Raw genomic sequence first — 139,639 nt, 5'->3', positions numbered from 1 at the left:
TGATCCGCGACGCGGTGACGTACACTGAGCACGCCAAGCGCAAGACTGTGACGGCCATGGACGTGGTGTACGCCCTGAAGAGGCAGGGGCGCACCCTGTACGGTTTCGGCGGTTAGGCTGCGTCGCAGCGGGCGCTGGCCTTCCCGCGGCCGTGCTTGTGGGTGGGAGAGACTAGAAAACGGCCCTTTTCAGGGCCACCACACTGTTCGGAAGTTGAAAAGTGCGAAAGAGTCTGTGTTGTTGTTGCTGCGTGTGTGCGCTGTGTTGTTTGTTTGTTTCTTTCTTTCTTTCCGTTTGAGCGACGTGATGTGACTGGGAGGGGAGAAGGAAAGGAAACGTGTCATGTGGCTGGCTGTGTGTGGAGCTGCTTCGTTTGTGTGTTTGTTATTGTGTGTCTTTGTATCGATCGCGACGGAGATGGCGGGCTGTGTGTTGTTGTGCGAGAGGCGGTGATTATTTGCTTGCGTGGTTTGGCTCTGTGTGTTTGTTTGCGGCGGCGGCGTTGGGGTTTCCGAGGCAAGGCGTGTGGGCATAGGCGGCCGGATCAGCTGTTTCGTTCGTGTCGACGGCCGTTGCGCGCGGGAGTGGAGGGCGGTGTGTCGACACGCCTCCCTTTAACAATGGTCATTATTGCTGCCGTTGTCGGTTTGGAAGGCGACTGCGACCGTGCAAAATGTGTGTGTGTGTGTGTGTGTGTTTTGGGCCACACGGGCTGTGTGGACGACAAGATGGCGGACGTGCGCCGGCGGCGGCTGTGCTGTGACGGTGCAAAGTTAAAACAAAACAAGGTGCGGCGAGGACGACTGAAATTTTGCTTTGGACGTAGGTTTGTGTGGTGGCCCTGAAAAGGGCCGATTGTTGTGGGCCGAGCCGGCAAAGCGCGTTGCGTGCAGGGGAGCACGCGGCGGCTGCGATTGCCTGGCCTCCTTTAGGCCTTCTTCTCGGTCTTCTTTGGCAGCAGGACGGCCTGGATGTTGGGCAGGACACCACCCTGTGCGATGGTGACGCCCGACAGGAGCTTGTTGAGCTCCTCGTCGTTGCGGATGGCAAGCTGCAGGTGGCGCGGGATGATGCGCGTCTTCTTGTTGTCGCGGGCCGCGTTTCCGGCCAGCTCGAGCACCTCAGCCGCGAGGTACTCCATGACGGCGGCGAGGTAGACGGGCGCCCCGGCGCCGACGCGCTCTGCGTAGTTTCCCTTGCGCAGGAGGCGGTGGATTCTGCCGACCGGGAACTGGAGCCCAGCCCTGCTTGAGCGGGACTTTGACTTGCCCTTGACTTTGCCTCCCTTTCCGCGTCCGGACATGGCGATGGGCTAGCGACGGTGCACACGAAACGGAAACGAAAACGACCGGTGCGAGCGGCAGCGAGTCGAGCAGCGGAGTGCGTGCCGGCGCAGCCGCCGACTACTGCATTTGTGCTATCCTCTCTTTCGAGGAGAGCATATGTGGTGGAGGGTGTTGTCCTCTGGGACATTTCCTCCTCTATGCTTATGTGTGGTTTGTCTTTGCTGTCATGTATGTCATGTTATGGTGCAGTGTGTTTGGTGTTGCTGTGCTGCCTTTTAGGCTGTGTTAGTTAACATGCTTTTTGGTCGTCTGTGTCTGTCCAGTGTTGTGTCGTACTGTCCCAAGTATTTGATTAGTCGGTTGTCAGATCTGGCCGTGTTTTCGTAAAAACTTTCGGCCAGTTCTATGAAGCGCTCGTGGAGCGTTTGTATTCCAGCCGCTTCATGTAGGTCAGCAGTGGGGAAGCGGAAGGGAAGGTGTAGTGCCCTTTTGAGCGCGCGGTTTTGTACTGACTGAAGTTTGCGGAGGTGCCAGTGCGCCGCGTATCCCCAGACAGGGCAAGCGTACTCCATTAGTGGTCGTATCAGTGAGCAGTAGGTTCTGACTCCTATGTCAGCCGCTAGGGTGCTTTGGGTGTTTAGGATAGGATACAACATTTGCATCCTACCACTAGCTTTGCGGCGCAAGTCCTCGATGTGAGCCCTCCAGGTGAGCCTGGTGTCGAGGGTGACTCCAAGGTACCTGGCGGTTCGTCGCCATGGGAGTTCTTGGCCGTTCAGCTTAAGCAGTAGCGGCTGACGGGCGGGAGCCCGCTTGCCCAGTTTCCGGGTGATCATAATGGCTTGGGTTTTTGTTTCATTGAGAGTGATGCGCCACTTTTTAGCCCAGCGGCCGGTCTCGTCCAGCGCTGTTTGCAATCTTCGCGTAACCCTGTCTCTGTTCGGGTTACGCGTGAAGAACGCTGTGTCGTCGGCGTACTGGGCAGTGTGCACCAGCGGTACGGTCGGGAGGTCGGCAGTGTACAGGTTGTACAGTACCGGGCCCAGTACCGACCCCTGGGGCACGCCTGCCCTGATGCGCCGTTTTGTTGAAAGCGACGACTCGATCCTAACGGAGAAAGTCCTTTGGGAGAGATAGCTCGCGAGTAGCTTCACTATCGGACCTGGGAAGCCTTGGGAGAATAGCTTGTAGAGAAGCCCGGTGTGCCAGACAGAGTCAAAGGCAGCGGCTACGTCAAGTAGCACTACCCCGCAGTAACTTTTGCGATTGAAGCTTTCAGTAGCTGCTTCAACGACCCTCATTAGTTGCTGGGGCGCGGAGTGTTCCTGCCGGAAACCGAACTGAAAGTCAGGCAGGATTTGTTGTATTCTGACGTGGTCGAGAATGGGAATAAGTAGCAGGCGTTCGTAGATTTTGCTAAGGGTTGGCAAAAGGCTGATAGGTCGGTGGTTCTGCGGGATAACCGGGTCTTTACCGGGTTTCGCGATCGCAACGACTTCTGCGTGTTTCCAGCACCTTGGAAACTTGCGGGAACGCGTGATCTCATTAAAGATATTTGCGATGTGGGCTACGGCAGGGGGTGGGAGGTGTTTCACTACTACGTTGTTGAGCTGGTCGTGGCCAGGGGCTCTTTTGTTGGGTAGGGACCTGATTACTCTGTTCACGTCGTCGGGTGTGAAGAGCGGTGTGTTTTCTTCGTCGTCATCGGCGTCGTCCGCCGCGAGGAATGTGGCGAGCTGACGTCGAACAACGGCTTCATGGTCCCTGTCCTGCGCCTCTGCGGGGCGGAACTGTTTTTCAAAGGCATCTGCCAGGGCATTTGCCTTATCTGCGGTGCTAAAGACAAGTCCGCGCTCGCCGTGCAGAGGTGGCAGTCTGGCGCGTCTTTTGGTGATCTGTTTGGTCGCCTGCCAGAGGCTATTGTCGTCCACGCGGAGGGCCGAAAGTCGCGCCGACCATTGCTGGTTGCGGTGCTCAGTGAGTGCGACCTTGAGCTCTCTTTGTAGGCGGTTCAGTAGCCTCCTAGTTACGGGGTTCTTTGTGAGCTTCCACTCTTTGGCGATCCTATTTTTGTTTCTAATTTGGGCAAGCAGGTGCGGCGGGAGTTGCTTGACTGGGGGAGGGCCGTCCGGTGGCCGTGGTGTGGCCTCCTTTGCTGCTTGCAGGATCGTGCTGGTGAGATCTTTAAGCGCCTGTTCTGCAGAATCTGCAGTTGGAGGCGGGGCCTGGGCAATTGCTGAAGTTACGTCAACTTTGAATTGCTCCCAGTTAGTGCGCTTGTATGAGACGTGTTGTTGCTGGAGAGGTACCCAGTCTCCTATGTCGACCTCGAGAATCACGGGATTGTGATCGGAAGACATTCGGTTAACCGATTGCGCGGTCACAAATCCCGCTATTCTTTTGGTGAGCGCTATGTCGAGGACGTCCGCCCTTCCCCCGTTTCTGGGGAAGTGGGTGGGCTCCTCTGGACCCCATATGTGAAAGTGGTGGGTGCGCGCGAGTCGTTGCAGTTGACGACCAGCTCTGTTTGAGTTTCGCGAGTGCCAGTCTGCGTGCTTGGCGTTCAGGTCGCCGCCAATGAAGAGTTTTCCTCTGATTTGTCCTAGGGCTGCTATGTCGTCCTCTTCCAGAGTGTAGGAGGGAGGGCGATATGCTGCAACGACAGTGAGGGGCCCTGTGACGGTGGCAATCTCTATTGCCGCTGTTTCTATTTGCCTAGTTGCTGGTGGGTGAACCTGATGATGGGGGATTCCGCGTTTGACGTATGTTGCTACCCCGCCTCCTGCGGTGGGCCGGTCGGTCCTATAGCAGTTGTAGTTGGGTACCGACACCCTTACACCCGGTTTTAGGTGTGTCTCGGCCACCATACATACGTCTATGTTTTCATCGCGTAGGAACTCGCGGAACTCGTTGTTTTGTCCGACGATACCGTTTGCGTTGAAGACGCACATTCTGAGTCCTTGGATGTGGGGTCGTCTATCCATCACTTAGGGGAGGATTTCTCTGCTGTAGTCGCATTGTTATGCGACCCTTGGAGCACCAAATTGATGGCGGTTAGGATTTGGGCGTTCTGTTGCCTGATTTCGTGGAGCAGTTGCGTTAGGAGGCCTAACGTTTGCTCCACAACTCCTGACGGCCGTAGGGCATTTGCACTCTCTTCAGGAGTGCTGGGCTGAGGGCCTTGTGACGAGCACTCAGCTGCCGCTGCTGGCTGCAGACTGGACTTTAGAGTTTGAGGGGAGGAGGCTTCCCTGGACGTTTCTCCGTTAGCGGGGATCGGCTGCTGGGCTAGGTGTATTGTTGGGGTCGTTTGTTGACTCCTGTCAGTGCCTGCCACGGTCGCGTAGCTTGCGCTACCTCGCGGTCTCGAACGGGTAGTTGTTGGTCGCGTATGTGGATTGGCCGGCGCTCTCGAGTACGTAGGTGGATTGGCCGGCGCTCTCGAGTTCGTAGGACCGCCGCCACGGTTGGTTTTCTGTGTGGCGGGGGGCTTGGTGCCTTGTGCGCGTAGGCGGTACTCTTTTTGTACACGGCAGCCTTGGTAGAAGGCGCCGTGTCCAGATTCGCCGCATAGGGCGCACTTGCTTTTGGGATCGCCTCTCTCTAAGGAGCACTCGGATGTGGGGTGCCCTTCTGCGCATTTCATGCACCTAGTTGGCATGTCGCAGTGCTTGGCAACGTGCCCTAATCCTTGGCAGTTATAGCACTGCACGTTGCCACTTTTCCTGCGTAGTGGTTCGACTGTGACAGGCACTGACAGGACGTGTGTGATGTGTTTCTGCCTGTTTTGAGGGGTGTCAGGTAAATTGGCTTGATACAGTGGCCATTTGTTACCACTGTATACTTCCCTCATGTGGGTGACGCTATTTACTTCGAAGCCCTGCCTCTGCAGGTCCTTCTTAATAGCGTCAGTGCCAACTTTGCGGGGTAAGTCCCTTATTACCAGCTTCATCAGTCTCTGCTTGGCTGTGGGGAAGGTGTAGTGGGGGACTTTATGTTCAGAGAGCAGGGCCTTCACAGCAGTGTAATCGTCCAGCTCTCTGAACATAAGTTTGATTTTGTCCCCTCCGGCGGACTTAGCAGTAAACTGCTTCTCGCCTAAGCAGTTACTGACGAGGGAGTGAAGCTCCTCGTAGTTGTTGCTGAATTCGGCGATTATGGGGGGGAGTCCCGCGAGATCCAGACCGCTGTGCGGCTGTTGCTGCCTGGCGAGCTGGCCAAGCACGCCGTGAGCGAGGGCACGAAGGCGGTGACCAAGTACACGAGCTCCAAGTAAGGAGGTGGCTCTGGAATGGAAGGAAGGATGGAGAAGGCTCCTCCGTTGCGAGAGCGGCAAAACGGCCCTTTTCAGGGCCACCAACTTGCCTTTTGCGGGAAGGGCGGAATTGTTGTTGTTGTTTGTGTGTGTGGACGGCTGTGATGTATGTGTGCATTTTGATTGTGGGTGGGGGGGCGCGTCAAAGCGTGTTGCGCGGGGTACGGCCACGAGGTTGGTCGCCGTGGCGTGGAATGGTGGCACGCCTCGTTGGCGTGGTTTTTGACCCATTGGTGTTGTTGGGGTGTGTGTGTGTGTTACCCGTCTGCGAGGGGGGACAGTGCGATCGGCGACTTTTGTGTCACCGTAACGACGGCCGTTTGCGGGTTTGTTTTTTTGCACATCATACATGGCGAGGGTGAAATGTGAAATGTTTTTGTTTTGTTTTTTTGCCGCCCACTATTCCCTTTGCTGTACGCCGAGTTTGACAATGGTGCGACGTAACTGCAGCGTGGAGGTGTGTGAGTGACGTTGAAATGAACGTGCCATTAAGACGCATTGTTGTTGTATTGTACTGTACGTGTACGGCGACACGCACGATGATGTACCATTCGACTCTGATGTTTGATAGCCGTGTCTGACTGATTGCGTACGACGCACGCACACCGATGTCGTCATTCAAGATGCACGCTAGACGACGACGGCGGCGGCGGCGGTGGTCGTTTGTTTGGCGAATGTCTGTACACGTGTTTGTCTGTGTCCATCCGGTATGTATTTGTTTGTTTGAAAGTGTTTTGTGTGTCGGTGACGTGGTCCGATCCGTCGCCCCCTGAGTAACTGTCGATCGGCGCGATAGACCGGCGTCACGCAACTGAACCGAAGTCTTGGGCACACCCGTCATACTGTTGTACACCGTCGCGCTGAGAACGGTAACGAAAGGTTGACGTTGATCGGTCGAATGTCTGGGCAGAACGTGAGGAATGAGGCAAGAGTGCAAGGAGGGGGGGCAAAAGAGAGAGGAAGGGAAAAAGGGGAGAAACGCATTCGTAGAGCAACGGAACGTTCCCGTGTCGGAGGCGTATTGGAGCCGCACTGAAATGCGTTTAACGGCGGCGCGGCTGCAAGTGTCTGCCGTGGTGAACGTTACCTTTGACGGCTGCATTGGGCTTTGCCTTTGCTTTCGCTTTCGCTTTCGCGTTCGCTTTCGCTTTCCCGGATGTACGTAACGTTTGTTGATATGGTTCTGAGGAAGAGTGTATGACAGTGCCGTGCCGTCCATGTTCGTGTGCCCTCCCATTGTGTGTATGCTATTGTCTGTGTACTTGAATGATGTATGTAGGTGTTAGTGGACATGTTTTACCAGTGGGGGGAAATGGATCGTCGATAGTTGCCGTCACTCTGTCACGGTCGAGATGACGCACCCTCCGTACAGAAAGGTGTCGAGAAAGTGAGTGTGTGTGTGCGTCCGTGAATTGGCAGCGTTTGGAGGTGGGCGTGCCCTGCATGTGGCCCGGAAAAGGCTGTTCGTTAGGCGGTAGTGTTGTGTGGACAGGGGAGGGGCATGCGTAACGCTGCTGGCATGGCATTTCGGGAGATGGGAGGGGGCAAACGAGGAAACGAGGAGCGGCGGCCAAAGACGGGACGGGGAGGGGCGCGGTGTGGGTGGCTTGCGCCTGTGCTCGGCGTTGTGGTTTGTGCAAAAGAGGAGGAGAAAAACAATGTGAGTTGCCAGGGAGGGGAGCGGTGTTGTGTTGTGGTTGTCAGTGAACGTGGCGAGACGGACGGATGCGCGGAGGGGCGGGGGCGGCGCATTTCGCCGGTGCCGTGCCGTGCCGTGCCTGAAAGCCGCGTGGTCGCTGTGTTGTTGGTGGCGTGGGGGCGAGGAGAGTACCGTACGGGTGTGCTTGTGCGCCGGAAATGGCACACTGCGCCCGCCCGTCTTGGAGGCTGATGGCTGTGGTGTGGAAATGGGGCGCGGTGATGTTGAAGCACAGAAAAGAAACCAAGAAAACGGAAGGCGTGATGCGGCGGTGGTGGTGAGAGCGGGAAAAACAAAACAAAAGAAAAAAAACAACAAAAAAAAAGAAGGAAAAACAACAAGAAACAAAAAAGAAAACAAAAAGTCTATCAATATTAAAATGTAAATGGAAATGGACCCAGGTATAACCTCCCTGCACAAATAGCAGAGAGTCCGATGATAATAAAAATGTGCCAGAATGTTAACGTCCCTACAAAACAAACCCAACGATAATATTAATGAAAGAGTGAACCGTATGTAACATTGCAACAGACATAATGAAACCTGATAAATTGTATAAGGGCAGCAGCCGTTGACCTTTGGCCCTGTATTCAGAATAAAAAGAGCCAAAGATCGTTACCCCAATGAAAAAGACACTGAAACACGTATGTAACATAGTAGCGATGGCGAGACATTGTAGCATCTGTGACCAGAGAGTTTGCGCTGGACTGCGCGAGTGTTGCGAGCGGTTCTCAGTCAGTCAGTCAGTCTGTGTAGTTGAGGGCTGTACTCTGTCAGTAGTCGTCGCGTGCAGTACGCTAATAGTCGTCATGCAGAGCGGTCGGTCAGTAGTAGCAGCCGAGTGCGGTTGTGTGATGTAGGCGGTCGGCAACACTGGTCAAGATGGTGAATAAGGTATACTGTTAATTGATATAATCGTTAGATAATGAGAAATTGTATTTATTGTAATTATTCTCCAACAAGTTCCCCAATAATAATTTTTATTTCAAAAGCATTTTTCAAACATTTAATCTTTTATTGAACTAAAGAGTTCGTTCCACTTCTTTGAAGAAAAATGTCACTAAAATCACAAAGAAAGAGAATATTATTATTTGCAATGCAGTTCCTCCAAGCGCTGCGCAACAACCAGAGCAGAAATGTGACATCCATTTATTCGGAGGTAAGACTTTTAATTCTGATTGTTTTGCACAGGGCCAAAGACCGATATTTCGGTTTAATTGAAGTTTCTTGTCACTGAACGGACTTTTGTAAATGTTGTGTGAAGACTTTATATTTGAGTCAGATTGCGAATTGCACATTTTTGTTGCCATTTTCAATACCTCTCATTGTGGGCGAGGTTACAATTAGCGCAATGTCCATTAGCATCCGTAAATAACATTGTCCATTATTTTAAATATTGCTGGGAGGTTACAACACACACACACACAAAACAAAAAACAAAAAAAAACAAAAAATTGCATTTATATCCGCTCCTCAATTGTAGATACCCCTTACACAGCTGTGTGCAATGAATGAGTGCTGGCTGGTAATTAATTGCACTCCTTGGAGGGAAATGCCATAGGAAGTAGTCTTTAAAAAGTGAATGTTTTTCGTTAAGAGACAAAAGTTACTTTAGAAAAAAAGTAATAGTGGGGCTTTTGTTGTTGAACAAAATAAGTACAATGAACATACGTTATCAGATTTGCGCAATGCAGCGTCACACCACCTTTTGATTATAACACAATATACTATACATCGTCCCGAACCGTGACCAGAGTCGCGAGACGAGCAGAGCACGCCGCCGACGCCCGCTCAGTACAACCGTCCACCCGCTACTACTGTCGACCGACTACTACCTCTCCCGACTCGCGCTACAATATATATAACAACTGTTCCTGGCGACCCGGTGCGTGCAACTACTGTCGTCTGGCGCGGTCCAAGCGCCGACTAGCAGCGATAAAGAACTCTCTGGTCAGACAGAGATGCTGTCATGCCTCGCCATCGCTCTGGTAATGAATACATACGTGGTGCAGCGTGCGTACCACCGGAACACGCAGTGGCGGAGCCAAAGACTGTGTTGTCGAGGTCGAGTGCGAGTGGGAAGAGAGGCAGCGTCGGCACGGAGATGCAAGCGAGCGCGAGACGCACGGGGGCTGCGGCGTGGCGCGTTTGCGGTCGGCGCCTTTGGTGGCAACGGCCGGGACAAGCAGCGGTGTATGGTGTGGTGCGGGGCGGACAGGGGCGGCGGTGGACGGGGAGGAGGCGGCGCGACGACGGCATGGGGGCGAAAACGGGACGGGGGACGGCGGATGTTGAGAGGCGTCACGCGCGGACAGGACACAGACACAGAGACACACAGATTGGAAAGGGAGGGTGCGCGGTAGTAGTTGGGAATGTGCGTACCGTGCGGGATGGGAGTGGGCGAGGAACACGGTCGTGGCCCCTGTTTTGGGTGCGTGTGATGACGTCGGTGTGTTGTGGGAAGGGAAGGTGCTGTGGCGGCGGCGCGTAATGGGCGTAGGCCGAAAAGAGAAAGGAACGTGGGCAGTGTGTTGGCAAGCGTCGGTTCGACTGCGACGTTGATGGGCAGGGCAGGGCAAGGTTAATGGTGGTAGGAGTAGGCGTGTGGGCGCAAAAAATCTGCCGCTGCAGGCGGTGCCGTAACCGCCATGGCGGGAAGGAGAGAGGGCCAAAGAAAGAAAGAAAGAAAGAAGAAAACAAAAAAAAAAAAAGGAGGGGGGGGGGGCGAAAGTGGAGAGGCGGTGGTGTGAGAAGGGCGGGGGCGGAAGGAAGGCAGGAAGGACAAGAGGCGAGGCGACGGCTTGCTTTGTGTATCGGTCGGTCTCTGGCTATGCTTCGTTTTCTGCAGCAGGGTCGGTGCGCGGCGTGGCTCGCGGCAGTGGGAACGCCTGGTGGCTGGACGGCCAGCAATGCGGTTGGATGGGCGGCCACAGCACCGCACCTGTGCCCGAGGAGGAGACGCTGGCGGCGGGCCCTGAGGTGAGGCCGGCTCGGCTGGGGCTGTGGATGTGTAGGTGTGCGCCGCTGCTGCAACAACGAGTAAAACGCGAGAAGAAGGGATGGCGGTAGAGAGGAAAAAAAGAAAAAGGTCGTGTTGTGTTGATGCGCAGGCAGACGCGTACAGAGGGACGAGCCCGGTCTGCAGCAGGGTGTGGCCGTGCCGAGTGCAGAGCAGCGGCGGCTCGGTTCGGTTCGGCCCGGCCCGGCGGGCCGCGCTGTTGTCGCGGACGTGAGCGCCCCCTGGCGGGTGGCCGGAGGCGGCGCGGCGTGTTGGACGTGTGGCTGGTGGCAGTGCACAATTTGCGAGTGGCTGGCGGTGTGGTGTGGCGGTTGGCGCGTCGGGCGGCGGAGAGGTATGTGTTGCGGGCGCCCTTTGCTGCGCTGCGTCGTTGCGTGTGCCGTACAGGGCGGGCGCTTGTCGACTGTGTGGGCGGTGTGGCGAATTGGCGTGAAACGGCTGCCGAGAGGTGTGTGGTAGCGAGCCGGTCGGTGGTGTCAGTGCGAAGGGGAATGTGCGTGCGTTTGGCGGTTTCGGTGTGCTTTTTGCGGCGTGAGAGTGGGAATTAGTGGGGCCGGCTGTTGTGTTGGTCCCTTGTGTCTTGTGTCGCGTAGCTTGATGGCAACGTGGAAGGACGCCGGTTTCGTTTCGAGCCTTGCGTGTGGTTGTCGACGTTGACTGGTTGGCGTGTGCCGATGCACGTGCATGTGTGGGTCGCGAGTGCGTTTTTGGCTGGCTGTGTGTGTGTGTGTGTGTTTTGGGGGGGAAGGGGGAGGCGGTGGTGAAAGTGCAGTCGTTGCCACGGGCGTCGTCGGGTGGGGCTGGGGCTGTGCGTCGTGGCGGAAAGGTGGTAGGTTGCGGGAAGCGAGCCCGTCGTTGACGGTGTCGCGTGAGTTGTGAATCGAGTGGGGCGCGGGGCGCGGGACAGGAGCAGCGTGCCGCTGCGTCGTGGTCGTCAGCAGAGGCTGTGCGTGTGCTTGTCCTTTTTGTGGGCGGTTCGTGCGAGGCGTTTTTGTTTTGTGTTGCCCTAGTTGTTAGTTTATTTTGTTTGTGTTTGTTATTTTGAGACGACGACTGGTTGGTGGCGTGCGCGCGAAGTGGCGGTGTGCGCTTCCCGTGTCGTTTGTGTTGTTTGGTTTTTTTGTTTTTGTGTGTTTTTGTTTTTTTTTTTTTTTTTTTTTTTTTTTTTGCACTGGGCCCCGGTGGGTGGGTGCGTGTGTGTCGATTGCCGGCTGGCGAAAGGTGCGCCATCGGCGGGGTGGGTCGCCGGCACAAGTAGAGGCGGCGGCGTTGTTGCTGTTGTTGTGTGGTGTTTGTTTTGTTCGGCTGTGTCGGCGAGCTGTGTTGCGGTGCGTGTGAATGGTGGTGCAAAAGTGCTGGCGTTGGGGCTGCGACTGCGACGGCGACGGCGGCGAGCCGCGGGCGCGCCATTGATAGTGATGTTGTGAACAGCGGCTGTGTACGGTAGTGGTGTTGTTGTAGCACGACGTGCATCCGGGCCGGCGCGGAAAGCGCAGTTGCGGGCGGTTGCCCTTCGGTGCCAGCCATGTCGCGTGAGCGGCGGGTTGCTCTGGTGTCGACACGTGGTGCTCTGGGTTGTTGTGTGGTGCCCTTTGGCCGGTGGGGGTGGTTCGCGTGTGTCTCGTTCGCGCTCGGTGTCTGGTCGTGGTCGTGCTGCTCCCCCGTCTGTCGGCGGTTTCCGACGTCGTCTGTACGTTTTTGTTCGTTTGCGGCGTGCCTGCCGACGTCGTCCCGTCGCGACCTTTCAACCGAAAGTGTGGCGCCCGAAGGTGAACGAACGTAACCCTGACCTCGGCGCTTTACGCTGAGCCGAGCGAACCGAACCGAACCTAACCTGTGGTGTGGCGAGGTGAGCTCAGCCTGTGAGCCCCTAACGTCTACGTAAGGTAAGCTGTCCGGCTCACGCCTCACGTTTTTGAACGCTTTTTTAACCTACGTTTGACGCTTCTTAACCTAGCACTGACCCCTTAACCTAACGTGTAACCTAACCTAACCTAACCTAACCTAACCTAACCTAACCTAACCTAACCTAACCTAACCTCTGACGCCTGACGTGTTTGAATGCTTAACCTAAGTTTGACGCTTAACCTAACCCAAGTCCCCTTAACCTAACCCACGTCCACCTAACCTAACCTAACCTAACGTAGACGTGTAAACGTAATGTGTAACGCGTAACGTGTAAGGTCGGCTGTCGTGTGTGCTTGACGGCAGATTGGGTTGGTCTGTAGATTCGGATTGCGGTTTGCCTCGGTCGAGGGGTTGGGTCGGAAGCGGCGAGGGGCGGCGGCGCCTGTTGCGCAGGCGGCGTCCGTTTGCGGCGGGCAATTGTTGAGAAACGGCTGTGAATGTTGGCGGGCGAGAGGAGGAGGACGGCGCGCGATGTGGCCCGACGGCTGCGGGCCGATCGGGAAACGGCGGGAGGGCGACGGAAGGCGATGGGGCGGCGGAGGCGCGTTTGCACGGCCGTCATCGCCGCACGCCTCGGCTTGTGTGGCTGTGGCGCCGGCCGCGCTGGCCGGGCTGCCGCGGCGACGGTGTGGGAGTTTTGCCGAAGGTTTGGCCATTGTGGCGGGTCGTCGGCTGGGGCTGTGGGGGCGGCATTTGGGCGGGGGCGGCGATTCTCGGCGGGCCGACCCAGGCTGTAGCGCGCGGTAGCTGCAGTTTGGCCGTGGTTTGCGGCGCTGCCGTGGCGACTGGTTGGCGACTGTGGTGTGGCTGTGTGTAGCCCCATCCTCGGTGGTTTGAAAGGCGCGGGCGGTTGTGGCGCAGGTTTGGGGCTGCTCCGCACAGGCTGTCGGACGTTGGGCGGTAGCAAGCGCGGGAGGCGCGGCGCGGCGGCGCGCAGAGTGGCGGCCGCTCTCTCGGCCGTCCGCGCCCGCCCGCGACACTGGCTGGGCCTTGTGATTCTCTGCTCTGCTGCTGTGCTGTGCTTGCGTGCCTGCCTGCCGTCCCGCTCGCTCTCGCTGTGTGTTACGCGCGTCGTCGAAATGGCAGATCAGGCGGCTACGAACGAGACTGCTGCGGCACCCGCCGCCACCGGCACTACGAAGAAGGCCAAGTCTGCGTCGTCTGCGAAGAAGCCGCGCGCCAAGCCTGCGCACCCGCGCACCTCTGAGATGGTGACGGCCGCCATCAAGAGTCTGAAGGAGCGCGGCGGGTCGTCGCTGCAGGCGATCAAGAAGTACATAGCCGCGCACTACAAGCTGGACGCGGAGAAGCTGGCGCCGTTTATCAAGAAGTACCTCAAGTCGGCCGTCGTGGCGGGCGAGCTGGTGCAGACGAAGGGGAAGGGCGCGTCCGGCTCGTTCAAGCTTGCCGGCGCCGGCGGCGGGGGGGCGGCCGAGGGCGGCAAGGCTCGTGCTGGCGGTGCCAAGAAGAAGCGCGCCGCTCCGGCCAGCAAGGAGAAGAAGGGCGCCCGTGCGGCCGGCGCAAAGAAGGCTGGTGGCGTGAAGGCGGCGACCGGTCGGAAGGCGGGCGCCGCCAAGAAGGCGTCTGCGGCGTCGGCCGCGCCCGCGGGTGCGAAGAAGGCGGCTGCGGCCAAGCCGGCCAAGGCCAAGTCGCCGTCGAAGGCGAAGAAGGCCGCCAAGGTTCCGACGAAGAAGCCGAAGGGGCCGCGCCCGAAGAAGGCGACGACGCCGTCTAAGGCGAAGGCTTCGCCCAAGAAGAAGAAGTAGAGTAGAGGAGAAAGAGATGGGAGAAAGGAAGGGTTTGGCGCTTGACTCCGTCGTCCCCACCCCCCGTCGTCGTCTAGTGGCGCGCAAGAGACGCGCGGCCCAAAACGGCCCTTCTCAGGGCCATCAAAGCACGTCGGGGAAGGTTTTGATTGTCGTGTTGCGTTTGGTGTGGGTGTCTGTCTGGCGTTTCTGTATGCCCGTGGGGATGCTGTTTGCGTGCCGTGGTGGTTGGATTGCGGGGGTCGGTGGCGGGTGTGGGCGGCGGTAGCGGTAAGCGGTGTTGTTGTTGTTGTTGTCGTGGTTGATTGTCGCCGTGTTTGTGGCGGCGGCCGACGGTTGGTTTTTCTGTCACGTTGTTTTGTTTGAATACGTTGGTTGGCTTGCCTGCGTTCGTTCGTCTCGGATGTCTGTCTTGTCGAGTCGTGTCTGGTCTTTGTTTTGTTTTGTTCCTTTGTGTGTGTGTGTGTGTGTGTGTTATGTTTTGCAACGGGGGGCACGTTGAGATGTGGAAGGAGTCGGCGGGGATTTCGGTGGCGCGTAGAGCGAGCGAGCGCGCGCGCCTGCCTGGCCGTTGGCCGTCGGAGTGGAGTGCGGGTTTTTTTTGTTTTCGAAACGAAAGCGGCGGCCGGCCAGCCACCCGTGCGGTGTGACGTCGGCCGTTGGGTATTGTGCGCTTTGAGCGCCGGGGAGGGATGATGTGTGATTGTTGCGCGCTGCTAGCAGGCAGGCAGAGTGAGCGGGTGTGGCGGACGGACGGGAAGTGGTGGTTTTTTTTTGTTTTTGGGTTGCGGGGCGAGAGGCAGGCGACCGACAAAGTTTGCTCGCGACGGAGAGATGTTAGTGGCCCTGAAAAGGGCCGTTTTTGTTTGTGCGGTGCGGTGCGGTGCGGTGCCGCGGCGCGGTTTAGGCGCGCTCGCCGCGGATGCGGCGCGCGAGCTGGATGTCCTTGGGCATGATGGTGACGCGCTTGGCGTGGATTGCGCACAGGTTGGTGTCTTCGAAGAGGCCGACGAGGTAGGCCTCGCTGGCCTCCTGCAGGGCCATGACTGCGGAGCTCTGGAAGCGCAGGTCGGTCTTGAAGTCCTGGGCGATCTCGCGCACTAGGCGCTGGAATGGCAGCTTGCGGATGAGCAGCTCTGTGCTCTTCTGGTAGCGCCTGATTTCTCGCAGGGCGACGGTGCCCGGCCTGTAGCGGTGGGGCTTCTTGACGCCTCCGGTGGCGGGCGCGCTCTTCCTCGCCGCCTTGGTGGCGAGCTGTTTGCGCGGCGCCTTTCCGCCGGTGGACTTGCGGGCCGTTTGCTTTGTGCGGGCCATGGCGGTAGCGGTAGCGGTAGCGGTAGCGGAGCGGCGTGCGTGGAGGTTAGGTGCGGCGCGGCGTCCGGTGCTGCCTTGACAACGGGCCCGCGCGCCTCCGTGCTGCGCTTATATGCCCTCGGTTGCGCGTGGTGGGGGGAGGGCGGGCCAGAGTCTATATAGGGGGGCGGCGGGCGCGCTGGGCGCAGACCGTAGCCGACTCGCCAGCCGCTGCAGCTGCTGTTTGTGCACGTTTTGCTTTGCCCGAGGAAGGAAGGATGACAGGCCGCGGCAAGGGAGGAAAGGGGCTCGGCAAGGGTGGCGCCAAGCGGCACCGCAAGGTGTTGCGCGACAACATCCAGGGCATCACGAAGCCCGCCATCCGCCGCCTGGCTCGCAGGGGCGGCGTGAAGCGCATCTCTGGTCTGATCTACGAGGAGACCCGCGGGGTGCTGAAGGTGTTCCTGGAGAACGTGATCCGCGACGCGGTGACGTACACTGAGCACGCCAAGCGCAAGACTGTGACGGCCATGGACGTGGTGTACGCCCTGAAGAGGCAGGGGCGCACCCTGTACGGTTTCGGCGGTTAGGCTGCGTCGCAGCGGGCGCTGGCCTTCCCGCGGCCGTGCTTGTGGGTGGGAGAGACTAGAAAACGGCCCTTTTCAGGGCCACCACACTGTTCGGAAGTTGAAAAGTGCGAAAGAGTCTGTGTTGTTGTTGCTGCGTGTGTGCGCTGTGTTGTTTGTTTGTTTCTTTCTTTCTTTCCGTTTGAGCGACGTGATGTGACTGGGAGGGGAGAAGGAAAGGAAACGTGTCATGTGGCTGGCTGTGTGTGGAGCTGCTTCGTTTGTGTGTTTGTTATTGTGTGTCTTTGTATCGATCGCGACGGAGATGGCGGGCTGTGTGTTGTTGTGCGAGAGGCGGTGATTATTTGCTTGCGTGGTTTGGCTCTGTGTGTTTGTTTGCGGCGGCGGCGTTGGGGTTTCCGAGGCAAGGCGTGTGGGCATAGGCGGCCGGATCAGCTGTTTCGTTCGTGTCGACGGCCGTTGCGCGCGGGAGTGGAGGGCGGTGTGTCGACACGCCTCCCTTTAACAATGGTCATTATTGCTGCCGTTGTCGGTTTGGAAGGCGACTGCGACCGTGCAAAATGTGTGTGTGTGTGTGTGTGTGTTTTGGGCCACACGGGCTGTGTGGACGACAAGATGGCGGACGTGCGCCGGCGGCGGCTGTGCTGTGACGGTGCAAAGTTAAAACAAAACAAGGTGCGGCGAGGACGACTGAAATTTTGCTTTGGACGTAGGTTTGTGTGGTGGCCCTGAAAAGGGCCGATTGTTGTGGGCCGAGCCGGCAAAGCGCGTTGCGTGCAGGGGAGCACGCGGCGGCTGCGATTGCCTGGCCTCCTTTAGGCCTTCTTCTCGGTCTTCTTTGGCAGCAGGACGGCCTGGATGTTGGGCAGGACACCACCCTGTGCGATGGTGACGCCCGACAGGAGCTTGTTGAGCTCCTCGTCGTTGCGGATGGCAAGCTGCAGGTGGCGCGGGATGATGCGCGTCTTCTTGTTGTCGCGGGCCGCGTTTCCGGCCAGCTCGAGCACCTCAGCCGCGAGGTACTCCATGACGGCGGCGAGGTAGACGGGCGCCCCGGCGCCGACGCGCTCTGCGTAGTTTCCCTTGCGCAGGAGGCGGTGGATTCTGCCGACCGGGAACTGGAGCCCAGCCCTGCTTGAGCGGGACTTTGACTTGCCCTTGACTTTGCCTCCCTTTCCGCGTCCGGACATGGCGATGGGCTAGCGACGGTGCACACGAAACGGAAACGAAAACGACCGGTGCGAGCGGCAGCGAGTCGAGCAGCGGAGTGCGTGCCGGCGCAGCCGGGGTGGGGGTGCTTTATGGGCTCGGGTGCGGCGGCCGGTTGCGCGCGCGCCCCATTGGTCGGCGGCCGCAACAGGGCGAGCTGGTAAAGGTGCGGCGGCGGCTGGCGGCGGGTGCCACTGTGTGGGGAGACGCTGACTAGAGCGGAGCGCTTGCTACTGGTGTTGCTGCTGCCGTACGTTGGTTCGAGATGCCGCCCAAGACTAGCGGGAAGGCCGCCAAGAAGGCTGGCAAGGCGCAGAAGAACATTTCGAAGGGCGACAAGAAGAAGAAGCGCAAGAGGAAGGAGAGCTATGCCATCTACATCTACAAGGTGCTGAAGCAGGTGCACCCTGACACGGGCATCTCGTCGAAGGCGATGAGCATCATGAACAGCTTCGTGAACGACATTTTCGAGCGCATTGCGGCCGAGGCTTCTCGCCTGGCGCACTACAACAAGCGCTCGACCATCACGTCCCGCGAGATCCAGACCGCTGTGCGGCTGTTGCTGCCTGGCGAGCTGGCCAAGCACGCCGTGAGCGAGGGCACGAAGGCGGTGACCAAGTACACGAGCTCCAAGTAAGGAGGTGGCTCTGGAATGGAAGGAAGGATGGAGAAGGCTCCTCCGTTGCGAGAGCGGCAAAACGGCCCTTTTCAGGGCCACCAACTTGCCTTTTGCGGGAAGGGCGGAATTGTTGTTGTTGTTTGTGTGTGTGGACGGCTGTGATGTATGTGTGCATTTTGATTGTGGGTGGGGGGGCGCGTCAAAGCGTGTTGCGCGGGGTACGGCCACGAGGTTGGTCGCCGTGGCGTGGAATGGTGGCACGCCTCGTTGGCGTGGTTTTTGACCCATTGGTGTTGTTGGGGTGTGTGTGTGTGTTACCCGTCTGCGAGGGGGGACAGTGCGATCGGCGACTTTTGTGTCACCGTAACGACGGCCGTTTGCGGGTTTGTTTTTTTGCACATCATACATGGCGAGGGTGAAATGTGAAATGTTTTTGTTTTGTTTTTTTGCCGCCCACTATTCCCTTTGCTGTACGCCGAGTTTGACAATGGTGCGACGTAACTGCAGCGTGGAGGTGTGTGAGTGACGTTGAAATGAACGTGCCATTAAGACGCATTGTTGTTGTATTGTACTGTACGTGTACGGCGACACGCACGATGATGTACCATTCGACTCTGATGTTTGATAGCCGTGTCTGACTGATTGCGTACGACGCACGCACACCGATGTCGTCATTCAAGATGCACGCTAGACGACGACGGCGGCGGCGGCGGTGGTCGTTTGTTTGGCGAATGTCTGTACACGTGTTTGTCTGTGTCCATCCGGTATGTATTTGTTTGTTTGAAAGTGTTTTGTGTGTCGGTGACGTGGTCCGATCCGTCGCCCCCTGAGTAACTGTCGATCGGCGCGATAGACCGGCGTCACGCAACTGAACCGAAGTCTTGGGCACACCCGTCATACTGTTGTACACCGTCGCGCTGAGAACGGTAACGAAAGGTTGACGTTGATCGGTCGAATGTCTGGGCAGAACGTGAGGAATGAGGCAAGAGTGCAAGGAGGGGGGGCAAAAGAGAGAGGAAGGGAAAAAGGGGAGAAACGCATTCGTAGAGCAACGGAACGTTCCCGTGTCGGAGGCGTATTGGAGCCGCACTGAAATGCGTTTAACGGCGGCGCGGCTGCAAGTGTCTGCCGTGGTGAACGTTACCTTTGACGGCTGCATTGGGCTTTGCCTTTGCTTTCGCTTTCGCTTTCGCGTTCGCTTTCGCTTTCCCGGATGTACGTAACGTTTGTTGATATGGTTCTGAGGAAGAGTGTATGACAGTGCCGTGCCGTCCATGTTCGTGTGCCCTCCCATTGTGTGTATGCTATTGTCTGTGTACTTGAATGATGTATGTAGGTGTTAGTGGACATGTTTTACCAGTGGGGGGAAATGGATCGTCGATAGTTGCCGTCACTCTGTCACGGTCGAGATGACGCACCCTCCGTACAGAAAGGTGTCGAGAAAGTGAGTGTGTGTGTGCGTCCGTGAATTGGCAGCGTTTGGAGGTGGGCGTGCCCTGCATGTGGCCCGGAAAAGGCTGTTCGTTAGGCGGTAGTGTTGTGTGGACAGGGGAGGGGCATGCGTAACGCTGCTGGCATGGCATTTCGGGAGATGGGAGGGGGCAAACGAGGAAACGAGGAGCGGCGGCCAAAGACGGGACGGGGAGGGGCGCGGTGTGGGTGGCTTGCGCCTGTGCTCGGCGTTGTGGTTTGTGCAAAAGAGGAGGAGAAAAACAATGTGAGTTGCCAGGGAGGGGAGCGGTGTTGTGTTGTGGTTGTCAGTGAACGTGGCGAGACGGACGGATGCGCGGAGGGGCGGGGGCGGCGCATTTCGCCGGTGCCGTGCCGTGCCGTGCCTGAAAGCCGCGTGGTCGCTGTGTTGTTGGTGGCGTGGGGGCGAGGAGAGTACCGTACGGGTGTGCTTGTGCGCCGGAAATGGCACACTGCGCCCGCCCGTCTTGGAGGCTGATGGCTGTGGTGTGGAAATGGGGCGCGGTGATGTTGAAGCACAGAAAAGAAACCAAGAAAACGGAAGGCGTGATGCGGCGGTGGTGGTGAGAGCGGGAAAAACAAAACAAAAGAAAAAAAACAACAAAAAAAAAGAAGGAAAAACAACAAGAAACAAAAAAGAAAACAAAAAGTCTATCAATATTAAAATGTAAATGGAAATGGACCCAGGTATAACCTCCCTGCACAAATAGCAGAGAGTCCGATGATAATAAAAATGTGCCAGAATGTTAACGTCCCTACAAAACAAACCCAACGATAATATTAATGAAAGAGTGAACCGTATGTAACATTGCAACAGACATAATGAAACCTGATAAATTGTATAAGGGCAGCAGCCGTTGACCTTTGGCCCTGTATTCAGAATAAAAAGAGCCAAAGATCGTTACCCCAATGAAAAAGACACTGAAACACGTATGTAACATAGTAGCGATGGCGAGACATTGTAGCATCTGTGACCAGAGAGTTTGCGCTGGACTGCGCGAGTGTTGCGAGCGGTTCTCAGTCAGTCAGTCAGTCTGTGTAGTTGAGGGCTGTACTCTGTCAGTAGTCGTCGCGTGCAGTACGCTAATAGTCGTCATGCAGAGCGGTCGGTCAGTAGTAGCAGCCGAGTGCGGTTGTGTGATGTAGGCGGTCGGCAACACTGGTCAAGATGGTGAATAAGGTATACTGTTAATTGATATAATCGTTAGATAATGAGAAATTGTATTTATTGTAATTATTCTCCAACAAGTTCCCCAATAATAATTTTTATTTCAAAAGCATTTTTCAAACATTTAATCTTTTATTGAACTAAAGAGTTCGTTCCACTTCTTTGAAGAAAAATGTCACTAAAATCACAAAGAAAGAGAATATTATTATTTGCAATGCAGTTCCTCCAAGCGCTGCGCAACAACCAGAGCAGAAATGTGACATCCATTTATTCGGAGGTAAGACTTTTAATTCTGATTGTTTTGCACAGGGCCAAAGACCGATATTTCGGTTTAATTGAAGTTTCTTGTCACTGAACGGACTTTTGTAAATGTTGTGTGAAGACTTTATATTTGAGTCAGATTGCGAATTGCACATTTTTGTTGCCATTTTCAATACCTCTCATTGTGGGCGAGGTTACAATTAGCGCAATGTCCATTAGCATCCGTAAATAACATTGTCCATTATTTTAAATATTGCTGGGAGGTTACAACACACACACACACAAAACAAAAAACAAAAAAAAACAAAAAATTGCATTTATATCCGCTCCTCAATTGTAGATACCCCTTACACAGCTGTGTGCAATGAATGAGTGCTGGCTGGTAATTAATTGCACTCCTTGGAGGGAAATGCCATAGGAAGTAGTCTTTAAAAAGTGAATGTTTTTCGTTAAGAGACAAAAGTTACTTTAGAAAAAAAGTAATAGTGGGGCTTTTGTTGTTGAACAAAATAAGTACAATGAACATACGTTATCAGATTTGCGCAATGCAGCGTCACACCACCTTTTGATTATAACACAATATACTATACATCGTCCCGAACCGTGACCAGAGTCGCGAGACGAGCAGAGCACGCCGCCGACGCCCGCTCAGTACAACCGTCCACCCGCTACTACTGTCGACCGACTACTACCTCTCCCGACTCGCGCTACAATATATATAACAACTGTTCCTGGCGACCCGGTGCGTGCAACTACTGTCGTCTGGCGCGGTCCAAGCGCCGACTAGCAGCGATAAAGAACTCTCTGGTCAGACAGAGATGCTGTCATGCCTCGCCATCGCTCTGGTAATGAATACATACGTGGTGCAGCGTGCGTACCACCGGAACACGCAGTGGCGGAGCCAAAGACTGTGTTGTCGAGGTCGAGTGCGAGTGGGAAGAGAGGCAGCGTCGGCACGGAGATGCAAGCGAGCGCGAGACGCACGGGGGCTGCGGCGTGGCGCGTTTGCGGTCGGCGCCTTTGGTGGCAACGGCCGGGACAAGCAGCGGTGTATGGTGTGGTGCGGGGCGGACAGGGGCGGCGGTGGACGGGGAGGAGGCGGCGCGACGACGGCATGGGGGCGAAAACGGGACGGGGGACGGCGGATGTTGAGAGGCGTCACGCGCGGACAGGACACAGACACAGAGACACACAGATTGGAAAGGGAGGGTGCGCGGTAGTAGTTGGGAATGTGCGTACCGTGCGGGATGGGAGTGGGCGAGGAACACGGTCGTGGCCCCTGTTTTGGGTGCGTGTGATGACGTCGGTGTGTTGTGGGAAGGGAAGGTGCTGTGGCGGCGGCGCGTAATGGGCGTAGGCCGAAAAGAGAAAGGAACGTGGGCAGTGTGTTGGCAAGCGTCGGTTCGACTGCGACGTTGATGGGCAGGGCAGGGCAAGGTTAATGGTGGTAGGAGTAGGCGTGTGGGCGCAAAAAATCTGCCGCTGCAGGCGGTGCCGTAACCGCCATGGCGGGAAGGAGAGAGGGCCAAAGAAAGAAAGAAAGAAAGAAGAAAACAAAAAAAAAAAAGGAGGGGGGGGGGGGCGAAAGTGGAGAGGCGGTGGTGTGAGAAGGGCGGGGGCGGAAGGAAGGCAGGAAGGACAAGAGGCGAGGCGACGGCTTGCTTTGTGTATCGGTCGGTCTCTGGCTATGCTTCGTTTTCTGCAGCAGGGTCGGTGCGCGGCGTGGCTCGCGGCAGTGGGAACGCCTGGTGGCTGGACGGCCAGCAATGCGGTTGGATGGGCGGCCACAGCACCGCACCTGTGCCCGAGGAGGAGACGCTGGCGGCGGGCCCTGCGGTGAGGCCGGCTCGGCTGGGGCTGTGGATGTGTAGGTGTGCGCCGCTGCTGCAACAACGAGTAAAACGCGAGAAGAAGGGATGGCGGTAGAGAGGAAAAAAAGAAAAAGGTCGTGTTGTGTTGATGCGCAGGCAGACGCGTACAGAGGGACGAGCCCGGTCTGCAGCAGGGTGTGGCCGTGCCGAGTGCAGAGCAGCGGCGGCTCGGTTCGGTTCGGCCCGGCCCGGCGGGCCGCGCTGTTGTCGCGGACGTGAGCGCCCCCTGGCGGGTGGCCGGAGGCGGCGCGGCGTGTTGGACGTGTGGCTGGTGGCAGTGCACAATTTGCGAGTGGCTGGCGGTGTGGTGTGGCGGTTGGCGCGTCGGGCGGCGGAGAGGTATGTGTTGCGGGCGCCCTTTGCTGCGCTGCGTCGTTGCGTGTGCCGTACAGGGCGGGCGCTTGTCGACTGTGTGGGCGGTGTGGCGAATTGGCGTGAAACGGCTGCCGAGAGGTGTGTGGTAGCGAGCCGGTCGGTGGTGTCAGTGCGAAGGGGAATGTGCGTGCGTTTGGCGGTTTCGGTGTGCTTTTTGCGGCGTGAGAGTGGGAATTAGTGGGGCCGGCTGTTGTGTTGGTTCCTTGTGTCTTGTGTCGCGTAGCTTGATGGCAACGTGGAAGGACGCCGGTTTCGTTTCGAGCCTTGCGTGTGGTTGTCGACGTTGACTGGTTGGCGTGTGCCGATGCACGTGCATGTGTGGGTCGCGAGTGCGTTTTTGGCTGGCTGTGTGTGTGTGTGTGTGTTTTGGGGGGGAAGGGGGAGGCGGTGGTGAAAGTGCAGTCGTTGCCACGGGCGTCGTCGGGTGGGGCTGGGGCTGTGCGTCGTGGCGGAAAGGTGGTAGGTTGCGGGAAGCGAGCCCGTCGTTGACGGTGTCGCGTGAGTTGTGAATCGAGTGGGGCGCGGGGCGCGGGACAGGAGCAGCGTGCCGCTGCGTCGTGGTCGTCAGCAGAGGCTGTGCGTGTGCTTGTCCTTTTTGTGGGCGGTTCGTGCGAGGCGTTTTTGTTTTGTGTTGCCCTAGTTGTTAGTTTATTTTGTTTGTGTTTGTTATTTTGAGACGACGACTGGTTGGTGGCGTGCGCGCGAAGTGGCGGTGTGCGCTTCCCGTGTCGTTTGTGTTGTTTGGTTTTTTTGTTTTTGTGTGTTTTTGTTTTTTTTTTTTTTTTTTTTTTTTTTTTTTTTGCACTGGGCCCCGGTGGGTGGGTGCGTGTGTGTCGATTGCCGGCTGGCGAAAGGTGCGCCATCGGCGGGGTGGGTCGCCGGCACAAGTAGAGGCGGCGGCGTTGTTGCTGTTGTTGTGTGGTGTTTGTTTTGTTCGGCTGTGTCGGCGAGCTGTGTTGCGGTGCGTGTGAATGGTGGTGCAAAAGTGCTGGCGTTGGGGCTGCGACTGCGACGGCGACGGCGGCGAGCCGCGGGCGCGCCATTGATAGTGATGTTGTGAACAGCGGCTGTGTACGGTAGTGGTGTTGTTGTAGCACGACGTGCATCCGGGCCGGCGCGGAAAGCGCAGTTGCGGGCGGTTGCCCTTCGGTGCCAGCCATGTCGCGTGAGCGGCGGGTTGCTCTGGTGTCGACACGTGGTGCTCTGGGTTGTTGTGTGGTGCCCTTTGGCCGGTGGGGGTGGTTCGCGTGTGTCTCGTTCGCGCTCGGTGTCTGGTCGTGGTCGTGCTGCTCCCCCGTCTGTCGGCGGTTTCCGACGTCGTCTGTACGTTTTTGTTCGTTTGCGGCGTGCCTGCCGACGTCGTCCCGTCGCGACCTTTCAACCGAAAGTGTGGCGCCCGAAGGTGAACGAACGTAACCCTGACCTCGGCGCTTTACGCTGAGCCGAGCGAACCGAACCGAACCTAACCTGTGGTGTGGCGAGGTGAGCTCAGCCTGTGAGCCCCTAACGTCTACGTAAGGTAAGCTGTCCGGCTCACGCCTCACGTTTTTGAACGCTTTTTTAACCTACGTTTGACGCTTCTTAACCTAGCACTGACCCCTTAACCTAACGTGTAACCTAACCTAACCTAACCTAACCTAACCTAACCTAACCTAACCTAACCTAACCTAACCTCTGACGCCTGACGTGTTTGAATGCTTAACCTAAGTTTGACGCTTAACCTAACCCAAGTCCCCTTAACCTAACCCACGTCCACCTAACCTAACCTAACCTAACGTAGACGTGTAAACGTAATGTGTAACGCGTAACGTGTAAGGTCGGCTGTCGTGTGTGCTTGACGGCAGATTGGGTTGGTCTGTAGATTCGGATTGCGGTTTGCCTCGGTCGAGGGGTTGGGTCGGAAGCGGCGAGGGGCGGCGGCGCCTGTTGCGCAGGCGGCGTCCGTTTGCGGCGGGCAATTGTTGAGAAACGGCTGTGAATGTTGGCGGGCGAGAGGAGGAGGACGGCGCGCGATGTGGCCCGACGGCTGCGGGCCGATCGGGAAACGGCGAGAGGGCGACGGAAGGCGATGGGGCGGCGGAGGCGCGTTTGCACGGCCGTCATCGCCGCACGCCTCGGCTTGTGTGGCTGTGGCGCCGGCCGCGCTGGCCGGGCTGCCGCGGCGACGGTGTGGGAGTTTTGCCGAAGGTTTGGCCATTGTGGCGGGTCGTCGGCTGGGGCTGTGGGGGCGGCATTTGGGCGGGGGCGGCGATTCTCGGCGGGCCGACCCAGGCTGTAGCGCGCGGTAGCTGCAGTTTGGCCGTGGTTTGCGGCGCTGCCGTGGCGACTGGTTGGCGACTGTGGTGTGGCTGTGTGTAGCCCCATCCTCGGTGGTTTGAAAGGCGCGGGCGGTTGTGGCGCAGGTTTGGGGCTGCTCCGCACAGGCTGTCGGACGTTGGGCGGTAGCAAGCGCCCATCCGCCAGTCGTATGTCCCAATAAGAGGAGAATAACACAGGATTTACCTGACGGCATTGCCTGCATTCGTCAGAGGAGAGAGATTGGGTTGAACTTTTTTATTTGTGGTATGGCAGCAGGGTATGCGGGATTATAAAAAGTGAATCATAGGGACGGAGCTGCAAGCAGCGTCCGCTTAGTGCACTCCCGGTTTCTCATCTGTCGAGGAGTGCAACAGGCCGCTGATAGCGGTCGCGAACATCTTGAGGAGCACCAATGTCTCGAATGAGGGGATTGGCAGAGGCATGCGACCGTCGGTAAAAACGGTCGGCAGTCTGCTGGATGCGGAGCATCACGTCCAATTCATCAGCTGCTTGGTGTAGGTAGCCATGTGGGAACTGCGGGTGGACATGGAAGACCCGCCGAAGAATCTTATTCTGTTGCGCCTGTAGACGCTGGATATGCGTGGGGGCTGCATTGCCCCAAGCCTCACATGCATAGTCAACAATCGGCCGAATAAATAATCGGAAGAGGAGGAGGCCATTCCGGATGGAGAGGTCAGACCCCTCATTAAGGAATGGGTACAGTGCGCCCATCCGCTGGTGGACTTTTGCACGGACGGCGTCGATATGCGGCTTCCAGAGTAGGCGATCGTCCATGATGACGCCCAGGTACCGGACGGTCTTCTGCCAGGGGAGGGCGGTCCCATAGAGTCGAAGTGGCGGGGCCGGCATCGTCGTCTTCCTCGTAAAGACGATGGCCTGCGTCTTCAGGGGGTTGAACCGGATGCGCCAGCGAGCTGCCCAGATCTCGAGGTCGTCGCATGCCTGCTGCAACCGGGAATGCATGGCGGCATGCCACCGGCTCCTGGTGTAGAGCATCGTATCGTCGGCGTAGACGGCTTTCTCCACTCGGGGCGACGTCGGAAGGTCCGAGGTAAATATAGTATAAAGGACGGGGCCCAGGACGGAGCCCTGCGGCACCCCGGCGACGATAGGTCTGGCAGTGGAGAGAGCCGCGTCAACGCGGACAGCGAAAGTGCGGTGCCGCAGGTACGATGCAATGAGGCGCACGTATGCCCGGGGAAACCCAAGGTGGGCCATCTTCCAAAGAAGGCCAGTGTGCCAAACACTGTCAAATGCCTTGGTGACATCAAGAAGAACCGCTCCACAGTATTCCCGGTTATTGAAGGCGCGAGTGATGTACTCCACAACACGTACAATCTGCTGGGTCGTGGAGTGGCCGCGGCGGAAGCCGAACTGTTCCGGGGGGAGGATTTCCCGAAGATCCAGGATGGCCCGGAGTCGCTGAAGAAGTAGCCGCTCAAACAGCTTGCTCATGTGTGGAAGCAAACTGATAGGCCGGTAGGATTTTGGGTCTTTCCGATCCTTGCCCGGCTTGGGAACAGCAATAACGATGGAGTGCTTCCACGCTGCAGGGTAGGTGCGAGTCCGCAGAACCCAATTGAAGATGGCAGTGAGACGAACAACTGCCAGGAGCGGCAGGTTCTTAAGGACCCGGCCAGTAATGTTATCAACACCTGGAGCCTTGGACGCCGGGAGAGCCCTGATGCCCGCACGGACTTCAGCCACGGAAATAGGCGGGATGTCGTCGTGGTCCTCCTCTTCGTCCCCATGGAGGATGGTCTGCACCTCGGTGTCAACCTGGGCGACGTGCAACTGGTCCACACCATCTTGAAGGGGGGTAAAATTCTCCTGAAAGATGTCCGCAAGGAGATTCGCCTTATCCGCATGTAGATAGGCCGTCCCAGTCCGTGTTGCAAGAGGGGGTATCCGTGTCCTGCGTTTCGTAAAAAAGCGGACCGCATTCCAGTGCATGGGGTCGGGGGTGAACGCCTGCAATTTCGCAGCCCAGCGTCGATTCTTATGCTGGACAATCGCCGCCTTGATGTCACGGCGCAGGCTGTTGATTTGGCGCTTCAGCTGTGGGTCCCGGGTCACACGCCAATCCTTGCAGAGGCGGTTACGAGTGCGGATGTCCTGGAGGATTTCCGCCGGGAGAGCGGAAGATGCGAATGTGCTGGGGCGCTGGCGGGGTGTCGCTCCCTCCAGAGCGGCGGTGAGAGTATCAGCGAACTGGTCGACAGAGGCCTCGTGAACGCCGACGCCATCCACTTGTTGCTGCAGGGCTGCAGTAACTCGTCGCTGGAAGCAGGGCCAATCCGTGTGGTTGAAATTGAGGTGGCCCGGACTCTGCGCCGGGGCGACGTCCAGTTGAAAGAGAACGGGCAGATGGTCGGAGTTCAGTTCGTGAAGGACTTCAGCAGTCAGGAACTGATTAAGTCCCCGAGTAATGGCGATGTCAAGAATGTCGGGCCTCCCTCTGCTAGGATAACACGTCGGCTCCACGGGCCCACAGACATACGCGTTCACCTCTTCAGTGGCCTGGAGTAGAAGGCGCCCATTACGATTGGTGACCAATGAATTCCAGGCCGCATGTTTGCAATTAAGGTCACCTGCGATGAAATATTTGCCTGGAGTCCGTAGAAGGAGACGGGCATCATCGATGAGAAGCTGGCGGCGAGGGCTCCGGTAGACAGCCATAAACGTGACCGGTCCAGTGGCTGTTTCAACCTGGACAGCAGTGACTTCTATAGACCCAACGGCAGGCGGTTGAATTTCACAATGCGGGATGGAGGAGCGGATGAAGATCGCCGTGCCACCCCCCTGCGTCGGTCTGTCGGTCCGAAAGCATCGGTAATTTGCGATGTTGGAGCGGATGCCTGGTTTGAGAAACGTCTCATTCACCAGGCATATGTCCACGTCATGTTCAAACAAGAACTGCCGGAGCTCCTCAAGGTCGTAGGTGAGGTTGGCGGCGTTATAAGCCACGATGCGGAAATCATCCAAGCGGCGGCGTCTAGGCATGCTGGGCTACTGAAGTGTCTGCAGTAGGAGCCTGAAGGCTGCATGAGATCGTCGCCTCCACCGTGGCGGCGATGGTTGCAGGCAGGTTGACGATGGCATTGGTCAACTCGGTCACCATCGTGGTCAGATGCTGCAGCAGCTGGAAAACGTCGTGGAGCCCAACAGTAGGCACCGCAGTGGGTGAAGGAGAAGCTGGCTGGCGGTCCTGGCGCGGAAGAGGCGGCGGGACGTTTGGCACCTCGGCAGCTGCAGTAGCCCGTGGGTGGGAGACGCCCTTCAGTGCATCGGCCACTGTGACACCGGGCTGGATCCTCGCAGACCGGCGTTCCATGAGGGAGGGCCACGTACGGTTGTCATTGGCCGGCCGTGTGGGCGGCGGTTGGCGCCGCCGGCGGGTATCAGCACGTCGGGAAGGCGGGACGGGAGGAAGACCCCGCTGCCGACGGCTAGCCTCCTTATGCTTCGCGCAGGAACGAAAATTGGCAGGATGACTGCCTCCACACAGGCCACAGACGGGCGGCTCATCCTTGCTTCGTGGACAAAGGCGGCTGTCGTGGCCAGCACCACACTTGACGCACATAGGCGGCATAGTGCAGTGACGGGCCACGTGGTTGAACCCCTGGCACCGGAAGCATTGGACCGGGCCACGGGACTTCCGCAGACGTTCCACGGTGACGGAGAGGTCGTAAATCCTGGTGAGCTGGAATATTTCCCGATGCCGAGGAGTGTCCTGCAAGACGACGACGCGGTGGCCAGTAAGCTGATTGGTCCCGGGCATACGATGGTAATCCACCACCGTCGCGACGAAGCCGAGGTCCTCCAGTTCTTCCTTCAGTTCGTCATGGGTGAGAGACGCCGGAATGTGCTTCAACAGCGCCTTCAGAGTCGGCGGACGGACCGCTGGATAGGTATACATGGGGATACCCTCTCGCCCAACCATATCCATTACAGTCACATAATCCTCAGTACAGGAGAGGTTGAGTTTGAGGGTATCACCCCCTGTCTGCTTGGCAGTAAACGACTGCTTACAATGTTCCTTTAACCACGTGTGCAGTTGCTTGTAGGAGTTCTTAAACTGCAACACAATGGGCGGCACCTTCCGCTGCAGCTGAGGCTGGGACGGTTGCTGCTGCGCCCCCTGCTGTTGCTGTTGCTGCTGGGGCGGTGGAACGTCGTCCGCGCCGTCTTGGATGACGTCGTAGCGGTTAGACGTTGGCACCGCGTCCGCGTCAGGCCGCCGCTGCGGCTGCTTCGAGACCTTCTTCTTTGGTGGCTTCCGGAAACCGTCATCTGCCCCGGTGGCGGCGTCGCCGGTACGCTTACGACTATGCTGCTGGTGGCCGTCGTCATCTTCACCCGAAGAGTCATGAGTGCAATCCATACCGAGATCCAAAGTCCTTGCACAGGTCGTCAACAGATCGTTTTCACGGAGGCGTTGCCTGGTCATCATAGGTGGGGGGCCGGATGAGGCCGCCGACGAAGTATTCTCCGCCGGACGGCGATCCGCCACACCCTCAGCCGGAGTAGCGTCCGTAGACATAACGAGCTCTCGCGCGACACGTCCGCTCTCGTCGGAAGACTAACTCCGAATGGGTAGCAAGCGCGGGAGGCGCGGCGCGGCGGCGCGCAGAGTGGCGGCCGCTCTCTCGGCCGTCCGCGCCCGCCCGCGACACTGGCTGGGCCTTGTGATTCTCTGCTCTGCTGCTGTGCTGTGCTTGCGTGCCTGCCTGCCGTCCCGCTCGCTCTCGCTGTGTGTTACGCGCGTCGTCGAAATGGCAGATCAGGCGGCTACGAACGAGACTGCTGCGGCACCCGCCGCCACCGGCACTACGAAGAAGGCCAAGTCTGCGTCGTCTGCGAAGAAGCCGCGCGCCAAGCCTGCGCACCCGCGCACCTCTGAGATGGTGACGGCCGCCATCAAGAGTCTGAAGGAGCGCGGCGGGTCGTCGCTGCAGGCGATCAAGAAGTACATAGCCGCGCACTACAAGCTGGACGCGGAGAAGCTGGCGCCGTTTATCAAGAAGTACCTCAAGTCGGCCGTCGTGGCGGGCGAGCTGGTGCAGACGAAGGGGAAGGGCGCGTCCGGCTCGTTCAAGCTTGCCGGCGCCGGCGGCGGGGGGGCGGCCGAGGGCGGCAAGGCTCGTGCTGGCGGTGCCAAGAAGAAGCGCGCCGCTCCGGCCAGCAAGGAGAAGAAGGGCGCCCGTGCGGCCGGCGCAAAGAAGGCTGGTGGCGTGAAGGCGGCGACCGGTCGGAAGGCGGGCGCCGCCAAGAAGGCGTCTGCGGCGTCGGCCGCGCCCGCGGGTGCGAAGAAGGCGGCTGCGGCCAAGCCGGCCAAGGCCAAGTCGCCGTCGAAGGCGAAGAAGGCCGCCAAGGTTCCGACGAAGAAGCCGAAGGCGCCGCGCCCGAAGAAGGCGACGACGCCGTCTAAGGCGAAGGCTTCGCCCAAGAAGAAGAAGTAGAGTAGAGGAGAAAGAGATGGGAGAAAGGAAGGGTTTGGCGCTTGACTCCGTCGTCCCCACCCCCCGTCGTCGTCTAGTGGCGCGCAAGAGACGCGCGGCCCAAAACGGCCCTTCTCAGGGCCATCAAAGCACGTCGGGGAAGGTTTTGATTGTCGTGTTGCGTTTGGTGTGGGTGTCTGTCTGGCGTTTCTGTATGCCCGTGGGGATGCTGTTTGCGTGCCGTGGTGGTTGGATTGCGGGGGTCGGTGGCGGGTGTGGGCGGCGGTAGCGGTAAGCGGTGTTGTTGTTGTTGTTGTCGTGGTTGATTGTCGCCGTGTTTGTGGCGGCGGCCGACGGTTGGTTTTTCTGTCACGTTGTTTTGTTTGAATAAGTTGGTTGGCTTGCCTGCGTTCGTTCGTCTCGGATGTCTGTCTTGTCGAGTCGTGTCTGGTCTTTGTTTTGTTTTGTTCCTTTGTGTGTGTGTGTGTGTGTGTGTTATGTTTTGCAACGGGGGGCACGTTGAGATGTGGAAGGAGTCGGCGGGGATTTCGGTGGCGCGTAGAGCGAGCGAGCGCGCGCGCCTGCCTGGCCGTTGGCCGTCGGAGTGGAGTGCGGGTTTTTTTTGTTTTCGAAACGAAAGCGGCGGCCGGCCAGCCACCCGTGCGGTGTGACGTCGGCCGTTGGGTATTGTGCGCTTTGAGCGCCGGGGAGGGATGATGTGTGATTGTTGCGCGCTGCTAGCAGGCAGGCAGAGTGAGCGGGTGTGGCGGACGGACGGGAAGTGGTGGTTTTTTTTTGTTTTTGGGTTGCGGGGCGAGAGGCAGGCGACCGACAAAGTTTGCTCGCGACGGAGAGATGTTAGTGGCCCTGAAAAGGGCCGTTTTTGTTTGTGCGGTGCGGTGCGGTGCGGTGCCGCGGCGCGGTTTAGGCGCGCTCGCCGCGGATGCGGCGCGCGAGCTGGATGTCCTTGGGCATGATGGTGACGCGCTTGGCGTGGATTGCGCACAGGTTGGTGTCTTCGAAGAGGCCGACGAGGTAGGCCTCGCTGGCCTCCTGCAGGGCCATGACTGCGGAGCTCTGGAAGCGCAGGTCGGTCTTGAAGTCCTGGGCGATCTCGCGCACTAGGCGCTGGAATGGCAGCTTGCGGATGAGCAGCTCTGTGCTCTTCTGGTAGCGCCTGATTTCTCGCAGGGCGACGGTGCCCGGCCTGTAGCGGTGGGGCTTCTTGACGCCTCCGGTGGCGGGCGCGCTCTTCCTCGCCGCCTTGGTGGCGAGCTGTTTGCGCGGCGCCTTTCCGCCGGTGGACTTGCGGGCCGTTTGCTTTGTGCGGGCCGTGGCGGTAGCGGTAGCGGTAGCGGTAGCGGAGCGGCGTGCGTGGAGGTTAGGTGCGGCGCGGCGTCCGGTGCTGCCTTGACAACGGGCCCGCGCGCCTCCGTGCTGCGCTTATATGCCCTCGGTTGCGCGTGGTGGGGGGAGGGCGGGCCAGAGTCTATATAGGGGGGCGGCGGGCGCGCTGGGCGCAGACCGTAGCCGACTCGCCAGCCGCTGCAGCTGCTGTTTGTGCACGTTTTGCTTTGCCCGAGGAAGGAAGGATGACAGGCCGCGGCAAGGGAGGAAAGGGGCTCGGCAAGGGTGGCGCCAAGCGGCACCGCAAGGTGTTGCGCGACAACATCCAGGGCATCACGAAGCCCGCCATCCGCCGCCTGGCTCGCAGGGGCGGCGTGAAGCGCATCTCTGGTCTGATCTACGAGGAGACCCGCGGGGTGCTGAAGGTGTTCCTGGAGAACGTGATCCGCGACGCGGTGACGTACACTGAGCACGCCAAGCGCAAGACTGTGACGGCCATGGACGTGGTGTACGCCCTGAAGAGGCAGGGGCGCACCCTGTACGGTTTCGGCGGTTAGGCTGCGTCGCAGCGGGCGCTGGCCTTCCCGCGGCCGTGCTTGTGGGTGGGAGAGACTAGAAAACGGCCCTTTTCAGGGCCACCACACTGTTCGGAAGTTGAAAAGTGCGAAAGAGTCTGTGTTGTTGTTGCTGCGTGTGTGCGCTGTGTTGTTTGTTTGTTTCTTTCTTTCTTTCCGTTTGAGCGACGTGATGTGACTGGGAGGGGAGAAGGAAAGGAAACGTGTCATGTGGCTGGCTGTGTGTGGAGCTGCTTCGTTTGTGTGTTTGTTATTGTGTGTCTTTGTATCGATCGCGACGGAGATGGCGGGCTGTGTGTTGTTGTGCGAGAGGCGGTGATTATTTGCTTGCGTGGTTTGGCTCTGTGTGTTTGTTTGCGGCGGCGGCGTTGGGGTTTCCGAGGCAAGGCGTGTGGGCATAGGCGGCCGGATCAGCTGTTTCGTTCGTGTCGACGGCCGTTGCGCGCGGGAGTGGAGGGCGGTGTGTCGACACGCCTCCCTTTAACAATGGTCATTATTGCTGCCGTTGTCGGTTTGGAAGGCGACTGCGACCGTGCAAAATGTGTGTGTGTGTGTGTGTGTGTTTTGGGCCACACGGGCTGTGTGGACGACAAGATGGCGGACGTGCGCCGGCGGCGGCTGTGCTGTGACGGTGCAAAGTTAAAACAAAACAAGGTGCGGCGAGGACGACTGAAATTTTGCTTTGGACGTAGGTTTGTGTGGTGGCCCTGAAAAGGGCCGATTGTTGTGGGCCGAGCCGGCAAAGCGCGTTGCGTGCAGGGGAGCACGCGGCGGCTGCGATTGCCTGGCCTCCTTTAGGCCTTCTTCTCGGTCTTCTTTGGCAGCAGGACGGCCTGGATGTTGGGCAGGACACCACCCTGTGCGATGGTGACGCCCGACAGGAGCTTGTTGAGCTCCTCGTCGTTGCGGATGGCAAGCTGCAGGTGGCGCGGGATGATGCGCGTCTTCTTGTTGTCGCGGGCCGCGTTTCCGGCCAGCTCGAGCACCTCAGCCGCGAGGTACTCCATGACGGCGGCGAGGTAGACGGGCGCCCCGGCGCCGACGCGCTCTGCGTAGTTTCCCTTGCGCAGGAGGCGGTGGATTCTGCCGACCGGGAACTGGAGCCCAGCCCTGCTTGAGCGGGACTTTGACTTGCCCTTGACTTTGCCTCCCTTTCCGCGTCCGGACATGGCGATGGGCTAGCGACGGTGCACACGAAACGGAAACGAAAACGACCGGTGCGAGCGGCAGCGAGTCGAGCAGCGGAGTGCGTGCCGGCGCAGCCGGGGTGGGGGTGCTTTATGGGCTCGGGTGCGGCGGCCGGTTGCGCGCGCGCCCCATTGGTCGGCGGCCGCAACAGGGCGAGCTGGTAAAGGTGCGGCGGCGGCTGGCGGCGGGTGCCACTGTGTGGGGAGACGCTGACTAGAGCGGAGCGCTTGCTACTGGTGTTGCTGCTGCCGTACGTTGGTTCGAGATGCCGCCCAAGACTAGCGGGAAGGCCGCCAAGAAGGCTGGCAAGGCGCAGAAGAACATTTCGAAGGGCGACAAGAAGAAGAAGCGCAAGAGGAAGGAGAGCTATGCCATCTACATCTACAAGGTGCTGAAGCAGGTGCACCCTGACACGGGCATCTCGTCGAAGGCGATGAGCATCATGAACAGCTTCGTGAACGACATTTTCGAGCGCATTGCGGCCGAGGCTTCTCGCCTGGCGCACTACAACAAGCGCTCGACCATCACGTCCCGCGAGATCCAGACCGCTGTGCGGCTGTTGCTGCCTGGCGAGCTGGCCAAGCACGCCGTGAGCGAGGGCACGAAGGCGGTGACCAAGTACACGAGCTCCAAGTAAGGAGGTGGCTCTGGAATGGAAGGAAGGATGGAGAAGGCTCCTCCGTTGCGAGAGCGGCAAAACGGCCCTTTTCAGGGCCACCAACTTGCCTTTTGCGGGAAGGGCGGAATTGTTGTTGTTGTTTGTGTGTGTGGACGGCTGTGATGTATGTGTGCATTTTGATTGTGGGTGGGGGGGCGCGTCAAAGCGTGTTGCGCGGGGTACGGCCACGAGGTTGGTCGCCGTGGCGTGGAATGGTGGCACGCCTCGTTGGCGTGGTTTTTGACCCATTGGTGTTGTTGGGGTGTGTGTGTGTGTTACCCGTCTGCGAGGGGGGACAGTGCGATCGGCGACTTTTGTGTCACCGTAACGACGGCCGTTTGCGGGTTTGTTTTTTTGCACATCATACATGGCGAGGGTGAAATGTGAAATGTTTTTGTTTTGTTTTTTTGCCGCCCACTATTCCCTTTGCTGTACGCCGAGTTTGACAATGGTGCGACGTAACTGCAGCGTGGAGGTGTGTGAGTGACGTTGAAATGAACGTGCCATTAAGACGCATTGTTGTTGTATTGTACTGTACGTGTACGGCGACACGCACGATGATGTACCATTCGACTCTGATGTTTGATAGCCGTGTCTGACTGATTGCGTACGACGCACGCACACCGATGTCGTCATTCAAGATGCACGCTAGACGACGACGGCGGCGGCGGCGGTGGTCGTTTGTTTGGCGAATGTCTGTACACGTGTTTGTCTGTGTCCATCCGGTATGTATTTGTTTGTTTGAAAGTGTTTTGTGTGTCGGTGACGTGGTCCGATCCGTCGCCCCCTGAGTAACTGTCGATCGGCGCGATAGACCGGCGTCACGCAACTGAACCGAAGTCTTGGGCACACCCGTCATACTGTTGTACACCGTCGCGCTGAGAACGGTAACGAAAGGTTGACGTTGATCGGTCGAATGTCTGGGCAGAACGTGAGGAATGAGGCAAGAGTGCAAGGAGGGGGGGCAAAAGAGAGAGGAAGGGAAAAAGGGGAGAAACGCATTCGTAGAGCAACGGAACGTTCCCGTGTCGGAGGCGTATTGGAGCCGCACTGAAATGCGTTTAACGGCGGCGCGGCTGCAAGTGTCTGCCGTGGTGAACGTTACCTTTGACGGCTGCATTGGGCTTTGCCTTTGCTTTCGCTTTCGCTTTCGCGTTCGCTTTCGCTTTCCCGGATGTACGTAACGTTTGTTGATATGGTTCTGAGGAAGAGTGTATGACAGTGCCGTGCCGTCCATGTTCGTGTGCCCTCCCATTGTGTGTATGCTATTGTCTGTGTACTTGAATGATGTATGTAGGTGTTAGTGGACATGTTTTACCAGTGGGGGGAAATGGATCGTCGATAGTTGCCGTCACTCTGTCACGGTCGAGATGATGCACCCTCCGTACAGAAAGGTGTCGAGAAAGTGAGTGTGTGTGTGCGTCCGTGAATTGGCAGCGTTTGGAGGTGGGCGTGCCCTGCATGTGGCCCGGAAAAGGCTGTTCGTTAGGCGGTAGTGTTGTGTGGACAGGGGAGGGGCATGCGTAACGCTGCTGGCATGGCATTTCGGGAGATGGGAGGGGGCAAACGAGGAAACGAGGAGCGGCGGCCAAAGACGGGACGGGGAGGGGCGCGGTGTGGGTGGCTTGCGCCTGTGCTCGGCGTTGTGGTTTGTGCAAAAGAGGAGGAGAAAAACAATGTGAGTTGCCAGGGAGGGGAGCGGTGTTGTGTTGTGGTTGTCAGTGAACGTGGCGAGACGGACGGATGCGTGGAGGGGCGGGGGCGGCGCATTTCGCCGGTGCCGTGCCGTGCCGTGCCTGAAAGCCGCGTGGTCGCTGTGTTGTTGGTGGCGTGGGGGCGAGGAGAGTACCGTACGGGTGTGCTTGTGCGCCGGAAATGGCACACTGCGCCCGCCCGTCTTGGAGGCTGATGGCTGTGGTGTGGAAATGGGGCGCGGTGATGTTGAAGCACAGAAAAGAAACCAAGAAAACGGAAGGCGTGATGCGGCGGTGGTGGTGAGAGCGGGAAAAACAAAACAAAAGAAAAAAAACAACAAAAAAAAAGAAGGAAAAACAACAAGAAACAAAAAAGAAAACAAAAAGTCTATCAATATTAAAATGTAAATGGAAATGGACCCAGGTATAACCTCCCTGCACAAATAGCAGAGAGTCCGATGATAATGAAAATGTGCCAGAATGTTAACGTCCCTACAAAACAAACCCAACGATAATATTAATGAAAGAGTGAACCGTATGTAACATTGCAACAGACATAATGAAACCTGATAAATTGTATAAGGGCAGCAGCCGTTGACCTTTGGCCCTGTATTCAGAATAAAAAGAGCCAAAGATCGTTACCCCAATGAAAAAGACACTGAAACACGTATGTAACATAGTAGCGATGGCGAGACATTGTAGCATCTGTGACCAGAGAGTTTGCGCTGGACTGCGCGAGTGTTGCGAGCGGTTCTCAGTCAGTCAGTCAGTCTGTGTAGTTGAGGGCTGTACTCTGTCAGTAGTCGTCGCGTGCAGTACGCTAATAGTCGTCATGCAGAGCGGTCGGTCAGTAGTAGCAGCCGAGTGCGGTTGTGTGATGTAGGCGGTCGGCAACACTGGTCAAGATGGTGAATAAGGTATACTGTTAATTGATATAATCGTTAGATAATGAGAAATTGTATTTATTGTAATTATTCTCCAACAAGTTCCCCAATAATAATTTTTATTTCAAAAGCATTTTTCAAACATTTAATCTTTTATTGAACTAAAGAGTTCGTTCCACTTCTTTGAAGAAAAATGTCACTAAAATCACAAAGAAAGAGAATATTATTATTTGCAATGCAGTTCCTCCAAGCGCTGCGCAACAACCAGAGCAGAAATGTGACATCCATTTATTCGGAGGTAAGACTTTTAATTCTGATTGTTTTGCACAGGGCCAAAGACCGATATTTCGGTTTAATTGAAGTTTCTTGTCACTGAACGGACTTTTGTAAATGTTGTGTGAAGACTTTATATTTGAGTCAGATTGCGAATTGCACATTTTTGTTGCCATTTTCAATACCTCTCATTGTGGGCGAGGTTACAATTAGCGCAATGTCCATTAGCATCCGTAAATAACATTGTCCATTATTTTAAATATTGCTGGGAGGTTACAACACACACACACACAAAACAAAAAACAAAAAAAAACAAAAAATTGCATTTATATCCGCTCCTCAATTGTAGATACCCCTTACACAGCTGTGTGCAATGAATGAGTGCTGGCTGGTAATTAATTGCACTCCTTGGAGGGAAATGCCATAGGAAGTAGTCTTTAAAAAGTGAATGTTTTTCGTTAAGAGACAAAAGTTACTTTAGAAAAAAAGTAATAGTGGGGCTTTTGTTGTTGAACAAAATAAGTACAATGAACATACGTTATCAGATTTGCGCAATGCAGCGTCACACCACCTTTTGATTATAACACAATATACTATACATCGTCCCGAACCGTGACCAGAGTCGCGAGACGAGCAGAGCACGCCGCCGACGCCCGCTCAGTACAACCGTCCACCCGCTACTACTGTCGACCGACTACTACCTCTCCCGACTCGCGCTACAATATATATAACAACTGTTCCTGGCGACCCGGTGCGTGCAACTACTGTCGTCTGGCGCGGTCCAAGCGCCGACTAGCAGCGATAAAGAACTCTCTGGTCAGACAGAGATGCTGTCATGCCTCGCCATCGCTCTGGTAATGAATACATACGTGGTGCAGCGTGCGTACCACCGGAACACGCAGTGGCGGAGCCAAAGACTGTGTTGTCGAGGTCGAGTGCGAGTGGGAAGAGAGGCAGCGTCGGCACGGAGATGCAAGCGAGCGCGAGACGCACGGGGGCTGCGGCGTGGCGCGTTTGCGGTCGGCGCCTTTGGTGGCAACGGCCGGGACAAGCAGCGGTGTATGGTGTGGTGCGGGGCGGACAGGGGCGGCGGTGGACGGGGAGGAGGCGGCGCGACGACGGCATGGGGGCGAAAACGGGACGGGGGACGGCGGATGTTGAGAGGCGTCACGCGCGGACAGGACACAGACACAGAGACACACAGATTGGAAAGGGAGGGTGCGCGGTAGTAGTTGGGAATGTGCGTACCGTGCGGGATGGGAGTGGGCGAGGAACACGGTCGTGGCCCCTGTTTTGGGTGCGTGTGATGACGTCGGTGTGTTGTGGGAAGGGAAGGTGCTGTGGCGGCGGCGCGTAATGGGCGTAGGCCGAAAAGAGAAAGGAACGTGGGCAGTGTGTTGGCAAGCGTCGGTTCGACTGCGACGTTGATGGGCAGGGCAGGGCAAGGTTAATGGTGGTAGGAGTAGGCGTGTGGGCGCAAAAAATCTGCCGCTGCAGGCGGTGCCGTAACCGCCATGGCGGGAAGGAGAGAGGGCCAAAGAAAGAAAGAAAGAAAGAAGAAAACAAAAAAAAAAAAAGGAGGGGGGGGGGGCGAAAGTGGAGAGGCGGTGGTGTGAGAAGGGCGGGGGCGGAAGGAAGGCAGGAAGGACAAGAGGCGAGGCGACGGCTTGCTTTGTGTATCGGTCGGTCTCTGGCTATGCTTCGTTTTCTGCAGCAGGGTCGGTGCGCGGCGTGGCTCGCGGCAGTGGGAACGCCTGGTGGCTGGACGGCCAGCAATGCGGTTGGATGGGCGGCCACAGCACCGCACCTGTGCCCGAGGAGGAGACGCTGGCGGCGGGCCCTGAGGTGAGGCCGGCTCGGCTGGGGCTGTGGATGTGTAGGTGTGCGCCGCTGCTGCAACAACGAGTAAAACGCGAGAAGAAGGGATGGCGGTAGAGAGGAAAAAAAGAAAAAGGTCGTGTTGTGTTGATGCGCAGGCAGACGCGTACAGAGGGACGAGCCCGGTCTGCAGCAGGGTGTGGCCGTGCCGAGTGCAGAGCAGCGGCGGCTCGGTTCGGTTCGGCCCGGCCCGGCGGGCCGCGCTGTTGTCGCGGACGTGAGCGCCCCCTGGCGGGTGGCCGGAGGCGGCGCGGCGTGTTGGACGTGTGGCTGGTGGCAGTGCACAATTTGCGAGTGGCTGGCGGTGTGGTGTGGCGGTTGGCGCGTCGGGCGGCGGAGAGGTATGTGTTGCGGGCGCCCTTTGCTGCGCTGCGTCGTTGCGTGTGCCGTACAGGGCGGGCGCTTGTCGACTGTGTGGGCGGTGTGGCGAATTGGCGTGAAACGGCTGCCGAGAGGTGTGTGGTAGCGAGCCGGTCGGTGGTGTCAGTGCGAAGGGGAATGTGCGTGCGTTTGGCGGTTTCGGTGTGCTTTTTGCGGCGTGAGAGTGGGAATTAGTGGGGCCGGCTGTTGTGTTGGTTCCTTGTGTCTTGTGTCGCGTAGCTTGATGGCAACGTGGAAGGACGCCGGTTTCGTTTCGAGCCTTGCGTGTGGTTGTCGACGTTGACTGGTTGGCGTGTGCCGATGCACGTGCATGTGTGGGTCGCGAGTGCGTTTTTGGCTGGCTGTGTGTGTGTGTGTGTGTTTTGGGGGGGAAGGGGGAGGCGGTGGTGAAAGTGCAGTCGTTGCCACGGGCGTCGTCGGGTGGGGCTGGGGCTGTGCGTCGTGGCGGAAAGGTGGTAGGTTGCGGGAAGCGAGCCCGTCGTTGACGGTGTCGCGTGAGTTGTGAATCGAGTGGGGCGCGGGGCGCGGGACAGGAGCAGCGTGCCGCTGCGTCGTGGTCGTCAGCAGAGGCTGTGCGTGTGCTTGTCCTTTTTGTGGGCGGTTCGTGCGAGGCGTTTTTGTTTTGTGTTGCCCTAGTTGTTAGTTTATTTTGTTTGTGTTTGTTATTTTGAGACGACGACTGGTTGGTGGCGTGCGCGCGAAGTGGCGGTGTGCGCTTCCCGTGTCGTTTGTGTTGTTTGGTTTTTTTGTTTTTGTGTGTTTTTGTTTTTTTTTTTTTTTTTTTTTTTTTTTTTTTGCACTGGGCCCCGGTGGGTGGGTGCGTGTGTGTCGATTGCCGGCTGGCGAAAGGTGCGCCATCGGCGGGGTGGGTCGCCGGCACAAGTAGAGGCGGCGGCGTTGTTGCTGTTGTTGTGTGGTGTTTGTTTTGTTCGGCTGTGTCGGCGAGCTGTGTTGCGGTGCGTGTGAATGGTGGTGCAAAAGTGCTGGCGTTGGGGCTGCGACTGCGACGGCGACGGCGGCGAGCCGCGGGCGCGCCATTGATAGTGATGTTGTGAACAGCGGCTGTGTACGGTAGTGGTGTTGTTGTAGCACGACGTGCATCCGGGCCGGCGCGGAAAGCGCAGTTGCGGGCGGTTGCCCTTCGGTGCCAGCCATGTCGCGTGAGCGGCGGGTTGCTCTGGTGTCGACACGTGGTGCTCTGGGTTGTTGTGTGGTGCCCTTTGGCCGGTGGGGGTGGTTCGCGTGTGTCTCGTTCGCGCTCGGTGTCTGGTCGTGGTCGTGCTGCTCCCCCGTCTGTCGGCGGTTTCCGACGTCGTCTGTACGTTTTTGTTCGTTTGCGGCGTGCCTGCCGACGTCGTCCCGTCGCGACCTTTCAACCGAAAGTGTGGCGCCCGAAGGTGAACGAACGTAACCCTGACCTCGGCGCTTTACGCTGAGCCGAGCGAACCGAACCGAACCTAACCTGTGGTGTGGCGAGGTGAGCTCAGCCTGTGAGCCCCTAACGTCTACGTAAGGTAAGCTGTCCGGCTCACGCCTCACGTTTTTGAACGCTTTTTTAACCTACGTTTGACGCTTCTTAACCTAGCACTGACCCCTTAACCTAACGTGTAACCTAACCTAACCTAACCTAACCTAACCTAACCTAACCTAACCTAACCTAACCTAACCTCTGACGCCTGACGTGTTTGAATGCTTAACCTAAGTTTGACGCTTAACCTAACCCAAGTCCCCTTAACCTAACCCACGTCCACCTAACCTAACCTAACCTAACGTAGACGTGTAAACGTAATGTGTAACGCGTAACGTGTAAGGTCGGCTGTCGTGTGTGCTTGACGGCAGATTGGGTTGGTCTGTAGATTCGGATTGCGGTTTGCCTCGGTCGAGGGGTTGGGTCGGAAGCGGCGAGGGGCGGCGGCGCCTGTTGCGCAGGCGGCGTCCGTTTGCGGCGGGCAATTGTTGAGAAACGGCTGTGAATGTTGGCGGGCGAGAGGAGGAGGACGGCGCGCGATGTGGCCCGACGGCTGCGGGCCGATCGGGAAACGGCGGGAGGGCGACGGAAGGCGATGGGGCGGCGGAGGCGCGTTTGCACGGCCGTCATCGCCGCACGCCTCGGCTTGTGTGGCTGTGGCGCCGGCCGCGCTGGCCGGGCTGCCGCGGCGACGGTGTGGGAGTTTTGCCGAAGGTTTGGCCATTGTGGCGGGTCGTCGGCTGGGGCTGTGGGGGCGGCATTTGGGCGGGGGCGGCGATTCTCGGCGGGCCGACCCAGGCTGTAGCGCGCGGTAGCTGCAGTTTGGCCGTGGTTTGCGGCGCTGCCGTGGCGACTGGTTGGCGACTGTGGTGTGGCTGTGTGTAGCCCCATCCTCGGTGGTTTGAAAGGCGCGGGCGGTTGTGGCGCAGGTTTGGGGCTGCTCCGCACAGGCTGTCGGACGTTGGGCGGTAGCAAGCGCGGGAGGCGCGGCGCGGCGGCGCGCAGAGTGGCGGCCGCTCTCTCGGCCGTCCGCGCCCGCCCGCGACACTGGCTGGGCCTTGTGATTCTCTGCTCTGCTGCTGTGCTGTGCTTGCGTGCCTGCCTGCCGTCCCGCTCGCTCTCGCTGTGTGTTACGCGCGTCGTCGAAATGGCAGATCAGGCGGCTACGAACGAGACTGCTGCGGCACCCGCCGCCACCGGCACTACGAAGAAGGCCAAGTCTGCGTCGTCTGCGAAGAAGCCGCGCGCCAAGCCTGCGCACCCGCGCACCTCTGAGATGGTGACGGCCGCCATCAAGAGTCTGAAGGAGCGCGGCGGGTCGTCGCTGCAGGCGATCAAGAAGTACATAGCCGCGCACTACAAGCTGGACGCGGAGAAGCTGGCGCCGTTTATCAAGAAGTACCTCAAGTCGGCCGTCGTGGCGGGCGAGCTGGTGCAGACGAAGGGGAAGGGCGCGTCCGGCTCGTTCAAGCTTGCCGGCGCCGGCGGCGGGGGGGCGGCCGAGGGCGGCAAGGCTCGTGCTGGCGGTGCCAAGAAGAAGCGCGCCGCTCCGGCCAGCAAGGAGAAGAAGGGCGCCCGTGCGGCCGGCGCAAAGAAGGCTGGTGGCGTGAAGGCGGCGACCGGTCGGAAGGCGGGCGCCGCCAAGAAGGCGTCTGCGGCGTCGGCCGCGCCCGCGGGTGCGAAGAAGGCGGCTGCGGCCAAGCCGGCCAAGGCCAAGTCGCCGTCGAAGGCGAAGAAGGCCGCCAAGGTTCCGACGAAGAAGCCGAAGGCGCCGCGCCCGAAGAAGGCGACGACGCCGTCTAAGGCGAAGGCTTCGCCCAAGAAGAAGAAGTAGAGTAGAGGAGAAAGAGATGGGAGAAAGGAAGGGTTTGGCGCTTGACTCCGTCGTCCCCACCCCCCGTCGTCGTCTAGTGGCGCGCAAGAGACGCGCGGCCCAATACGGCCCTTCTCAGGGCCATCAAAGCACGTCGGGGAAGGTTTTGATTGTCGTGTTGCGTTTGGTGTGGGTGTCTGTCTGGCGTTTCTGTATGCCCGTGGGGATGCTGTTTGCGTGCCGTGGTGGTTGGATTGCGGGGGTCGGTGGCGGGTGTGGGCGGCGGTAGCGGTAAGCGGTGTTGTTGTTGTTGTCGTGGTTGATTGTCGCCGTGTTTGTGGCGGCGGCCGACGGTTGGTTTTTCTGTCACGTTGTTTTGTTTGAATACGTTGGTTGGCTTGCCTGCGTTCGTTCGTCTCGGATGTCTGTCTTGTCGAGTCGTGTCTGGTCTTTGTTTTGTTTTGTTCCTTTGTGTGTGTGTGTGTGTGTGTTATGTTTTGCAACGGGGGGCACGTTGAGATGTGGAAGGAGTCGGCGGGGATTTCGGTGGCGCGTAGAGCGAGCGAGCGCGCGCGCCTGCCTGGCCGTTGGCCGTCGGAGTGGAGTGCGGGTTTTTTTTGTTTTCGAAACGAAAGCGGCGGCCGGCCAGCCACCCGTGCGGTGTGACGTCGGCCGTTGGGTATTGTGCGCTTTGAGCGCCGGGGAGGGATGATGTGTGATTGTTGCGCGCTGCTAGCAGGCAGGCAGAGTGAGCGGGTGTGGCGGACGGACGGGAAGTGGTGGTTTTTTTTTGTTTTTGGGTTGCGGGGCGAGAGGCAGGCGACCGACAAAGTTTGCTCGCGACGGAGAGATGTTAGTGGCCCTGAAAAGGGCCGTTTTTGTTTGTGCGGTGCGGTGCGGTGCGGTGCCGCGGCGCGGTTTAGGCGCGCTCGCCGCGGATGCGGCGCGCGAGCTGGATGTCCTTGGGCATGATGGTGACGCGCTTGGCGTGGATTGCGCACAGGTTGGTGTCTTCGAAGAGGCCGACGAGGTAGGCCTCGCTGGCCTCCTGCAGGGCCATGACTGCGGAGCTCTGGAAGCGCAGGTCGGTCTTGAAGTCCTGGGCGATCTCGCGCACTAGGCGCTGGAATGGCAGCTTGCGGATGAGCAGCTCTGTGCTCTTCTGGTAGCGCCTGATTTCTCGCAGGGCGACGGTGCCCGGCCTGTAGCGGTGGGGCTTCTTGACGCCTCCGGTGGCGGGCGCGCTCTTCCTCGCCGCCTTGGTGGCGAGCTGTTTGCGCGGCGCCTTTCCGCCGGTGGACTTGCGGGCCGTTTGCTTTGTGCGGGCCATGGCGGTAGCGGTAGCGGTAGCGGTAGCGGAGCGGCGTGCGTGGAGGTTAGGTGCGGCGCGGCGTCCGGTGCTGCCTTGACAACGGGCCCGCGCGCCTCCGTGCTGCGCTTATATGCCCTCGGTTGCGCGTGGTGGGGGGAGGGCGGGCCAGAGTCTATATAGGGGGGCGGCGGGCGCGCTGGGCGCAGACCGTAGCCGACTCGCCAGCCGCTGCAGCTGCTGTTTGTGCACGTTTTGCTTTGCCCGAGGAAGGAAGGATGACAGGCCGCGGCAAGGGAGGAAAGGGGCTCGGCAAGGGTGGCGCCAAGCGGCACCGCAAGGTGTTGCGCGACAACATCCAGGGCATCACGAAGCCCGCCATCCGCCGCCTGGCTCGCAGGGGCGGCGTGAAGCGCATCTCTGGTCTGATCTACGAGGAGACCCGCGGGGTGCTGAAGGTGTTCCTGGAGAACGTGATCCGCGACGCGGTGACGTACACTGAGCACGCCAAGCGCAAGACTGTGACGGCCATGGACGTGGTGTACGCCCTGAAGAGGCAGGGGCGCACCCTGTACGGTTTCGGCGGTTAGGCTGCGTCGCAGCGGGCGCTGGCCTTCCCGCGGCCGTGCTTGTGGGTGGGAGAGACTAGAAAACGGCCCTTTTCAGGGCCACCACACTGTTCGGAAGTTGAAAAGTGCGAAAGAGTCTGTGTTGTTGTTGCTGCGTGTGTGCGCTGTGTTGTTTGTTTGTTTCTTTCTTTCTTTCCGTTTGAGCGACGTGATGTGACTGGAAGGGGAGAAGGAAAGGAAACGTGTCATGTGGCTGGCTGTGTGTGGAGCTGCTTCGTTTGTGTGTTTGTTATTGTGTGTCTTTGTATCGATCGCGACGGAGATGGCGGGCTGTGTGTTGTTGTGCGAGAGGCGGTGATTATTTGCTTGCGTGGTTTGGCTCTGTGTGTTTGTTTGCGGCGGCGGCGTTGGGGTTTCCGAGGCAAGGCGTGTGGGCATAGGCGGCCGGATCAGCTGTTTCGTTCGTGTCGACGGCCGTTGCGCGCGGGAGTGGAGGGCGGTGTGTCGACACGCCTCCCTTTAACAATGGTCATTATTGCTGCCGTTGTCGGTTTGGAAGGCGACTGCGACCGTGCAAAATGTGTGTGTGTGTTTTGGGCCACACGGGCTGTGTGGACGACAAGATGGCGGACGTGCGCCGGCGGCGGCTGTGCTGTGACGGTGCAAAGTTAAAACAAAACAAGGTGCGGCGAGGACGACTGAAATTTTGCTTTGGACGTAGGTTTGTGTGGTGGCCCTGAAAAGGGCCGATTGTTGTGGGCCGAGCCGGCAAAGCGCGTTGCGTGCAGGGGAGCACGCGGCGGCTGCGATTGCCTGGCCTCCTTTAGGCCTTCTTCTCGGTCTTCTTTGGCAGCAGGACGGCCTGGATGTTGGGCAGGACACCACCCTGTGCGATGGTGACGCCCGACAGGAGCTTGTTGAGCTCCTCGTCGTTGCGGATGGCAAGCTGCAGGTGGCGCGGGATGATGCGCGTCTTCTTGTTGTCGCGGGCCGCGTTTCCGGCCAGCTCGAGCACCTCAGCCGCGAGGTACTCCATGACGGCGGCGAGGTAGACGGGCGCCCCGGCGCCGACGCGCTCTGCGTAGTTTCCCTTGCGCAGGAGGCGGTGGATTCTGCCGACCGGGAACTGGAGCCCAGCCCTGCTTGAGCGGGACTTTGACTTGCCCTTGACTTTGCCTCCCTTTCCGCGTCCGGACATGGCGATGGGCTAGCGACGGTGCACACGAAACGGAAACGAAAACGACCGGTGCGAGCGGCAGCGAGTCGAGCAGCGGAGTGCGTGCCGGCGCAGCCGGGGTGGGGGTGCTTTATGGGCTCGGGTGCGGCGGCCGGTTGCGCGCGCGCCCCATTGGTCGGCGGCCGCAACAGGGCGAGCTGGTAAAGGTGCGGCGGCGGCTGGCGGCGGGTGCCACTGTGTGGGGAGACGCTGACTAGAGCGGAGCGCTTGCTACTGGTGTTGCTGCTGCCGTACGTTGGTTCGAGATGCCGCCCAAGACTAGCGGGAAGGCCGCCAAGAAGGCTGGCAAGGCGCAGAAGAACATTTCGAAGGGCGACAAGAAGAAGAAGCGCAAGAGGAAGGAGAGCTATGCCATCTACATCTACAAGGTGCTGAAGCAGGTGCACCCTGACACGGGCATCTCGTCGAAGGCGATGAGCATCATGAACAGCTTCGTGAACGACATTTTCGAGCGCATTGCGGCCGAGGCTTCTCGCCTGGCGCACTACAACAAGCGCTCGACCATCACGTCCCGCGAGATCCAGACCGCTGTGCGGCTGTTGCTGCCTGGCGAGCTGGCCAAGCACGCCGTGAGCGAGGGCACGAAGGCGGTGACCAAGTACACGAGCTCCAAGTAAGGAGGTGGCTCTGGAATGGAAGGAAGGATGGAGAAGGCTCCTCCGTTGCGAGAGCGGCAAAACGGCCCTTTTCAGGGCCACCAACTTGCCTTTTGCGGGAAGGGCGGAATTGTTGTTGTTGTTTGTGTGTGTGGACGGCTGTGATGTATGTGTGCATTTTGATTGTGGGTGGGGGGGCGCGTCAAAGCGTGTTGCGCGGGGTACGGCCACGAGGTTGGTCGCCGTGGCGTGGAATGGTGGCACGCCTCGTTGGCGTGGTTTTTGACCCATTGGTGTTGTTGGGGTGTGTGTGTGTGTTACCCGTCTGCGAGGGGGGACAGTGCGATCGGCGACTTTTGTGTCACCGTAACGACGGCCGTTTGCGGGTTTGTTTTTTTGCACATCATACATGGCGAGGGTGAAATGTGAAATGTTTTTGTTTGGTTTTTGTTTTGTTTTTTTGCCGCCCACTATTCCCTTTGCTGTACGCCGAGTTTGACAATGGTGCGACGTAACTGCAGCGTGGAGGTGTGTGAGTGACGTTGAAATGAACGTGCCATTAAGACGCATTGTTGTTGTATTGTACTGTACGTGTACGGCGACACGCACGATGATGTACCATTCGACTCTGATGTTTGATAGCCGTGTCTGACTGATTGCGTACGACGCACGCACACCGATGTCGTCATTCAAGATGCACGCTAGACGACGACGGCGGCGGCGGCGGTGGTCGTTTGTTTGGCGAATGTCTGTACACGTGTTTGTCTGTGTCCATCCGGTATGTATTTGTTTGTTTGAAAGTGTTTTGTGTGTCGGTGACGTGGTCCGATCCGTCGCCCCCTGAGTAACTGTCGATCGGCGCGATAGACCGGCGTCACGCAACTGAACCGAAGTCTTGGGCACACCCGTCATACTGTTGTACACCGTCGCGCTGAGAACGGTAACGAAAGGTTGACGTTGATCGGTCGAATGTCTGGGCAGAACGTGAGGAATGAGGCAAGAGTGCAAGGAGGGGGGGCAAAAGAGAGAGGAAGGGAAAAAGGGGAGAAACGCATTCGTAGAGCAACGGAACGTTCCCGTGTCGGAGGCGTATTGGAGCCGCACTGAAATGCGTTTAACGGCGGCGCGGCTGCAAGTGTCTGCCGTGGTGAACGTTACCTTTGACGGCTGCATTGGGCTTTGCCTTTGCTTTCGCTTTCGCTTTCGCGTTCGCTTTCGCTTTCCCGGATGTACGTAACGTTTGTTGATATGGTTCTGAGGAAGAGTGTATGACAGTGCCGTGCCGTCCATGTTCGTGTGCCCTCCCATTGTGTGTATGCTATTGTCTGTGTACTTGAATGATGTATGTAGGTGTTAGTGGACATGTTTTACCAGTGGGGGGAAATGGATCGTCGATAGTTGCCGTCACTCTGTCACGGTCGAGATGACGCACCCTCCGTACAGAAAGGTGTCGAGAAAGTGAGTGTGTGTGTGCGTCCGTGAATTGGCAGCGTTTGGAGGTGGGCGTGCCCTGCATGTGGCCCGGAAAAGGCTGTTCGTTAGGCGGTAGTGTTGTGTGGACAGGGGAGGGGCATGCGTAACGCTGCTGGCATGGCATTTCGGGAGATGGGAGGGGGCAAACGAGGAAACGAGGAGCGGCGGCCAAAGACGGGACGGGGAGGGGCGCGGTGTGGGTGGCTTGCGCCTGTGCTCGGCGTTGTGGTTTGTGCAAAAGAGGAGGAGAAAAACAATGTGAGTTGCCAGGGAGGGGAGCGGTGTTGTGTTGTGGTTGTCGTGGTGTAGCCGCAGACGCGGCTGTCAGTGAACGTGGCGAGACGGACGGATGCGCGGAGGGGCGGGGGCGGCGCATTTCGCCGGTGCCGTGCCGTGCCGTGCCTGAAAGCCGCGTGGTCGCTGTGTTGTTGGTGGCGTGGGGGCGAGGAGAGTACCGTACGGGTGTGCTTGTGCGCCGGAAATGGCACACTGCGCCCGCCCGTCTTGGAGGCTGATGGCTGTGGTGTGGAAATGGGGCGCGGTGATGTTGAAGCACAGAAAAGAAACCAAGAAAACGGAAGGCGTGATGCGGCGGTGGTGGTGAGAGCGGGAAAAACAAAACAAAAGAAAAAAAACAACAAAAAAAAAGAAGGAAAAACAACAAGAAACAAAAAAGAAAACAAAAAGTCTATCAATATTAAAATGTAAATGGAAATGGACCCAGGTATAACCTCCCTGCACAAATAGCAGAGAGTCCGATGATAATAAAAATGTGCCAGAATGTTAACGTCCCTACAAAACAAACCCAACGATAATATTAATGAAAGAGTGAACCGTATGTAACATTGCAACAGACATAATGAAACCTGATAAATTGTATAAGGGCAGCAGCCGTTGACCTTTGGCCCTGTATTCAGAATAAAAAGAGCCAAAGATCGTTACCCCAATGAAAAAGACACTGAAACACGTATGTAACATAGTAGCGATGGCGAGACATTGTAGCATCTGTGACCAGAGAGTTTGCGCTGGACTGCGCGAGTGTTGCGAGCGGTTCTCAGTCAGTCAGTCAGTCTGTGTAGTTGAGGGCTGTACTCTGTCAGTAGTCGTCGCGTGCAGTACGCTAATAGTCGTCATGCAGAGCGGTCGGTCAGTAGTAGCAGCCGAGTGCGGTTGTGTGATGTAGGCGGTCGGCAACACTGGTCAAGATGGTGAATAAGGTATACTGTTAATTGATATAATCGTTAGATAATGAGAAATTGTATTTATTGTAATTATTCTCCAACAAGTTCCCCAATAATAATTTTTATTTCAAAAGCATTTTTCAAACATTTAATCTTTTATTGAACTAAAGAGTTCGTTCCACTTCTTTGAAGAAAAATGTCACTAAAATCACAAAGAAAGAGAATATTATTATTTGCAATGCAGTTCCTCCAAGCGCTGCGCAACAACCAGAGCAGAAATGTGACATCCATTTATTCGGAGGTAAGACTTTTAATTCTGATTGTTTTGCACAGGGCCAAAGACCGATATTTCGGTTTAATTGAAGTTTCTTGTCACTGAACGGACTTTTGTAAATGTTGTGTGAAGACTTTATATTTGAGTCAGATTGCGAATTGCACATTTTTGTTGCCATTTTCAATACCTCTCATTGTGGGCGAGGTTACAATTAGCGCAATGTCCATTAGCATCCGTAAATAACATTGTCCATTATTTTAAATATTGCTGGGAGGTTACAACACACACACACACAAAACAAAAAACAAAAAAAAACAAAAAATTGCATTTATATCCGCTCCTCAATTGTAGATACCCCTTACACAGCTGTGTGCAATGAATGAGTGCTGGCTGGTAATTAATTGCACTCCTTGGAGGGAAATGCCATAGGAAGTAGTCTTTAAAAAGTGAATGTTTTTCGTTAAGAGACAAAAGTTACTTTAGAAAAAAAGTAATAGTGGGGCTTTTGTTGTTGAACAAAATAAGTACAATGAACATACGTTATCAGATTTGCGCAATGCAGCGTCACACCACCTTTTGATTATAACACAATATACTATACATCGTCCCGAACCGTGACCAGAGTCGCGAGACGAGCAGAGCACGCCGCCGACGCCCGCTCAGTACAACCGTCCACCCGCTACTACTGTCGACCGACTACTACCTCTCCCGACTCGCGCTACAATATATATAACAACTGTTCCTGGCGACCCGGTGCGTGCAACTACTGTCGTCTGGCGCGGTCCAAGCGCCGACTAGCAGCGATAAAGAACTCTCTGGTCAGACAGAGATGCTGTCATGCCTCGCCATCGCTCTGGTAATGAATACATACGTGGTGCAGCGTGCGTACCACCGGAACACGCAGTGGCGGAGCCAAAGACTGTGTTGTCGAGGTCGAGTGCGAGTGGGAAGAGAGGCAGCGTCGGCACGGAGATGCAAGCGAGCGCGAGACGCACGGGGGCTGCGGCGTGGCGCGTTTGCGGTCGGCGCCTTTGGTGGCAACGGCCGGGACAAGCAGCGGTGTATGGTGTGGTGCGGGGCGGACAGGGGCGGCGGTGGACGGGGAGGAGGCGGCGCGACGACGGCATGGGGGCGAAAACGGGACGGGGGACGGCGGATGTTGAGAGGCGTCACGTGCGGACAGGACACAGACACAGAGACACACAGATTGGAAAGGGAGGGTGCGCGGTAGTAGTTGGGAATGTGCGTACCGTGCGGGATGGGAGTGGGCGAGGAACACGGTCGTGGCCCCTGTTTTGGGTGCGTGTGATGACGTCGGTGTGTTGTGGGAAGGGAAGGTGCTGTGGCGGCGGCGCGTAATGGGCGTAGGCCGAAAAGAGAAAGGAACGTGGGCAGTGTGTTGGCAAGCGTCGGTTCGACTGCGACGTTGATGGGCAGGGCAGGGCAAGGTTAATGGTGGTAGGAGTAGGCGTGTGGGCGCAAAAAATCTGCCGCTGCAGGCGGTGCCGTAACCGCCATGGCGGGAAGGAGAGAGGGCCAAAGAAAGAAAGAAAGAAAGAAGAAAACAAAAAAAAAAAAAGGAGGGGGGGGGGGCGAAAGTGGAGAGGCGGTGGTGTGAGAAGGGCGGGGGCGGAAGGAAGGCAGGAAGGACAAGAGGCGAGGCGACGGCTTGCTTTGTGTATCGGTCGGTCTCTGGCTATGCTTCGTTTTCTGCAGCAGGGTCGGTGCGCGGCGTGGCTCGCGGCAGTGGGAACGCCTGGTGGCTGGACGGCCAGCAATGCGGTTGGATGGGCGGCCACAGCACCGCACCTGTGCCCGAGGAGGAGACGCTGGCGGCGGGCCCTGAGGTGAGGCCGGCTCGGCTGGGGCTGTGGATGTGTAGGTGTGCGCCGCTGCTGCAACAACGAGTAAAACGCGAGAAGAAGGGATGGCGGTAGAGAGGAAAAAAAGAAAAAGGTCGTGTTGTGTTGATGCGCAGGCAGACGCGTACAGAGGGACGAGCCCGGTCTGCAGCAGGGTGTGGCCGTGCCGAGTGCAGAGCAGCGGCGGCTCGGTTCGGTTCGGCCCGGCCCGGCGGGCCGCGCTGTTGTCGCGGACGTGAGCGCCCCCTGGCGGGTGGCCGGAGGCGGCGCGGCGTGTTGGACGTGTGGCTGGTGGCAGTGCACAATTTGCGAGTGGCTGGCGGTGTGGTGTGGCGGTTGGCGCGTCGGGCGGCGGAGAGGTATGTGTTGCGGGCGCCCTTTGCTGCGCTGCGTCGTTGCGTGTGCCGTACAGGGCGGGCGCTTGTCGACTGTGTGGGCGGTGTGGCGAATTGGCGTGAAACGGCTGCCGAGAGGTGTGTGGTAGCGAGCCGGTCGGTGGTGTCAGTGCGAAGGGGAATGTGCGTGCGTTTGGCGGTTTCGGTGTGCTTTTTGCGGCGTGAGAGTGGGAATTAGTGGGGCCGGCTGTTGTGTTGGTTCCTTGTGTCTTGTGTCGCGTAGCTTGATGGCAACGTGGAAGGACGCCGGTTTCGTTTCGAGCCTTGCGTGTGGTTGTCGACGTTGACTGGTTGGCGTGTGCCGATGCACGTGCATGTGTGGGTCGCGAGTGCGTTTTTGGCTGGCTGTGTGTGTGTGTGTGTGTTTTGGGGGGGAAGGGGGAGGCGGTGGTGAAAGTGCAGTCGTTGCCACGGGCGTCGTCGGGTGGGGCTGGGGCTGTGCGTCGTGGCGGAAAGGTGGTAGGTTGCGGGAAGCGAGCCCGTCGTTGACGGTGTCGCGTGAGTTGTGAATCGAGTGGGGCGCGGGGCGCGGGACAGGAGCAGCGTGCCGCTGCGTCGTGGTCGTCAGCAGAGGCTGTGCGTGTGCTTGTCCTTTTTGTGGGCGGTTCGTGCGAGGCGTTTTTGTTTTGTGTTGCCCTAGTTGTTAGTTTATTTTGTTTGTGTTTGTTATTTTGAGACGACGACTGGTTGGTGGCGTGCGCGCGAAGTGGCGGTGTGCGCTTCCCGTGTCGTTTGTGTTGTTTGGTTTTTTTGTTTTTGTGTGTTTTTGTTTTTTTTTTTTTTTTTTTTTTTTTTTTTTTTTGCACTGGGCCCCGGTGGGTGGGTGCGTGTGTGTCGATTGCCGGCTGGCGAAAGGTGCGCCATCGGCGGGGTGGGTCGCCGGCACAAGTAGAGGCGGCGGCGTTGTTGCTGTTGTTGTGTGGTGTTTGTTTTGTTCGGCTGTGTCGGCGAGCTGTGTTGCGGTGCGTGTGAATGGTGGTGCAAAAGTGCTGGCGTTGGGGCTGCGACTGCGACGGCGACGGCGGCGAGCCGCGGGCGCGCCATTGATAGTGATGTTGTGAACAGCGGCTGTGTACGGTAGTGGTGTTGTTGTAGCACGACGTGCATCCGGGCCGGCGCGGAAAGCGCAGTTGCGGGCGGTTGCCCTTCGGTGCCAGCCATGTCGCGTGAGCGGCGGGTTGCTCTGGTGTCGACACGTGGTGCTCTGGGTTGTTGTGTGGTGCCCTTTGGCCGGTGGGGGTGGTTCGCGTGTGTCTCGTTCGCGCTCGGTGTCTGGTCGTGGTCGTGCTGCTCCCCCGTCTGTCGGCGGTTTCCGACGTCGTCTGTACGTTTTTGTTCGTTTGCGGCGTGCCTGCCGACGTCGTCCCGTCGCGACCTTTCAACCGAAAGTGTGGCGCCCGAAGGTGAACGAACGTAACCCTGACCTCGGCGCTTTACGCTGAGCCGAGCGAACCGAACCGAACCTAACCTGTGGTGTGGCGAGGTGAGCTCAGCCTGTGAGCCCCTAACGTCTACGTAAGGTAAGCTGTCCGGCTCACGCCTCACGTTTTTGAACGCTTTTTTAACCTACGTTTGACGCTTCTTAACCTAGCACTGACCCCTTAACCTAACGTGTAACCTAACCTAACCTAACCTAACCTAACCTAACCTAACCTAACCTAACCTAACCTCTGACGCCTGACGTGTTTGAATGCTTAACCTAAGTTTGACGCTTAACCTAACCCAAGTCCCCTTAACCTAACCCACGTCCACCTAACCTAACCTAACCTAACGTAGACGTGTAAACGTAATGTGTAACGCGTAACGTGTAAGGTCGGCTGTCGTGTGTGCTTGACGGCAGATTGGGTTGGTCTGTAGATTCGGATTGCGGTTTGCCTCGGTCGAGGGGTTGGGTCGGAAGCGGCGAGGGGCGGCGGCGCCTGTTGCGCAGGCGGCGTCCGTTTGCGGCGGGCAATTGTTGAGAAACGGCTGTGAATGTTGGCGGGCGAGAGGAGGAGGACGGCGCGCGATGTGGCCCGACGGCTGCGGGCCGATCGGGAAACGGCGGGAGGGCGACGGAAGGCGATGGGGCGGCGGAGGCGCGTTTGCACGGCCGTCATCGCCGCACGCCTCGGCTTGTGTGGCTGTGGCGCCGGCCGCGCTGGCCGGGCTGCCGCGGCGACGGTGTGGGAGTTTTGCCGAAGGTTTGGCCATTGTGGCGGGTCGTCGGCTGGGGCTGTGGGGGCGGCATTTGGGCGGGGGCGGCGATTCTCGGCGGGCCGACCCAGGCTGTAGCGCGCGGTAGCTGCAGTTTGGCCGTGGTTTGCGGCGCTGCCGTGGCGACTGGTTGGCGACTGTGGTGTGGCTGTGTGTAGCCCCATCCTCGGTGGTTTGAAAGGCGCGGGCGGTTGTGGCGCAGGTTTGGGGCTGCTCCGCACAGGCTGTCGGACGTTGGGCGGTAGCAAGCGCGGGAGGCGCGGCGCGGCGGCGCGCAGAGTGGCGGCCGCTCTCTCGGCCGTCCGCGCCCGCCCGCGACACTGGCTGGGCCTTGTGATTCTCTGCTCTGCTGCTGTGCTGTGCTTGCGTGCCTGCCTGCCGTCCCGCTCGCTCTCGCTGTGTGTTACGCGCGTCGTCGAAATGGCAGATCAGGCGGCTACGAACGAGACTGCTGCGGCACCCGCCGCCACCGGCACTACGAAGAAGGCCAAGTCTGCGTCGTCTGCGAAGAAGCCGCGCGCCAAGCCTGCGCACCCGCGCACCTCTGAGATGGTGACGGCCGCCATCAAGAGTCTGAAGGAGCGCGGCGGGTCGTCGCTGCAGGCGATCAAGAAGTACATAGCCGCGCACTACAAGCTGGACGCGGAGAAGCTGGCGCCGTTTATCAAGAAGTACCTCAAGTCGGCCGTCGTGGCGGGCGAGCTGGTGCAGACGAAGGGGAAGGGCGCGTCCGGCTCGTTCAAGCTTGCCGGCGCCGGCGGCGGGGGGGCGGCCGAGGGCGGCAAGGCTCGTGCTGGCGGTGCCAAGAAGAAGCGCGCCGCTCCGGCCAGCAAGGAGAAGAAGGGCGCCCGTGCGGCCGGCGCAAAGAAGGCTGGTGGCGTGAAGGCGGCGACCGGTCGGAAGGCGGGCGCCGCCAAGAAGGCGTCTGCGGCGTCGGCCGCGCCCGCGGGTGCGAAGAAGGCGGCTGCGGCCAAGCCGGCCAAGGCCAAGTCGCCGTCGAAGGCGAAGAAGGCCGCCAAGGTTCCGACGAAGAAGCCGAAGGCGCCGCGCCCGAAGAAGGCGACGACGCCGTCTAAGGCGAAGGCTTCGCCCAAGAAGAAGAAGTAGAGTAGAGGAGAAAGAGATGGGAGAAAGGAAGGGTTTGGCGCTTGACTCCGTCGTCCCCACCCCCCGTCGTCGTCTAGTGGCGCGCAAGAGACGCGCGGCCCAAAACGGCCCTTCTCAGGGCCATCAAAGCACGTCGGGGAAGGTTTTGATTGTCGTGTTGCGTTTGGTGTGGGTGTCTGTCTGGCGTTTCTGTATGCCCGTGGGGATGCTGTTTGCGTGCCGTGGTGGTTGGATTGCGGGGGTCGGTGGCGGGTGTGGGCGGCGGTAGCGGTAAGCGGTGTTGTTGTTGTTGTCGTGGTTGATTGTCGCCGTGTTTGTGGCGGCGGCCGACGGTTGGTTTTTCTGTCACGTTGTTTTGTTTGAATACGTTGGTTGGCTTGCCTGCGTTCGTTCGTCTCGGATGTCTGTCTTGTCGAGTCGTGTCTGGTCTTTGTTTTGTTTTGTTCCTTTGTGTGTGTGTGTGTGTGTGTTATGTTTTGCAACGGGGGGCACGTTGAGATGTGGAAGGAGTCGGCGGGGATTTCGGTGGCGCGTAGAGCGAGCGAGCGCGCGCGCCTGCCTGGCCGTTGGCCGTCGGAGTGGAGTGCGGGTTTTTTTTGTTTTCGAAACGAAAGCGGCGGCCGGCCAGCCACCCGTGCGGTGTGACGTCGGCCGTTGGGTATTGTGCGCTTTGAGCGCCGGGGAGGGATGATGTGTGATTGTTGCGCGCTGCTAGCAGGCAGGCAGAGTGAGCGGGTGTGGCGGACGGACGGGAAGTGGTGGTTTTTTTTTGTTTTTGGGTTGCGGGGCGAGAGGCAGGCGACCGACAAAGTTTGCTCGCGACGGAGAGATGTTAGTGGCCCTGAAAAGGGCCGTTTTTGTTTGTGCGGTGCGGTGCGGTGCGGTGCCGCGGCGCGGTTTAGGCGCGCTCGCCGCGGATGCGGCGCGCGAGCTGGATGTCCTTGGGCATGATGGTGACGCGCTTGGCGTGGATTGCGCACAGGTTGGTGTCTTCGAAGAGGCCGACGAGGTAGGCCTCGCTGGCCTCCTGCAGGGCCATGACTGCGGAGCTCTGGAAGCGCAGGTCGGTCTTGAAGTCCTGGGCGATCTCGCGCACTAGGCGCTGGAATGGCAGCTTGCGGATGAGCAGCTCTGTGCTCTTCTGGTAGCGCCTGATTTCTCGCAGGGCGACGGTGCCCGGCCTGTAGCGGTGGGGCTTCTTGACGCCTCCGGTGGCGGGCGCGCTCTTCCTCGCCGCCTTGGTGGCGAGCTGTTTGCGCGGCGCCTTTCCGCCGGTGGACTTGCGGGCCGTTTGCTTTGTGCGGGCCATGGCGGTAGCGGTAGCGGTAGCGGTAGCGGAGCGGCGTGCGTGGAGGTTAGGTGCGGCGCGGCGTCCGGTGCTGCCTTGACAACGGGCCCGCGCGCCTCCGTGCTGCGCTTATATGCCCTCGGTTGCGCGTGGTGGGGGGAGGGCGGGCCAGAGTCTATATAGGGGGGCGGCGGGCGCGCTGGGCGCAGACCGTAGCCGACTCGCCAGCCGCTGCAGCTGCTGTTTGTGCACGTTTTGCTTTGCCCGAGGAAGGAAGGATGACAGGCCGCGGCAAGGGAGGAAAGGGGCTCGGCAAGGGTGGCGCCAAGCGGCACCGCAAGGTGTTGCGCGACAACATCCAGGGCATCACGAAGCCCGCCATCCGCCGCCTGGCTCGCAGGGGCGGCGTGAAGCGCATCTCTGGTCTGATCTACGAGGAGACCCGCGGGGTGCTGAAGGTGTTCCTGGAGAACGTGATCCGCGACGCGGTGACGTACACTGAGCACGCCAAGCGCAAGACTGTGACGGCCATGGACGTGGTGTACGCCCTGAAGAGGCAGGGGCGCACCCTGTACGGTTTCGGCGGTTAGGCTGCGTCGCAGCGGGCGCTGGCCTTCCCGCGGCCGTGCTTGTGGGTGGGAGAGACTAGAAAACGGCCCTTTTCAGGGCCACCACACTGTTCGGAAGTTGAAAAGTGCGAAAGAGTCTGTGTTGTTGTTGCTGCGTGTGTGCGCTGTGTTGTTTGTTTGTTTGTTTCTTTCTTTCCGTTTGAGCGACGTGATGTGACTGGGAGGGGAGAAGGAAAGGAAACGTGTCATGTGGCTGGCTGTGTGTGGAGCTGCTTCGTTTGTGTGTTTGTTATTGTGTGTCTTTGTATCGATCGCGACGGAGATGGCGGGCTGTGTGTTGTTGTGCGAGAGGCGGTGATTATTTGCTTGCGTGGTTTGGCTCTGTGTGTTTGTTTGCGGCGGCGGCGTTGGGGTTTCCGAGGCAAGGCGTGTGGGCATAGGCGGCCGGATCAGCTGTTTCGTTCGTGTCGACGGCCGTTGCGCGCGGGAGTGGAGGGCGGTGTGTCGACACGCCTCCCTTTAACAATGGTCATTATTGCTGCCGTTGTCGGTTTGGAAGGCGACTGCGACTGCGTCCCGTCGCGACCTTTCAACCGAAAGTGTGGCGCCCGAAGGTGAACGAACGTAACCCTGACCTCGGCGCTTTACGCTGAGCCGAGCGAACCGAACCGAACCTAACCTGTGGTGTGGCGAGGTGAGCTCAGCCTGTGAGCCCCTAACGTCTACGTAAGGTAAGCTGTCCGGCTCACGCCTCACGTTTTTGAACGCTTTTTTAACCTACGTTTGACGCTTCTTAACCTAGCACTGACCCCTTAACCTAACGTGTAACCTAACCTAACCTAACCTAACCTAACCTAACCTAACCTAACCTAACCTAACCTCTGACGCCTGACGTGTTTGAATGCTTAACCTAAGTTTGACGCTTAACCTAACCCAAGTCCCCTTAACCTAACCCACGTCCACCTAACCTAACCTAACCTAACGTAGACGTGTAAACGTAATGTGTAACGCGTAACGTGTAAGGTCGGCTGTCGTGTGTGCTTGACGGCAGATTGGGTTGGTCTGTAGATTCGGATTGCGGTTTGCCTCGGTCGAGGGGTTGGGTCGGAAGCGGCGAGGGGCGGCGGCGCCTGTTGCGCAGGCGGCGTCCGTTTGCGGCGGGCAATTGTTGAGAAACGGCTGTGAATGTTGGCGGGCGAGAGGAGGAGGACGGCGCGCGATGTGGCCCGACGGCTGCGGGCCGATCGGGAAACGGCGGGAGGGCGACGGAAGGCGATGGGGCGGCGGAGGCGCGTTTGCACGGCCGTCATCGCCGCACGCCTCGGCTTGTGTGGCTGTGGCGCCGGCCGCGCTGGCCGGGCTGCCGCGGCGACGGTGTGGGAGTTTTGCCGAAGGTTTGGCCATTGTGGCGGGTCGTCGGCTGGGGCTGTGGGGGCGGCATTTGGGCGGGGGCGGCGATTCTCGGCGGGCCGACCCAGGCTGTAGCGCGCGGTAGCTGCAGTTTGGCCGTGGTTTGCGGCGCTGCCGTGGCGACTGGTTGGCGACTGTGGTGTGGCTGTGTGTAGCCCCATCCTCGGTGGTTTGAAAGGCGCGGGCGGTTGTGGCGCAGGTTTGGGGCTGCTCCGCACAGGCTGTCGGACGTTGGGCGGTAGCAAGCGCGGGAGGCGCGGCGCGGCGGCGCGCAGAGTGGCGGCCGCTCTCTCGGCCGTCCGCGCCCGCCCGCGACACTGGCTGGGCCTTGTGATTCTCTGCTCATTCGAGGGGGACGACCGGTCGAGTGCGGACGCGTTGCTGCCGCACGCTGCCGGACGATACTTCGAGCGCGCTACGCTTGCCGTAGCGGGGCAAAATTGTTGTGTGCGTTGCGCATGCGTAACGCAAGCGAAATTGTCGTGTGTGTGGGTGCGCACGCTTAGCGATTGCGCCGCATTATTGTCGTGTGGTGACGCGGGCCTGGTCCCTTTGTCGTGCAGCTGCCGCCGGTCTACTGGCGGCGCGGTGGCGGCGAGGGCCGTGGATTTCTTGTTCAATCGTCGTCTGATCTGCCTCCGTAGTGATTCGTTCAGACACTGCCGCAGGGCATCCTCCCTGCTCCCCCGAGAGTAGGGAAATTCCTACGTCAGGGCCCGTGGTGCTACCCGGTAACCCGCGCGTAGTCAATGTTAGGGCTGGCACTGCTCAGGGAAACCTAACGGTGCCAACGAGCGAGCAACCAGTGCCCCTTGGCAGTGCATGTCAGGCTTCTAGGACCGCTAGATCAGACATATTGGGTAAGCCCAAAGTCCCAGTCCGCTGCGGCACCCAGGCCCTGGGTACCCGCGGCCAATCCTCCACAAGCATAACCAAGGCAAAAACACGATTACAAGATACGGACGTAATGCCAGCACCTAAGCGTCCGGCCCCAAGCCGGCTCGCTGAGGAAAACGAGACCCCAAACAGCGATGACATGGAAGTAGGGGGGGAAACCGTTGTAGCCAACATCCCCACCTCAAACAGCTTCGCGCCGATCACTTCCGACGGCGTGGAAGCGGTCGAAGCGACGCCAGCCCGTCCCTCGACCTCTGGCGCGCAAGCGCAACAAAAACAGAGACGGGAGAAAGTGCCTCCCATTATTGCCACTATCCAAAATGGGACCATGAAACTGATAAAAGAGGTCGCCCCACAATTAAAAGGGGGACTCAACACGTCATGCAAAGGGTCGTCGGTGAAATTTCAGCCGTCGACACCTCCTGACTTCAGATTTCTTGTGGAGTATTTCACACAAAAGAAAATCCCCTTTCACACATTTCCGGTAACGGAAAAAAACGCATATAAGGCGGTGATTAAGGGTCTCCCGCGAGACACCGATCCCGCCGAAATAAAAGAACTGCTCATTGAGCGCAAGTACAAAGTTATTGAGGTAAAGCAGGAAACGCGCGCCTCTGACCCCAACAACCCCGGTGAGGGACGTAGAAAGCGTGCGCAATTCAAGGTGATCCTTCACCCAGACGAGAAGAATAGAGAGCTCTTAAGGACCGAGCTCTTCATGAATTGTAAAGTCACCATTGAAAAATACCAACAGCCTGAAGGCCCTGTACAGTGCCACCAATGCCAACAGCTGTTCCACACTGCGGAACAATGCCACCACCCCCCAAAATGCGTCAAGTGCGCCGGGCCGCACTTGACAAACGCGTGCAAAAAGAGCCGAAAGACCCCAGCAAAATGCGCGCTGTGCGAGGGCGATCACCCGGCGAACTACAGCCGCTGCCCCGCACGCATACAGCTAATGGCTACCCGTCCACCCCGGTCGGCAAACGGCGTGGCGCTGACGCGGGGCGCTTCTGCGGGGTCGGCGCAGCCTGCCTCTGCGGCCAAGGCGCCGACAGCTAGCTCTGCCGCCACCAGCAGTCGCGGAGCGACTGCGCCGGGGCGAGAGGCCTTTCCCTCGCTACCCCCACCACGCGCCCCGACGGCTGCCGCCGCCTGGCCACCCCCTCCACGCCACCAGCGCACTCAGGCGCCCGCGGCTGCCGCGCCGCCTCAGTGGGCTGCTGGCCAGCAACCAGGGACGCCGCTCGGCGTCTTTGACGAGCTGCGCCAACTGTTTGCGGGTTTCAGCCTAGCAAACTTAATGTACACAATTAGGGACACCATGGCGCGCGTGCGGGCGGCGCCTGATGGCCTCAGCAAATTCATGGCCCTCGCTGAGGGTGCTATGACATTATTTGAATCTTTTAATGGATCCCCCTAGATCCAGAAAAGTCACAATATTAAACTTTAACGCCAATGGCGTAAAACCTCAAAAACAGCTGCTAGAAGAATTTCTCGACCGGCATGACATCGATGTTGTGTGCCTGACAGAGACCCACCTTAAGCCCGAGGACCGCTTCTCCGTCCGTAACTATGTCATACATAGAGCCGACCGCGTAGGCCGCGCACGTGGCGGAGTGGCGATCCTCGTGAAAGGCAGGCGGTGCTTTCGCACCGTGGACTTACCTCAGACACCCAGCATCGAGGCGGCCGGCATAGAAATAAAAATCAGAAACTCAACATACATTGTAATTTCCGCGTACCACCCCCCAGCCACCACTATACTGCAACAGGACCTTCAGGCACTGCTCGGTACTGGCGATCGTGTAATTGTGGGGGGGGACCTCAACTCGAAGCATAGGGCCTTTGGCTGCCGCGCCGAGAACAGTAGTGGCGTGAGGTTGCATAGACTCGTCGAGAGGCGTGCCGCCCTCAGCGTCATCGCACCCGACGAGCCTACGCATATCCCTGCGGACCCGACAAAAAACCCGGATATCCTGGATATTTTTGTCGTTAAAAACTTTGCTCTCGATGCGACGGTCACTGTGCACCACGAGCTGAACTCCGATCATAATCCGGTCGTTCTGGACATAGCCAGTGTCGAAGACGATGCCGGGAGGATGGCAAGAACAGAAGTTATAACAAACTGGGACCGATATAAATACCTGGTGGGTGAGCACGTGGAGGAAATCCCGCAGATGGAGACAACAGGAGAAATTGACGACGCAATAGCGAACTTCACAGACGTCCTCCACGCCTGTGCTCGTGCTACTAGCGTCAGACTCACTACAGAGCCGGGCGCCAGGGACCTGCCCCCTGACATCTGGGACCTCATAGTCGCCAAACGCAGGCTGCGTAAGCAGTGGCAGCGTCACCGCGACCCCACTGACCGCCGCCTGCTGCGGAGGCTTGAGGACCAGGTGAAACTCCGACTGCAGGAGCACAGGAGCCGCTGCTGGGAGGAGATGTTACAAACCGCCGAAACAGAGAACAGTAAACGCAAGATCTGGCAAATAGCCCGGCAGCGGAAAGCCCCCACCAGAGAGAACAGGCCACTCCACGGCGAGAACGGACTAGCTTACGAAGACCAAGAAAAGGCGGAAATAATGGCAAAATCACTAGAGTCACAATTCCGAACTCACGTCATCGATGATGACGAGAGTGAGAGGCAGGAAAGAATAGTCATCGGACGAGTGACTCAGATAAGAAATTCGCGCCCAAACACAGAATTCGTGCCCGTTAACGAACCGACAATAAGTGCACTCATCAAGCGACAGGGAAACCACAAGGCTCCTGGCCCTGACCGCATCCGCACCCCACTCCTAAAGCACCTTCCGCCTCCCGCCATAACATTTCTGGTAAGCGTCTTCAACGCTTGCCTAAAACTCACCTACTTCCCCTCAGCGTGGAAAACTGCTAAGGTAATCACCCTCCCCAAACCTAACAAAAACCTTCTCCTACCTGAAAGTTACAGACCAATTTCCTTACTCACTGGCATGAGTAAAATCCTTGAGCTGCTTATACTCACAACCCTCCAGAAATTCCTTACTGACAACAACATCCTGTTGCCTGAGCAGTTTGGATTCCGCGCTGAGCACTCCACAGTCCAACAATGCCTGCGCTTGGTTGAACACGCTTGTCTGGCCAGGGCAAAGAGAGAATCCACAGGAGCAGTATTCCTGGACATAGAGAAAGCATTCGACCGCGTCTGGCACGATGGCCTAATATTTAAACTAGATCACATAGGGTGCCCAGAACATATAATAAAGATCATTGACTCATTTCTTGCGGAGCGTCACTTCTTCGTAAGAAATGGGACGGGATTGAGTCAGATGCGACCGATTGCGGCCGGAGTTCCCCAGGGTTCGGTTTTAGGTCCAGTCCTATACTCCATTTACACGAACGACATACCGAAGCAGGTCGGCGGGGAGATCGCTCTCTACGCCGACGACACAGCCATCTACAGGAGTAGCCGCAACCTTGAATTCATACGACGAAAGCTGCAAGCCCACCTCGACTCCATAACGCAGTGGTGCAATTTATGGAAAATTAAAATCAATCCAAACAAAACCCAGGCCATATACTTCACAACCAGGCTAAAACTCCCTGACCAGCAACTAACAATTGGGGGTCGGGACCTAGCCTGGCGAAATTGCATCACATATCTCGGGATGGAGATCGACAGCCGCCTCACATGGAGGCAACACATTAAGAAAGCGGCAAACAAAGGGTGCGCGCTCCTGTCCCAACTATACCCTCTTCTGAAGGGTGAAGGACTCACCTTGAAATGCAAAATGCTTCTCTGGCGCCAACTCATGCTTCCGGTCATCTTGTATGGTTCGGAAGTGTGGTCAATGGCGTCAGACACCTCACTCTTAAGGCTACAACGGCTACAAAATAAAACCTTCCGGGTAATCTCAGGTGCTGACAGATACGTCCGGAACACACATATCAGAGAATTCCTAGAACAGCCCACCATCTATTCCCTCATAAAGGAAAAATCTGCCAAACTTTATGAGAGAACACAAGCATCGCCCCATCACCTCATTCAAAATTTAGGCTGCGAACACCCAAACCTTCAACATAAGAGACCTAAATTAACCCTCACGCGCCACTTTAGGGACATTTAAAACACACAAACACACACCCAGAACAAACATTTACTCAAAAAAACACGCACACAAACCAAACCACCAACTTCATGAACCCTCTAGCGCATTCCTAGAAGTCAGACGGGCACAGCCCAGTGGTACTTCATTACAAAAGTGCAAACAGAAGGCATTCATTCTCTGCTCTGCTGCTGTGCTGTGCTTGCGTGCCTGCCTGCCGTCCCGCTCGCTCTCGCTGTGTGTTACGCGCGTCGTCGAAATGGCAGATCAGGCGGCTACGAACGAGACTGCTGCGGCACCCGCCGCCACCGGCACTACGAAGAAGGCCAAGTCTGCGTCGTCTGCGAAGAAGCCGCGCGCCAAGCCTGCGCACCCGCGCACCTCTGAGATGGTGACGGCCGCCATCAAGAGTCTGAAGGAGCGCGGCGGGTCGTCGCTGCAGGCGATCAAGAAGTACATAGCCGCGCACTACAAGCTGGACGCGGAGAAGCTGGCGCCGTTTATCAAGAAGTACCTCAAGTCGGCCGTCGTGGCGGGCGAGCTGGTGCAGACGAAGGGGAAGGGCGCGTCCGGCTCGTTCAAGCTTGCCGGCGCCGGCGGCGGGGGGGCGGCCGAGGGCGGCAAGGCTCGTGCTGGCGGTGCCAAGAAGAAGCGCGCCGCTCCGGCCAGCAAGGAGAAGAAGGGCGCCCGTGCGGCCGGCGCAAAGAAGGCTGGTGGCGTGAAGGCGGCGACCGGTCGGAAGGCGGGCGCCGCCAAGAAGGCGTCTGCGGCGTCGGCCGCGCCCGCGGGTGCGAAGAAGGCGGCTGCGGCCAAGCCGGCCAAGGCCAAGTCGCCGTCGAAGGCGAAGAAGGCCGCCAAGGTTCCGACGAAGAAGCCGAAGGCGCCGCGCCCGAAGAAGGCGACGACGCCGTCTAAGGCGAAGGCTTCGCCCAAGAAGAAGAAGTAGAGTAGAGGAGAAAGAGATGGGAGAAAGGAAGGGTTTGGCGCTTGACTCCGTCGTCCCCACCCCCCGTCGTCGTCTAGTGGCGCGCAAGAGACGCGCGGCCCAAAACGGCCCTTCTCAGGGCCATCAAAGCACGTCGGGGAAGGTTTTGATTGTCGTGTTGCGTTTGGTGTGGGTGTCTGTCTGGCGTTTCTGTATGCCCGTGGGGATGCTGTTTGCGTGCCGTGGTGGTTGGATTGCGGGGGTCGGTGGCGGGTGTGGGCGGCGGTAGCGGTAAGCGGTGTTGTTGTTGTTGTCGTGGTTGATTGTCGCCGTGTTTGTGGCGGCGGCCGACGGTTGGTTTTTCTGTCACGTTGTTTTGTTTGAATACGTTGGTTGGCTTGCCTGCGTTCGTTCGTCTCGGATGTCTGTCTTGTCGAGTCGTGTCTGGTCTTTGTTTTGTTTTGTTCCTTTGTGTGTGTGTGTGTGTGTGTTATGTTTTGCAACGGGGGGCACGTTGAGATGTGGAAGGAGTCGGCGGGGATTTCGGTGGCGCGTAGAGCGAGCGCGCGCGCCTGCCTGGCCGTTGGCCGTCGGAGTGGAGTGCGGGTTTTTTTTGTTTTCGAAACGAAAGCGGCGGCCGGCCAGCCACCCGTGCGGTGTGACGTCGGCCGTTGGGTATTGTGCGCTTTGAGCGCCGGGGAGGGATGATGTGTGATTGTTGCGCGCTGCTAGCAGGCAGGCAGAGTGAGCGGGTGTGGCGGACGGACGGGAAGTGGTGGTTTTTTTTTGTTTTTGGGTTGCGGGGCGAGAGGCAGGCGACCGACAAAGTTTGCTCGCGACGGAGAGATGTTAGTGGCCCTGAAAAGGGCCGTTTTTGTTTGTGCGGTGCGGTGCGGTGCGGTGCCGCGGCGCGGTTTAGGCGCGCTCGCCGCGGATGCGGCGCGCGAGCTGGATGTCCTTGGGCATGATGGTGACGCGCTTGGCGTGGATTGCGCACAGGTTGGTGTCTTCGAAGAGGCCGACGAGGTAGGCCTCGCTGGCCTCCTGCAGGGCCATGACTGCGGAGCTCTGGAAGCGCAGGTCGGTCTTGAAGTCCTGGGCGATCTCGCGCACTAGGCGCTGGAATGGCAGCTTGCGGATGAGCAGCTCTGTGCTCTTCTGGTAGCGCCTGATTTCTCGCAGGGCGACGGTGCCCGGCCTGTAGCGGTGGGGCTTCTTGACGCCTCCGGTGGCGGGCGCGCTCTTCCTCGCCGCCTTGGTGGCGAGCTGTTTGCGCGGCGCCTTTCCGCCGGTGGACTTGCGGGCCGTTTGCTTTGTGCGGGCCATGGCGGTAGCGGTAGCGGTAGCGGTAGCGGAGCGGCGTGCGTGGAGGTTAGGTGCGGCGCGGCGTCCGGTGCTGCCTTGACAACGGGCCCGCGCGCCTCCGTGCTGCGCTTATATGCCCTCGGTTGCGCGTGGTGGGGGGAGGGCGGGCCAGAGTCTATATAGGGGGGCGGCGGGCGCGCTGGGCGCGCGGCCCCCCGGCCAGAGCGGCCTGAGCTGGCGAGGCGAGCGCATCGCTGCTGTTGCGCGCTTCGCTTACTCGGCCGTTGAGAGCTCGTGAAGAGGTTTTCTGTGCTGTGGGCGCTGCGGAGAGCAAATTGTCGTGCGTTGTTTTGACAACGCGTGCAAATTGTCGTGTTCCGCGCCTCGCAGCATGGGAAAGAAGGGTGCGCAGAGGAAACCTGCCGCTACGAAGGGTCCTTCGGTTGTGCGACTCTCTGAGTCTGCCGACCGTGCAAGGAACTCCTGTGAAGACGAGTCGCGGCCTGTCCCCCCTTTGTACGTCAAGTGCAAAGGCGGGTGGACAGCGCTGTTCGACACCATGACGAAATGCGCTCGGAACGAGGTGGTCTACGAGTCTGTCGATACAGACTCGCTGATCTGCGTTCGAGCCGCAAACGTGGCCGACCACAGGGCGATCAAGGTCGCAGTGGCCGACCACATCGTCGACGCGCCGCCGGCGCGTGAGAAGGCACCTTCCGTAGGAAGGATGAAGACGACTAAGGCACTCATCAGGGGGTTGCCTTGGTGCTGTGACGAGGCAGCGGTCCGGGAAGGGCTGCTGCGAGCCGGGTTTGGTAATGCAGCCGCAAGGTTGCACAACCGGACCAACAGGAAGAGGGCGCCGCTCTATGCCGTGACCGTGCAAACGGTCGACGGCGGGAGCGACATCTTCGACTTGCGGAAGTTGCTGGGCTTCCCGGTTACGACGGAGGCTCTCCCGACCGCCATGGATCCTCAGCCCCAGTGCTTCAGGTGCCAGGGCGAGGGCCATGTTGCGAAGTACTGCCGCAACGCGGCGCGGTGCGTCAAGTGCTCAGGTGAGCACGACAGCCGCGCCTGCGACCGCGGCAGCAACGCTCTGCCGACTTGTGTCCGGTGTGGCGGCCCGCACGTCGCCAGTTGGCGCGGTTGCGCGGCTTTCTCTAGCCGCAGCCGTGCCGGGGGCGGCGAAGCGGCCGCGGCCGCACCGACGCAGCAGCAGAAGAGAAGACGACGTCGGAAACGGCGTAGGGCGGAGAACAGCCCGGTGCAGCTGAGGGACGGCGCAGCAGCAGATCCACCTGCCAGGGGCGGGGACGGCCGCTCGGAAACGGGCCGCCAGGACGCAGCTCGCCCTCCCGCGAAGAGATGTGACCTCGAGCTCGGCATCGCCGTGAAGGAGGCCACAGCAGCCCTCAAAGCCGTAATGGCGGTGGAGAGGGCTGCCTTCGCAGCCGCCGTGGCTGCAGAGAAGGAAGAGGCCTTGAGGCAACTGCGTGCAGTCTTCGCCCAAGGCCTCAGTGCAGTCGTACCTGCGAACACTCCTGCGACCTCGCAGAAGGACGTTCGCGCGCCTGTCCCAGCGGTTGCCCCAGCAGCACCGCAGGTGAAAGGTGCAAAGAAGAAAACCGCCAGGGCAGTCTTCATCGCGCAAGCGTCGCCGCGCTGCCGCGCCGAACTTTTGTGTTACAGGGAGTAAGCCACTGCGGCCGGCCCAGGAGACAACGAGGGAGCCCAGCCGCGGCACCGGACTGACCCAGCGAACGACCACGCAGTACATAGGTAACGTTGCACGATACCTCACGCTAACCCCCCTCACCTTGCATGCTCTGTCGCAGCTAGCAAACCGCTACTGCTCTTACTTCCCGTCCTACTGTCGCAGAGGTTTTTTTCCCTTGGCGCTGGCCTTGGCACTTTTTTTCCTCTGCTCTTACAACCGCTACCCTTCGATCGCTTTCGACCACTACTATCTCCTGATGGACCATGTTAATGAGTAGCCTTACCCAGACGCATGGATAACATCACAGCCTGCATCCTGTGACGCCTTGATTCAAAACTAACATGCATACGGAGGTGACAGTAGAACTTTTGTGTTGGTCACCACGTTGGTGCGGGCGTGGAGGGGCCCCATCCTTTAATAAAAGCGCTGGGCGCAGACCGTAGCCGACTCGCCAGCCGCTGCAGCTGCTGTTTGTGCACGTTTTGCTTTGCCCGAGGAAGGAAGGATGACAGGCCGCGGCAAGGGAGGAAAGGGGCTCGGCAAGGGTGGCGCCAAGCGGCACCGCAAGGTGTTGCGCGACAACATCCAGGGCATCACGAAGCCCGCCATCCGCCGCCTGGCTCGCAGGGGCGGCGTGAAGCGCATCTCTGGTCTGATCTACGAGGAGACCCGCGGGGTGCTGAAGGTGTTCCTGGAGAACGTGATCCGCGACGCGGTGACGTACACTGAGCACGCCAAGCGCAAGACTGTGACGGCCATGGACGTGGTGTACGCCCTGAAGAGGCAGGGGCGCACCCTGTACGGTTTCGGCGGTTAGGCTGCGTCGCAGCGGGCGCTGGCCTTCCCGCGGCCGTGCTTGTGGGTGGGAGAGACTAGAAAACGGCCCTTTTCAGGGCCACCACACTGTTCGGAAGTTGAAAAGTGCGAAAGAGTCTGTGTTGTTGTTGCTGCGTGTGTGCGCTGTGTTGTTTGTTTGTTTCTTTCTTTCTTTCCGTTTGAGCGACGTGATGTGACTGGGAGGGGAGAAGGAAAGGAAACGTGTCATGTGGCTGGCTGTGTGTGGAGCTGCTTCGTTTGTGTGTTTGTTATTGTGTGTCTTTGTATCGATCGCGACGGAGATGGCGGGCTGTGTGTTGTTGTGCGAGAGGCGGTGATTATTTGCTTGCGTGGTTTGGCTCTGTGTGTTTGTTTGCGGCGGCGGCGTTGGGGTTTCCGAGGCAAGGCGTGTGGGCATAGGCGGCCGGATCAGCTGTTTCGTTCGTGTCGACGGCCGTTGCGCGCGGGAGTGGAGGGCGGTGTGTCGACACGCCTCCCTTTAACAATGGTCATTATTGCTGCCGTTGTCGGTTTGGAAGGCGACTGCGACCGTGCAAAATGTGTGTGTGTGTGTGTGTGTTTTGGGCCACACGGGCTGTGTGGACGACAAGATGGCGGACGTGCGCCGGCGGCGGCTGTGCTGTGACGGTGCAAAGTTAAAACAAAACAAGGTGCGGCGAGGACGACTGAAATTTTGCTTTGGACGTAGGTTTGTGTGGTGGCCCTGAAAAGGGCCGATTGTTGTGGGCCGAGCCGGCAAAGCGCGTTGCGTGCAGGGGAGCACGCGGCGGCTGCGATTGCCTGGCCTCCTTTAGGCCTTCTTCTCGGTCTTCTTTGGCAGCAGGACGGCCTGGATGTTGGGCAGGACACCACCCTGTGCGATGGTGACGCCCGACAGGAGCTTGTTGAGCTCCTCGTCGTTGCGGATGGCAAGCTGCAGGTGGCGCGGGATGATGCGCGTCTTCTTGTTGTCGCGGGCCGCGTTTCCGGCCAGCTCGAGCACCTCAGCCGCGAGGTACTCCATGACGGCGGCGAGGTAGACGGGCGCCCCGGCGCCGACGCGCTCTGCGTAGTTTCCCTTGCGCAGGAGGCGGTGGATTCTGCCGACCGGGAACTGGAGCCCAGCCCTGCTTGAGCGGGACTTTGACTTGCCCTTGACTTTGCCTCCCTTTCCGCGTCCGGACATGGCGATGGGCTAGCGACGGTGCACACGAAACGGAAACGAAAACGACCGGTGCGAGCGGCAGCGAGTCGAGCAGCGGAGTGCGTGCCGGCGCAGCCGGGGTGGGGGTGCTTTATGGGCTCGGGTGCGGCGGCCGGTTGCGCGCGCGCCCCATTGGTCGGCGGCCGCAACAGGGCGAGCTGGTAAAGGTGCGGCGGCGGCTGGCGGCGGGTGCCACTGTGTGGGGAGACGCTGACTAGAGCGGAGCGCTTGCTACTGGTGTTGCTGCTGCCGTACGTTGGTTCGAGATGCCGCCCAAGACTAGCGGGAAGGCCGCCAAGAAGGCTGGCAAGGCGCAGAAGAACATTTCGAAGGGCGACAAGAAGAAGAAGCGCAAGAGGAAGGAGAGCTATGCCATCTACATCTACAAGGTGCTGAAGCAGGTGCACCCTGACACGGGCATCTCGTCGAAGGCGATGAGCATCATGAACAGCTTCGTGAACGACATTTTCGAGCGCATTGCGGCCGAGGCTTCTCGCCTGGCGCACTACAACAAGCGCTCGACCATCACGTCCCGCGAGATCCAGACCGCTGTGCGGCTGTTGCTGCCTGGCGAGCTGGCCAAGCACGCCGTGAGCGAGGGCACGAAGGCGGTGACCAAGTACACGAGCTCCAAGTAAGGAGGTGGCTCTGGAATGGAAGGAAGGATGGAGAAGGCTCCTCCGTTGCGAGAGCGGCAAAACGGCCCTTTTCAGGGCCACCAACTTGCCTTTTGCGGGAAGGGCGGAATTGTTGTTGTTGTTTGTGTGTGTGGACGGCTGTGATGTATGTGTGCATTTTGATTGTGGGTGGGGGGGCGCGTCAAAGCGTGTTGCGCGGGGTACGGCCACGAGGTTGGTCGCCGTGGCGTGGAATGGTGGCACGCCTCGTTGGCGTGGTTTTTGACCCATTGGTGTTGTTGGGGTGTGTGTGTGTGTTACCCGTCTGCGAGGGGGGACAGTGCGATCGGCGACTTTTGTGTCACCGTAACGACGGCCGTTTGCGGGTTTGTTTTTTTGCACATCATACATGGCGAGGGTGAAATGTGAAATGTTTTTGTTTGGTTTTTGTTTTGTTTTTTTGCCGCCCACTATTCCCTTTGCTGTACGCCGAGTTTGACAATGGTGCGACGTAACTGCAGCGTGGAGGTGTGTGAGTGACGTTGAAATGAACGTGCCATTAAGACGCATTGTTGTTGTATTGTACTGTACGTGTACGGCGACACGCACGATGATGTACCATTCGACTCTGATGTTTGATAGCCGTGTCTGACTGATTGCGTACGACGCACGCACACCGATGTCGTCATTCAAGATGCACGCTAGACGACGACGGCGGCGGCGGCGGTGGTCGTTTGTTTGGCGAATGTCTGTACACGTGTTTGTCTGTGTCCATCCGGTATGTATTTGTTTGTTTGAAAGTGTTTTGTGTGTCGGTGACGTGGTCCGATCCGTCGCCCCCTGAGTAACTGTCGATCGGCGCGATAGACCGGCGTCACGCAACTGAACCGAAGTCTTGGGCACACCCGTCATACTGTTGTACACCGTCGCGCTGAGAACGGTAACGAAAGGTTGACGTTGATCGGTCGAATGTCTGGGCAGAACGTGAGGAATGAGGCAAGAGTGCAAGGAGGGGGGGCAAAAGAGAGAGGAAGGGAAAAAGGGGAGAAACGCATTCGTAGAGCAACGGAACGTTCCCGTGTCGGAGGCGTATTGGAGCCGCACTGAAATGCGTTTAACGGCGGCGCGGCTGCAAGTGTCTGCCGTGGTGAACGTTACCTTTGACGGCTGCATTGGGCTTTGCCTTTGCTTTCGCTTTCGCTTTCGCGTTCGCTTTCGCTTTCCCGGATGTACGTAACGTTTGTTGATATGGTTCTGAGGAAGAGTGTATGACAGTGCCGTGCCGTCCATGTTCGTGTGCCCTCCCATTGTGTGTATGCTATTGTCTGTGTACTTGAATGATGTATGTAGGTGTTAGTGGACATGTTTTACCAGTGGGGGGAAATGGATCGTCGATAGTTGCCGTCACTCTGTCACGGTCGAGATGACGCACCCTCCGTACAGAAAGGTGTCGAGAAAGTGAGTGTGTGTGTGCGTCCGTGAATTGGCAGCGTTTGGAGGTGGGCGTGCCCTGCATGTGGCCCGGAAAAGGCTGTTCGTTAGGCGGTAGTGTTGTGTGGACAGGGGAGGGGCATGCGTAACGCTGCTGGCATGGCATTTCGGGAGATGGGAGGGGGCAAACGAGGAAACGAGGAGCGGCGGCCAAAGACGGGACGGGGAGGGGCGCGGTGTGGGTGGCTTGCGCCTGTGCTCGGCGTTGTGGTTTGTGCAAAAGAGGAGGAGAAAAACAATGTGAGTTGCCAGGGAGGGGAGCGGTGTTGTGTTGTGGTTGTCGTGGTGTAGCCGCAGACGCGGCTGTCAGTGAACGTGGCGAGACGGACGGATGCGCGGAGGGGCGGGGGCGGCGCATTTCGCCGGTGCCGTGCCGTGCCGTGCCTGAAAGCCGCGTGGTCGCTGTGTTGTTGGTGGCGTGGGGGCGAGGAGAGTACCGTACGGGTGTGCTTGTGCGCCGGAAATGGCACACTGCGCCCGCCCGTCTTGGAGGCTGATGGCTGTGGTGTGGAAATGGGGCGCGGTGATGTTGAAGCACAGAAAAGAAACCAAGAAAACGGAAGGCGTGATGCGGCGGTGGTGGTGAGAGCGGGAAAAACAAAACAAAAGAAAAAAAACAACAAAAAAAAAGAAGGAAAAACAACAAGAAACAAAAAAGAAAACAAAAAGTCTATCAATATTAAAATGTAAATGGAAATGGACCCAGGTATAACCTCCCTGCACAAATAGCAGAGAGTCCGATGATAATAAAAATGTGCCAGAATGTTAACGTCCCTACAAAACAAACCCAACGACAATATTAATGAAAGAGTGAACCGTATGTAACATTGCAACAGACATAATGAAACCTGATAAATTGTATAAGGGCAGCAGCCGTTGACCTTTGGCCCTGTATTCAGAATAAAAAGAGCCAAAGATCGTTACCCCAATGAAAAAGACACTGAAACACGTATGTAACATAGTAGCGATGGCGAGACATTGTAGCATCTGTGACCAGAGAGTTTGCGCTGGACTGCGCGAGTGTTGCGAGCGGTTCTCAGTCAGTCAGTCAGTCTGTGTAGTTGAGGGCTGTACTCTGTCAGTAGTCGTCGCGTGCAGTACGCTAATAGTCGTCATGCAGAGCGGTCGGTCAGTAGTAGCAGCCGAGTGCGGTTGTGTGATGTAGGCGGTCGGCAACACTGGTCAAGATGGTGAATAAGGTATACTGTTAATTGATATAATCGTTAGATAATGAGAAATTGTATTTATTGTAATTATTCTCCAACAAGTTCCCCAATAATAATTTTTATTTCAAAAGCATTTTTCAAACATTTAATCTTTTATTGAACTAAAGAGTTCGTTCCACTTCTTTGAAGAAAAATGTCACTAAAATCACAAAGAAAGAGAATATTATTATTTGCAATGCAGTTCCTCCAAGCGCTGCGCAACAACCAGAGCAGAAATGTGACATCCATTTATTCGGAGGTAAGACTTTTAATTCTGATTGTTTTGCACAGGGCCAAAGACCGATATTTCGGTTTAATTGAAGTTTCTTGTCACTGAACGGACTTTTGTAAATGTTGTGTGAAGACTTTATATTTGAGTCAGATTGCGAATTGCACATTTTTGTTGCCATTTTCAATACCTCTCATTGTGGGCGAGGTTACAATTAGCGCAATGTCCATTAGCATCCGTAAATAACATTGTCCATTATTTTAAATATTGCTGGGAGGTTACAACACACACACACACAAAACAAAAAACAAAAAAAAACAAAAAATTGCATTTATATCCGCTCCTCAATTGTAGATACCCCTTACACAGCTGTGTGCAATGAATGAGTGCTGGCTGGTAATTAATTGCACTCCTTGGAGGGAAATGCCATAGGAAGTAGTCTTTAAAAAGTGAATGTTTTTCGTTAAGAGACAAAAGTTACTTTAGAAAAAAAGTAATAGTGGGGCTTTTGTTGTTGAACAAAATAAGTACAATGAACATACGTTATCAGATTTGCGCAATGCAGCGTCACACCACCTTTTGATTATAACACAATATACTATACATCGTCCCGAACCGTGACCAGAGTCGCGAGACGAGCAGAGCACGCCGCCGACGCCCGCTCAGTACAACCGTCCACCCGCTACTACTGTCGACCGACTACTACCTCTCCCGACTCGCGCTACAATATATATAACAACTGTTCCTGGCGACCCGGTGCGTGCAACTACTGTCGTCTGGCGCGGTCCAAGCGCCGACTAGCAGCGATAAAGAACTCTCTGGTCAGACAGAGATGCTGTCATGCCTCGCCATCGCTCTGGTAATGAATACATACGTGGTGCAGCGTGCGTACCACCGGAACACGCAGTGGCGGAGCCAAAGACTGTGTTGTCGAGGTCGAGTGCGAGTGGGAAGAGAGGCAGCGTCGGCACGGAGATGCAAGCGAGCGCGAGACGCACGGGGGCTGCGGCGTGGCGCGTTTGCGGTCGGCGCCTTTGGTGGCAACGGCCGGGACAAGCAGCGGTGTATGGTGTGGTGCGGGGCGGACAGGGGCGGCGGTGGACGGGGAGGAGGCGGCGCGACGACGGCATGGGGGCGAAAACGGGACGGGGGACGGCGGATGTTGAGAGGCGTCACGCGCGGACAGGACACAGACACAGAGACACACAGATTGGAAAGGGAGGGTGCGCGGTAGTAGTTGGGAATGTGCGTACCGTGCGGGATGGGAGTGGGCGAGGAACACGGTCGTGGCCCCTGTTTTGGGTGCGTGTGATGACGTCGGTGTGTTGTGGGAAGGGAAGGTGCTGTGGCGGCGGCGCGTAATGGGCGTAGGCCGAAAAGAGAAAGGAACGTGGGCAGTGTGTTGGCAAGCGTCGGTTCGACTGCGACGTTGATGGGCAGGGCAGGGCAAGGTTAATGGTGGTAGGAGTAGGCGTGTGGGCGCAAAAAATCTGCCGCTGCAGGCGGTGCCGTAACCGCCGTGGCGGGAAGGAGAGAGGGCCAAAGAAAGAAAGAAAGAAAGAAGAAAACAAAAAAAAAAAAGGAGGGGGGGGGGGCGAAAGTGGAGAGGCGGTGGTGTGAGAAGGGCGGGGGCGGAAGGAAGGCAGGAAGGACAAGAGGCGAGGCGACGGCTTGCTTTGTGTATCGGTCGGTCTCTGGCTATGCTTCGTTTTCTGCAGCAGGGTCGGTGCGCGGCGTGGCTCGCGGCAGTGGGAACGCCTGGTGGCTGGACGGCCAGCAATGCGGTTGGATGGGCGGCCACAGCACCGCACCTGTGCCCGAGGAGGAGACGCTGGCGGCGGGCCCTGAGGTGAGGCCGGCTCGGCTGGGGCTGTGGATGTGTAGGTGTGCGCCGCTGCTGCAACAACGAGTAAAACGCGAGAAGAAGGGATGGCGGTAGAGAGGAAAAAAAGAAAAAGGTCGTGTTGTGTTGATGCGCAGGCAGACGCGTACAGAGGGACGAGCCCGGTCTGCAGCAGGGTGTGGCCGTGCCGAGTGCAGAGCAGCGGCGGCTCGGTTCGGTTCGGCCCGGCCCGGCGGGCCGCGCTGTTGTCGCGGACGTGAGCGCCCCCTGGCGGGTGGCCGGAGGCGGCGCGGCGTGTTGGACGTGTGGCTGGTGGCAGTGCACAATTTGCGAGTGGCTGGCGGTGTGGTGTGGCGGTTGGCGCGTCGGGCGGCGGAGAGGTATGTGTTGCGGGCGCCCTTTGCTGCGCTGCGTCGTTGCGTGTGCCGTACAGGGCGGGCGCTTGTCGACTGTGTGGGCGGTGTGGCGAATTGGCGTGAAACGGCTGCCGAGAGGTGTGTGGTAGCGAGCCGGTCGGTGGTGTCAGTGCGAAGGGGAATGTGCGTGCGTTTGGCGGTTTCGGTGTGCTTTTTGCGGCGTGAGAGTGGGAATTAGTGGGGCCGGCTGTTGTGTTGGTTCCTTGTGTCTTGTGTCGCGTAGCTTGATGGCAACGTGGAAGGACGCCGGTTTCGTTTCGAGCCTTGCGTGTGGTTGTCGACGTTGACTGGTTGGCGTGTGCCGATGCACGTGCATGTGTGGGTCGCGAGTGCGTTTTTGGCTGGCTGTGTGTGTGTGTGTGTGTTTTGGGGGGGAAGGGGGAGGCGGTGGTGAAAGTGCAGTCGTTGCCACGGGCGTCGTCGGGTGGGGCTGGGGCTGTGCGTCGTGGCGGAAAGGTGGTAGGTTGCGGGAAGCGAGCCCGTCGTTGACGGTGTCGCGTGAGTTGTGAATCGAGTGGGGCGCGGGGCGCGGGACAGGAGCAGCGTGCCGCTGCGTCGTGGTCGTCAGCAGAGGCTGTGCGTGTGCTTGTCCTTTTTGTGGGCGGTTCGTGCGAGGCGTTTTTGTTTTGTGTTGCCCTAGTTGTTAGTTTATTTTGTTTGTGTTTGTTATTTTGAGACGACGACTGGTTGGTGGCGTGCGCGCGAAGTGGCGGTGTGCGCTTCCCGTGTCGTTTGTGTTGTTTGGTTTTTTTGTTTTTGTGTGTTTTTGTTTTTTTTTTTTTTTTTTTTTTTTTTTTTTGCACTGGGCCCCGGTGGGTGGGTGCGTGTGTGTCGATTGCCGGCTGGCGAAAGGTGCGCCATCGGCGGGGTGGGTCGCCGGCACAAGTAGAGGCGGCGGCGTTGTTGCTGTTGTTGTGTGGTGTTTGTTTTGTTCGGCTGTGTCGGCGAGCTGTGTTGCGGTGCGTGTGAATGGTGGTGCAAAAGTGCTGGCGTTGGGGCTGCGACTGCGACGGCGACGGCGGCGAGCCGCGGGCGCGCCATTGATAGTGATGTTGTGAACAGCGGCTGTGTACGGTAGTGGTGTTGTTGTAGCACGACGTGCATCCGGGCCGGCGCGGAAAGCGCAGTTGCGGGCGGTTGCCCTTCGGTGCCAGCCATGTCGCGTGAGCGGCGGGTTGCTCTGGTGTCGACACGTGGTGCTCTGGGTTGTTGTGTGGTGCCCTTTGGCCGGTGGGGGTGGTTCGCGTGTGTCTCGTTCGCGCTCGGTGTCTGGTCGTGGTCGTGCTGCTCCCCCGTCTGTCGGCGGTTTCCGACGTCGTCTGTACGTTTTTGTTCGTTTGCGGCGTGCCTGCCGACGTCGTCCCGTCGCGACCTTTCAACCGAAAGTGTGGCGCCCGAAGGTGAACGAACGTAACCCTGACCTCGGCGCTTTACGCTGAGCCGAGCGAACCGAACCGAACCTAACCTGTGGTGTGGCGAGGTGAGCTCAGCCTGTGAGCCCCTAACGTCTACGTAAGGTAAGCTGTCCGGCTCACGCCTCACGTTTTTGAACGCTTTTTTAACCTACGTTTGACGCTTCTTAACCTAGCACTGACCCCTTAACCTAACGTGTAACCTAACCTAACCTAACCTAACCTAACCTAACCTAACCTAACCTAACCTAACCTCTGACGCCTGACGTGTTTGAATGCTTAACCTAAGTTTGACGCTTAACCTAACCCAAGTCCCCTTAACCTAACCCACGTCCACCTAACCTAACCTAACCTAACGTAGACGTGTAAACGTAATGTGTAACGCGTAACGTGTAAGGTCGGCTGTCGTGTGTGCTTGACGGCAGATTGGGTTGGTCTGTAGATTCGGATTGCGGTTTGCCTCGGTCGAGGGGTTGGGTCGGAAGCGGCGAGGGGCGGCGGCGCCTGTTGCGCAGGCGGCGTCCGTTTGCGGCGGGCAATTGTTGAGAAACGGCTGTGAATGTTGGCGGGCGAGAGGAGGAGGACGGCGCGCGATGTGGCCCGACGGCTGCGGGCCGATCGGGAAACGGCGGGAGGGCGACGGAAGGCGATGGGGCGGCGGAGGCGCGTTTGCACGGCCGTCATCGCCGCACGCCTCGGCTTGTGTGGCTGTGGCGCCGGCCGCGCTGGCCGGGCTGCCGCGGCGACGGTGTGGGAGTTTTGCCGAAGGTTTGGCCATTGTGGCGGGTCGTCGGCTGGGGCTGTGGGGGCGGCATTTGGGCGGGGGCGGCGATTCTCGGCGGGCCGACCCAGGCTGTAGCGCGCGGTAGCTGCAGTTTGGCCGTGGTTTGCGGCGCTGCCGTGGCGACTGGTTGGCGACTGTGGTGTGGCTGTGTGTAGCCCCATCCTCGGTGGTTTGAAAGGCGCGGGCGGTTGTGGCGCAGGTTTGGGGCTGCTCCGCACAGGCTGTCGGACGTTGGGCGGTAGCAAGCGCGGGAGGCGCGGCGCGGCGGCGCGCAGAGTGGCGGCCGCTCTCTCGGCCGTCCGCGCCCGCCCGCGACACTGGCTGGGCCTTGTGATTCTCTGCTCTGCTGCTGTGCTGTGCTTGCGTGCCTGCCTGCCGTCCCGCTCGCTCTCGCTGTGTGTTACGCGCGTCGTCGAAATGGCAGATCAGGCGGCTACGAACGAGACTGCTGCGGCACCCGCCGCCACCGGCACTACGAAGAAGGCCAAGTCTGCGTCGTCTGCGAAGAAGCCGCGCGCCAAGCCTGCGCACCCGCGCACCTCTGAGATGGTGACGGCCGCCATCAAGAGTCTGAAGGAGCGCGGCGGGTCGTCGCTGCAGGCGATCAAGAAGTACATAGCCGCGCACTACAAGCTGGACGCGGAGAAGCTGGCGCCGTTTATCAAGAAGTACCTCAAGTCGGCCGTCGTGGCGGGCGAGCTGGTGCAGACGAAGGGGAAGGGCGCGTCCGGCTCGTTCAAGCTTGCCGGCGCCGGCGGCGGGGGGGCGGCCGAGGGCGGCAAGGCTCGTGCTGGCGGTGCCAAGAAGAAGCGCGCCGCTCCGGCCAGCAAGGAGAAGAAGGGCGCCCGTGCGGCCGGCGCAAAGAAGGCTGGTGGCGTGAAGGCGGCGACCGGTCGGAAGGCGGGCGCCGCCAAGAAGGCGTCTGCGGCGTCGGCCGCGCCCGCGGGTGCGAAGAAGGCGGCTGCGGCCAAGCCGGCCAAGGCCAAGTCGCCGTCGAAGGCGAAGAAGGCCGCCAAGGTTCCGACGAAGAAGCCGAAGGCGCCGCGCCCGAAGAAGGCGACGACGCCGTCTAAGGCGAAGGCTTCGCCCAAGAAGAAGAAGTAGAGTAGAGGAGAAAGAGATGGGAGAAAGGAAGGGTTTGGCGCTTGACTCCGTCGTCCCCACCCCCCGTCGTCGTCTAGTGGCGCGCAAGAGACGCGCGGCCCAAAACGGCCCTTCTCAGGGCCATCAAAGCACGTCGGGGAAGGTTTTGATTGTCGTGTTGCGTTTGGTGTGGGTGTCTGTCTGGCGTTTCTGTATGCCCGTGGGGATGCTGTTTGCGTGCCGTGGTGGTTGGATTGCGGGGGTCGGTGGCGGGTGTGGGCGGCGGTAGCGGTAAGCGGTGTTGTTGTTGTTGTCGTGGTTGATTGTCGCCGTGTTTGTGGCGGCGGCCGACGGTTGGTTTTTCTGTCACGTTGTTTTGTTTGAATACGTTGGTTGGCTTGCCTGCGTTCGTTCGTCTCGGATGTCTGTCTTGTCGAGTCGTGTCTGGTCTTTGTTTTGTTTTGTTCCTTTGTGTGTGTGTGTGTGTGTGTTATGTTTTGCAACGGGGGGCACGTTGAGATGTGGAAGGAGTCGGCGGGGATTTCGGTGGCGCGTAGAGCGAGCGAGCGCGCGCGCCTGCCTGGCCGTTGGCCGTCGGAGTGGAGTGCGGGTTTTTTTTGTTTTCGAAACGAAAGCGGCGGCCGGCCAGCCACCCGTGCGGTGTGACGTCGGCCGTTGGGTATTGTGCGCTTTGAGCGCCGGGGAGGGATGATGTGTGATTGTTGCGCGCTGCTAGCAGGCAGGCAGAGTGAGCGGGTGTGGCGGACGGACGGGAAGTGGTGGTTTTTTTTTGTTTTTGGGTTGCGGGGCGAGAGGCAGGCGACCGACAAAGTTTGCTCGCGACGGAGAGATGTTAGTGGCCCTGAAAAGGGCCGTTTTTGTTTGTGCGGTGCGGTGCGGTGCGGTGCCGCGGCGCGGTTTAGGCGCGCTCGCCGCGGATGCGGCGCGCGAGCTGGATGTCCTTGGGCATGATGGTGACGCGCTTGGCGTGGATTGCGCACAGGTTGGTGTCTTCGAAGAGGCCGACGAGGTAGGCCTCGCTGGCCTCCTGCAGGGCCATGACTGCGGAGCTCTGGAAGCGCAGGTCGGTCTTGAAGTCCTGGGCGATCTCGCGCACTAGGCGCTGGAATGGCAGCTTGCGGATGAGCAGCTCTGTGCTCTTCTGGTAGCGCCTGATTTCTCGCAGGGCGACGGTGCCCGGCCTGTAGCGGTGGGGCTTCTTGACGCCTCCGGTGGCGGGCGCGCTCTTCCTCGCCGCCTTGGTGGCGAGCTGTTTGCGCGGCGCCTTTCCGCCGGTGGACTTGCGGGCCGTTTGCTTTGTGCGGGCCATGGCGGTAGCGGTAGCGGTAGCGGTAGCGGAGCGGCGTGCGTGGAGGTTAGGTGCGGCGCGGCGTCCGGTGCTGCCTTGACAACGGGCCCGCGCGCCTCCGTGCTGCGCTTATATGCCCTCGGTTGCGCGTGGTGGGGGGAGGGCGGGCCAGAGTCTATATAGGGGGGCGGCGGGCGCGCTGGGCGCAGACCGTAGCCGACTCGCCAGCCGCTGCAGCTGCTGTTTGTGCACGTTTTGCTTTGCCCGAGGAAGGAAGGATGACAGGCCGCGGCAAGGGAGGAAAGGGGCTCGGCAAGGGTGGCGCCAAGCGGCACCGCAAGGTGTTGCGCGACAACATCCAGGGCATCACGAAGCCCGCCATCCGCCGCCTGGCTCGCAGGGGCGGCGTGAAGCGCATCTCTGGTCTGATCTACGAGGAGACCCGCGGGGTGCTGAAGGTGTTCCTGGAGAACGTGATCCGCGACGCGGTGACGTACACTGAGCACGCCAAGCGCAAGACTGTGACGGCCATGGACGTGGTGTACGCCCTGAAGAGGCAGGGGCGCACCCTGTACGGTTTCGGCGGTTAGGCTGCGTCGCAGCGGGCGCTGGCCTTCCCGCGGCCGTGCTTGTGGGTGGGAGAGACTAGAAAACGGCCCTTTTCAGGGCCACCACACTGTTCGGAAGTTGAAAAGTGCGAAAGAGTCTGTGTTGTTGTTGCTGCGTGTGTGCGCTGTGTTGTTTGTTTGTTTCTTTCTTTCTTTCCGTTTGAGCGACGTGATGTGACTGGGAGGGGAGAAGGAAAGGAAACGTGTCATGTGGCTGGCTGTGTGTGGAGCTGCTTCGTTTGTGTGTTTGTTATTGTGTGTCTTTGTATCGATCGCGACGGAGATGGCGGGCTGTGTGTTGTTGTGCGAGAGGCGGTGATTATTTGCTTGCGTGGTTTGGCTCTGTGTGTTTGTTTGCGGCGGCGGCGTTGGGGTTTCCGAGGCAAGGCGTGTGGGCATAGGCGGCCGGATCAGCTGTTTCGTTCGTGTCGACGGCCGTTGCGCGCGGGAGTGGAGGGCGGTGTGTCGACACGCCTCCCTTTAACAATGGTCATTATTGCTGCCGTTGTCGGTTTGGAAGGCGACTGCGACCGTGCAAAATGTGTGTGTGTGTGTGTGTGTTTTGGGCCACACGGGCTGTGTGGACGACAAGATGGCGGACGTGCGCCGGCGGCGGCTGTGCTGTGACGGTGCAAAGTTAAAACAAAACAAGGTGCGGCGAGGACGACTGAAATTTTGCTTTGGACGTAGGTTTGTGTGGTGGCCCTGAAAAGGGCCGATTGTTGTGGGCCGAGCCGGCAAAGCGCGTTGCGTGCAGGGGAGCACGCGGCGGCTGCGATTGCCTGGCCTCCTTTAGGCCTTCTTCTCGGTCTTCTTTGGCAGCAGGACGGCCTGGATGTTGGGCAGGACACCACCCTGTGCGATGGTGACGCCCGACAGGAGCTTGTTGAGCTCCTCGTCGTTGCGGATGGCAAGCTGCAGGTGGCGCGGGATGATGCGCGTCTTCTTGTTGTCGCGGGCCGCGTTTCCGGCCAGCTCGAGCACCTCAGCCGCGAGGTACTCCATGACGGCGGCGAGGTAGACGGGCGCCCCGGCGCCGACGCGCTCTGCGTAGTTTCCCTTGCGCAGGAGGCGGTGGATTCTGCCGACCGGGAACTGGAGCCCAGCCCTGCTTGAGCGGGACTTTGACTTGCCCTTGACTTTGCCTCCCTTTCCGCGTCCGGACATGGCGATGGGCTAGCGACGGTGCACACGAAACGGAAACGAAAACGACCGGTGCGAGCGGCAGCGAGTCGAGCAGCGGAGTGCGTGCCGGCGCGCGCGGCCTCCTTTCGTCTGGACTGGGTGTTGAACATCCCAGGCTATCGTGAATGTAGGGTTTACCGAGAGGCATTTCCTACCAAGGCTCTAGGGTGTGGTTGGCGGTGGTCAGCGCGTATGATAACTGGAAATCGCTGAGAGGAAGAAGTGGTGGTGAGTCTTCTGGGCTGACCTGATTATTCGATCAGGGCAACGGGCCGCCTGTAGTGGTCGTGATGGTCATTATGTCGTCCTAACCTCCGGACGAGGGGATTGTCTGAAGTGCGGGTGGCAGTATAAAACCGGCGCGCTGCCTCTTGAAATCTCTCCCGGACGAGGGGTTCCTCAGCCGCCTGATGGAGGGGGCGATGAGGGAAATCACGCGGCACATGGTAAACTCGGCGCAAGAGCTTGTTTTGTAGTTGCTGGAGCCTCTGAATGTGGGAGGGGGCAGCATTGCCCCAGACTTCACAGGCATAGTCCATGACCGGACGAATGCACGTGCGATAGATATGCAGTCCGTTGGCGACAGGGAGCGATGAAGTTTCGTTGAGCATGGGGTACAATGCCCCAGCCCTCTGAGATGTCTTCCGGTGTACAGCGGTGACGTGAGCCTTCCATGTCAGGGTGCGATCGAGAATGACCCCAAGGTAGGTAGCAGTCGTGGTCCAGGTGATGGCCTGATTACAAAGCACCAGTGGCGGCACGTCAGGTGGGAGACGGCGAGTGAGGAGCATCGCCTGAGATTTGGTGGCGTTGAAGCCGATCCGCCAGTCGGCGGCCCAGCGCTCGAGGTCCTGCAGAGCAGCTTGCAGACGTCGGAGGACGGCGTCGATGTTGCGATGGCGCGAGAAGAGGGCCGTGTCATCAGCATAGATGGCACGACCAACCCTCGGGGAAATCGGCAGGTCAGAGGTGTAGACAGCATACAATATCGGGCCCAGAACGCTCCCTTGTGGCACTCCAGCAAGGACCGGGCGAACAGAGGAAGTCGTGCTGCCAACTCGGACGACAAATGTACGGCCCTCAAGGTAGTTGCCAAGTAGGCGGACGAAGCACGAAGGGATGCCGAGATGGAACAACTTGAAGAGCAGGCCGTGGTGCCAGACGGTGTCAAAGGCCTTGGACACATCAAGCAAGACAAGGCCGCAAAACTCCCGATTGTTGAACGCCAGGGTCGCCTCCTCGACGACGCGGAGCAACTGTTGAGTGGTGGAGTGGTGCTGGCGGAAGCCAAACTGTTCCCGAGGAATGATGTTGTCCTGGTGAAGCAGCCGGCCGAACCTAGAGAGGAGGATCCTCTCGAAAACTTTACTCAGCGTCGGGAGGAGACTGATGGGGCGATAATGCTCCGGTACTGTCCTGTTTTTGCCCGGCTTCGGGACCGCCACAACGACAGCCTTCTTCCAAGCTTCTGGGTACTGCAGTTGGTGAAAGATGGCGTTGAAGAGAGCGACCACATACAGGATGGCAATCCTGGGCAGCATGCGGAGGACTCTCCCGTCAACGTTGTCGTGCCCCGGGGCCTTCGTCTGGGGAAGTCGGCGAAGATGGTCAGTGACCTCCCTTTCCGATGTTGGGACAATGGTGGCGTCACCGTGATCGCCGTGGAGGAAGGCAGCAAGTCTGGTTTCAACTGTGCGGACGTTCTCGTTGTCGACCGGCGCCGCAAGGGGCCGGAAGTTGGCCTCAAAAGTCGTCGCCAGGGCCTCGGCTTTAGCGGCGGGCGTGTAAGCAGGTCCATCGGTAGTTGTGAGCGGCGGCATGTGTGGGCGATGCCGTGTGAGGGAACGGACCAACTCCCACGTGTCGGCCCCAGGATCAACTGAGGCAAGCTTCTCCTCCCACCGGCGGATACGGTGAGCAGCAAGGGCAGCCTTGATGACGCGGCGGAGATGATTGATGCGCCGCTTCAGCACGGGCTGGCGTGTTTCATGCCAAACTCTGTTGAGACGGTTTCGTTCTCGGATAAGGTCCCTTAAGTCGGCAGGGAGTGCTGGAGCTGCCACTGAAGAAGCCCGTGGAGGCGGGGTGGAGTCAGCAACAGCCGTGGTGAGAGCCGCAGTCAGGGTGTGAAGAGCAGCATTAACATCCGTGTCCAGTGGAGGTGACTCATCTGGGAGGCGTTGCAGAACAAGCTGCCGGAAGCGCGGCCAGTCGGTCTTCCGGGTGTCGAGCTTCGCCGCTGGTGGAAGCGGAGTGACATGTAGTCGAAAGAGCACCGGCAAGTGGTCGGAGCTCAAGGCGTGCAGAACGTCGGGGGTGACAAACCAGTCGACACCCTTGACGAGACAAATGTCCAAAACGTCGGGAGCAGAGCCGTTCGAAGGGTAGTGCGTCGGCTCAGCAGGTCCATACACAGAAGCTCGTGCCCTCTCAGCGGCGTGATAGAGCCGCCTCCCACTGACGTTCAGCGTCCGAGAATTCCAGAGCTGGTGCTTGGCATTCAGGTCTCCGGCGAGGAAGAGCTTGACCCCAGCACGAAGGAGAGTGTCAGCATCATGGACGGTGAGGTGGCCTCGTGGCGGCCGGTACACGGAGAGAAAGATGACCGTTCCAAGGGACGTCTCCACTGCAACGGCCGTGGCTTCACAGGAGTCCAACCTCGGCAGAGGGACACGATAGTGTCGGAGTGTCCGCTTGACATAGATGGCTGTCCCACCGCCAGCCGTCAGCCTGTCGTCGCGATAGCAGACGTAATTCGGTGCGTTCGCTCGAAGTCCAGGCTTGAGATGGGTCTCGGTGAGGAGACACACATCCACGCTGTAATCCTGGAGGAACTGCCGGAATTCGAGAAGCGCAGGAAAGAGGCCATTCGCGTTCCACGTTACAGCCGTGAAGGCCTGGTGGCGCCTAAGGTTGTGAGCCATGGCCAGCGGATGCGATCGCCGTGGCAGTGGGGAAACTTCGGAGTGCTGCATGGACTGCAGCAGTGATGGCGGTCGGCAGCTGGGCCAGAGCGGCAGAAACAGCCACGAGGGTGGCCTGGACTTCTTGCAAGACCGCGATGAAATCAGCAGCTGCAGCTGGTGGAGCAGGCCCGTCTTCAGAGCGTCGCAGAGGCTGGACAGCAGGGGCAGGAGGAGGCGTCGTCCGGCCCTGGAGGACGTCGGCGTAACCAAGGTCCGCCCGAGCAGCAAGCAGGCGCCGCTGGGCGGGTTGCCGCGGAGAAGTAGCAGGTGGAGCAGGCGGTGGCGCAGCTCGGCGCCGCTGCTGTTGGCCATCGGAGCGGGACGTCGGCCGCAAGGGAGGTAGTCCACGCTGGCGGCGGCTGGCTGCCTTGTGGACAGCGCAACCGCGGTAACTCGCAGGATGAGCCCGCTTGCACAGGGCACAGGTGGCTGGTTCGTCCCGGGACCGGGTACACTGCTGGCTGAGGTGACCCTCGCCACACTTGACACATCGGGGCCGCATGCGACAGAGGCGGGAAGTGTGGCCCGGCTCCTGGCAATTGTAGCATTGGACGAGGCCCTTCCGTGCGCGTAACTTCTCGACAGTCACCGAGAGGTCATAAAACCGGGTGACTTGGTAGATTTGCCTGTTGTCAGGCGTATCAGGCAACACGATCTCCATCAAAGGGATGGGGCGCTGGGTACCAGGCATCTTCATCCGGGTGACTGCAGTAGGCGCGAAACCCATGGTGATGAGGCCGTCCTTAAAGGCGTCCGCCTTCATCTTCAGCGGTATGCCTCGCATGGCAACCTTGAGAACTTTGGGTCGTACGGTGGGGAAGGTGTAGTTTGGGATCCCACGTGCACCAACCATATCCATAACAGCCACGTAATCTTCAGTAGTGGCGACTGTCAGCTTCAGGCGGTCTTCGCCGCAGTGTTTGGCGGTAAAAGCGTTCTTGAGGTTGGCCTGGAGCCAGTCCCGAAGCGTCAGATAATCGTCAGGGTAGTCGATAACAATCGGCGGCAGCTTAGGGCCGGAGCGAGGTGTAGCATCGTCGGCGGCCGCCGGTGGAGGCTCGTCAGGATCTTCAGAGTCGGCGCCATCCTGTAGGGCGTCGTACTGATTGGCAGTAGGCACAGGGACAACGGCCGGGCGCCGTCGTGGAGCCGCCCTCTTCTTAGGTGGCGGTTTCTTGAATCCAGCGTCACTCGTACCAGAAGTGTGTGGGTCGTCACTGGCGGACGTGACAGCCGATCGCTTGCGCTGAAGCACCCTCTGCGGGGCGCCGGCAGCGCAGTCCTCACGGGGAGGGTCGGTAGAGTAGTCCATCTCATCGTCCTGGTCGCGCGTAGTCGTCATATACTCGTGGTCCTCCTGGGGTTGCCGGGTCGTCATAAGTGGAGCGTCCGATGGGGCCGCCGACGGCGCAGGCGCCGCCGGACGGCGATCAGACAGCTCCGGCGCGGCGGCGGCAGCTGCCGCGACCGCGCGCGCGTCACAAACGTCTTGCTCGCTCGCCATCTCGAACACGAGTTGCGTGCGTGCGTGCGTGCGTGCGTGCGTGCGTGCCGGCGCAGCCGGGGTGGGGGTGCTTTATGGGCTCGGGTGCGGCGGCCGGTTGCGCGCGCGCCCCATTGGTCGGCGGCCGCAACAGGGCGAGCTGGTAAAGGTGCGGCGGCGGCTGGCGGCGGGTGCCACTGTGTGGGGAGACGCTGACTAGAGCGGAGCGCTTGCTACTGGTGTTGCTGCTGCCGTACGTTGGTTCGAGATGCCGCCCAAGACTAGCGGGAAGGCCGCCAAGAAGGCTGGCAAGGCGCAGAAGAACATTTCGAAGGGCGACAAGAAGAAGAAGCGCAAGAGGAAGGAGAGCTATGCCATCTACATCTACAAGGTGCTGAAGCAGGTGCACCCTGACACGGGCATCTCGTCGAAGGCGATGAGCATCATGAACAGCTTCGTGAACGACATTTTCGAGCGCATTGCGGCCGAGGCTTCTCGCCTGGCGCACTACAACAAGCGCTCGACCATCACGTCCCGCGAGATCCAGACCGCTGTGCGGCTGTTGCTGCCTGGCGAGCTGGCCAAGCACGCCGTGAGCGAGGGCACGAAGGCGGTGACCAAGTACACGAGCTCCAAGTAAGGAGGTGGCTCTGGAATGGAAGGAAGGATGGAGAAGGCTCCTCCGTTGCGAGAGCGGCAAAACGGCCCTTTTCAGGGCCACCAACTTGCCTTTTGCGGGAAGGGCGGAATTGTTGTTGTTGTTTGTGTGTGTGGACGGCTGTGATGTATGTGTGCATTTTGATTGTGGGTGGGGGGGCGCGTCAAAGCGTGTTGCGCGGGGTACGGCCACGAGGTTGGTCGCCGTGGCGTGGAATGGTGGCACGCCTCGTTGGCGTGGTTTTTGACCCATTGGTGTTGTTGGGGTGTGTGTGTGTGTTACCCGTCTGCGAGGGGGGACAGTGCGATCGGCGACTTTTGTGTCACCGTAACGACGGCCGTTTGCGGGTTTGTTTTTTTGCACATCATACATGGCGAGGGTGAAATGTGAAATGTTTTTGTTTGGTTTTTGTTTTGTTTTTTTGCCGCCCACTATTCCCTTTGCTGTACGCCGAGTTTGACAATGGTGCGACGTAACTGCAGCGTGGAGGTGTGTGAGTGACGTTGAAATGAACGTGCCATTAAGACGCATTGTTGTTGTATTGTACTGTACGTGTACGGCGACACGCACGATGATGTACCATTCGACTCTGATGTTTGATAGCCGTGTCTGACTGATTGCGTACGACGCACGCACACCGATGTCGTCATTCAAGATGCACGCTAGACGACGACGGCGGCGGCGGCGGTGGTCGTTTGTTTGGCGAATGTCTGTACACGTGTTTGTCTGTGTCCATCCGGTATGTATTTGTTTGTTTGAAAGTGTTTTGTGTGTCGGTGACGTGGTCCGATCCGTCGCCCCCTGAGTAACTGTCGATCGGCGCGATAGACCGGCGTCACGCAACTGAACCGAAGTCTTGGGCACACCCGTCATACTGTTGTACACCGTCGCGCTGAGAACGGTAACGAAAGGTTGACGTTGATCGGTCGAATGTCTGGGCAGAACGTGAGGAATGAGGCAAGAGTGCAAGGAGGGGGGGCAAAAGAGAGAGGAAGGGAAAAAGGGGAGAAACGCATTCGTAGAGCAACGGAACGTTCCCGTGTCGGAGGCGTATTGGAGCCGCACTGAAATGCGTTTAACGGCGGCGCGGCTGCAAGTGTCTGCCGTGGTGAACGTTACCTTTGACGGCTGCATTGGGCTTTGCCTTTGCTTTCGCTTTCGCTTTCGCGTTCGCTTTCGCTTTCCCGGATGTACGTAACGTTTGTTGATATGGTTCTGAGGAAGAGTGTATGACAGTGCCGTGCCGTCCATGTTCGTGTGCCCTCCCATTGTGTGTATGCTATTGTCTGTGTACTTGAATGATGTATGTAGGTGTTAGTGGACATGTTTTACCAGTGGGGGGAAATGGATCGTCGATAGTTGCCGTCACTCTGTCACGGTCGAGATGACGCACCCTCCGTACAGAAAGGTGTCGAGAAAGTGAGTGTGTGTGTGCGTCCGTGAATTGGCAGCGTTTGGAGGTGGGCGTGCCCTGCATGTGGCCCGGAAAAGGCTGTTCGTTAGGCGGTAGTGTTGTGTGGACAGGGGAGGGGCATGCGTAACGCTGCTGGCATGGCATTTCGGGAGATGGGAGGGGGCAAACGAGGAAACGAGGAGCGGCGGCCAAAGACGGGACGGGGAGGGGCGCGGTGTGGGTGGCTTGCGCCTGTGCTCGGCGTTGTGGTTTGTGCAAAAGAGGAGGAGAAAAACAATGTGAGTTGCCAGGGAGGGGAGCGGTGTTGTGTTGTGGTTGTCGTGGTGTAGCCGCAGACGCGGCTGTCAGTGAACGTGGCGAGACGGACGGATGCGCGGAGGGGCGGGGGCGGCGCATTTCGCCGGTGCCGTGCCGTGCCGTGCCTGAAAGCCGCGTGGTCGCTGTGTTGTTGGTGGCGTGGGGGCGAGGAGAGTACCGTACGGGTGTGCTTGTGCGCCGGAAATGGCACACTGCGCCCGCCCGTCTTGGAGGCTGATGGCTGTGGTGTGGAAATGGGGCGCGGTGATGTTGAAGCACAGAAAAGAAACCAAGAAAACGGAAGGCGTGATGCGGCGGTGGTGGTGAGAGCGGGAAAAACAAAACAAAAGAAAAAAAACAACAAAAAAAAAGAAGGAAAAACAACAAGAAACAAAAAAGAAAACAAAAAGTCTATCAATATTAAAATGTAAATGGAAATGGACCCAGGTATAACCTCCCTGCACAAATAGCAGAGAGTCCGATGATAATAAAAATGTGCCAGAATGTTAACGTCCCTACAAAACAAACCCAACGATAATATTAATGAAAGAGTGAACCGTATGTAACATTGCAACAGACATAATGAAACCTGATAAATTGTATAAGGGCAGCAGCCGTTGACCTTTGGCCCTGTATTCAGAATAAAAAGAGCCAAAGATCGTTACCCCAATGAAAAAGACACTGAAACACGTATGTAACATAGTAGCGATGGCGAGACATTGTAGCATCTGTGACCAGAGAGTTTGCGCTGGACTGCGCGAGTGTTGCGAGCGGTTCTCAGTCAGTCAGTCAGTCTGTGTAGTTGAGGGCTGTACTCTGTCAGTAGTCGTCGCGTGCAGTACGCTAATAGTCGTCATGCAGAGCGGTCGGTCAGTAGTAGCAGCCGAGTGCGGTTGTGTGATGTAGGCGGTCGGCAACACTGGTCAAGATGGTGAATAAGGTATACTGTTAATTGATATAATCGTTAGATAATGAGAAATTGTATTTATTGTAATTATTCTCCAACAAGTTCCCCAATAATAATTTTTATTTCAAAAGCATTTTTCAAACATTTAATCTTTTATTGAACTAAAGAGTTCGTTCCACTTCTTTGAAGAAAAATGTCACTAAAATCACAAAGAAAGAGAATATTATTATTTGCAATGCAGTTCCTCCAAGCGCTGCGCAACAACCAGAGCAGAAATGTGACATCCATTTATTCGGAGGTAAGACTTTTAATTCTGATTGTTTTGCACAGGGCCAAAGACCGATATTTCGGTTTAATTGAAGTTTCTTGTCACTGAACGGACTTTTGTAAATGTTGTGTGAAGACTTTATATTTGAGTCAGATTGCGAATTGCACATTTTTGTTGCCATTTTCAATACCTCTCATTGTGGGCGAGGTTACAATTAGCGCAATGTCCATTAGCATCCGTAAATAACATTGTCCATTATTTTAAATATTGCTGGGAGGTTACAACACACACACACACAAAACAAAAAACAAAAAAAAACAAAAAATTGCATTTATATCCGCTCCTCAATTGTAGATACCCCTTACACAGCTGTGTGCAATGAATGAGTGCTGGCTGGTAATTAATTGCACTCCTTGGAGGGAAATGCCATAGGAAGTAGTCTTTAAAAAGTGAATGTTTTTCGTTAAGAGACAAAAGTTACTTTAGAAAAAAAGTAATAGTGGGGCTTTTGTTGTTGAACAAAATAAGTACAATGAACATACGTTATCAGATTTGCGCAATGCAGCGTCACACCACCTTTTGATTATAACACAATATACTATACATCGTCCCGAACCGTGACCAGAGTCGCGAGACGAGCAGAGCACGCCGCCGACGCCCGCTCAGTACAACCGTCCACCCGCTACTACTGTCGACCGACTACTACCTCTCCCGACTCGCGCTACAATATATATAACAACTGTTCCTGGCGACCCGGTGCGTGCAACTACTGTCGTCTGGCGCGGTCCAAGCGCCGACTAGCAGCGATAAAGAACTCTCTGGTCAGACAGAGATGCTGTCATGCCTCGCCATCGCTCTGGTAATGAATACATACGTGGTGCAGCGTGCGTACCACCGGAACACGCAGTGGCGGAGCCAAAGACTGTGTTGTCGAGGTCGAGTGCGAGTGGGAAGAGAGGCAGCGTCGGCACGGAGATGCAAGCGAGCGCGAGACGCACGGGGGCTGCGGCGTGGCGCGTTTGCGGTCGGCGCCTTTGGTGGCAACGGCCGGGACAAGCAGCGGTGTATGGTGTGGTGCGGGGCGGACAGGGGCGGCGGTGGACGGGGAGGAGGCGGCGCGACGACGGCATGGGGGCGAAAACGGGACGGGGGACGGCGGATGTTGAGAGGCGTCACGCGCGGACAGGACACAGACACAGAGACACACAGATTGGAAAGGGAGGGTGCGCGGTAGTAGTTGGGAATGTGCGTACCGTGCGGGATGGGAGTGGGCGAGGAACACGGTCGTGGCCCCTGTTTTGGGTGCGTGTGATGACGTCGGTGTGTTGTGGGAAGGGAAGGTGCTGTGGCGGCGGCGCGTAATGGGCGTAGGCCGAAAAGAGAAAGGAACGTGGGCAGTGTGTTGGCAAGCGTCGGTTCGACTGCGACGTTGATGGGCAGGGCAGGGCAAGGTTAATGGTGGTAGGAGTAGGCGTGTGGGCGCAAAAAATCTGCCGCTGCAGGCGGTGCCGTAACCGCCATGGCGGGAAGGAGAGAGGGCCAAAGAAAGAAAGAAAGAAAGAAGAAAACAAAAAAAAAAAAAGGAGGGGGGGGGGGGCGAAAGTGGAGAGGCGGTGGTGTGAGAAGGGCGGGGGCGGAAGGAAGGCAGGAAGGACAAGAGGCGAGGCGACGGCTTGCTTTGTGTATCGGTCGGTCTCTGGCTATGCTTCGTTTTCTGCAGCAGGGTCGGTGCGCGGCGTGGCTCGCGGCAGTGGGAACGCCTGGTGGCTGGACGGCCAGCAATGCGGTTGGATGGGCGGCCACAGCACCGCACCTGTGCCCGAGGAGGAGACGCTGGCGGCGGGCCCTGAGGTGAGGCCGGCTCGGCTGGGGCTGTGGATGTGTAGGTGTGCGCCGCTGCTGCAACAACGAGTAAAACGCGAGAAGAAGGGATGGCGGTAGAGAGGAAAAAAAGAAAAAGGTCGTGTTGTGTTGATGCGCAGGCAGACGCGTACAGAGGGACGAGCCCGGTCTGCAGCAGGGTGTGGCCGTGCCGAGTGCAGAGCAGCGGCGGCTCGGTTCGGTTCGGCCCGGCCCGGCGGGCCGCGCTGTTGTCGCGGACGTGAGCGCCCCCTGGCGGGTGGCCGGAGGCGGCGCGGCGTGTTGGACGTGTGGCTGGTGGCAGTGCACAATTTGCGAGTGGCTGGCGGTGTGGTGTGGCGGTTGGCGCGTCGGGCGGCGGAGAGGTACGTGTTGCGGGCGCCCTTTGCTGCGCTGCGTCGTTGCGTGTGCCGTACAGGGCGGGCGCTTGTCGACTGTGTGGGCGGTGTGGCGAATTGGCGTGAAACGGCTGCCGAGAGGTGTGTGGTAGCGAGCCGGTCGGTGGTGTCAGTGCGAAGGGGAATGTGCGTGCGTTTGGCGGTTTCGGTGTGCTTTTTGCGGCGTGAGAGTGGGAATTAGTGGGGCCGGCTGTTGTGTTGGTTCCTTGTGTCTTGTGTCGCGTAGCTTGATGGCAACGTGGAAGGACGCCGGTTTCGTTTCGAGCCTTGCGTGTGGTTGTCGACGTTGACTGGTTGGCGTGTGCCGATGCACGTGCATGTGTGGGTCGCGAGTGCGTTTTTGGCTGGCTGTGTGTGTGTGTGTGTGTTTTGGGGGGGAAGGGGGAGGCGGTGGTGAAAGTGCAGTCGTTGCCACGGGCGTCGTCGGGTGGGGCTGGGGCTGTGCGTCGTGGCGGAAAGGTGGTAGGTTGCGGGAAGCGAGCCCGTCGTTGACGGTGTCGCGTGAGTTGTGAATCGAGTGGGGCGCGGGGCGCGGGACAGGAGCAGCGTGCCGCTGCGTCGTGGTCGTCAGCAGAGGCTGTGCGTGTGCTTGTCCTTTTTGTGGGCGGTTCGTGCGAGGCGTTTTTGTTTTGTGTTGCCCTAGTTGTTAGTTTATTTTGTTTGTGTTTGTTATTTTGAGACGACGACTGGTTGGTGGCGTGCGCGCGAAGTGGCGGTGTGCGCTTCCCGTGTCGTTTGTGTTGTTTGGTTTTTTTGTTTTTGTGTGTTTTTGTTTTTTTTTTTTTTTTTTTTTTTTTTTTTGCACTGGGCCCCGGTGGGTGGGTGCGTGTGTGTCGATTGCCGGCTGGCGAAAGGTGCGCCATCGGCGGGGTGGGTCGCCGGCACAAGTAGAGGCGGCGGCGTTGTTGCTGTTGTTGTGTGGTGTTTGTTTTGTTCGGCTGTGTCGGCGAGCTGTGTTGCGGTGCGTGTGAATGGTGGTGCAAAAGTGCTGGCGTTGGGGCTGCGACTGCGACGGCGACGGCGGCGAGCCGCGGGCGCGCCATTGATAGTGATGTTGTGAACAGCGGCTGTGTACGGTAGTGGTGTTGTTGTAGCACGACGTGCATCCGGGCCGGCGCGGAAAGCGCAGTTGCGGGCGGTTGCCCTTCGGTGCCAGCCATGTCGCGTGAGCGGCGGGTTGCTCTGGTGTCGACACGTGGTGCTCTGGGTTGTTGTGTGGTGCCCTTTGGCCGGTGGGGGTGGTTCGCGTGTGTCTCGTTCGCGCTCGGTGTCTGGTCGTGGTCGTGCTGCTCCCCCGTCTGTCGGCGGTTTCCGACGTCGTCTGTACGTTTTTGTTCGTTTGCGGCGTGCCTGCCGACGTCGTCCCGTCGCGACCTTTCAACCGAAAGTGTGGCGCCCGAAGGTGAACGAACGTAACCCTGACCTCGGCGCTTTACGCTGAGCCGAGCGAACCGAACCGAACCTAACCTGTGGTGTGGCGAGGTGAGCTCAGCCTGTGAGCCCCTAACGTCTACGTAAGGTAAGCTGTCCGGCTCACGCCTCACGTTTTTGAACGCTTTTTTAACCTACGTTTGACGCTTCTTAACCTAGCACTGACCCCTTAACCTAACGTGTAACCTAACCTAACCTAACCTAACCTAACCTAACCTAACCTAACCTAACCTAACCTCTGACGCCTGACGTGTTTGAATGCTTAACCTAAGTTTGACGCTTAACCTAACCCAAGTCCCCTTAACCTAACCCACGTCCACCTAACCTAACCTAACCTAACGTAGACGTGTAAACGTAATGTGTAACGCGTAACGTGTAAGGTCGGCTGTCGTGTGTGCTTGACGGCAGATTGGGTTGGTCTGTAGATTCGGATTGCGGTTTGCCTCGGTCGAGGGGTTGGGTCGGAAGCGGCGAGGGGCGGCGGCGCCTGTTGCGCAGGCGGCGTCCGTTTGCGGCGGGCAATTGTTGAGAAACGGCTGTGAATGTTGGCGGGCGAGAGGAGGAGGACGGCGCGCGATGTGGCCCGACGGCTGCGGGCCGATCGGGAAACGGCGGGAGGGCGACGGAAGGCGATGGGGCGGCGGAGGCGCGTTTGCACGGCCGTCATCGCCGCACGCCTCGGCTTGTGTGGCTGTGGCGCCGGCCGCGCTGGCCGGGCTGCCGCGGCGACGGTGTGGGAGTTTTGCCGAAGGTTTGGCCATTGTGGCGGGTCGTCGGCTGGGGCTGTGGGGGCGGCATTTGGGCGGGGGCGGCGATTCTCGGCGGGCCGACCCAGGCTGTAGCGCGCGGTAGCTGCAGTTTGGCCGTGGTTTGCGGCGCTGCCGTGGCGACTGGTTGGCGACTGTGGTGTGGCTGTGTGTAGCCCCATCCTCGGTGGTTTGAAAGGCGCGGGCGGTTGTGGCGCAGGTTTGGGGCTGCTCCGCACAGGCTGTCGGACGTTGGGCGGTAGCAAGCGCGGGAGGCGCGGCGCGGCGGCGCGCAGAGTGGCGGCCGCTCTCTCGGCCGTCCGCGCCCGCCCGCGACACTGGCTGGGCCTTGTGATTCTCTGCTCTGCTGCTGTGCTGTGCTTGCGTGCCTGCCTGCCGTCCCGCTCGCTCTCGCTGTGTGTTACGCGCGTCGTCGAAATGGCAGATCAGGCGGCTACGAACGAGACTGCTGCGGCACCCGCCGCCACCGGCACTACGAAGAAGGCCAAGTCTGCGTCGTCTGCGAAGAAGCCGCGCGCCAAGCCTGCGCACCCGCGCACCTCTGAGATGGTGACGGCCGCCATCAAGAGTCTGAAGGAGCGCGGCGGGTCGTCGCTGCAGGCGATCAAGAAGTACATAGCCGCGCACTACAAGCTGGACGCGGAGAAGCTGGCGCCGTTTATCAAGAAGTACCTCAAGTCGGCCGTCGTGGCGGGCGAGCTGGTGCAGACGAAGGGGAAGGGCGCGTCCGGCTCGTTCAAGCTTGCCGGCGCCGGCGGCGGGGGGGCGGCCGAGGGCGGCAAGGCTCGTGCTGGCGGTGCCAAGAAGAAGCGCGCCGCTCCGGCCAGCAAGGAGAAGAAGGGCGCCCGTGCGGCCGGCGCAAAGAAGGCTGGTGGCGTGAAGGCGGCGACCGGTCGGAAGGCGGGCGCCGCCAAGAAGGCGTCTGCGGCGTCGGCCGCGCCCGCGGGTGCGAAGAAGGCGGCTGCGGCCAAGCCGGCCAAGGCCAAGTCGCCGTCGAAGGCGAAGAAGGCCGCCAAGGTTCCGACGAAGAAGCCGAAGGCGCCGCGCCCGAAGAAGGCGACGACGCCGTCTAAGGCGAAGGCTTCGCCCAAGAAGAAGAAGTAGAGTAGAGGAGATAGAGATGGGAGAAAGGAAGGGTTTGGCGCTTGACTCCGTCGTCCCCACCCCCCGTCGTCGTCTAGTGGCGCGCAAGAGACGCGCGGCCCAAAACGGCCCTTCTCAGGGCCATCAAAGCACGTCGGGGAAGGTTTTGATTGTCGTGTTGCGTTTGGTGTGGGTGTCTGTCTGGCGTTTCTGTATGCCCGTGGGGATGCTGTTTGCGTGCCGTGGTGGTTGGATTGCGGGGGTCGGTGGCGGGTGTGGGCGGCGGTAGCGGTAAGCGGTGTTGTTGTTGTTGTCGTGGTTGATTGTCGCCGTGTTTGTGGCGGCGGCCGACGGTTGGTTTTTCTGTCACGTTGTTTTGTTTGAATACGTTGGTTGGCTTGCCTGCGTTCGTTCGTCTCGGATGTCTGTCTTGTCGAGTCGTGTCTGGTCTTTGTTTTGTTTTGTTCCTTTGTGTGTGTGTGTGTGTGTGTTATGTTTTGCAACGGGGGGCACGTTGAGATGTGGAAGGAGTCGGCGGGGATTTCGGTGGCGCGTAGAGCGAGCGAGCGCGCGCGCCTGCCTGGCCGTTGGCCGTCGGAGTGGAGTGCGGGTTTTTTTTGTTTTCGAAACGAAAGCGGCGGCCGGCCAGCCACCCGTGCGGTGTGACGTCGGCCGTTGGGTATTGTGCGCTTTGAGCGCCGGGGAGGGATGATGTGTGATTGTTGCGCGCTGCTAGCAGGCAGGCAGAGTGAGCGGGTGTGGCGGACGGACGGGAAGTGGTGGTTTTTTTTTGTTTTTGGGTTGCGGGGCGAGAGGCAGGCGACCGACAAAGTTTGCTCGCGACGGAGAGATGTTAGTGGCCCTGAAAAGGGCCGTTTTTGTTTGTGCGGTGCGGTGCGGTGCGGTGCCGCGGCGCGGTTTAGGCGCGCTCGCCGCGGATGCGGCGCGCGAGCTGGATGTCCTTGGGCATGATGGTGACGCGCTTGGCGTGGATTGCGCACAGGTTGGTGTCTTCGAAGAGGCCGACGAGGTAGGCCTCGCTGGCCTCCTGCAGGGCCATGACTGCGGAGCTCTGGAAGCGCAGGTCGGTCTTGAAGTCCTGGGCGATCTCGCGCACTAGGCGCTGGAATGGCAGCTTGCGGATGAGCAGCTCTGTGCTCTTCTGGTAGCGCCTGATTTCTCGCAGGGCGACGGTGCCCGGCCTGTAGCGGTGGGGCTTCTTGACGCCTCCGGTGGCGGGCGCGCTCTTCCTCGCCGCCTTGGTGGCGAGCTGTTTGCGCGGCGCCTTTCCGCCGGTGGACTTGCGGGCCGTTTGCTTTGTGCGGGCCATGGCGGTAGCGGTAGCGGTAGCGGTAGCGGAGCGGCGTGCGTGGAGGTTAGGTGCGGCGCGGCGTCCGGTGCTGCCTTGACAACGGGCCCGCGCGCCTCCGTGCTGCGCTTATATGCCCTCGGTTGCGCGTGGTGGGGGGAGGGCGGGCCAGAGTCTATATAGGGGGGCGGCGGGCGCGCTGGGCGCAGACCGTAGCCGACTCGCCAGCCGCTGCAGCTGCTGTTTGTGCACGTTTTGCTTTGCCCGAGGAAGGAAGGATGACAGGCCGCGGCAAGGGAGGAAAGGGGCTCGGCAAGGGTGGCGCCAAGCGGCACCGCAAGGTGTTGCGCGACAACATCCAGGGCATCACGAAGCCCGCCATCCGCCGCCTGGCTCGCAGGGGCGGCGTGAAGCGCATCTCTGGTCTGATCTACGAGGAGACCCGCGGGGTGCTGAAGGTGTTCCTGGAGAACGTGATCCGCGACGCGGTGACGTACACTGAGCACGCCAAGCGCAAGACTGTGACGGCCATGGACGTGGTGTACGCCCTGAAGAGGCAGGGGCGCACCCTGTACGGTTTCGGCGGTTAGGCTGCGTCGCAGCGGGCGCTGGCCTTCCCGCGGCCGTGCTTGTGGGTGGGAGAGACTAGAAAACGGCCCTTTTCAGGGCCACCACACTGTTCGGAAGTTGAAAAGTGCGAAAGAGTCTGTGTTGTTGTTGCTGCGTGTGTGCGCTGTGTTGTTTGTTTGTTTCTTTCTTTCTTTCCGTTTGAGCGACGTGATGTGACTGGGAGGGGAGAAGGAAAGGAAACGTGTCATGTGGCTGGCTGTGTGTGGAGCTGCTTCGTTTGTGTGTTTGTTATTGTGTGTCTTTGTATCGATCGCGACGGAGATGGCGGGCTGTGTGTTGTTGTGCGAGAGGCGGTGATTATTTGCTTGCGTGGTTTGGCTCTGTGTGTTTGTTTGCGGCGGCGGCGTTGGGGTTTCCGAGGCAAGGCGTGTGGGCATAGGCGGCCGGATCAGCTGTTTCGTTCGTGTCGACGGCCGTTGCGCGCGGGAGTGGAGGGCGGTGTGTCGACACGCCTCCCTTTAACAATGGTCATTATTGCTGCCGTTGTCGGTTTGGAAGGCGACTGCGACCGTGCAAAATGTGTGTGTGTGTGTGTGTGTTTTGGGCCACACGGGCTGTGTGGACGACAAGATGGCGGACGTGCGCCGGCGGCGGCTGTGCTGTGACGGTGCAAAGTTAAAACAAAACAAGGTGCGGCGAGGACGACTGAAATTTTGCTTTGGACGTAGGTTTGTGTGGTGGCCCTGAAAAGGGCCGATTGTTGTGGGCCGAGCCGGCAAAGCGCGTTGCGTGCAGGGGAGCACGCGGCGGCTGCGATTGCCTGGCCTCCTTTAGGCCTTCTTCTCGGTCTTCTTTGGCAGCAGGACGGCCTGGATGTTGGGCAGGACACCACCCTGTGCGATGGTGACGCCCGACAGGAGCTTGTTGAGCTCCTCGTCGTTGCGGATGGCAAGCTGCAGGTGGCGCGGGATGATGCGCGTCTTCTTGTTGTCGCGGGCCGCGTTTCCGGCCAGCTCGAGCACCTCAGCCGCGAGGTACTCCATGACGGCGGCGAGGTAGACGGGCGCCCCGGCGCCGACGCGCTCTGCGTAGTTTCCCTTGCGCAGGAGGCGGTGGATTCTGCCGACCGGGAACTGGAGCCCAGCCCTGCTTGAGCGGGACTTTGACTTGCCCTTGACTTTGCCTCCCTTTCCGCGTCCGGACATGGCGATGGGCTAGCGACGGTGCACACGAAACGGAAACGAAAACGACTGGTGCGAGCGGCAGCGAGTCGAGCAGCGGAGTGCGTGCCGGCGCAGCCTGCTGCTGACATCTTTTACTTTCCCCTCTTTGGGGAAGTGTGTGTGGGGGAGTTTGTAGCCTTTCGGCTTTTACTCCCCTGTGAACGTGTGTGTGTGATTTTTTTTTTTTCTATAGTTTTTTTGGTGTCTGTGACTTGTGATGTTTGTTGTGAATGAGTCTAGTACTTGCCTGAGGTAGGCGAGAAGATTGGTGTTATATGGGAAGGAACTGGATTAGGGATTGGGTTTTGGGATTTTCTCTTCGACTTAGTCGTCGAAGATCGTCATAGGGCGCTTATGCTTGTCGCGGGACATGTCGTACCGACCTAGGGAGTGGATGAGCGCGTTTTCGGATCTGGAAGAACCCTCATAGAAGGACCTTGCCAGATCCTGGAAACGCTCTCTCAGGAGTGGGATTTCGGCTGCGGCGTGCAAGTCGTCTGTGGGGAATCCAAGAGGTAGGTGCAGTGCCCTTCTGAGGGCGCGGTTCTGCAGCCTCTGGAGTTTGTCCAGGTGCTGCTTCGCCGCGTATCCCCAGACAGGGCACGCATACTCCATTACTGGCCGGATCAGGGCCTGATAAACATTTACTGCTACTGGGAAGGGAAGGGAGCTGTTTGTGTTCAGGATAGGGTATAGAATGGACATTCTGGCGCAGACCTTCCTGTGGACCTCGTCTATGTGGGGTTTCCACGTAAGACGAGAGTCCAAGGTTACGCCAAGGTACTTGGCGGTTCTGCGCCAGGGGAGTTGGATTCCATTTAGGTGAAGGTGGAGGGGGGGACGTTGAGGAGGTTCGCGCCTTCCGAGCCTGCGGGTAATCAGCATTGCCTGCGTCTTCTCGGAGTTGATCGTGATGCGCCAGCGACGGGCCCAAGTTTCTGTGTCATCTAAAACCTTTTGTAGCCTACGGATGACCAGGTCCTTGTTCGCATTTCTCGTGTAGAAGGCTGTGTCGTCAGCGTACTGCGCAGTGTGCACCAGGGGGGCCGTCGGAGTATCCGCAGTGTACAAACTGTACAATACGGGCCCCAGGACCGATCCCTGTGGCACCCCGGCACGAATACGCCTTCTGGTGGAGGTGGCAGTTTCTACTTTGACGGAGAAAGTCCTGTTCGTGAGATAGCTCTTAATGAGCTGAACTATGCTCCCGGGAAACCCTTGTGTGTACAACTTGTAGAGTAGCCCTCTATGCCATACTGAATCAAAGGCTTTGGCTACGTCTAGTAGCACTATCCCGCTGTAGCCTCTGTGGTTGAAGCCCTCTGTGGCTGCTTCAACCATTCTCATGACCTGCTGTGGGGCAGAGTGGTTCTGCCGGAACCCAAATTGGAAATCCGGCAGAATTTGCTCTCTGGTAATGTGTTCTTGTATGGGTCTTAGCAGGAGGCGCTCATAGATCTTGCTGAGTGTTGGCAAGAGGCTAATCGGCCTGTAGTGCTGCGGGAATAGAGGGTCTTTCCCTGGTTTGTGTATCGCGACCACTTCCGCATGTTTCCAGCAAGCTGGGAAAACACGGGAACGAGTAATCTCGTTGAGGACGTTCGCGAGGTGTGTGATCGCTGTGGGTGGGAGTTTTTTGACTAACTGGTTTGTGACACTGTCGTGCCCTGGCGCCTTTTTTGTAGGGAGGGACCTAATTACTCTTGCCACGTCCTCGGGGGCAAAAAGTATGGGTTCGTCCTCTGGGTCCTCCTCAGCATTGAGGAAGACGGCCAGTTGACGACTGACTACCTCTTCATGTTCTTCATCCTGGGGTTCTGCCGCTTGGAACTGCTTCTCAAAGGAGTCGGCGAGGGCGTTGGCCTTTCCAGCATGGCTGTAGACCAGTCCCCGCTCGCCATGCAGTGGCGGCATCCTAGCGCGTCGTTTTGTAAACTGTTTGGTCGCTTGCCATAGTGTATGATCGTCTACTTTGAGAGATGTGAGGCGGTTTTGCCATTGCTGGTTTCTGTGCTCATTGAGCGCTACCTTCAGCTCTCTCTGTAGACGATTGAGCAGCCTCCTGGTGGCCTGATTTCTGGTGATCTTCCACTCTTTTGCCACTCTGTTCTTGTGTCGAATTTGAGCTAGCAAGTGTTCCGGGAGCTGTATTTGTGGCGGTGGGCCATCCCTTTGTGGAGGGGTGGCTTCTTCCGCTGCCTGCAAGATGGTGCCTGTTAGGTCTTGTAGCGCTTGTTCCACTGTTTCCGCAGTGGGTGGCGGAGCGCGAGCGATATCAGAGGCGACAGTTTCTTGGTATCGCTCCCAGTCTGTTCGTTTGTACGACGTCTGGTACCGTGGGAGTGCTACCCATTCTCCCACATCGACCTCCAGAATCACTGGGTTGTGGTCGGAGGACATTCTGTTGATTGTCCTTGCGGCCACGAACCCTGCGATCCTCCTGGTGAGAGCTATGTCTAACACATCGGGCCTGCTTCCGTTTTTTGGAAAATGTGTGGGCTCGACTGGACCCCATGTTTCGAAGTGGTGGGCGCGCGCTAGTTGTTGCAGTTTGGCGCCTGCTCTGGAGGTTACTCTAGAATTCCAATCGGGATGTTTGGCATTGAAGTCTCCCCCTATTATGAGTTTGCCTTCAATTTGCCCTAGAGCAGCTATGTCTCCCTCATCTATCTGGTCATGTGGGGGTCGGTAGACTGCAACAATTGTTAGGGGTCCAGTGGCAGTGGTTACTTCCACCGCCACTGCTTCGATTTTGTTGGTAGCTGGTAAGAATACCTGGTGGTGGGGGATCCCTCTTTTTACATATATGGCCACTCCTCCGCCTTGGGTTGGCCTGTCTTTACGGTAGCTAACATAGTTGGGAACTGTCGCTTTTACTCCCGGCTTTAGGTGGGTTTCCCCCATCATGCATATGTCGATGGAGAACTCCTTCATGAGTTCTCGGAACTCGACCTCTTGATTAACAATGCCGTCTGCGTTAAAGACGCACATTGTCAGGCCTTGAATATTTGGTCGTCTATTCATGATGGGGTGTCGATACTACTGAGGAAGTCGCAGAGCGACGTGATGTGACTGGGAGGGGAGAAGGAAAGGAAACGTGTCATGTGGCTGGCTGTGTGTGGAGCTGCTTCGTTTGTGTGTTTGTTATTGTGTGTCTTTGTATCGATCGCGACGGAGATGGCGGGCTGTGTGTTGTTGTGCGAGAGGCGGTGATTATTTGCTTGCGTGGTTTGGCTCTGTGTGTTTGTTTGCGGCGGCGGCGTTGGGGTTTCCGAGGCAAGGCGTGTGGGCATAGGCGGCCGGATCAGCTGTTTCGTTCGTGTCGACGGCCGTTGCGCGCGGGAGTGGAGGGCGGTGTGTCGACACGCCTCCCTTTAACAATGGTCATTATTGCTGCCGTTGTCGGTTTGGAAGGCGACTGCGACCGTGCAAAATGTGTGTGTGTGTGTGTGTGTTTTGGGCCACACGGGCTGTGTGGACGACAAGATGGCGGACGTGCGCCGGCGGCGGCTGTGCTGTGACGGTGCAAAGTTAAAACAAAACAAGGTGCGGCGAGGACGACTGAAATTTTGCTTTGGACGTAGGTTTGTGTGGTGGCCCTGAAAAGGGCCGATTGTTGTGGGCCGAGCCGGCAAAGCGCGTTGCGTGCAGGGGAGCACGCGGCGGCTGCGATTGCCTGGCCTCCTTTAGGCCTTCTTCTCGGTCTTCTTTGGCAGCAGGACGGCCTGGATGTTGGGCAGGACACCACCCTGTGCGATGGTGACGCCCGACAGGAGCTTGTTGAGCTCCTCGTCGTTGCGGATGGCAAGCTGCAGGTGGCGCGGGATGATGCGCGTCTTCTTGTTGTCGCGGGCCGCGTTTCCGGCCAGCTCGAGCACCTCAGCCGCGAGGTACTCCATGACGGCGGCGAGGTAGACGGGCGCCCCGGCGCCGACGCGCTCTGCGTAGTTTCCCTTGCGCAGGAGGCGGTGGATTCTGCCGACCGGGAACTGGAGCCCAGCCCTGCTTGAGCGGGACTTTGACTTGCCCTTGACTTTGCCTCCCTTTCCGCGTCCGGACATGGCGATGGGCTAGCGACGGTGCACACGAAACGGAAACGAAAACGACCGGTGCGAGCGGCAGCGAGTCGAGCAGCGGAGTGCGTGCCGGCGCAGCCGGGGTGGGGGTGCTTTATGGGCTCGGGTGCGGCGGCCGGTTGCGCGCGCGCCCCATTGGTCGGCGGCCGCAACAGGGCGAGCTGGTAAAGGTGCGGCGGCGGCTGGCGGCGGGTGCCAGTGCCAGGCCAGGATTCCGAGGTGGGACTGCGAAGCGGACGGACGTGCGTCTACCTGTGCTCCGCGCCGCTATTGTGCTCCCAGCCCTGGAAATTCCCACCGCGCGCTCTCGCCGCCTTTGTCCAGAGCTCGCCTCGTTGCTTGCTTCTCGTGTGCTTGGTCGTCGCCTTGCGTGCTCGCGCCGTAGCGGCGTGTTTCGCCGGATCGTAAGGGCTATCGAGCCGCGCTGTTTTTCTGGGTTTCCGGACGTGGTCGGGCGTGTGCTATCTGAAAAAGCAAATTGTCGTGTCGAGAAAAGCAAAAGTCGTGTAGCACACGTACGACACGGGACGGAGCTCTAGACTACTGGGGCGCTCGTTCGGACGAATGGCATAGCTCGAGGAGAAGAAGAGAAGAAAAGAAGAACATCCCGCCTAGAGAAGGTGGCTGTAAATCACCATCTTTCGAGAATTTCGGTGCCATAGGCGTTAGGGAAGTTGCAGTCCAGGGACCCGCCGAGCCACACAGTCAAACAGCCTGACTGTGAGGCCCGTGGTGGCATCCCGCGCCTGCCAGGTGTAGGGAAAATACATTGGCACGGAAATTGTCGAAATATAGGGAAGTACTAGTAAACCATTTCATATCGTGGCTACCCCTCCATGGAGCGCCCGCACGACTTTGAACATCAGGAGGCCAAAATGGACCCACCTGCAAACCTGTCAATATCATCTTCTGCCCCACATCCCCCACTAATCTCACCAATTCATACACCTTCACTGAGCAGCAGCTCTGACTCAGATAAGCTCATAGTAGACACCGACTCTTCTGGCTCTGACAGCAACTCTAATTCCTCAACACCTGGAATTGAACCAAATTCTCCCCTCCATCTCCGAAACGGAAAGAGAGTGACACTTATGAGGCAAGAGCAACAACTGCCTACAACCAAAAACATCGCGGAGCCAGCCCAAAAAGGCAACCACAAAACCATCCCACAAGAAACGAGCAGGCGCGACGCAGCGAATCAGGAGCCAACTACATCACAACAAGGAGAGTTGGACACTGCCCAGCCTGCACCGCAAAAGAAAGACACACAAGTCACCCAAATACCAAAGGCATCACAAGTCAGGGGAAGAAAAATACCCCCCATTACAGTTTTCGAGACAAAGGGGTATACAACTTTTATCGGCCAGATACAAGGCAAGCTAAAAGGGGCCCTCAGCACAACATACAAAGGAGACAGTATTGTCTACCAGGCGACAAACTCAGAAGACTTCTATTTCCTAAAGCAGGAATTCCGTAAAAGACAAATAGAATTCTATACATATAATGATGACCCAAAACACACACTAAAAGTGGTCATAAAGAGATTAACCCCACATTGGACCCCTGACGAAGTGAAGCAGGCACTATTAGAAAGCGGCTTTCAGGTGCAGGGCGTGTACCAGGTGGCGCAGCCACAAACAGAAATAGACGCAGAAGGTAGAGTCATCTCTGCCCCACGCAGGAAGACCAGGAACTTCCAAGTAAACTTACTAAATACAGCAGAATCCAGAAAGATTTTCAAGCTGCAAAGACTGCTGCACATGACGATCGCAGTAGAGCTTTATAAAAAACCAGCAGGACCAACCCAATGCTACATTTGCCAACGCTTCAGGCACGGAGCTCAGCAATGCAACATGGCCCCAAGGTGTGTGAAGTGTGCTGGACCACACCTGTCGAGCACCTGCACAAAATCGAGAGACACGCCAGCCACTTGCGCAAACTGTGGAGGGGCTCACCCTGCATCCTATGGGGGATGCCCAGTACGTATCAAGCTTGTCGAGGCCTGGGAAGCGAGACACACGACCACAGCCAGAAATGCCCCACCCCCACCCCCCCCACCATCAATCTTGGAGGAAGCGCACTTCCCCACGCCACCAACACCCGCAAACGCGGGAAGAAACCCTAATAACCAAACCACTTCACCACCTCCTCCGCAAGACTGCACAACAGGACCACCTAAAGAACACAGAAACGATAACCGCACCTTAGCCCAGGTGGTAAAAACAAACCCCCAACCGGCAAAGGCGACAAAACCAGAAGCCCAACCACGACCCCAACGTCTACCAGCAGCGCAAAGACGCCCAGCCACCCCACCAAACCAACCAGTTGCCACCCAGGTCTCACGGCCCTCCCCCAAAAGGACAAAAACCCCCCCTCTGCCCACAAACCCTGCCAACAATCCAGACTCACCAACTCTCCCCACACCCATGCTATCACCAGCAGCAACATCCACAGAAGTACCTCCCCTGCCACTACTGGCACCAACCACCACAACAACTCCACCACCACAAACAGTATCCCAGCAGCTCCTGCAAGCCCCCATCTCTTCCACAACACCCCACACAGAATCAGATATCAGAACTGTCGAGATCACAGCATCTCCAACACAGCAGCAATCACCACATATCCAACAAAACCGAAATACCCAGGAGCATAGTCCAAACCAAAACCAGCCCTGGGACTTCGTCAAGAAGGTTATAAACCTTATCCAGAAATTATTAACCACAGACTTCTTCACGAAAGTGAAAAAAGCAATAAGCCAAATCCTAGCAGCTCCAGACACCTTCACGAAGGTATCAATGTTTTTCACCACCATTCTCCCACTGTTTTCCGATGGCGAATAGAAAACGACACATCACCATCGCCATCTGGAATGCAGACGGAGTATTCCATGACCGACACGAACTGGAAATGTTTCTAGAAGATTATGGCATTGACGTAGCACTAGTAAATGAAACCCATCTAACCCCTGATGAACAATTTCGAGTCAAAAATTACATTCTAATCCGGACTGACCGTCCTAACAGACCAGGTGGCGGAACTGGCGTCCTCATAAAACACCGGATATGCCACCGACAAGTAAACATCCCACCTCTAATCAATACAGAGGCAACTGCAATAGAAATCATGTTAAACCAGCACCCAACTGTCCTGGTGGCAACCTACCACCCTCCAAACGAACGCTTCCATCACAGTGACCTCGACAGCTTGCTAAATGTGAACAACAGGACCATAGTAGGGGGGGACCTGAATGCCAAGCACAGGGCATGGGGTTGCCGCACTGGAAATACAAGTGGGAACCAGCTGCTGAGATACCTGGATACCCACCCAGCAGTCCAAGTGGTAGCCCCAGATGAACCCACCCACTTCCCGTACAACTCACGCCATCTGCCAGACAAGCTGGACATATTCTTACTAAAAAATATTGACCTGGGCACAAGCACAGAAGTCATAAACACGCTGAACTCTGACCATAACCCAGTCATCTTAAGATTCGAAAATGATCACATCATACCAACAGAAAGCATCCACACTACGTACCACACAAACTGGGTACGATATAAAGAACTAGTGGCACATCACATACCAGACCCAGCACCGGAATATACATCGACAGAAGACATAGACAAAGCCGCAGCAGACTTCACTAACATCATCAAAAGCTGTGCCCAAGTCACAACTATCAAACTCACACAAAATAGGGGCAGGACCAACTTACCACCAGACCTAGCCCAATTGATAACAGACAAAAACCGGACCAGGAAGCGATGGCAAACATACCGTTACCCTCAAGATAGGAGGATAATGGACCAAATGGCCCGTGAAATCAAAACCAGACTGCATATGCTCCGGTGCAGCAGGTACCAACAGAGCTTGCAGGCAGCCGAATCAAACCCTGAACAATTCTGGCGAATCATAAAGGCTAGGCGGCAACCCCAGACAGCCACAAGACCACTGCATGGGCAACAGGGGCTGGTTTACACCCCTGCAGATAAGGCGGCCGCCATGTCAGACACCTACGAACTCCAGTTCCAAGAAAACATAGTAGAGAACGACGAGGGAGAAGCAGAGAGGCTAGAGAGGAGAATCGAGAGGCACCTCGCACGAAAACTCAATGAGAGGAATAACACCACCTTCGCAGACACAACTGAACGCGAAATAACAGCTTACATCAGGCGGATCGGCAACGCAAAGGCCCCTGGTCCTGACCTTATAAAACCCCCACTTCTTAAACACCTTCCACCACCTGCCATTTCCCATCTATCAAATATCCTCAACCACTGTCTCAAACTACAATATTTCCCTTCAGCCTGGAAGGTTGCCAAGATCATCTCAATCCCCAAACCCAATAAAGACCATCTATTCCCACAAAACTATCGTCCTATCTCGCTATTAAATCACTTATCAAAACTTCTCGAAATCCTCATCCTAAACGCCCTACTTAAATTCCTAAACGATAACACTATCCTTACCCCGGAACAATTCGGTTTTCGTGCTGGCCATAGCACCACCCAACAAGCCATCCGCCTGGTGGAGCACATCTGTGCCGAGAAACAACATGGAGACAGCACAGCAGCCATATTCCTCGACATAGAGAAGGCGTTTGACCGTGTCTGGCATGACGGCCTACTCTACAAGCTGTCGAAGCTAAATTGCCCCAATCACCTGTTAAAAATGATTCACTCATTTTTGACAGACAGGAGGTTTTTTGCTTCAGTTGATGGAGCGAAAAGTCCAATAACTAATATAGAAGCAGGTGTCCCACAGGGATCTGTGCTTGGCCCCCTCCTCTATCTTGTGTTCACAAATGATATCCCAAAAGAGCCGGGTGGGAACATAGCGCTCTACGCTGATGACACAGCGCTATACCACAGCGGGCGTAACATAAATCGTATAACGTGTAGCCTCCAGCGGCACCTCAACAAAGTCGACCACTGGTGTAACTTGTGGAAGGTAAAAGTAAATCCGGACAAGTGCCAAGCCATAATTTTCACACACAAAATAACAAGACCCATCAGAAATCTCAACCACAATGGACAACAACTCCCATGGAGAAAAGTTATAAAATACCTGGGACTGAACATAGACAAAAATCTCACGTTCAAACAGCATATAACAGAGGCCAAAAACAAAGGTTCCGCCCGGCTCTACCAACTGTATCCCCTTCTTAAGGGCAGGGGCTTATCAACAGAGGCGAAGCTCCGAATATGGAAAACAATAATTTTGCCAGTTATTCTTTATGGATCGGAGGTGTGGAGCATGGCGGCAAACACACACCTGGCCTCACTAGAAGTGATACAAAATAAGACGTTTAGAATAATCACAGATGCCCCCTGGTTCTCCAGTAACGAGGAAATTAGAGGTATGCTAGGTCAACCAACATTTAACCATCTCATAAAAATCAAGTCAACGAAATTCTATGAAACATCTCATTCTTCACCTTTCCCCCTCATTAGATCCCTGGGACCAGATATTCTCCCTACACACAGAACTCCCATCACTACCATTCACCGTCAGTTCAGATGACGAGCTACACTGACTTTCATCCACTCATATCATAACCATCATTAATCAAACACAGTTCATATACCCGGGGAACACCCCCAAACAAGTACAGACAAAAAGCCAATCTTAACCTAAAGGTACCATCTCGAAAGTCAGGGCATCAATAGGATGCCGGTACTTCAATTAACAAAGGGGGAGAATACCCCAAACATATCAGGTCGGCGGGTGCCACTGTGTGGGGAGACGCTGACTAGAGCGGAGCGCTTGCTACTGGTGTTGCTGCTGCCGTACGTTGGTTCGAGATGCCGCCCAAGACTAGCGGGAAGGCCGCCAAGAAGGCTGGCAAGGCGCAGAAGAACATTTCGAAGGGCGACAAGAAGAAGAAGCGCAAGAGGAAGGAGAGCTATGCCATCTACATCTACAAGGTGCTGAAGCAGGTGCACCCTGACACGGGCATCTCGTCGAAGGCGATGAGCATCATGAACAGCTTCGTGAACGACATTTTCGAGCGCATTGCGGCCGAGGCTTCTCGCCTGGCGCACTACAACAAGCGCTCGACCATCACGTCCCGCGAGATCCAGACCGCTGTGCGGCTGTTGCTGCCTGGCGAGCTGGCCAAGCACGCCGTGAGCGAGGGCACGAAGGCGGTGACCAAGTACACGAGCTCCAAGTAAGGAGGTGGCTCTGGAATGGAAGGAAGGATGGAGAAGGCTCCTCCGTTGCGAGAGCGGCAAAACGGCCCTTTTCAGGGCCACCAACTTGCCTTTTGCGGGAAGGGCGGAATTGTTGTTGTTGTTTGTGTGTGTGGACGGCTGTGATGTATGTGTGCATTTTGATTGTGGGTGGGGGGGCGCGTCAAAGCGTGTTGCGCGGGGTACGGCCACGAGGTTGGTCGCCGTGGCGTGGAATGGTGGCACGCCTCGTTGGCGTGGTTTTTGACCCATTGGTGTTGTTGGGGTGTGTGTGTGTGTTACCCGTCTGCGAGGGGGGACAGTGCGATCGGCGACTTTTGTGTCACCGTAACGACGGCCGTTTGCGGGTTTGTTTTTTTGCACATCATACATGGCGAGGGTGAAATGTGAAATGTTTTTGTTTGGTTTTTGTTTTGTTTTTTTGCCGCCCACTATTCCCTTTGCTGTACGCCGAGTTTGACAATGGTGCGACGTAACTGCAGCGTGGAGGTGTGTGAGTGACGTTGAAATGAACGTGCCATTAAGACGCATTGTTGTTGTATTGTACTGTACGTGTACGGCGACACGCACGATGATGTACCATTCGACTCTGATGTTTGATAGCCGTGTCTGACTGATTGCGTACGACGCACGCACACCGATGTCGTCATTCAAGATGCACGCTAGACGACGACGGCGGCGGCGGCGGTGGTCGTTTGTTTGGCGAATGTCTGTACACGTGTTTGTCTGTGTCCATCCGGTATGTATTTGTTTGTTTGAAAGTGTTTTGTGTGTCGGTGACGTGGTCCGATCCGTCGCCCCCTGAGTAACTGTCGATCGGCGCGATAGACCGGCGTCACGCAACTGAACCGAAGTCTTGGGCACACCCGTCATACTGTTGTACACCGTCGCGCTGAGAACGGTAACGAAAGGTTGACGTTGATCGGTCGAATGTCTGGGCAGAACGTGAGGAATGAGGCAAGAGTGCAAGGAGGGGGGGCAAAAGAGAGAGGAAGGGAAAAAGGGGAGAAACGCATTCGTAGAGCAACGGAACGTTCCCGTGTCGGAGGCGTATTGGAGCCGCACTGAAATGCGTTTAACGGCGGCGCGGCTGCAAGTGTCTGCCGTGGTGAACGTTACCTTTGACGGCTGCATTGGGCTTTGCCTTTGCTTTCGCTTTCGCTTTCGCGTTCGCTTTCGCTTTCCCGGATGTACGTAACGTTTGTTGATATGGTTCTGAGGAAGAGTGTATGACAGTGCCGTGCCGTCCATGTTCGTGTGCCCTCCCATTGTGTGTATGCTATTGTCTGTGTACTTGAATGATGTATGTAGGTGTTAGTGGACATGTTTTACCAGTGGGGGGAAATGGATCGTCGATAGTTGCCGTCACTCTGTCACGGTCGAGATGACGCACCCTCCGTACAGAAAGGTGTCGAGAAAGTGAGTGTGTGTGTGCGTCCGTGAATTGGCAGCGTTTGGAGGTGGGCGTGCCCTGCATGTGGCCCGGAAAAGGCTGTTCGTTAGGCGGTAGTGTTGTGTGGACAGGGGAGGGGCATGCGTAACGCTGCTGGCATGGCATTTCGGGAGATGGGAGGGGGCAAACGAGGAAACGAGGAGCGGCGGCCAAAGACGGGACGGGGAGGGGCGCGGTGTGGGTGGCTTGCGCCTGTGCTCGGCGTTGTGGTTTGTGCAAAAGAGGAGGAGAAAAACAATGTGAGTTGCCAGGGAGGGGAGCGGTGTTGTGTTGTGGTTGTCGTGGTGTAGCCGCAGACGCGGCTGTCAGTGAACGTGGCGAGACGGACGGATGCGCGGAGGGGCGGGGGCGGCGCATTTCGCCGGTGCCGTGCCGTGCCGTGCCTGAAAGCCGCGTGGTCGCTGTGTTGTTGGTGGCGTGGGGGCGAGGAGAGTACCGTACGGGTGTGCTTGTGCGCCGGAAATGGCACACTGCGCCCGCCCGTCTTGGAGGCTGATGGCTGTGGTGTGGAAATGGGGCGCGGTGATGTTGAAGCACAGAAAAGAAACCAAGAAAACGGAAGGCGTGATGCGGCGGTGGTGGTGAGAGCGGGAAAAACAAAACAAAAGAAAAAAAACAACAAAAAAAAAGAAGGAAAAACAACAAGAAACAAAAAAGAAAACAAAAAGTCTATCAATATTAAAATGTAAATGGAAATGGACCCAGGTATAACCTCCCTGCACAAATAGCAGAGAGTCCGATGATAATAAAAATGTGCCAGAATGTTAACGTCCCTACAAAACAAACCCAACGATAATATTAATGAAAGAGTGAACCGTATGTAACATTGCAACAGACATAATGAAACCTGATAAATTGTATAAGGGCAGCAGCCGTTGACCTTTGGCCCTGTATTCAGAATAAAAAGAGCCAAAGATCGTTACCCCAATGAAAAAGACACTGAAACACGTATGTAACATAGTAGCGATGGCGAGACATTGTAGCATCTGTGACCAGAGAGTTTGCGCTGGACTGCGCGAGTGTTGCGAGCGGTTCTCAGTCAGTCAGTCAGTCTGTGTAGTTGAGGGCTGTACTCTGTCAGTAGTCGTCGCGTGCAGTACGCTAATAGTCGTCATGCAGAGCGGTCGGTCAGTAGTAGCAGCCGAGTGCGGTTGTGTGATGTAGGCGGTCGGCAACACTGGTCAAGATGGTGAATAAGGTATACTGTTAATTGATATAATCGTTAGATAATGAGAAATTGTATTTATTGTAATTATTCTCCAACAAGTTCCCCAATAATAATTTTTATTTCAAAAGCATTTTTCAAACATTTAATCTTTTATTGAACTAAAGAGTTCGTTCCACTTCTTTGAAGAAAAATGTCACTAAAATCACAAAGAAAGAGAATATTATTATTTGCAATGCAGTTCCTCCAAGCGCTGCGCAACAACCAGAGCAGAAATGTGACATCCATTTATTCGGAGGTAAGACTTTTAATTCTGATTGTTTTGCACAGGGCCAAAGACCGATATTTCGGTTTAATTGAAGTTTCTTGTCACTGAACGGACTTTTGTAAATGTTGTGTGAAGACTTTATATTTGAGTCAGATTGCGAATTGCACATTTTTGTTGCCATTTTCAATACCTCTCATTGTGGGCGAGGTTACAATTAGCGCAATGTCCATTAGCATCCGTAAATAACATTGTCCATTATTTTAAATATTGCTGGGAGGTTACAACACACACACACACAAAACAAAAAACAAAAAAAAACAAAAAATTGCATTTATATCCGCTCCTCAATTGTAGATACCCCTTACACAGCTGTGTGCAATGAATGAGTGCTGGCTGGTAATTAATTGCACTCCTTGGAGGGAAATGCCATAGGAAGTAGTCTTTAAAAAGTGAATGTTTTTCGTTAAGAGACAAAAGTTACTTTAGAAAAAAAGTAATAGTGGGGCTTTTGTTGTTGAACAAAATAAGTACAATGAACATACGTTATCAGATTTGCGCAATGCAGCGTCACACCACCTTTTGATTATAACACAATATACTATACATCGTCCCGAACCGTGACCAGAGTCGCGAGACGAGCAGAGCACGCCGCCGACGCCCGCTCAGTACAACCGTCCACCCGCTACTACTGTCGACCGACTACTACCTCTCCCGACTCGCGCTACAATATATATAACAACTGTTCCTGGCGACCCGGTGCGTGCAACTACTGTCGTCTGGCGCGGTCCAAGCGCCGACTAGCAGCGATAAAGAACTCTCTGGTCAGACAGAGATGCTGTCATGCCTCGCCATCGCTCTGGTAATGAATACATACGTGGTGCAGCGTGCGTACCACCGGAACACGCAGTGGCGGAGCCAAAGACTGTGTTGTCGAGGTCGAGTGCGAGTGGGAAGAGAGGCAGCGTCGGCACGGAGATGCAAGCGAGCGCGAGACGCACGGGGGCTGCGGCGTGGCGCGTTTGCGGTCGGCGCCTTTGGTGGCAACGGCCGGGACAAGCAGCGGTGTATGGTGTGGTGCGGGGCGGACAGGGGCGGCGGTGGACGGGGAGGAGGCGGCGCGACGACGGCATGGGGGCGAAAACGGGACGGGGGACGGCGGATGTTGAGAGGCGTCACGCGCGGACAGGACACAGACACAGAGACACACAGATTGGAAAGGGAGGGTGCGCGGTAGTAGTTGGGAATGTGCGTACCGTGCGGGATGGGAGTGGGCGAGGAACACGGTCGTGGCCCCTGTTTTGGGTGCGTGTGATGACGTCGGTGTGTTGTGGGAAGGGAAGGTGCTGTGGCGGCGGCGCGTAATGGGCGTAGGCCGAAAAGAGAAAGGAACGTGGGCAGTGTGTTGGCAAGCGTCGGTTCGACTGCGACGTTGATGGGCAGGGCAGGGCAAGGTTAATGGTGGTAGGAGTAGGCGTGTGGGCGCAAAAAATCTGCCGCTGCAGGCGGTGCCGTAACCGCCATGGCGGGAAGGAGAGAGGGCCAAAGAAAGAAAGAAAGAAAGAAGAAAACAAAAAAAAAAAAAGGAGGGGGGGGGGGGCGAAAGTGGAGAGGCGGTGGTGTGAGAAGGGCGGGGGCGGAAGGAAGGCAGGAAGGACAAGAGGCGAGGCGACGGCTTGCTTTGTGTATCGGTCGGTCTCTGGCTATGCTTCGTTTTCTGCAGCAGGGTCGGTGCGCGGCGTGGCTCGCGGCAGTGGGAACGCCTGGTGGCTGGACGGCCAGCAATGCGGTTGGATGGGCGGCCACAGCACCGCACCTGTGCCCGAGGAGGAGACGCTGGCGGCGGGCCCTGAGGTGAGGCCGGCTCGGCTGGGGCTGTGGATGTGTAGGTGTGCGCCGCTGCTGCAACAACGAGTAAAACGCGAGAAGAAGGGATGGCGGTAGAGAGGAAAAAAAGAAAAAGGTCGTGTTGTGTTGATGCGCAGGCAGACGCGTACAGAGGGACGAGCCCGGTCTGCAGCAGGGTGTGGCCGTGCCGAGTGCAGAGCAGCGGCGGCTCGGTTCGGTTCGGCCCGGCCCGGCGGGCCGCGCTGTTGTCGCGGACGTGAGCGCCCCCTGGCGGGTGGCCGGAGGCGGCGCGGCGTGTTGGACGTGTGGCTGGTGGCAGTGCACAATTTGCGAGTGGCTGGCGGTGTGGTGTGGCGGTTGGCGCGTCGGGCGGCGGAGAGGTATGTGTTGCGGGCGCCCTTTGCTGCGCTGCGTCGTTGCGTGTGCCGTACAGGGCGGGCGCTTGTCGACTGTGTGGGCGGTGTGGCGAATTGGCGTGAAACGGCTGCCGAGAGGTGTGTGGTAGCGAGCCGGTCGGTGGTGTCAGTGCGAAGGGGAATGTGCGTGCGTTTGGCGGTTTCGGTGTGCTTTTTGCGGCGTGAGAGTGGGAATTAGTGGGGCCGGCTGTTGTGTTGGTTCCTTGTGTCTTGTGTCGCGTAGCTTGATGGCAACGTGGAAGGACGCCGGTTTCGTTTCGAGCCTTGCGTGTGGTTGTCGACGTTGACTGGTTGGCGTGTGCCGATGCACGTGCATGTGTGGGTCGCGAGTGCGTTTTTGGCTGGCTGTGTGTGTGTGTGTGTGTGTGTGTTTTGGGGGGGAAGGGGGAGGCGGTGGTGAAAGTGCAGTCGTTGCCACGGGCGTCGTCGGGTGGGGCTGGGGCTGTGCGTCGTGGCGGAAAGGTGGTAGGTTGCGGGAAGCGAGCCCGTCGTTGACGGTGTCGCGTGAGTTGTGAATCGAGTGGGGCGCGGGGCGCGGGACAGGAGCAGCGTGCCGCTGCGTCGTGGTCGTCAGCAGAGGCTGTGCGTGTGCTTGTCCTTTTTGTGGGCGGTTCGTGCGAGGCGTTTTTGTTTTGTGTTGCCCTAGTTGTTAGTTTATTTTGTTTGTGTTTGTTATTTTGAGACGACGACTGGTTGGTGGCGTGCGCGCGAAGTGGCGGTGTGCGCTTCCCGTGTCGTTTGTGTTGTTTGGTTTTTTTGTTTTTGTGTGTTTTTGTTTTTTTTTTTTTTTTTTTTTTTTTTTTTGCACTGGGCCCCGGTGGGTGGGTGCGTGTGTGTCGATTGCCGGCTGGCGAAAGGTGCGCCATCGGCGGGGTGGGTCGCCGGCACAAGTAGAGGCGGCGGCGTTGTTGCTGTTGTTGTGTGGTGTTTGTTTTGTTCGGCTGTGTCGGCGAGCTGTGTTGCGGTGCGTGTGAATGGTGGTGCAAAAGTGCTGGCGTTGGGGCTGCGACTGCGACGGCGACGGCGGCGAGCCGCGGGCGCGCCATTGATAGTGATGTTGTGAACAGCGGCTGTGTACGGTAGTGGTGTTGTTGTAGCACGACGTGCATCCGGGCCGGCGCGGAAAGCGCAGTTGCGGGCGGTTGCCCTTCGGTGCCAGCCATGTCGCGTGAGCGGCGGGTTGCTCTGGTGTCGACACGTGGTGCTCTGGGTTGTTGTGTGGTGCCCTTTGGCCGGTGGGGGTGGTTCGCGTGTGTCTCGTTCGCGCTCGGTGTCTGGTCGTGGTCGTGCTGCTCCCCCGTCTGTCGGCGGTTTCCGACGTCGTCTGTACGTTTTTGTTCGTTTGCGGCGTGCCTGCCGACGTCGTCCCGTCGCGACCTTTCAACCGAAAGTGTGGCGCCCGAAGGTGAACGAACGTAACCCTGACCTCGGCGCTTTACGCTGAGCCGAGCGAACCGAACCGAACCTAACCTGTGGTGTGGCGAGGTGAGCTCAGCCTGTGAGCCCCTAACGTCTACGTAAGGTAAGCTGTCCGGCTCACGCCTCACGTTTTTGAACGCTTTTTTAACCTACGTTTGACGCTTCTTAACCTAGCACTGACCCCTTAACCTAACGTGTAACCTAACCTAACCTAACCTAACCTAACCTAACCTAACCTAACCTAACCTAACCTCTGACGCCTGACGTGTTTGAATGCTTAACCTAAGTTTGACGCTTAACCTAACCCAAGTCCCCTTAACCTAACCCACGTCCACCTAACCTAACCTAACCTAACGTAGACGTGTAAACGTAATGTGTAACGCGTAACGTGTAAGGTCGGCTGTCGTGTGTGCTTGACGGCAGATTGGGTTGGTCTGTAGATTCGGATTGCGGTTTGCCTCGGTCGAGGGGTTGGGTCGGAAGCGGCGAGGGGCGGCGGCGCCTGTTGCGCAGGCGGCGTCCGTTTGCGGCGGGCAATTGTTGAGAAACGGCTGTGAATGTTGGCGGGCGAGAGGAGGAGGACGGCGCGCGATGTGGCCCGACGGCTGCGGGCCGATCGGGAAACGGCGGGAGGGCGACGGAAGGCGATGGGGCGGCGGAGGCGCGTTTGCACGGCCGTCATCGCCGCACGCCTCGGCTTGTGTGGCTGTGGCGCCGGCCGCGCTGGCCGGGCTGCCGCGGCGACGGTGTGGGAGTTTTGCCGAAGGTTTGGCCATTGTGGCGGGTCGTCGGCTGGGGCTGTGGGGGCGGCATTTGGGCGGGGGCGGCGATTCTCGGCGGGCCGACCCAGGCTGTAGCGCGCGGTAGCTGCAGTTTGGCCGTGGTTTGCGGCGCTGCCGTGGCGACTGGTTGGCGACTGTGGTGTGGCTGTGTGTAGCCCCATCCTCGGTGGTTTGAAAGGCGCGGGCGGTTGTGGCGCAGGTTTGGGGCTGCTCCGCACAGGCTGTCGGACGTTGGGCGGTAGCAAGCGCGGGAGGCGCGGCGCGGCGGCGCGCAGAGTGGCGGCCGCTCTCTCGGCCGTCCGCGCCCGCCCGCGACACTGGCTGGGCCTTGTGATTCTCTGCTCTGCTGCTGTGCTGTGCTTGCGTGCCTGCCTGCCGTCCCGCTCGCTCTCGCTGTGTGTTACGCGCGTCGTCGAAATGGCAGATCAGGCGGCTACGAACGAGACTGCTGCGGCACCCGCCGCCACCGGCACTACGAAGAAGGCCAAGTCTGCGTCGTCTGCGAAGAAGCCGCGCGCCAAGCCTGCGCACCCGCGCACCTCTGAGATGGTGACGGCCGCCATCAAGAGTCTGAAGGAGCGCGGCGGGTCGTCGCTGCAGGCGATCAAGAAGTACATAGCCGCGCACTACAAGCTGGACGCGGAGAAGCTGGCGCCGTTTATCAAGAAGTACCTCAAGTCGGCCGTCGTGGCGGGCGAGCTGGTGCAGACGAAGGGGAAGGGCGCGTCCGGCTCGTTCAAGCTTGCCGGCGCCGGCGGCGGGGGGGCGGCCGAGGGCGGCAAGGCTCGTGCTGGCGGTGCCAAGAAGAAGCGCGCCGCTCCGGCCAGCAAGGAGAAGAAGGGCGCCCGTGCGGCCGGCGCAAAGAAGGCTGGTGGCGTGAAGGCGGCGACCGGTCGGAAGGCGGGCGCCGCCAAGAAGGCGTCTGCGGCGTCGGCCGCGCCCGCGGGTGCGAAGAAGGCGGCTGCGGCCAAGCCGGCCAAGGCCAAGTCGCCGTCGAAGGCGAAGAAGGCCGCCAAGGTTCCGACGAAGAAGCCGAAGGCGCCGCGCCCGAAGAAGGCGACGACGCCGTCTAAGGCGAAGGCTTCGCCCAAGAAGAAGAAGTAGAGTAGAGGAGAAAGAGATGGGAGAAAGGAAGGGTTTGGCGCTTGACTCCGTCGTCCCCACCCCCCGTCGTCGTCTAGTGGCGCGCAAGAGACGCGCGGCCCAAAACGGCCCTTCTCAGGGCCATCAAAGCACGTCGGGGAAGGTTTTGATTGTCGTGTTGCGTTTGGTGTGGGTGTCTGTCTGGCGTTTCTGTATGCCCGTGGGGATGCTGTTTGCGTGCCGTGGTGGTTGGATTGCGGGGGTCGGTGGCGGGTGTGGGCGGCGGTAGCGGTAAGCGGTGTTGTTGTTGCGGCGGTAGCGGTAAGCGGTGTTGTTGTTGTTGTCGTGGTTGATTGTCGCCGTGTTTGTGGCGGCGGCCGACGGTTGGTTTTTCTGTCACGTTGTTTTGTTTGAATACGTTGGTTGGCTTGCCTGCGTTCGTTCGTCTCGGATGTCTGTCTTGTCGAGTCGTGTCTGGTCTTTGTTTTGTTTTGTTCCTTTGTGTGTGTGTGTGTGTGTGTTATGTTTTGCAACGGGGGGCACGTTGAGATGTGGAAGGAGTCGGCGGGGATTTCGGTGGCGCGTAGAGCGAGCGAGCGCGCGCGCCTGCCTGGCCGTTGGCCGTCGGAGTGGAGTGCGGGTTTTTTTTGTTTTCGAAACGAAAGCGGCGGCCGGCCAGCCACCCGTGCGGTGTGACGTCGGCCGTTGGGTATTGTGCGCTTTGAGCGCCGGGGAGGGATGATGTGTGATTGTTGCGCGCTGCTAGCAGGCAGGCAGAGTGAGCGGGTGTGGCGGACGGACGGGAAGTGGTGGTTTTTTTTTGTTTTTGGGTTGCGGGGCGAGAGGCAGGCGACCGACAAAGTTTGCTCGCGACGGAGAGATGTTAGTGGCCCTGAAAAGGGCCGTTTTTGTTTGTGCGGTGCGGTGCGGTGCGGTGCCGCGGCGCGGTTTAGGCGCGCTCGCCGCGGATGCGGCGCGCGAGCTGGATGTCCTTGGGCATGATGGTGACGCGCTTGGCGTGGATTGCGCACAGGTTGGTGTCTTCGAAGAGGCCGACGAGGTAGGCCTCGCTGGCCTCCTGCAGGGCCATGACTGCGGAGCTCTGGAAGCGCAGGTCGGTCTTGAAGTCCTGGGCGATCTCGCGCACTAGGCGCTGGAATGGCAGCTTGCGGATGAGCAGCTCTGTGCTCTTCTGGTAGCGCCTGATTTCTCGCAGGGCGACGGTGCCCGGCCTGTAGCGGTGGGGCTTCTTGACGCCTCCGGTGGCGGGCGCGCTCTTCCTCGCCGCCTTGGTGGCGAGCTGTTTGCGCGGCGCCTTTCCGCCGGTGGACTTGCGGGCCGTTTGCTTTGTGCGGGCCATGGCGGTAGCGGTAGCGGTAGCGGAGCGGCGTGCGTGGAGGTTAGGTGCGGCGCGGCGTCCGGTGCTGCCTTGACAACGGGCCCGCGCGCCTCCGTGCTGCGCTTATATGCCCTCGGTTGCGCGTGGTGGGGGGAGGGCGGGCCAGAGTCTATATAGGGGGGCGGCGGGCGCGCTGGGCGCAGAGAGAGCAGACCAGACCAGACCAGGCAGACCGGTTGTGAGTCGTCGCTCCGGCAGCACGCAGAGATGTCGTGGGCGCGCCCGGAGTTTCGAGGATCACTGAGCAGAGCTATGGGTGTGGCGGATCGCCGTTCGGCCGAGCCCGCTCGGTCGACGGCCCCATCCGGCCCCCCAAATACGACGACTGGAGAAGTTGGTGTGGCAGACCGCCGTCCGGAGGAGCGTGCTCCCTCGGCGGCCCCGTCTGACCCGCCGTCTACGACGACTCGGCCACGGGACCCGGACCTCGAGTCAGGAGAAGATGACGATGTCATCGTCAACTTGGCAGATTTCCTGCCCACGAAGAACGGGCAAAGGACGGCAGCCAGCGCACCGCACCTCGCAGATGGCGGGCGGCGCAAACGGCCGATGTCCGCTGCTCAAGTAGGTGCCAGAAAGGCAGCTAAGAAGAAGAGGCAGCCGACTGTCTCTACCACGGGAGGCAGAAGACGCGCCATCCGTGACGACAGCGTGGCAGGCGCCACCTGGACGACCGTTTCGTCCCGACGGGCGGCCAGGCCCAGGGCGACGCCTTCCCCGCCTCCCACATCGACTGCAAACCGCTTCGGCGCGCTTGCAGAAGACGAGAGGCCAGAGCGGCCAACGACCTCGCAGACGGTGCCCACGACCGCTGCACGGGCTGGCTGCTCAGACGACGAAGTAGAGATGGCCCCCACCACCGGGCTGTCTCATCGACGGCCGCCGCCGATAGTCTTTGAGGTGGCCAAGGACTACAAGGGCTTCCTGCAGCTCGTCAGGCAGTGGACGACTGCCGATTTCACCCTGCGAGCTGCTTCTGGAAACCTTGTGCGGCTGCAAGTCAGCAACACGCAGGATTACGTAAAGGTGACGTCGGAGGCGTCGAACCAGGGCCTGCACTGGTACACGCACGCCGCCGTCCCCGAGAGGCTACTGAAGGTAGTCGTCAAGGGTTTCCCCATGGCGGCAGAACCTGACCTGTTGAAGGAGGAGCTGGCGGACCTTGACTTCCACGTCAGGAACGTGACGCGGGTCAAGTCCCACGTCAGCCACAAGGAGTCGCCTTCCCTGCTGGTGATTGCCACCGATACACCGGAGAACAGGCGGCTCTTCGAGCTGAAGAAGGTGGCCAACACATCGGTCACCGCGGAGGGCCTCAAGCAGAAGAGGGGGCTCGTCCAGTGCTTCCGCTGCCAGGGGATGGGACACGTGGCTAGCCACTGTTCCTTTCCCGAGGCATGCGTGAAGTGCGCAGGCCCCCACGCAAGTGGGCTCTGCCCACTTCCGAGGACGCACACTCCCAAGTGTGCAAACTGTGGCGGCCCACATGTGGCGAGTTATCGCGGCTGTGAAGTCTTCAAAGCCGCGGTTGCTCGCCAGCGTGGGCAGCCAGCACAGAAGTCTGCCGGCCGCTCCCTCGGCCGTCCGCGCCCAGGCGCAAAACCGTCGAGGCGGCAGGCAACAGCCACTACGCAGAGGACAGCCGCAGGCGCTACAAACGCCCCCACCACGGTGGGGAACAGAAGAAGGCGCATCCGCGCCAACAAACGTGCCCGAGAGGGCACGCCAGAAGCTGAGCGCGTTTCCCCCCACAAGGGGAAACTGCGCAAAGAGGACGCCACTACAACGGACGGTGGCAAGAGTGGCAACACGACTGCCACCGCCCGTCAGTCTGCTGCGCCAAGGCGGGACGCTGCACCTGCAGCGAATGAAGACATCCTGGCAGCAGCCGTCTCCGCACTGTCTGTGGCAATCGACAAGGTGGCAAGCCTTGCCGACACGCTACAGCGAGTTGCGGAGGCCATGCTGACGGCCACACAAGCGGCCGCTAAACAGCAGCCGAAGTGAGGCGCTCCCTGCGCCGTCCGCGCCGGGAGAAGTGCAGTCGGCTCGACATGGGCCAACACCGCTGCCCGCAAACGCGGTCAGCACAGAAGACAACAAAACCTGAAAAGGGCAACAAGAAGACACTAACAAAAAGTGAAGAAGCAAGAAACTACCAGTCGAGAGATGATATGGAGGCAATGCAGGGGAAGCCTGCAAATACTCCGGCAACCAGGGTTAGAGGGCGAACCCTGTAGAAGATGCTCTAGCTGGCTGGCTGGGCGCAGACCGTAGCCGACTCGCCAGCCGCTGCAGCTGCTGTTTGTGCACGTTTTGCTTTGCCCGAGGAAGGAAGGATGACAGGCCGCGGCAAGGGAGGAAAGGGGCTCGGCAAGGGTGGCGCCAAGCGGCACCGCAAGGTGTTGCGCGACAACATCCAGGGCATCACGAAGCCCGCCATCCGCCGCCTGGCTCGCAGGGGCGGCGTGAAGCGCATCTCTGGTCTGATCTACGAGGAGACCCGCGGGGTGCTGAAGGTGTTCCTGGAGAACGTGATCCGCGACGCGGTGACGTACACTGAGCACGCCAAGCGCAAGACTGTGACGGCCATGGACGTGGTGTACGCCCTGAAGAGGCAGGGGCGCACCCTGTACGGTTTCGGCGGTTAGGCTGCGTCGCAGCGGGCGCTGGCCTTCCCGCGGCCGTGCTTGTGGGTGGGAGAGACTAGAAAACGGCCCTTTTCAGGGCCACCACACTGTTCGGAAGTTGAAAAGTGCGAAAGAGTCTGTGTTGTTGTTGCTGCGTGTGTGCGCTGTGTTGTTTGTTTGTTTCTTTCTTTCTTTCCGTTTGAGCGACGTGATGTGACTGGGAGGGGAGAAGGAAAGGAAACGTGTCATGTGGCTGGCTGTGTGTGGAGCTGCTTCGTTTGTGTGTTTGTTATTGTGTGTCTTTGTATCGATCGCGACGGAGATGGCGGGCTGTGTGTTGTTGTGCGAGAGGCGGTGATTATTTGCTTGCGTGGTTTGGCTCTGTGTGTTTGTTTGCGGCGGCGGCGTTGGGGTTTCCGAGGCAAGGCGTGTGGGCATAGGCGGCCGGATCAGCTGTTTCGTTCGTGTCGACGGCCGTTGCGCGCGGGAGTGGAGGGCGGTGTGTCGACACGCCTCCCTTTAACAATGGTCATTATTGCTGCCGTTGTCGGTTTGGAAGGCGACTGCGACCGTGCAAAATGTGTGTGTGTGTGTGTGTGTTTTGGGCCACACGGGCTGTGTGGACGACAAGATGGCGGACGTGCGCCGGCGGCGGCTGTGCTGTGACGGTGCAAAGTTAAAACAAAACAAGGTGCGGCGAGGACGACTGAAATTTTGCTTTGGACGTAGGTTTGTGTGGTGGCCCTGAAAAGGGCCGATTGTTGTGGGCCGAGCCGGCAAAGCGCGTTGCGTGCAGGGGAGCACGCGGCGGCTGCGATTGCCTGGCCTCCTTTAGGCCTTCTTCTCGGTCTTCTTTGGCAGCAGGACGGCCTGGATGTTGGGCAGGACACCACCCTGTGCGATGGTGACGCCCGACAGGAGCTTGTTGAGCTCCTCGTCGTTGCGGATGGCAAGCTGCAGGTGGCGCGGGATGATGCGCGTCTTCTTGTTGTCGCGGGCCGCGTTTCCGGCCAGCTCGAGCACCTCAGCCGCGAGGTACTCCATGACGGCGGCGAGGTAGACGGGCGCCCCGGCGCCGACGCGCTCTGCGTAGTTTCCCTTGCGCAGGAGGCGGTGGATTCTGCCGACCGGGAACTGGAGCCCAGCCCTGCTTGAGCGGGACTTTGACTTGCCCTTGACTTTGCCTCCCTTTCCGCGTCCGGACATGGCGATGGGCTAGCGACGGTGCACACGAAACGGAAACGAAAACGACCGGTGCGAGCGGCAGCGAGTCGAGCAGCGGAGTGCGTGCCGGCGCAGCTCTCTCTCTCCTTGCATATGTGATTTCTCACCGATGTGAGAATGTGTGTGTTGAAGGGTGTTGTCTGGTGACATTTCCTTCTAGTTGAATGTGCTATTTTTGTGGCATGTGTTATATGCCCCTAACTTTGTGTTGTGGCCTAACTTTTTTATGCGGTGGTGCTTTGACGTAGTGTTGTGTTCAGTCCAGGATTGTTTTGGGTCTCCTGAATTTTGTAGGGGTGTTGGGGTAGTTCCCTAGTCTGTTTATAAGCTGGTTTTCGGAACTGCGCGCATTTCGATAGAATGCGGCCGCGAGTTCTCGAAATCTTTGAATCAGTGTTTTCATTCCCGCGGCTTCGTGCGTATCTGCCGTGGGGAATCGGGAGGGGACGTGTAGTGCCCGTCGCAGTGCCCTATTTTGGGTTCTCTGCAGCCTCGCTATGTGCGACTTGGCTGCATATCCCCACACTGGGCAGGCATACTCAAATATAGGTCTTACTAAACTGCAGTAGAGCCTGACTCCGGTTGTTGCTGCGAGGCTGCTACTGCAGTTCAGCAGTGGATATAATTCGTTCAGCCTGGCGCTTGCCTTATTCCTGAGATCGTTTATGTGCGATCTCCAGGTAAGGCGCTGGTCTATAGTGACCCCCAGGTATTTTGCGGTTTTTTTCCACGGGATTTCACGCCTGTGGAGCCTAAGTGTTGTGTTTTGTCTATGTCGGTGTGCGATTGATCGTTTGCCTTTCCGTTGCGTGAGCATGATTGCTTGCGTTTTGTCGCCGTTTATTGTAATTCTCCATTTCTTAGCCCATGTTTCTGTGTTGTTGAGTAGGTTTTGTAATCTCCGCGTGACGAGTGTTCTGTTGGTGCTGGTGGCAAAGAATGCCGTGTCATCAGCGTACTGGGCTGTGTGAGTCTGTGGGGCGGTCGGTGTGTCGGCTGTGTACAGGTTGTACAGCACGGGGCCTAACACCGAGCCCTGAGGGACTCCAGCTCGTATGCCTCGTGTGCTTGATTTAGCAGTGTCTACTTTAACACAGAATTTCCGATTAGCTAGGTAGCTGCGCAGTAGCTTAACGACTTGGCCGGGGAAACCTAACGTGTAGAGTTTGTAGAGTAGTCCAGTGTGCCACACACTGTCAAATGCTTTGGCTACATCGAGTAGCACTAGGCCACAGTAGCCTTTCCGGTTGAAGGCGTCTGTGGCGGCTTCGACTACTCTCATAAGTTGTTGGGGTGCTGAGTGTTTATTGCGAAACCCGAATTGGAATTGGGGGAGCATTTCTTCTCTGCGTATGTATCTTTCTATGTGAACCAATAGGAGGCGCTCGTAGAGTTTACTGAGAGTGGGGAGTAAACTTATGGGGCGGTGGTGCTGAGGAAAAAGTGGATCTTTTCCAGGCTTAGCGATCGCGACCACTTCCGCGTGTTTCCACTGCTTCGGGAATGTTTGTGTTCGCGTGATCTCGTTGAATATTTCTGTAAGTTTTTCTATCGCTAGCTGGGGCAGGTGTTTAAGCAGTTCATTGGTGAGGTTGTCATGTCCTGGGGCTTTCTTTGTGGGTAGAGATCTGATGGCTTTTGCTACCTCCTCGATTGAGAAGGCAGGTATATCGTCAGCGACGTCATCTTCTGCTGCGAGAAATGCAGTTAACTGTTCTCTTACTGTTCTCTCATGTTCCTGGTCTTGCGCTTCTGCTGGAGTGAATTGTTTTTCGAAGACGTCGGCGAGTGCGTTGGCTTTGTCACGGGCGCTGAACACTAGTCCTCTCTCGCCATGCAGAGGCGGCATCCTAGCGCGTCTTTTGGTGAACTGCTTGGTGGCTTGCCAGAGGCTGTTGTCCTGCACTTTGAGAGCCGTGAGGCGGTTCGACCATTGCTGGTTTCTGTGCTCAGTGAGCGATGCCTTAAGCTCTCTTTGTAGGCGGTTGAGCAGCCTCCTGGTTATCGGATTTCGCGTCAGTTTCCATTCCTTCGCGGTCCTGTTCTTGTGTCTTATCTGAGCAAGCAGCTGGGGTGGCAGTCGCTGTGTGGGGGGTGGACTGGGACGGGGGCTGGGTGTAGCGCCCTTTGCTGCTTGCAGGATCGCGTCGGTGAAATTTCTCAGCGTTTGTTCTATGTTGTCTATTGGGAGCGGGGTGTTTGCGAAGTCTGCTGTTACTTTTTCTTTGAATTGTTCCCAGTTGGTACTTTTGTGTGTGAGTAATCTCTGGGTGGGTGGCAGCCACCCACCCACGTCGATTTCAAAGATTACAGGATTGTGGTCGGATGACATTTTGTTCAGTGAACTCGCGGCCACAAAACCTGCGAGACCTTTCGTAACAGCTATGTCGAGGACGTCCGCCCTGTTGCCGTTCAGGGGGAAATGTGTGGGTTCCTCAGGGCCCCACACATGGAGTTGGTGGATGCGCGCGATGCTTTTCAGTTGTCGGCCCGCTCTGTTTGCACACCTGGAATGCCAGTCTGTGTGTTTTGCGTTGAGGTCTCCCCCGACTACGAGCTTGCCCCTGATTTGCCCTAGTTTTACGATGTCGTCTTCTTCTAAGGTGCGGGTGGGTGGTCGGTATGCCGCAACCACAGTTACCGGACCTGTGGTTGTCGCTACCTCGATTGCTACTGTTTCCAACTGCTTCATGTCTGGTGGGTATATTTGATGGTGCGGAATCCCCCTTTTGATGTATATTGCTACCCCGCCCCCTGCAGTTGGTCGGTCCCTTCTGTAGCTGAGGTAGTTTGGTGCCTTTACTCGAACTCCGTGCTTGAGATGAGTTTCGGACACCATGCATACGTCGATGTTTTCGTCCGTCAGGAACTGTTTGAATTCCAGTGCCTGTTGGACGAGGCCGTTGGCGTTAAACGTACAAAATTTGAGTCCCTGCACAGCTGGCCTAGCCATCGTGGGGTTTTGTGTTACCTGACTTCGCAGCTTGCTGCGAGGGCCTAACTGCCGAACTGATTTCGGCGGACAGTTTCTCAAAGTTTTGAGTCATCGTTTGCATCAACTTGTCAATCAGTTTGATGACTTCTGTGAGGGCCGTGGTAAAGTGTGTCATGGGTGATTGTTCGTCTGTGTTGGTGTGTGTTTTGGGAGCCTGTTGGTTTGGTTCTGCTGTTGTTTTTATAGGGCTCGGTTCTGGTGTTGCTGCTTTCGCGTATGTCTTGTGTCTGTCTGTCTGGGCCGTATTACCGGGTGTTTGTGTTTTGGCGCCTGTTCTGGTGTCTGGAGTGTGTTGATTTTGCAGTGTTTGTTCGGTTTTGCGGTGTCTGTGGTCGGCTGTTTTTGTTGTGTTCTGTGTTTTTGTCTTGTTTTGGTTGTTTTGGTTTCCTTTGGGGTTGTTTATGGTTTTGCCTTGTCTTCTTTCCCATGCCCTCATTTGGACAGGGCAGCCGTGGTAGCTGGCTGTGTGGCCGCCTCCGCAGTTTGCACACGTCAGGGGGTCTTCTGGTTTCCTGGTACAGTCCCTGGATGCGTGGTCTCCCGCGCAGCGGACGCATTTCGGCGGCATTTCGCAGTCAGCGTTAACGTGCCCTATCACCTGGCAGTTAAAGCACTGCACTGCCCTTGCTCTTTGTTTCAAAGTTTCGGGCGTGACTGAGAGGGACATCAGGCGAGTTTCTTGGAACAGTTTTCGGTGTTGGGGCGTGTCTATGAGGGTTGCAAGGTACAGCGGTTTACGGACGTTTGTCCCATGCTTCCGCACTGACCGCACGTCGTATCCTTTTGTTGCTATAGCCTCTTTGATGTCTGCGGGGTCCGTGCGGGCGGGAAAGCCTCTGAAGACAACTTTGAGGGTTTTTATTGCTCCTGTTGGGAATGTGTAGTGAGGTGTCTTGTTACTTTTGAGTGTCTCTTTGATCTTGGTGTAGTCTTCAAGTGTTTTTGTGGTGATTTTAATTTTGTCACCTCCCGCTGATTTTGCTTCGAAATGGTTTTCTCCCACAGCGGTTGTGATGAGGTCGTATAGTTGTTTGTACGTTTCTGTGAAGGTCGCTACTATGGGGGGTAGTCTCACGTGTTTTGGTTGTTGTTTGTGTGTGTTCTGTGGTTGGGGGTGGTCTGGAGTTTCTTCTCCGTCTCCTAGTGGTGTGAATCTGTTGTCTGTGGCCCTTACTTCAACCGGGGGCGGGGCCGCCGTGACGCGCGCGGTTTTCCGCGCGAGCTGGAATTCCCCGCCCTCGGTCGGCGCTTCAGTGTCCTGTGTGGTGAGTTCGTGTTCTGTTTCATGGTGTGTGCTGTCTTGTGTTTTGGGGTCGTTAGGCGTGTCTGCGTGTTCTGTGGTTGTGCTTGTGTGGTTGGTGTGGGTGTCTGTATCTCCAGTGAGGCTGCTTGGGTCTGGGTTTGGTTTAGCAGTTTCCTCGCTGCCGTCTACCTCGTTGCTGGGGCCCGCTACTGGGTGGTCTGTGGGTCTCGTCGGCAAGTCTTGCGGCGCGAACTGGGGGAACAGGGGGGGCATTTCGACCCCTCTGCTGCCCCTGTTCGCGCGTTTTGGTGACTTCGCGCGCCGTTTGGGTTTCGTGTTTTTGTCGGTGGGTGATTTCGGGAGGATTTTGCGTTCTCCCTTCCTTTTCGTCGCCTGTTCTTGTCTGGCCCTTTCCCTGCGTTTCTCTGTCCGCACTACCCTGGCCATAATCTTCCTCTCCTCTGAGGGATCTAGGTAAGGGAGGACATTGTGGATCAGAGGGTTGCTCAGAATCGAGCCAAGCCCTTGCATGTCTGTTCGTTTGATGGTGAAGCCAGTCCCTGCCGTTCTGCTCACCTCCAGCCTGACACTGTCCTCCATGCCTGAGTTGGGAAAGGGATGCAAAGTCAGGAGCTGCCAAAGAGTGTCGGTCGTCACCTTCGTTGGCACCGTTATACGTATCCGGTGCCGAACCGACCCTAACGCCTACCACGCGCGGGTATCTGGCCAGTGACCAGGCCCTGGCGTGTAAATGCCCTACACCTCGGAGGAGCAGGTGTAGCACCTGCGGCAGCGATGGGGTACTCGAGCGGCCGCGAGAGCGGCACGCGACAACGGGAAGACGCGCGCCAAACCGCGCCAACCCACAACTCGAAATGCGCACGACAATTTTGCCCAGGTCGCTGATAAATCAGCCACCTGTCCTGCTGCAGTCTTCTTGTATCTCCGCTCCTGATTTAATAAAATCAGGGGCTCGGAAACCTCAGTGCGAGTAAATGTCCGGCAGATCTGCGCGGACAAACAAGCGACTGTTCCCGCAAGCGGGTTCCTATGGCTTGGTGCAGTACCGTACGCGCTCCTGCAGCCCAGCACGCAATCACCGCACAGTACGGCTGTCACGCCGGCGCAGCCGGGGTGGGGGTGCTTTATCGGCTCGGGTGCGGCGGCCGGTTGCGCGCGCGCCCCATTGGTCGGCGGCCGCAACAGGGCGAGCTGGTAAAGGTGCGGCGGCGGCTGGCGGCGGGTGCCACTGTGTGGGGAGACGCTGACTAGAGCGGAGCGCTTGCTACTGGTGTTGCTGCTGCCGTACGTTGGTTCGAGATGCCGCCCAAGACTAGCGGGAAGGCCGCCAAGAAGGCTGGCAAGGCGCAGAAGAACATTTCGAAGGGCGACAAGAAGAAGAAGCGCAAGAGGAAGGAGAGCTATGCCATCTACATCTACAAGGTGCTGAAGCAGGTGCACCCTGACACGGGCATCTCGTCGAAGGCGATGAGCATCATGAACAGCTTCGTGAACGACATTTTCGAGCGCATTGCGGCCGAGGCTTCTCGCCTGGCGCACTACAACAAGCGCTCGACCATCACGTCCCGCGAGATCCAGACCGCTGTGCGGCTGTTGCTGCCTGGCGAGCTGGCCAAGCACGCCGTGAGCGAGGGCACGAAGGCGGTGACCAAGTACACGAGCTCCAAGTAAGGAGGTGGCTCTGGAATGGAAGGAAGGATGGAGAAGGCTCCTCCGTTGCGAGAGCGGCAAAACGGCCCTTTTCAGGGCCACCAACTTGCCTTTTGCGGGAAGGGCGGAATTGTTGTTGTTGTTTGTGTGTGTGGACGGCTGTGATGTATGTGTGCATTTTGATTGTGGGTGGGGGGGCGCGTCAAAGCGTGTTGCGCGGGGTACGGCCACGAGGTTGGTCGCCGTGGCGTGGAATGGTGGCACGCCTCGTTGGCGTGGTTTTTGACCCATTGGTGTTGTTGGGGTGTGTGTGTGTGTTACCCGTCTGCGAGGGGGGACAGTGCGATCGGCGACTTTTGTGTCACCGTAACGACGGCCGTTTGCGGGTTTGTTTTTTTGCACATCATACATGGCGAGGGTGAAATGTGAAATGTTTTTGTTTGGTTTTTGTTTTGTTTTTTTGCCGCCCACTATTCCCTTTGCTGTACGCCGAGTTTGACAATGGTGCGACGTAACTGCAGCGTGGAGGTGTGTGAGTGACGTTGAAATGAACGTGCCATTAAGACGCATTGTTGTTGTATTGTACTGTACGTGTACGGCGACACGCACGATGATGTACCATTCGACTCTGATGTTTGATAGCCGTGTCTGACTGATTGCGTACGACGCACGCACACCGATGTCGTCATTCAAGATGCACGCTAGACGACGACGGCGGCGGCGGCGGTGGTCGTTTGTTTGGCGAATGTCTGTACACGTGTTTGTCTGTGTCCATCCGGTATGTATTTGTTTGTTTGAAAGTGTTTTGTGTGTCGGTGACGTGGTCCGATCCGTCGCCCCCTGAGTAACTGTCGATCGGCGCGATAGACCGGCGTCACGCAACTGAACCGAAGTCTTGGGCACACCCGTCATACTGTTGTACACCGTCGCGCTGAGAACGGTAACGAAAGGTTGACGTTGATCGGTCGAATGTCTGGGCAGAACGTGAGGAATGAGGCAAGAGTGCAAGGAGGGGGGGCAAAAGAGAGAGGAAGGGAAAAAGGGGAGAAACGCATTCGTAGAGCAACGGAACGTTCCCGTGTCGGAGGCGTATTGGAGCCGCACTGAAATGCGTTTAACGGCGGCGCGGCTGCAAGTGTCTGCCGTGGTGAACGTTACCTTTGACGGCTGCATTGGGCTTTGCCTTTGCTTTCGCTTTCGCTTTCGCGTTCGCTTTCGCTTTCCCGGATGTACGTAACGTTTGTTGATATGGTTCTGAGGAAGAGTGTATGACAGTGCCGTGCCGTCCATGTTCGTGTGCCCTCCCATTGTGTGTATGCTATTGTCTGTGTACTTGAATGATGTATGTAGGTGTTAGTGGACATGTTTTACCAGTGGGGGGAAATGGATCGTCGATAGTTGCCGTCACTCTGTCACGGTCGAGATGACGCACCCTCCGTACAGAAAGGTGTCGAGAAAGTGAGTGTGTGTGTGCGTCCGTGAATTGGCAGCGTTTGGAGGTGGGCGTGCCCTGCATGTGGCCCGGAAAAGGCTGTTCGTTAGGCGGTAGTGTTGTGTGGACAGGGGAGGGGCATGCGTAACGCTGCTGGCATGGCATTTCGGGAGATGGGAGGGGGCAAACGAGGAAACGAGGAGCGGCGGCCAAAGACGGGACGGGGAGGGGCGCGGTGTGGGTGGCTTGCGCCTGTGCTCGGCGTTGTGGTTTGTGCAAAAGAGGAGGAGAAAAACAATGTGAGTTGCCAGGGAGGGGAGCGGTGTTGTGTTGTGGTTGTCGTGGTGTAGCCGCAGACGCGGCTGTCAGTGAACGTGGCGAGACGGACGGATGCGCGGAGGGGCGGGGGCGGCGCATTTCGCCGGTGCCGTGCCGTGCCGTGCCTGAAAGCCGCGTGGTCGCTGTGTTGTTGGTGGCGTGGGGGCGAGGAGAGTACCGTACGGGTGTGCTTGTGCGCCGGAAATGGCACACTGCGCCCGCCCGTCTTGGAGGCTGATGGCTGTGGTGTGGAAATGGGGCGCGGTGATGTTGAAGCACAGAAAAGAAACCAAGAAAACGGAAGGCGTGATGCGGCGGTGGTGGTGAGAGCGGGAAAAACAAAACAAAAGAAAAAAAACAACAAAAAAAAAGAAGGAAAAACAACAAGAAACAAAAAAGAAAACAAAAAGTCTATCAATATTAAAATGTAAATGGAAATGGACCCAGGTATAACCTCCCTGCACAAATAGCAGAGAGTCCGATGATAATAAAAATGTGCCAGAATGTTAACGTCCCTACAAAACAAACCCAACGATAATATTAATGAAAGAGTGAACCGTATGTAACATTGCAACAGACATAATGAAACCTGATAAATTGTATAAGGGCAGCAGCCGTTGACCTTTGGCCCTGTATTCAGAATAAAAAGAGCCAAAGATCGTTACCCCAATGAAAAAGACACTGAAACACGTATGTAACATAGTAGCGATGGCGAGACATTGTAGCATCTGTGACCAGAGAGTTTGCGCTGGACTGCGCGAGTGTTGCGAGCGGTTCTCAGTCAGTCAGTCAGTCTGTGTAGTTGAGGGCTGTACTCTGTCAGTAGTCGTCGCGTGCAGTACGCTAATAGTCGTCATGCAGAGCGGTCGGTCAGTAGTAGCAGCCGAGTGCGGTTGTGTGATGTAGGCGGTCGGCAACACTGGTCAAGATGGTGAATAAGGTATACTGTTAATTGATATAATCGTTAGATAATGAGAAATTGTATTTATTGTAATTATTCTCCAACAAGTTCCCCAATAATAATTTTTATTTCAAAAGCATTTTTCAAACATTTAATCTTTTATTGAACTAAAGAGTTCGTTCCACTTCTTTGAAGAAAAATGTCACTAAAATCACAAAGAAAGAGAATATTATTATTTGCAATGCAGTTCCTCCAAGCGCTGCGCAACAACCAGAGCAGAAATGTGACATCCATTTATTCGGAGGTAAGACTTTAATTCTGATTGTTTTGCACAGGGCCAAAGACCGATATTTCGGTTTAATTGAAGTTTCTTGTCACTGAACGGACTTTTGTAAATGTTGTGTGAAGACTTTATATTTGAGTCAGATTGCGAATTGCACATTTTTGTTGCCATTTTCAATACCTCTCATTGTGGGCGAGGTTACAATTAGCGCAATGTCCATTAGCATCCGTAAATAACATTGTCCATTATTTTAAATATTGCTGGGAGGTTACAACACACACACACACAAAACAAAAAACAAAAAAAAACAAAAAATTGCATTTATATCCGCTCCTCAATTGTAGATACCCCTTACACAGCTGTGTGCAATGAATGAGTGCTGGCTGGTAATTAATTGCACTCCTTGGAGGGAAATGCCATAGGAAGTAGTCTTTAAAAAGTGAATGTTTTTCGTTAAGAGACAAAAGTTACTTTAGAAAAAAAGTAATAGTGGGGCTTTTGTTGTTGAACAAAATAAGTACAATGAACATACGTTATCAGATTTGCGCAATGCAGCGTCACACCACCTTTTGATTATAACACAATATACTATACATCGTCCCGAACCGTGACCAGAGTCGCGAGACGAGCAGAGCACGCCGCCGACGCCCGCTCAGTACAACCGTCCACCCGCTACTACTGTCGACCGACTACTACCTCTCCCGACTCGCGCTACAATATATATAACAACTGTTCCTGGCGACCCGGTGCGTGCAACTACTGTCGTCTGGCGCGGTCCAAGCGCCGACTAGCAGCGATAAAGAACTCTCTGGTCAGACAGAGATGCTGTCATGCCTCGCCATCGCTCTGGTAATGAATACATACGTGGTGCAGCGTGCGTACCACCGGAACACGCAGTGGCGGAGCCAAAGACTGTGTTGTCGAGGTCGAGTGCGAGTGGGAAGAGAGGCAGCGTCGGCACGGAGATGCAAGCGAGCGCGAGACGCACGGGGGCTGCGGCGTGGCGCGTTTGCGGTCGGCGCCTTTGGTGGCAACGGCCGGGACAAGCAGCGGTGTATGGTGTGGTGCGGGGCGGACAGGGGCGGCGGTGGACGGGGAGGAGGCGGCGCGACGACGGCATGGGGGCGAAAACGGGACGGGGGACGGCGGATGTTGAGAGGCGTCACGCGCGGACAGGACACAGACACAGAGACACACAGATTGGAAAGGGAGGGTGCGCGGTAGTAGTTGGGAATGTGCGTACCGTGCGGGATGGGAGTGGGCGAGGAACACGGTCGTGGCCCCTGTTTTGGGTGCGTGTGATGACGTCGGTGTGTTGTGGGAAGGGAAGGTGCTGTGGCGGCGGCGCGTAATGGGCGTAGGCCGAAAAGAGAAAGGAACGTGGGCAGTGTGTTGGCAAGCGTCGGTTCGACTGCGACGTTGATGGGCAGGGCAGGGCAAGGTTAATGGTGGTAGGAGTAGGCGTGTGGGCGCAAAAAATCTGCCGCTGCAGGCGGTGCCGTAACCGCCATGGCGGGAAGGAGAGAGGGCCAAAGAAAGAAAGAAAGAAAGAAGAAAACAAAAAAAAAAAAGGAGGGGGGGGGGCGAAAGTGGAGAGGCGGTGGTGTGAGAAGGGCGGGGGCGGAAGGAAGGCAGGAAGGACAAGAGGCGAGGCGACGGCTTGCTTTGTGTATCGGTCGGTCTCTGGCTATGCTTCGTTTTCTGCAGCAGGGTCGGTGCGCGGCGTGGCTCGCGGCAGTGGGAACGCCTGGTGGCTGGACGGCCAGCAATGCGGTTGGATGGGCGGCCACAGCACCGCACCTGTGCCCGAGGAGGAGACGCTGGCGGCGGGCCCTGAGGTGAGGCCGGCTCGGCTGGGGCTGTGGATGTGTAGGTGTGCGCCGCTGCTGCAACAACGAGTAAAACGCGAGAAGAAGGGATGGCGGTAGAGAGGAAAAAAAGAAAAAGGTCGTGTTGTGTTGATGCGCAGGCAGACGCGTACAGAGGGACGAGCCCGGTCTGCAGCAGGGTGTGGCCGTGCCGAGTGCAGAGCAGCGGCGGCTCGGTTCGGTTCGGCCCGGCCCGGCGGGCCGCGCTGTTGTCGCGGACGTGAGCGCCCCCTGGCGGGTGGCCGGAGGCGGCGCGGCGTGTTGGACGTGTGGCTGGTGGCAGTGCACAATTTGCGAGTGGCTGGCGGTGTGGTGTGGCGGTTGGCGCGTCGGGCGGCGGAGAGGTATGTGTTGCGGGCGCCCTTTGCTGCGCTGCGTCGTTGCGTGTGCCGTACAGGGCGGGCGCTTGTCGACTGTGTGGGCGGTGTGGCGAATTGGCGTGAAACGGCTGCCGAGAGGTGTGTGGTAGCGAGCCGGTCGGTGGTGTCAGTGCGAAGGGGAATGTGCGTGCGTTTGGCGGTTTCGGTGTGCTTTTTGCGGCGTGAGAGTGGGAATTAGTGGGGCCGGCTGTTGTGTTGGTTCCTTGTGTCTTGTGTCGCGTAGCTTGATGGCAACGTGGAAGGACGCCGGTTTCGTTTCGAGCCTTGCGTGTGGTTGTCGACGTTGACTGGTTGGCGTGTGCCGATGCACGTGCATGTGTGGGTCGCGAGTGCGTTTTTGGCTGGCTGTGTGTGTGTGTGTGTGTGTGTGTGTGTGTGTGTGTTTTGGGGGGGAAGGGGGAGGCGGTGGTGAAAGTGCAGTCGTTGCCACGGGCGTCGTCGGGTGGGGCTGGGGCTGTGCGTCGTGGCGGAAAGGTGGTAGGTTGCGGGAAGCGAGCCCGTCGTTGACGGTGTCGCGTGAGTTGTGAATCGAGTGGGGCGCGGGGCGCGGGACAGGAGCAGCGTGCCGCTGCGTCGTGGTCGTCAGCAGAGGCTGTGCGTGTGCTTGTCCTTTTTGTGGGCGGTTCGTGCGAGGCGTTTTTGTTTTGTGTTGCCCTAGTTGTTAGTTTATTTTGTTTGTGTTTGTTATTTTGAGACGACGACTGGTTGGTGGCGTGCGCGCGAAGTGGCGGTGTGCGCTTCCCGTGTCGTTTGTGTTGTTTGGTTTTTTTTGTTTTTGTGTGTTTTTTTTTTTTTTTTTTTTTTTTTTTTTTTTTGCACTGGGCCCCGGTGGGTGGGTGCGTGTGTGTCGATTGCCGGCTGGCGAAAGGTGCGCCATCGGCGGGGTGGGTCGCCGGCACAAGTAGAGGCGGCGGCGTTGTTGCTGTTGTTGTGTGGTGTTTGTTTTGTTCGGCTGTGTCGGCGAGCTGTGTTGCGGTGCGTGTGAATGGTGGTGCAAAAGTGCTGGCGTTGGGGCTGCGACTGCGACGGCGACGGCGGCGAGCCGCGGGCGCGCCATTGATAGTGATGTTGTGAACAGCGGCTGTGTACGGTAGTGGTGTTGTTGTAGCACGACGTGCATCCGGGCCGGCGCGGAAAGCGCAGTTGCGGGCGGTTGCCCTTCGGTGCCAGCCATGTCGCGTGAGCGGCGGGTTGCTCTGGTGTCGACACGTGGTGCTCTGGGTTGTTGTGTGGTGCCCTTTGGCCGGTGGGGGTGGTTCGCGTGTGTCTCGTTCGCGCTCGGTGTCTGGTCGTGGTCGTGCTGCTCCCCCGTCTGTCGGCGGTTTCCGACGTCGTCTGTACGTTTTTGTTCGTTTGCGGCGTGCCTGCCGACGTCGTCCCGTCGCGACCTTTCAACCGAAAGTGTGGCGCCCGAAGGTGAACGAACGTAACCCTGACCTCGGCGCTTTACGCTGAGCCGAGCGAACCGAACCGAACCTAACCTGTGGTGTGGCGAGGTGAGCTCAGCCTGTGAGCCCCTAACGTCTACGTAAGGTAAGCTGTCCGGCTCACGCCTCACGTTTTTGAACGCTTTTTTAACCTACGTTTGACGCTTCTTAACCTAGCACTGACCCCTTAACCTAACGTGTAACCTAACCTAACCTAACCTAACCTAACCTAACCTAACCTAACCTAACCTAACCTAACCTCTGACGCCTGACGTGTTTGAATGCTTAACCTAAGTTTGACGCTTAACCTAACCCAAGTCCCCTTAACCTAACCCACGTCCACCTAACCTAACCTAACCTAACGTAGACGTGTAAACGTAATGTGTAACGCGTAACGTGTAAGGTCGGCTGTCGTGTGTGCTTGACGGCAGATTGGGTTGGTCTGTAGATTCGGATTGCGGTTTGCCTCGGTCGAGGGGTTGGGTCGGAAGCGGCGAGGGGCGGCGGCGCCTGTTGCGCAGGCGGCGTCCGTTTGCGGCGGGCAATTGTTGAGAAACGGCTGTGAATGTTGGCGGGCGAGAGGAGGAGGACGGCGCGCGATGTGGCCCGACGGCTGCGGGCCGATCGGGAAACGGCGGGAGGGCGACGGAAGGCGATGGGGCGGCGGAGGCGCGTTTGCACGGCCGTCATCGCCGCACGCCTCGGCTTGTGTGGCTGTGGCGCCGGCCGCGCTGGCCGGGCTGCCGCGGCGACGGTGTGGGAGTTTTGCCGAAGGTTTGGCCATTGTGGCGGGTCGTCGGCTGGGGCTGTGGGGGCGGCATTTGGGCGGGGGCGGCGATTCTCGGCGGGCCGACCCAGGCTGTAGCGCGCGGTAGCTGCAGTTTGGCCGTGGTTTGCGGCGCTGCCGTGGCGACTGGTTGGCGACTGTGGTGTGGCTGTGTGTAGCCCCATCCTCGGTGGTTTGAAAGGCGCGGGCGGTTGTGGCGCAGGTTTGGGGCTGCTCCGCACAGGCTGTCGGACGTTGGGCGGTAGCAAGCGCGGGAGGCGCGGCGCGGCGGCGCGCAGAGTGGCGGCCGCTCTCTCGGCCGTCCGCGCCCGCCCGCGACACTGGCTGGGCCTTGTGATTCTCTGCTCTGCTGCTGTGCTGTGCTTGCGTGCCTGCCTGCCGTCCCGCTCGCTCTCGCTGTGTGTTACGCGCGTCGTCGAAATGGCAGATCAGGCGGCTACGAACGAGACTGCTGCGGCACCCGCCGCCACCGGCACTACGAAGAAGGCCAAGTCTGCGTCGTCTGCGAAGAAGCCGCGCGCCAAGCCTGCGCACCCGCGCACCTCTGAGATGGTGACGGCCGCCATCAAGAGTCTGAAGGAGCGCGGCGGGTCGTCGCTGCAGGCGATCAAGAAGTACATAGCCGCGCACTACAAGCTGGACGCGGAGAAGCTGGCGCCGTTTATCAAGAAGTACCTCAAGTCGGCCGTCGTGGCGGGCGAGCTGGTGCAGACGAAGGGGAAGGGCGCGTCCGGCTCGTTCAAGCTTGCCGGCGCCGGCGGCGGGGGGGCGGCCGAGGGCGGCAAGGCTCGTGCTGGCGGTGCCAAGAAGAAGCGCGCCGCTCCGGCCAGCAAGGAGAAGAAGGGCGCCCGTGCGGCCGGCGCAAAGAAGGCTGGTGGCGTGAAGGCGGCGACCGGTCGGAAGGCGGGCGCCGCCAAGAAGGCGTCTGCGGCGTCGGCCGCGCCCGCGGGTGCGAAGAAGGCGGCTGCGGCCAAGCCGGCCAAGGCCAAGTCGCCGTCGAAGGCGAAGAAGGCCGCCAAGGTTCCGACGAAGAAGCCGAAGGCGCCGCGCCCGAAGAAGGCGACGACGCCGTCTAAGGCGAAGGCTTCGCCCAAGAAGAAGAAGTAGAGTAGAGGAGAAAGAGATGGGAGAAAGGAAGGGTTTGGCGCTTGACTCCGTCGTCCCCACCCCCCGTCGTCGTCTAGTGGCGCGCAAGAGACGCGCGGCCCAAAACGGCCCTTCTCAGGGCCATCAAAGCACGTCGGGGAAGGTTTTGATTGTCGTGTTGCGTTTGGTGTGGGTGTCTGTCTGGCGTTTCTGTATGCCCGTGGGGATGCTGTTTGCGTGCCGTGGTGGTTGGATTGCGGGGGTCGGTGGCGGGTGTGGGCGGCGGTAGCGGTAAGCGGTGTTGTTGTTGTTGTCGTGGTTGATTGTCGCCGTGTTTGTGGCGGCGGCCGACGGTTGGTTTTTCTGTCACGTTGTTTTGTTTGAATACGTTGGTTGGCTTGCCTGCGTTCGTTCGTCTCGGATGTCTGTCTTGTCGAGTCGTGTCTGGTCTTTGTTTTGTTTTGTTCCTTTGTGTGTGTGTGTGTGTGTGTTATGTTTTGCAACGGGGGGCACGTTGAGATGTGGAAGGAGTCGGCGGGGATTTCGGTGGCGCGTAGAGCGAGCGAGCGCGCGCGCCTGCCTGGCCGTTGGCCGTCGGAGTGGAGTGCGGGTTTTTTTTGTTTTCGAAACGAAAGCGGCGGCCGGCCAGCCACCCGTGCGGTGTGACGTCGGCCGTTGGGTATTGTGCGCTTTGAGCGCCGGGGAGGGATGATGTGTGATTGTTGCGCGCTGCTAGCAGGCAGGCAGAGTGAGCGGGTGTGGCGGACGGACGGGAAGTGGTGGTTTTTTTTTGTTTTTGGGTTGCGGGGCGAGAGGCAGGCGACCGACAAAGTTTGCTCGCGACGGAGAGATGTTAGTGGCCCTGAAAAGGGCCGTTTTTGTTTGTGCGGTGCGGTGCGGTGCGGTGCCGCGGCGCGGTTTAGGCGCGCTCGCCGCGGATGCGGCGCGCGAGCTGGATGTCCTTGGGCATGATGGTGACGCGCTTGGCGTGGATTGCGCACAGGTTGGTGTCTTCGAAGAGGCCGACGAGGTAGGCCTCGCTGGCCTCCTGCAGGGCCATGACTGCGGAGCTCTGGAAGCGCAGGTCGGTCTTGAAGTCCTGGGCGATCTCGCGCACTAGGCGCTGGAATGGCAGCTTGCGGATGAGCAGCTCTGTGCTCTTCTGGTAGCGCCTGATTTCTCGCAGGGCGACGGTGCCCGGCCTGTAGCGGTGGGGCTTCTTGACGCCTCCGGTGGCGGGCGCGCTCTTCCTCGCCGCCTTGGTGGCGAGCTGTTTGCGCGGCGCCTTTCCGCCGGTGGACTTGCGGGCCGTTTGCTTTGTGCGGGCCATGGCGGTAGCGGTAGCGGTAGCGGAGCGGCGTGCGTGGAGGTTAGGTGCGGCGCGGCGTCCGGTGCTGCCTTGACAACGGGCCCGCGCGCCTCCGTGCTGCGCTTATATGCCCTCGGTTGCGCGTGGTGGGGGGAGGGCGGGCCAGAGTCTATATAGGGGGGCGGCGGGCGCGCTGGGCGCAGACCGTAGCCGACTCGCCAGCCGCTGCAGCTGCTGTTTGTGCACGTTTTGCTTTGCCCGAGGAAGGAAGGATGACAGGCCGCGGCAAGGGAGGAAAGGGGCTCGGCAAGGGTGGCGCCAAGCGGCACCGCAAGGTGTTGCGCGACAACATCCAGGGCATCACGAAGCCCGCCATCCGCCGCCTGGCTCGCAGGGGCGGCGTGAAGCGCATCTCTGGTCTGATCTACGAGGAGACCCGCGGGGTGCTGAAGGTGTTCCTGGAGAACGTGATCCGCGACGCGGTGACGTACACTGAGCACGCCAAGCGTAAGACTGTGACGGCCATGGACGTGGTGTACGCCCTGAAGAGGCAGGGGCGCACCCTGTACGGTTTCGGCGGTTAGGCTGCGTCGCAGCGGGCGCTGGCCTTCCCGCGGCCGTGCTTGTGGGTGGGAGAGACTAGAAAACGGCCCTTTTCAGGGCCACCACACTGTTCGGAAGTTGAAAAGTGCGAAAGAGTCTGTGTTGTTGTTGCTGCGTGTGTGCGCTGTGTTGTTTGTTTGTTTCTTTCTTTCTTTCCGTTTGAGCGACGTGATGTGACTGGGAGGGGAGAAGGAAAGGAAACGTGTCATGTGGCTGGCTGTGTGTGGAGCTGCTTCGTTTGTGTGTTTGTTATTGTGTGTCTTTGTATCGATCGCGACGGAGATGGCGGGCTGTGTGTTGTTGTGCGAGAGGCGGTGATTATTTGCTTGCGTGGTTTGGCTCTGTGTGTTTGTTTGCGGCGGCGGCGTTGGGGTTTCCGAGGCAAGGCGTGTGGGCATAGGCGGCCGGATCAGCTGTTTCGTTCGTGTCGACGGCCGTTGCGCGCGGGAGTGGAGGGCGGTGTGTCGACACGCCTCCCTTTAACAATGGTCATTATTGCTGCCGTTGTCGGTTTGGAAGGCGACTGCGACCGTGCAAAATGTGTGTGTGTGTGTGTGTGTTTTGGGCCACACGGGCTGTGTGGACGACAAGATGGCGGACGTGCGCCGGCGGCGGCTGTGCTGTGACGGTGCAAAGTTAAAACAAAACAAGGTGCGGCGAGGACGACTGAAATTTTGCTTTGGACGTAGGTTTGTGTGGTGGCCCTGAAAAGGGCCGATTGTTGTGGGCCGAGCCGGCAAAGCGCGTTGCGTGCAGGGGAGCACGCGGCGGCTGCGATTGCCTGGCCTCCTTTAGGCCTTCTTCTCGGTCTTCTTTGGCAGCAGGACGGCCTGGATGTTGGGCAGGACACCACCCTGTGCGATGGTGACGCCCGACAGGAGCTTGTTGAGCTCCTCGTCGTTGCGGATGGCAAGCTGCAGGTGGCGCGGGATGATGCGCGTCTTCTTGTTGTCGCGGGCCGCGTTTCCGGCCAGCTCGAGCACCTCAGCCGCGAGGTACTCCATGACGGCGGCGAGGTAGACGGGCGCCCCGGCGCCGACGCGCTCTGCGTAGTTTCCCTTGCGCAGGAGGCGGTGGATTCTGCCGACCGGGAACTGGAGCCCAGCCCTGCTTGAGCGGGACTTTGACTTGCCCTTGACTTTGCCTCCCTTTCCGCGTCCGGACATGGCGATGGGCTAGCGACGGTGCACACGAAACGGAAACGAAAACGACCGGTGCGAGCGGCAGCGAGTCGAGCAGCGGAGTGCGTGCCGGCGCAGCCGGGGTGGGGGTGCTTTATGGGCTCGGGTGCGGCGGCCGGTTGCGCGCGCGCCCCATTGGTCGGCGGCCGCAACAGGGCGAGCTGGTAAAGGTGCGGCGGCGGCTGGCGGCGGG

The sequence above is a fragment of the Schistocerca americana genome, unplaced genomic scaffold (assembly GCF_021461395.2).
Source record: "Schistocerca americana isolate TAMUIC-IGC-003095 unplaced genomic scaffold, iqSchAmer2.1 HiC_scaffold_80, whole genome shotgun sequence".
Classification (NCBI taxonomy): Eukaryota; Metazoa; Arthropoda; class Insecta; order Orthoptera; family Acrididae; genus Schistocerca; species Schistocerca americana.
The sequence above is the reverse complement of the archived record's forward strand: the minus strand, read 5'-3'. Positions refer to the sequence as shown.